Raw genomic sequence first — 138,451 nt, forward strand, 5'->3', positions numbered from 1 at the left:
TTATTTTGTATTTTTTTATTTTCTCTCTTTTTGTTAGAATAAAATCCCCAAGCACTCCTTCACAATGGTGGAAAGTACATTTACTGAAGCTCAGTACAACTTTCCTCCCTTGCTTCAGTTTCATTCCAATGAGAGGGAAATTTCAAATTCGAGTGCTTTTAATTCTGTTTGCAGCACAAAATAAATATTTCAAAATGGCCGTTTTTACAACTTGCTGCATTGTTGCAATTACAAGTAGTAGCCATATGATACACGAGTCAGCTAAATCTGACAAATGATAATCTGGTTCACCATTAAATTAAGTATTTGGATAAGCAACATAACAGGAGGAGTCATTCTGTTGAAATTTTCCTATAAATCGTGTGATTAAATGTGTTTTTCCCCCACTTCCACAGCTTCATATTTGTGCGTCATTAATTCTTCTTCTGTACAAATGATTAGAACTGAAAATAGTTTTAAGAGCGTACCACATTAGGAGAGCTGATCACTCCTGCTGCTTGTTAAACTCCTGCTCCACCTCTGCGCTTTGCCCAGCTGACACCTCAGCCCGTTTCACAGCCGCACCCCCTCCACCTCCACCTCTTTTCCAATTACTGAGACTGAGGCTGAGAGGGATGAGACGGCCGATGGAGGGGGGTGGCGGTGTGGCCGGGGCAGACGGCTATGTGCTTTAAACGCCTTTTCTTAGGTCGGGCAATATGGTGTGTGCCACTAAACTCTCCTGACGGAATTGAATGTAATTATCGGATTACAGCGCTGCGGCTCTGAAGCTGGAAATATTTACTACCACACCGAGGACGGAGGTGATTCCGTGCTCTCATGCACACAGTCTTGGGGCGATATAACCACGTTTTTAAACGCTAATTTTTTTAACAGCGCATATTAATCTGTAAATGTGAGGGTGTTTTACGGTCGTGGAGTGGAAATTACGCACAGGTGGCGATGTGAAGTCGAGGTGGAAGCTGTTTAATCTTGCGCCAGAACTGGGGTAAGTTCTAATTTACACCTCCATAAAAAATTAACTGAAGCAGAAAGTGGTTTTGCATAAATTTCTGCACGCTGAAAATATAATAACTTTATTTTGGACTATTCTGATCTTGATTTTGAACAGATTTATTACAACAATTTTGTATTTTTTCAGACGGTTCCCAGAAGTGTCTGGGGTGGAAGGCTACACATTTTGTCCAAAAACGAGCACCTTTTCTGTTATGTCTGTCTCCTCTCTGCCGGAATGGAAGCAACTCCTTCTGGAGAAAAAGAGGAGAGAGGAGGAGGAGCGGGAGAGGAGAGAAAAAGAGGAAGAGGAGAAGTTAGCCAGCATGCCCGCCTGGAAGCGAGGGATCATCCAGCGGAGAAAGGCGAAGCAGGAGGGCTTCGGTGACAGGGAGAAGGATAGAGACGTGTCTCTGCTGCAGGTGGATTCCAGATCTCCCTCTGATTGTCTAAGTGACACAGACAGCTCTGTAACTGTTAATCTGGGGAGCGAGCCATCGCTCAGCCCAGATCCAGGGCAATGGGTGGATGCTGAACCCAAATTAGTGAGTCAGGTGTCTGTAGAAACGATTGTCCCCGTACACGAAAACCCATTTATCCGTACGCAGAGTGCATGGAGGAAAGGGAGGGATGCAGAAATGGGGAACGAACCAGAGGTTAAGGAAAGGGAGAAGGACAAATCGAGCCCCTGGAGTCAAGATGGGGATTTGGGGAGAGGACGAGATATTGAGCTGAAAATAGAGAGGTTCAGGGATTTGAGTCAAGGAAGAGAAAGAGAGAATAGTAGGGAGAACATTGAAAAAGATAAAAGTCAATGGAAAGAGTGTAAGGACGCAGGCAGGGAGCAGGAATGTATTAAAGTGAGAAAAGACACGGAGGAAAAAGAAGCCCACCCGCCGCCTGCTTCTTTTTCCCCCGTCGTCCCTTGTCTCCGGACCATCCGAGCTGACAACATCATCATCATCGAACAGGACAGGAAAGGCAGCGACGAGAGGAAGGCAAGATGGAGGGAGGCGGAGAGGGAGAGGCCTGAAGAGGACAACCAGGTGAAGAGAGGGATGAAGATGGACCTGAGGGAGATCCTCGCCGGAGGTGGGAGCGTCACCGAGATCCGGGCCTCTGAAGTTCTGATCATAAAGCCCTCGACTGACCCCGAAGAGAGAAGTGCAGCGGGGAAAGAGAAGGAGGACGGAGAGAGGAGGAGCAGCTCGGACGTGAAGAGGGAGCTGAGAACAGACATGTCCTGGCTGAGGGAAAAAGAGGTCAGTAAGGAGAAAGAGAGACCGTGGGGTCAGGCCACAGTTATCAATAAAGACCAGAGGAAGGACAGCTTGGACGATAATGTGTTTGTCGACAGAGGAGGGAGGGTCAGCAAGCTGCTGAGTAAATTCGGAGAGCACTGCAAGGCTCCCTCGCGGTCTAAAAGCTCTGACAATGTCCTCCAGGCGGCGATGAGAAAATATTCAGGAGATGAAGATGAACAACAGTCTGAGGAGAGGAGGGCAGACGGAAAGTACTTGCTGCTGAAAGGTGCACCGAAGCGCTCGTTTAGCTTCTCTGATAGAGTCATCTGTGCTAAGGAGAATGGGTTGGAAGATAACGGGTATTATGAGAGGAAAACGCGAGAGAGGATACATTCAGACAAGAGTTTGGCACCGTGGGAGGACGTGGCAAGGCTAGGGAGGGACACCCCATCGAAGATCAAACTGGGGTGCGCACGACTTTTGGATAAAGATCGTTTTTCAAGGCATAAAAAAACTGAGGATGATAAGGAGGGGTTTGTGCAGCGGAGTGAACACAGGAGCGAAGTCAAGAAAGCGGAGCCTGTTGACAAGAGAGCTGCAGAGAAGGTGGGCGATGTAGATGGAGACAAGGGGTTCACAGTGGCCTCGGTCAAAAACACAGAGGGAATATCGTTTGCTAGAAGAGTCCCAATCAGACAAGATGGGAGAGCAAGAGCTGACAAGGAGGTGAAGACAGTGACAGGTGAGAGGAGTTTGCAGAGGGAGCTGAGCGTGGAGAAGGATTTGGAGGTAGGAGGGCAGACTGAAGAAGAATTCAAAAGCACAGTCCAACCAGAAGCTGGTTATGTTGTTGCTGCCTCTGCAGAGCTTTCCAGCTCCTGTCATGTTGATGAAACTTTCTACAGGCGTGATTCAGCTTTCACCGACTGCTCCAGTCTACTCTGTACAGTCACAGACAGGGCCGCCCATAGAGGATCCGAATGGAGTGGCGCAGTCCCACGAGGACCTTACCTGACACACTCAGGTCTGTCCCAAACCACGGAGGATCTCATAAGCAAAATAGAGAAAGTTGGAGACACAACAGTTTATAGCAACGAGAGAGGAGAGAGAGTTTACGAGGTTGCTCAGGAATTGACCAAAAGTATCAAACCGGAGGTGCAAACACAGAGTGATCATGATATAATTCCCAGGTCTCCAAGAAGGATACCGCCCATTGGGGTTCCTGCAGGCCCGCTCGAGATTCAAATCCCCAGATCCGTGTTTTATGTTGCTGAGGAAGTGGGGGAGAGAAAAGCGGCTGAAGGGCAAGATTGGGAAGGAGGGCAAGGGGTCGAGAGGAGGGATAGCTGGAGGGTCGGGAAACCCTTGAGCCGCGTCGAGTCCCTGAGAGAGAAAATCAGACAGAGAGAGCTGGAGAGGCTCAGACAGAGAGAGGCACAGGGTGACGATGGACGCGAGTCTCCAGAGGTCAGTGACACTCAGACGGCTGTGGACAGGTACGAGGACACGAGAACTGAAATAGAGGAGGAGTGGGAAACTGCAGCTCATATGCGGAAGAGGCTGGCCGAAGCAGAGAGACAGGAAGACGCAACAGCAGCAGCGGCAGAGCAGACATCCGTGGCTGCCTTTGACGTCACACAGGAAGTCGATGTGTTGAAAACCTGCCCTCAGCTTCCTGTTTCTGGTCCACAGTCACCAGTCGAGAGCAGGGGAGAGGAAGTGATAAGTGGGTATGCCGCCGCTGCCTCCGAAGTTATCTCCGATAGCTTCCAAATATCCGAGGATGAAGACGACCCCCTGAAACATGAAGAAGAGCTGAGGCGCCACAACAATCGACACGAGAGCTCAGAAGAAGAAGAACAGGAGGAGGAGGAGGAGGAGGAAGAAGAAGAGAAGGAGCTCTCTGTGGAGGAGGTAGAGGAATCCGCAGTGCCTCTCGAGTCTGGGCAATCTCTCTCCCCTTCGCCAACTCATCCCAACTCCCTCGCAGCCATGAGTCGGATCTACAACCTGGAAACGGTGGGTTCGAGAACAGGCATGTGTTTGAGGGACAGGACAGTCGACATCTCGTCATCCGTACACCTTGTGAGGGTAAAGCCACTCAAATCAAACTCACAGCAAGGGGACAGCAAACCATCGGCAGGTGACGACATCCGCGGGGTTCAGACGATACAGAGGCAGATAGAGCAGTTTCAGCTGAAAGAGCAGGAAGCGCTGAAGTCATGTACTTCATCAGAAGCTGCTCTGAAGGATGGCGACACAAAGGAGAAACAAAGTCCCAGACGAGTGTTCAAGCACCATCTAAAGCAGGACGTCAAGACCCAGGAGAAAGACCAAGGAACACCAGAGCAGAGTCCTAAAGCGTCTCCGGTTCGGGTTTGTTCTCCAGCATCTAAAAAACAAACTATCACCGTCGGCCCGTCACTTCTCAGGAACCAGTCCCCGGACATTTCTCTGAAACCTACAGACTGCGCCCCGACTCCGGCCTCTTCCCCCTGCTCACCATCTCCTGCTCCTTCTCCGAGCATCTCTCCATCTTCAACCCCATCTCCGACGCTCTTCTCCATCAGGAGCGCCTCTGGGGGCCAAGTGAAGAGAGGCGCCACCATCACCATCACCCCCAGAAAGCCAGTCGCGACAGGAGGAACTGTGGGGTCCACGGCTGGGCCTACAACCGGGTCCACAGCAGGGCCCACAACTGGGTCCACAGCTGGGTCCACAACTGGGTCCACAGCCGGGTCCACGGTGCGGACCACCGTAGCAGGCCCAACCCAGACAACCCTCACTGTATCTGAGTCAGTGAAGAAAAAGTACCCAACAGTGGAGGAAATTGAGGTGATTGGTGGATATCAGAATCTGGAAAAGTCCTGTCTGGTCAAGAATAGAGTGACACCGAAAAAGGTGAGTTGGTTTTTTTTTGTCTGTCACAAATTCTAATATAAGCACAGCAAATGCTTTTCCTAATTTTCCTAAAATCCAGCAGGGGTAGTCCAAAGTTGGTCACCTGGTGTCAACCGATGGGCACTTGTTGTCAAGCAGAATCTCCTTTTAGTGGGAGAACATCCCTTTTGATTGAGAAGTGCGATCACAGAGACTGACCTAAGCTGGTTAAAGCCTTATCAAGCACGACATCTTGATTCTTAGCCATAAAATCCCGCAGTGATCTCCTTTGCCATTTGCTTCTGAGGCCTCCTGCTGTGCAAACTTTTGACTTTTGCACCTTGATAATGACCTGTTGCACTTTTGGATCTTTTTAGCACCACCTGTATATGTTTATATTCTTATAAAGACCCTCAAAACCAGCAAGCTCGATTTGTAGTAACAGGAGTAAATAGGGTTGTTTGTGCTGCTGCGGAACGAGACAGTTAACTGTACACTATGCGCTTCGGCAGCGACAGAAAATTTGTGTAGGAAACCACAATGACAAGAAGTCTACTCCTTCCTCCCCGTTTTTTATTTTTTGTGTCGCCTGCCTACATGACATTACATGGTTGTCTTTGTGAACACATGCAAAACCACACTGGTATTTACTGTTATTCAACGAGTGAAACTGCTAATGAAGTGTACTTTAGTTTATGTTTCCTCTTTTTTTTTTTTGTTTTGTTTTTCTGAATCCAATTCTTACTTCAGAAAGAGTGAGAAGGTAGCTAAACTCTTATGCAATAGACAGAAGACAGATAAACACAGATAAACTTTGTCACTTTCCCACACCATGCCATGAAGATAAATCTGAGTCAGACTTTTACAGTGTATTATAGAACATTGTCGAGAGTTGTTGAGCTGCTGGTAGTTTCCCCTCTCGCTCCTGCTTCCTTGTTCCCTCGAACAAATTTGAGCATTTCTGTTGAGTCAGCCCTCACCGCCTCTCAGACAAATCTCTCTTTGTGTCCTCTTGGACGTTTGCTAGCAGGGGTTTGGGTTGTTAGACTGGACTCTTGGCAGAGAGATTTAGACCACGCTGACCTTCCACTGTACGCCTGAGTGATGCAGACAGCAGGCCGCACAGTCTCAGTTTGACGTGGGTGAGGTGGAAAAAAATGTAAAGTGCTAGAGGAAGAGCAAAAGCGAGGAAGGGCGAAGATAAAACGGCAGTTTGACAGTCATACTGAGAGAAATAAGGATTTTTATTCGGCCTGTTCACGCTGCATGTTTTTTTTTTCGCTCACTTCCTCTTTCAAACTGAGCCACTTCCTCCAAACAAGAGGCAGAGGTAGGCACAGGGGAGTGACGTGGTGTCCATTTTTAAATTGCCAAATGCAACCCAGACGCTTAAGGACCATCTGTTTCACATTGTGAAAGAGAAACCTCTAAATTAATTTCTCCAAATCTCAACAGTCCAGTCCAGTCATGTATCCTTAAATAAACAGTTTCTGTGAATTCCTCTCTCTAAGTAGCCCTTTTGTTTCATGGAACTTGCTTCTTTCTTCCATAACCACACTTTAGCTGCAGTGAGCTTCTCTGGCCACCTGTCGCTCTCATGTTGTTGCCGTTTAGGCTCCTTTGACGTCAGGCCTCCTTCCCTACCCCCTCTGAACCACACCATCGTTACACAAAGGGGGGTGCTGACCTGCTTGTTTCTCATCATCCTCCACGTTTATCTTCATTTTCGCTTTAGCCCTCGCTCGTTAAATGCTCTCGATTCGCACTTTTGAAGCTAAACATTGCTGCAGATTTTCTTAGAGATTAATCAGTTTGTCATAGTTTTTGTCTTCAAGCAGTCACACTTTTCTGTTGAAAGTTTATCTAAGATGTGACCTCTTAGGTTAAGGTAAGCAGGTAAGCATTGAAAATGTAAAGAATTATTATTACTTCATGAACTTCCCCCTTTTTCTCGTATTCTTCCTGTCCCTGTGTCTCACCGGGTGGCCCTGCAGCCCTGCTGGGTTAATCAGGTTCAGGGAGGGAGGATTAACCTCCTGTGCCTTAGCATGGTTAGGACCAGCCTCTCTAATGCAGCGCTATTATCTGCACTCCGCTGCAAACGTCCATAGTCAGGGAGAAGCAGATAGTGTCTGCACCCACGGGTCTGTTTGCTGCAGGCCTCAGAGCCGAGCTGCTGTTATTATAAGACAGAGTGTGGACGTGCTGCCGTTTCCTGTCGGATTTAGTCAGGCTGTATACACCATGCTGACTGCTTGAAAGAAAGAACTGAAACATCCGTCAGTCAAGGCGAAGCTTGAACACTCACTCTCCTTTTCAGTAATTTAAGTTGTAAAGCAGAACTCGCGTCCAGTTTATGCTGCCCGTCTCTAATCAATAAGTGCACCAAGTGTTTAGTGAGTAAGTACTCCTACGGGGAGTATTTGCGCTGTGTTAAGCCTCATGCTGTCAGTTAACATTACACTGACAGCGTACAAACACCTCACAGACACAAACACTCTCCAGTGCCTCTAGCCTGTGTTTACGATCACGTAAGCACACGTCAGAGTAAGTATGCACCTCTCCATCCTAATTTTAGCTTTCCTTTGCAGCATGGATGCAAGGCTTTGTTTCGTGTTCCAAAATACATTAAGTTCAGAATAAAAACAGGATAAGCATTTAGTTGCGTGCAAAATCTTTAAACAGTCTTTATCTGTATTTTGTGAGTGAAAAATCCAAATTACTTTATAAAATAGGCAGCATATCAGGCTACATCTGTTCCACATTAATACAATTTCTTTAAGAAAAAGTTGCAAATCGAATCAAATTTGACCGAGACTTTTTTTTTAAAATTTAAGTTTAAAAGTTTCTGTCTTCCCATTTGCAGACTAAGGTTTGTTTCGACGAGGAGCAGCTGGAGCAGGTGTGCGAGTACCCGTCAGAGAACTTCATGCTGGCGTTCAACCCCAACCCTCATGACGTGGGGAGGATGGAGAGGCCGCAGGGAGAGGAGGGGGCGGCGGAGGAGGGGGAGGTAGCGAAGACGAGTGTCCTGCACAAGGGCGTAATGGCCACGGAGACTGCAAAGGGGCCGCGTATAAAAGTGGGTCAGTGTCACCCCCTTCTCAAAAAACATAAAGTGTAGTAAGACTGTTTTCGCCACGTCTCGCAGACATCTGTGGATTTCACTCTGGATAAGAAGCTGAATTTCATTTCAGCACAGAAGATGGATAATTATGATGATATACTATATTTTTTATTTTTTACAATCAACAAATCCCACAAAAAAAGCTAAAGTGACATTGAAGTGATCATAAATAAATAATCGGACATTGGTGTAAACATAATATCAAAAGTTCACTGTGAAATCAACATCAAATGTGTTCCAATCTGCAGGTCATTATTACAAATCATTATTTAATCCCCTTTCAAAAATGTTTGCTAAAATATTCCAGTACCCGAATTCTTAGGAAAGTCTTTTCGTCTTTGTCAGTTTCATATCAATTATATAATTTTGTTCACCTAAGGTTATTAAAGCAAGTAAAAAGACATCTTTGTTAGTTAATTATTACTACAAGTTAGCTAGCTACAGGGTTGACAGATGGGAAATGACAAGTATTTTGAGGAAAATTATCGTACGTACCTGATTTGAAGTTGCTTAGAACCTTCTGCTGCGTAAAACATTACCACAGACAATATAGTATAGCTTATAATGCAGTTTTACCTTTAAATAAGCTAACAGCTCTGTTTGTGTTTGCTAATAGTCAAGTATTAAAGGGGTCAAATTATTGTACATTATGGGATTTTTGGAATTACTGATTGTACAGAGGGTGGTACAAATACGATAATTATCGCACATCTAGCAACACTAGCTAGCTGTCAGTTAACCAATAGTTGCGCTAACTGACAGCTAGCTTCCTATATCTGCTACTGGCAGCAAGTTTAGTCTCATAATTGTCAACACAATATTCCTCCATGACATAAAGTTATATAGTGTAAACTACTTTGACACAGAGTCTATGTTGAAGAAAAGAAGAAATTTAATGGAGGTTAATGGCACAACACGGCTAACGAGCTAGGATGCTAGCCTCATTTTAGGAGTGTAGGTCAGCTGCTAGACAAAACAGCAACAACAAACAGTTTGGTTAATTTCATGCAATTTGTTGACAATAAGAAAAATATAGAAAAACAACATTTAAACAGAAAAACTGACTTCTTTTCTTTTTTCCTTTTCTTTTCTTTTTTTTTTTTTGTAAATAGTAGCAGCGTGGACAAGCGCAGTAAAAAGACTAAAAATTAGGGTGACCTGACGTGCCCGATTTCCCTATTATGGATGACCTGCCCCCCGGCTAAAGCTGTACATGAAAATGTCCCAGATTTTAGCATAAAATTACGGTTATTATGGTCATGCTTAATTCTTTTATATACATATATATATATAAAGTCATATAAATGTCTGGTCACTTTATTAAAAATCACAGAACAAAATGGAAATTAGTGAAAGAAATTAGGAGAGCAAATGGAGAAGGTATAGTTGCATTTATGGGCCTTACACAGCCATAAATGTCACTGTTGGTGAATGGATTCCCCAGACGTACAAAATAAAATATAATATGTCCGTCTGTCTGTCTTCCAGATGAGTCTTGCCCTCGATAGAAGCCAGTCACCTTCGCCAAAATTGCCCATGTGATGAGATCACCAGCATATTACTGAACAAATTTGGGCTTTGTATTTTATTTGGACTGATGTGTGTTTGTAATACATGTTGTGTTTTTGTGTTATCTAGCAGAGGGATGAATGAAATGTACAGGTCAGTTTGGGTCATGCGGTTGATTAAAGGGACATAACTGTGTTTACTGGGAAACGATATCACCTAGTTTACTTTCAGGGACACTGAGGGACAGTTGTGAATGTATAAATATGGTACTATGTCAATAATCACCCCTCAGGTGTAAACTACAGTGTGACAAATGATCACTTGTCTATGCAATATAAGAATAAAAGGGATATTATTTTGTAGTTAATATGTTTAATAGTTTCTTCTATGTTGATACCTTTATAAACCTGAGTGAGCACAGAAAAAGTGATGTTTATATCATCTGGTTTCATGTGCCTGCTGGATTTGCCCATACAGATGATGTGAAGATCAGCTAGTGTAGCTACTTCAGACCAACCTCCTCTCAGCAGGTGTTGTGTTGCATGACCCGGGTTTTGGTGCAATGTGTAAGCTGATGCAGATTTCCTTTTTTTTAATTATTATTATTATTATTATTATTAATAATAAATCGGGTTTAACGAAGCCTTACTGTTCACAAAACAACACCAGTAACAGTTCAGCAAAATGTGCATGGGTTTACATGAAGGTTTTATTTTGTGATTTTTGTCATGTGGAAGTGAAGAGTGAGTGAAAGTCCATGAGAAGAAGATTTGATGACATAAATCATTCAATTAACAGATTAACTTCATCATAATACGACTCCAGCTGTGCTACATTTATAATATTACATATATGTATACAGAGTGTTTCTTGTTTATAAATTAAAGTTTTAATTGGTAAAATATGTGCAAACTCTGTATTTTTTCTATAACAATGAAAGAAGCTGGCTTCAAGAAAAAAAACTAATAAATATTTCTGAAAACTGTTTTGTCTCCACTTTTATTTGTTACAGACACAAACAATGTTTTTTTCTATGAATTTATAGCTATCACTCTACAGAAACCTAAAACCTCAAGTGTGATATTGTCTATATAACCTCATTGATATTTGTGTGCGCACGTAACTAGTTGTAACAGCGACACTCTGCGGACAGATGCGGTACTTCACCAAATCTCAGAAACAACATCAAAAGTTTTTACTTGTACGACGTAGATACTGAAGAGAGACACGAAGCCAAAATTTTAAACTGCAAAGAGATCTGTTGTTTTGGATTAAAACCACAGACTGTATATGAAAGATATTTATTTATAGTCTATGATTTTAACCCGCTTTGTTGCGGTTCTTTCAACTTGTTCTGGACACAATCAAATCTATCATGTTCCAGTATTGTTGTTGTTTGTAAATGAGTAGAGTAAAAACGTATAATCACAAATTAAAAAAGAAGTAATTTAATGAGTATGAAAACATTCACACAGATATAAGTATTGCACTTGGGAAAAGACCAGAATTACAGAATACAGAATACTGTATACTTGTATACTTATTACTTATTTATCCATTACAGAATTCGTACAGTGAAGTGAAATATAATAAGAATAGCTAAATAATTATGCTGAAAAAAAAAAATAAATAAAAAACAACAACAACAACGCTGAGGCGCTTTCACAGTTTTGGGCCTCCCGGCTCCCCTTACCACCTCGTGAGCGAGCTTCACCTCAGATACCTCGGAGCGCGCGCGTCCACGCGGCCGATTTTACGATCCCCGAAGAGGAAACCGAATCTGACACAACACCGGAAACATCCCTACGTCAGCACGTGCGCGGACTCCCAGCCTGAGTCCAGTACGTGAGTGTTTGCATGTGTGCAGCTTTTGGAGGAGAATGAGAAACGCGGAGCGGGGCTGCGGGTTTGTTTTTGTGATTGTTTGAGTCGTCGTCTGTCGAGCCATGAGGTCTCTCGTCTACAGGCAGCACGCAGAAGAAGAAGAAGAAGGAGGCGGTCTGGGCTTCGCTATGGAGATCTGACCCTGTGCAGGACTGTGTTGTGTTGTGTTGGGGTGGAAAAAAAAAAAGTTGTCGGGAAATAAAGGCTAAGCTGCTTCTTTTTTTGTGCCACACATGCAACTCGGAGCCGAGGAAACATGATTTTGTGGAGAATTCACCCAGGAAGCTGCAGAGCATGGCTGTGTCGGGTGAGTTTGTTGACATGCTGTTTCTGTATAACACTATTTAATGACAACTGCCATGTCTTCCACACTTCCTATTTTGATACGCCCTACAGTCGCGCCCTTCTTTTTCTTGGCACTTGGTCAGACTTTATTTGAAGTCTGCGCACTGTGTTGACATGCAGCTGAACTATAACCGTCCTTAGACAAACTTTTAATGTGATATCATTGCATAAGTTTTCTTTTTCCCTCCTCCTCCTCCTCCTCCTCCTCCTCCTCTTGCAGGTTTCATTGAGGCAGGATCAGTGCTTCTTCTCGGTGTCTTCTTCCTCGGTGCCTCAGCAGCCGGTGCCGCCTCTGGCCCAGACCCTGCAGGGTTACCTGCGGGCTCTGGAGCCCCTGCTGCCCCCCGACGAGCTCAGCCACACCCGCAGGATGGTGCAGGAGTTCGGGCGGCCCGGTGGTCTGGGTCCGCACCTGCAGGAGGGGCTGGAGAGGAGAGCCAGACTCACCAAGAACTGGGTGTGTGTCCGCACCGGTGTGGGAAATGAGACACATGTCGGAGCCACAAAACAAAAATAATCCTAAAAATACGCAAAATAACTTGGAAAGTGTTCCTAAAAAATGGCGGTTAAGTTTCATTTAATTAATGAATCGGAAAATGTTTGCTAAAATAAAGTCATTCTGTTATAATAAATGTGATAATTCAGACAAAACATGGCTTTTAAAGACCTTAGGTTCAAAAACTTTATAAGTTTGTGCTGCTAACATATTTAGAGAATGGACTGAGGTAAGTTAAGATGTAGTGATGCGTGATTTTTCCAAATAAGCATTTATGCCATCAGTAAATTTCTTAATATTATGTGTGCGTGACTCTTCATCTGTGTTGAAGAACTCTTTTAGATTAATAAAAATCTGACTGACGTGACTCAGTTTAAAGAAAATACATTTATAACTTGTGTTTCTTTTTAAATACACGCAGCACTAATCACATCTTTTAAGCTGATGTGTTTTAAATGACTTTGAGATAAACAAAAGTTTTGCATTTATAAATCCAGAGCCAGTCTTTCTAAAACTACATTTTTTTTTCTTTTATTATCTGACTGTGAAGTTTAAAGCTGATTTGAGGGTCTTTGCGTGTGCGTCCCTGCAGATCTCAGACTGGTGGGTGCAGTGGGCGTACTTGGAGAGCAGGCAGCCGCTTCCCGTGCACTCGAACCCGGCCATCTCTCTGCCCAGGAGAGACTATAACGACTGGAGGAGCCAGCTGGTGTGAGTCCACACGTGCCAATATGGTGACGCAGCACATGAGTCCCTGTTGACTTGTTAAATGTTAGTCCTGGGAGAAAAAAAGAAACTCAGGAGTGAATAGTCAACGTTTTCATTTGGAAAATTCTGCTTAATCAGATTTGGCAATGTTTTTTGATCATTTCAAATGGTGTAGACTAAATTTAAGATACCGATACTGTCTGTGTTCTTCAAACTGCTTTCACTTTAAGAGCTGAATGCTTCCAGGAATGTCCAAACAACACTGTGTATATTATAGTGTCGTGTCTTTGTGTCATCGTTCACTTATGATCTGCGTTTATTATGTGAATCCGTGCTGCCATTTAAACCCTGTAGCATAAACACTGTCATATAAACTGGAATAATATAATGTTTAGTCATTCCCTGTCATTAATAATCTCTACTATTCGGCGCCTATAGACTGTTCGGGTGAATATGAACTCTATTTATGGTAAAGTTGAGGTTTAAAAAGTGGGAATGTGCCGCATAATAATAGCAACAATAACGTGTTTGTTTCTATTCAGGTTTGCTTCCAAGCTGATAGCAGCTGTTCTGGACTTCAAGGCCAAGATCAAGACGTAAGTCTAAATTTATAACCAGACAACGTTCAGTTTTGAGTTTAAAAATTCAAATGCTATAAGAAAATGCAATAAGACTATTCTTTGCAAGTGTTGCTTTAATGTCCGTCTTTATATTTATTAAAATATATTTGAGCAGCATTATTGTTGTGTTGGCCATTCAGCTGAAATTAATAGAGTTACTTTATTTTATACTTTAATTAAACCTTTAATACCTTAATTTTGCAGCAAAATCACTTCATAAAAGTAAAATATGTCACATGAAAGAAGTTTCTCAACAACTATAAACTGTATAACAATGAAAATAACCAGTAAATACAGGAGAAAATGAAAATATTGAACCTAAATACTTAAAATACCTCAACATAGGTTCAATAAAACTCTATATTTAATGGTGCGTTGTGACAATTCTCTTATTGCTCTCTTGGTCCAGTACATCTCATTACAGCTTAATTAAACCAGTTCCTTATGAGTAATTGTGACAGTTATGAAAGCTGGGTTTTCTCCTCATTAATCCACTGCTGGCTTTCACCAGCTTCTATTTCTGTGCCGTAACCTTTAACCTGACTGGCTTCGACTTGTGTTTCTCGGCCGTATGAAGTTAATCTGTGTCTAAATTTAGTTTCCTGCTCTGACTGTAACAGAATCTCAGCTACTGAAACGTTCACCCCCCCGTCCCCATTTTAGTGTTAGATGTAAACTTAGTCTTTGGTTATGGGCCGTTTATCAAATTTAGATATTTCTGTCAAATGTCCAGCTTCTCAACTTCCACGACATACAACATTCACTTAGAATAAAACAAATGTCAGTTCATCAAATATAATGATCTATTGACGACCTTATTTTTTGATGTAACTACTTAATTAAATATTATGTGGTTTGTCTATGAGTTGCTAACTCCAAAGTTACAGTACATTTTCTCTCTGGAATAATTTAAATAAATGCTAAGACCCAAAGAAACGGAAAGCAAAGTTGTTTATTATAGAAAATATCTGTATGTTGTACATATCTTTTAAGGAAGTTTTATTTATATCAACTAGAAAGAACATCATGGCTTTAATGACCTGATAACAAACCAAAACGGGTTTTTATGTCTAAAACAAGAGTTGGTTTCTGCTGTTCCTTATCAGCTCTCAACTAACGGTAGCTTGGAAAACTTTATAGTACACGCACACACACAGATAAGCTGATGCCTTCTAGATAATGGAAGTGTAAAAAGTTGTCTGCTGTAGTGAATGTGGTTGACTGGTTTACGGGTCACGGCAGCAACATGAAAATATAAATAAACATTGCCAAACAGATGGTCTGTTTGTCTCAGAGTGCAGATAAAGCCTGGCGTACAGCATGAAATGACCTTTATAATGTAGTGTAAATAACAGTGAGCCTAATATAGATCCCTGAGGGACGCCTTTCTCAACCGAATGTAACTCTTTCAGCATCAGAACTTTTAAATCCATCAGGGAGATAAGACATGACCCGGCTGTGAGAGGAAACATCGAGCCAACACAGTGCTGCTTATTTAAAAGACGTTATGATCATCTTAGAAGACTCAGACAGATCTATAAATTTTGAATTTTAGCTTTAACAGAATTTTAGCATCAGGTGCAAATGAGGGTCAACAAATTGTGTTTTACTTTTAGACATTTATCAGGGGTTTACTGACCTAATACCTGGATCAGTACTGGCCATCACATGACTAAACAATATTATATAATGTTATATTCATTCATTCAGTGCATCTCACAGATATCAGATCTCAATGTGACATATACAGGTTTGGAAGTCTCGCAAAAACATTCACCGAGTGGGTGGATCAGTCATTATAACGCTAATAAAGTTTGTTTTCTCTGTGTGTCCGTCAGCGGGCAGCTGCCGGTCGAGTACATGCGAGGGAAGCCTCTGTGCATGGAGCTCTACCCGCGCCTCTTCTCCTCCTGCAGGATCCCCGGCCCCAAACACGACCACATCGCCCACTACGGCCGCTCACGGCGCTCGCCAACACACATCACAGTCGTCAGGAACTACCAGGTGGGTTCTGCAGACGGACAGACATCACATTTTTGCCCCAGTGACAGTCGTGTGTCGCAGCTGCAGCCTCACCTGCAGATTTGGTTCACTTTGCCAACTGTTAAGTTAAACTATTAAGTTTCTTAAGGACTAAACCGATTAGAGGTCGTCACTGGACGTTTTGGCTGAAGGTCATCCTGCGAGATTAGAGATTAACCTTTGCCTGAGACTGCTCTCTGGACATTTCAGCAGATGTTCTTACTATTAACTCTGATTTAAAGTATATTTTGCATTAAAATGTGCATCAGGAGCATTGGATCCATTACGTGTTAATGGAAGAAGTATTTACAAACCTGAAAACTTTTCTCGTGTTTACCATTTTGTTAACGAGTCACCTTTACATTAAGATATTATGTGTTCAGGCGTTGAATATAGAAGCTAACTCTAAGAGTGTCTGCAGCTAATAGTCTTTTAACTATGTTTAATGTGCAAAGTATGTTCTTAAATTTACATGTGATCAGTTGGTCTCTAAAATATTAGTGATTTGGAACAGTTTGCATAAACTCACAGGGTATCACATAGTTTCAGTGTTTTTTTATTATAAGAAATAAAAATGTAAATGTAAAAATACATAAATTACTGCTGTAGTGGTCAAAGAAAACCATTTGTTTAAGTGTATTAACTAATCAGCTTTTTTTAATATTCAGTTTGTGTCTGGATTTGACAATTTGGACACAAAAAGCTTCATCTCTCCAGCATCTTTGAGCCTCCTGACGTCTTTCCTCCTTTTTCTAGTTCTTCCAGCTGGAGGTTTACAACAGCGACGGCTCGCGGATGACGGAGAGTCAGATCCACTCACAGCTGCTGAGGATCCGGTCTCAGTCCTGGAAGACTGACAAGGAGCCGATGGGCATCCTGACCAGCGAGCACCGCCACACCTGGGGACAGGCCTACAACCGCCTGCTCAGAGGTACGTGACATGACCACTTACATACCCAAGAAAGGAGACTAGGCGGCATTTATACTGGCATATTTTAACCCATTTATTACAAGACAGTTCATTACCAGTCCATGATTCTTTGAGCTCCTTTATTTGCAGCCATTTAGCTCCGAGACAAAAACTCAGTGACATTGGTCACTGGATCCTAAATGTGGTTTTCTTCTTTCTGACTCAGATAAACTGAACCAGGAGTCGGTGCGGCTCATAGAAACAGGACTTTTCTCCCTGTGTCTGGATTCTCCAGTCATGAGGATATCAGATGAGAAGTATGCACAAACACACACGTTTGTATGGCTGTCTTTGTGAGGACAATTCATTGACGTAGTGCATTCATAGTGCATATTGCAACCTTTACTCTAATACCTTAACACTTAAACAGTCTTGTAAAGAAGCGAGGACTCGGCCTTTGCACAAATGTCCTCACTCTTATATTGGACCACTCAAGCTGGTCCTCAGAAAGATAGCTTTACAAGAGCAGATACACACACACACACTCTCAGGTATTTCTGTGTTTGCTAACATTGAGTAACCCCTCTGTCTGTGCAGATATCATTGTGTCACTTCCTTCATTTGAGCTGTTGCTACTGGTTGGCAGATTTATCTCTAAAGATTGTGACGGATTATTTACTGGCTTTAAGTGTCGTGTTTGTTCCGGCTGTGATTGACAGGTACGCCAGTCGTAAAGCAGCGCAGGTCCTACACGGTGGCGGGACGTTCTCCAACAGCGGGAATCGCTGGTTTGACAAAACGCTGCAGGTGGGAGTAAAATACATGTGATAAGAAAGGGTGTGAACAGGCCAGCTGATCGGAGTGGGCTGACTATTGTCTTTGTTTGTTTGATCAGTTTGTCGTAGGAGAGGACGGCTCATGGGGTCTTCTGTATGAACCGGCCACAGCCGAGGGTCCGCCCATAGCCACACTGCTGGATCACATCCTGGAGTACTGGTGAGATAAAGAGTCCCTAGGTTGATTAGTGGGGTTTGGATTTTAAAGGTTTGATTTATTTTTAGTTTATGTTTTTTTCCACTTTCCCCAGAAGCAGCATCAAAAAAAAAGAAGATTAAACTGAAGTAACCAACTAGAGGCAGATTCCCACTTAACTGTTTACATGGACACTAAATAAAATGATCTGATAAGATATATGTTGAAGAACATCAATCACAGGAAGAGAAGAGTTTTTGATGAGTCTACCAGAAATATAACAAAAGAAAAAGAAGCAGTTTGTTCCCTCATTTTATTAAGTGCTACGTCTGTCTTTCCTAGAAACTGGTCACTAGAGATCGACCGATACAAGCTTTGCAGACAGGCACATCCACAGGCAACCCTGTGCTGCTCCAGACACTACGGACCTGTGCAGCCCATACATGTCCCCTCCCCCACTAGCAGAGTCCTAAATTTTACTGTTGTTTTCGTTAAGTAGGAGTTTGCTAGCAGGCAAACTAATAGTGCAGGTTGTCAAACAACCACTGTCCACAGTTTAGATTGAAGCTGTTGTTAAGCTATGTTCTTTTATCAGAACAAAAAACACACGTCCTGTGGCAGTAAAATATTGACAATCAGAGGCTCAGAGTAACTGAAAAAAAACGAGTCCACTCACATCTGTTTGTCGTCTATCAGTTGTCACCAGTTCCCAGACTGAAACATCAAACGCACGTCAAACACGGAGCCTGATAAACTTTATCTAAACATCCATGAATACACAGGACTCCTGCTTCTGTTTTTGTTGCTGCAGTTTCAGTTGGAAACCGAGCTTCTTAAAATCCAAAGCTCTGACACATGTTTATCTCTTTCTAATACTTTGCCTTTCTCTCCCTTCTTGCTCACAGCGGTCACATACGATTTCCAACTAAAACAAAATCCTCTACAACATGTAGCTGCACAGTTTTGTGGGTTGCCTTTAATGAATATCTTGCAAATATCTTTCGACCTTAGTGTTATATAATGTGGTTAACATGTTAAAACTCTGATATTTGTATTTACAGCATGCCCAAGTTTCTTTTTGTCTTTTAGTGTCAAATAGTTAAAAACAGTTAAACATCTCATTAATTTCTCAGTCAGTGCTCCAGTAGTATAATTAGGAAAGTAAAATTCAGGTGGAAAATTGCCACATTCGTTTCAGAGGTTTTCATATATTTTATTTTCTTGTCTGCAGTGAGAAGCCAGACCCAAAGAGGGCGCCGCTGGTCCCTCTACCGATGCCCAAGAAGCTCTACTTTCACATAGACAGAGAAATCAAGAGGGACATAGAGCAGGCCAAGCAGAACCTCGACATGTAAGCCTTCCACAGTCTCAGTTGTTTAAGTTGGAGTTAAATTGTGCAGGACACAGCGTCCGCCGGGTGTTTGCTCCAAAATCCAACACAGCTGGAACAAACCCGCTCTGGAGGAAAGCCGCAGGAGAGTAAACACATTTATCTTCTCCGTGTTTATGTAACCTTGATGAAAATAATTCACCCTTTGACTTAGCTGCCTTTTTCAATCGCTCGAAAGTCACTCTTTTCTATCTGCTGCTTTTTTCTTTTTTTTTTTTTTTTACAACCACAACTAAACACAACTTCAGAGCATTTCTAAATCGTTCTAAATGAGATGTTTTCTGCTCAAAAACTGAATTGTGGATGTTGATACAAACATATAATTAGAAGAATTTTGATGCTACTGTTGAGAATTCATATAACTCCTGTCATACAGTGATTTATTGTTGCAGCTGTTGACAGATGTTACACTTAAAATGTCCTCATGTCACCTTACAACAATATTTTATTTGCCTTTAAGTGTTACTTAAATGCATAAATCCGTGCTAAAAATTGTGACCTAACGAGTTACCACAGTCTTCAAAATCTAATATATTGAAATATGAGAAGAGATGGGCATTTATTGATATTGATGCCATTATCGATTCTGCTTATCGATCCGGTTCTTTATGGATTCCCTTATCAACTCTTCCTGTGAGTTTTGTGGTGTAGAAGAAAGTAGGCGTTCGTGGTTTTGTGTAAACAACAGCAATTTTATTGAGTTTCTAAACAAGAGATAAGAGCTTGTGTAAGAAAACAAACGGAAAATTGGTCACTGGATCCTCCCTATCGCGTGATGTGAATAAAAAAGTAGAGATTCTTCTTCTATCGTTTTATGGCGGTTGACAAACAACTATTTAGGTGCATTACCGCCACTTTCTGGACTGGGACGTAAAGATTCAGCACAGAAAGTATCGTTAGTTGGAATCGATAAACACAAAGGCTAATGACATTGATGAATGGAACCGGTTCTTTTAAAGAACCGCTTATTAATGCCTATCTCTAAATGTGAAACCATCAAAGTTATGCAGCTTTCTGTCCTGTCATCACAGTCCAAATTCACGATTCCTCCCTGTTGCACAAACGCTCACTCGTGTTTGCAATCTCTCTGCAGACTGATCAACGACCTCGACGTCAACGTGTTCAACTTCAAGAGATTTGGCAAAGAGCTTCCCAAGCAGCACAAGCTGAGTCCAAACTCCTTCATCCAGGTCGCCCTGCAGCTCGCCTACTACCGGTCAGTAGCTGCGTTTCCATTCCATGTCCACATCACAAAATATTTCTGTGCTTTGTACGTGTTTCCATTGAAATAAGCTGTAACTCTCGTGAAGTTTCGTCTTGTCGCTTTGAGGAAGAGGGACTTCAAATTAACTGGTCACATGACCCCCTGCATCATCTCCAGTAACACCACTGACAAGAATTGCGAAAAAAAGAAATGTTTTGAGGATATTTGAGAGGTTTTTCGAAATGCAGGCATTTCTATTTTTTTTTATTGTGATATTTAGGTTTTGTGCATTTCTAGGGGTAATGGAAACGCAGCAAGTGACAGCGCCGTCCCCACTAACGTCAGTGAAGACTGATGCTACATTTCTGTTAGAGAATAATAACAACCATTAGAAAATGACACTGTTATTATCATGCAGCTTCAGTTGAACTCCCTCAAGTTTGTGGATTTTACAGAGTTTTAGACATAGATACGTAAACAAAGGTTAAATGTTGGATTAATGTTAAGAATGTTTTCATTTGCCACTTGTAAACTCCATGATCATCTTTCCCAAGCGCCGTTGTTGACGGAATATACTACAGATCACAGCGTTTTTGTGATCTCCTTGTTTCACTCAGCTGAAAGAGAGGGTTACCTAGGCAACCAGAGAATGGCACATCCACTGGCGACTACAGAAATCTGCAAATTGTTGTGTGTTTTGTCAGGTCTTAAGGTTGAGTACAGATGCTCTCTCTACTCAGAACTCCTCAGATGCTTGAACTGTACCTACAGCTTCAGATACATTTACTTTTCACAAAAAAAGTATTTTGCTCTCAAGCTCTGGAACAGGAAGCAGAATGTGCATTAAGGTGGACTCAAGATTCAAGTTGTTTATTGTCACATGTAAAGTAAAAACAACAATCTACACTAGGGGTGGGAAAAAAAATATCAATGTGGCAATATATCGTGATATTTTTTTTTCCCAATACAATGATTTTGAAAGTCTGAATATCGGTTTTGTGCTGAATGTGAACAACTTCCGCACTTTTTCTGTACAAGTGCAATAAATTGGAAGTGAATCATTTGGAGTAATATTGTTTTTTGACTTGAATTATCGCTGTCATCTGCTGTACATATATACAACGTGTATTTTAAGCTGCATTTAAAATATCTCAGTGAGTCATGTAGAACATTGCAATATATCATATGATATCATAATATCACAATAATGTATCGTATCGTGACTAACGTATCGTGATACGTATCGTATTGTGAAGTCCCTGCCAATACCCAACCCCAGTCTAGACCACATAATGACATTTTTACTTTGCAAGTCTGTCTCACTAACAACACTAAATTAATGGGAAATAGAGAAAGACCTACAATAGAATAGAAAAATTAAAAAACCTGCATCGTTGGTGTTTATCTGATGAACACAGCCCTTATAATAGTATTTTATTTCTTCCTCCAGAGTCCACAACGAGGTCTGTCCTGCCTGTGATATCGCCACTCAGAGGATGTTTCGAGGAGGAAGGACGGAGTACATCCGCTCGCCCACAAATCAGACGCTCAAATTCATTCTTGCCTTTGACGATCCATCCGTATCCGTGAGAATTTTTATTTATTATTTATTTTTTGTCTGCAGGTGATTAAATAGCTGAGAAATGTTTAGTGGCTTGTATGTGTTGTGTTGCAGAGGGAAGCAAAGCTGGAGCTGTTCAGAGAAGCTGTTGATGCCTATGCAGCTCTGACCACACAGGTTAATACCAAATATATTTTATCTTTATTTGTATTTTTTTAATTATTTTTACGTGATAAACACTCATCTATTTGCTGCTTTTCTCTTCTGCTCAGGCGCTGAAAGGACACGGTATTGATAACCACTTGCTGGGGCTCAAGCTGCAGGCCATCGAGGAGGGACTGAGCATTCCCAAAATCTTCATGGATACAGCCTACGGCCTGGCGACGCACTGGAAGCTGCGCACGGGACAGGTTTGTGTTTGTCGCTCAACAGGAAGCGGGACTTTTGTTGTTCATTTTATGAATATTTGAGAGGGAACTTTGTCCCAGACGATAACATCTGTAAAGTTGCTGCCATCACGTACACTATATTGAGGGAATTTCCAGTAATCAAGCTCTTCTCTTTTCTAAAGTGACGACCGGCAGATTTTAAAATAACTTGTTTTATACGATGCTTTTTATGACCTGTTGTAATTCCCCTGCTTTTTTACAAGTCACATTTTATGTCAAAACACTTTTATAATGTAGTGACCTACTGAATCTGGTGACTCAAACTCGATCAGAGCTTTTCTTTCACTTCACATTTTCACATTTTAGCCTTTCAAGTCAGTGTCGCTCTGAACATTTTACATACAAATGTTTTTATATCAAGAACAACCAGATAGGTCTGCTTTCTGCTCTACGTTAAATTATTCAATCGTTTTTTTTAATCTTTAAACACAATTTTCCCAGTAGAAAGTTGCTATAACTCCGTATAAAGATCAGTGGAGAGAGGAGTTTCAGAACAAAGTCATCCTCGTTTGCTTTTTACAACAATTTGCTGAAGTTGTTGTGAATTGTGAATTTGTCCGATGTATTCGACCTGTTAGGGACTATTTTAAATGTTGGGTTTTTAAAGAAAATTGTGTCACAAAGACTATTTTCACTTATTCAGTTTTTTATTTTGTGAAATTAAACAAACACATACATTGAAGTCTTATTATTTTATCCACTAACAATGTTCTTGTTTAATATGTTTTAATTGTTTAATTGTATGATATTGGATGATAATAAGGGTCAACTCTTAGCTTAATCAGGATTATTTGATCGTATTGTATTATTTTTTAATTTATTTTTATTTTAAATAAAACTGCTGTCTGATATTTTTTATAATTAATACTTAATTCACTTTAATTCCATCTGATTAACAGCGGTTGTTATAAAAATCCACACCATCACACCTCAATGTTTTTATGAACATTTAAAATAGTCTGAAAGCATCACAGTTCTCAGGGTAAAAAATGAACTTTTGATTTTATTTTCAGCCTCTTGTAGTAAAGTCTTCTTCGTGTTCTCCTGTCGTTTCCCTTCAGGTGCCTGCTAACACAGACAGTGTGATGTGTTTTGGGCCTCTCGTCCCCGATGGTTACGCCGTGTGCTACAACCCCCAGTCGGACCACGTCCACTTCTCCATCACCGCCTTCAACTGCTGCGAGGAGACTAATGCGGAAACACTAGCTCGCACAGTGAAGGACACCTTGTGTCATCTGCATGAGCTGCTGCAGCCTACCGTGTAGGACCCACAGGATGAACCCACTCGCACTATGTTTTCTGAAAACATTTTGTGTCAGTCTCGATGATGTGGCTTTTTGTCATTCATGGCACTCGTCACCAGAGCATTTAATTCTGGGAGAGTGAACTCGGCGTCTCTGATGTGATTTTGATGCTTTTAAAGCTTTGGGGAAGCAATGTATTATCCTGTTTCTTGCTCAGTCAAGCTGCTTTAGCTGCAGAGTTGCTACAGTGGATTCGTTTGGAGGAATCTGATGCTACCGAGTCTCTGAGTGAAGGAAAGTTGAAGCCAACCTGACACTCCAGCATTAATCCGAACAAGCCAAAGCGTGAACTGACTGCACTCCTTTTACAAGTCATGCGATGACCAGTATTTTTCTTGTATCTTAATATTTTTCCCATCAGAGTTGATTGACAAATGTGTTGGATCCCTTTGATTTTTGTAAAGCATAGAAATGGACCAAGCGACAGAAAGCAAAAGGAACCGCAGCTGTTTTTCAGGCCTGGTTTTCTGGATGCGTTTTGAATGTGAAGAGTTGTGGCCCTTCAGCAGGACGTGTAGTTCTGGTGTCAACTTGCAGGACTGGGGACTGGATAATAAAGTCCGTGATCACGTGACTCTTGTGCAAGTGGTTATGTGTTCGCGGGTGCTCTGACAGGGTGGAGGACGGTGTTTGTTTTTGTATTGATCATTGATATTGACTGCTTTCGTTACTGATATTCCTACAGAAATCACTGAGCTATTTCAGATATGCAATAAATCGCAAGACTTCAGAGTGTTTCTGACTACAAAGAAATACCAAGCCAAACCTTTAAGGACTCATGAGTAGATATGTTTTTATCCAGGTTACTGCTTTCAGGAGGACGATAGAGACCCATGGATACATTTTACATCAGGGCGGCCCCAGTGTTTTTCCTCTGGCCATAATGAGACTTTGTCAACATTTTATTTGTGCTACAAGTTTTTGTTTATTTGTGCTTCACCAGTAAGTAAAACCCCATGCAGCCACTGCAACTAAACACACTTTACAGATTAACATTTGCCGCAGATGTTTATAGAAGTGTTGATTCGAATTCTGATTTGATCGTAGCCAAGTTAGAACATATTTGTCTGTGTTTTTTTAAAAAATAAATAAATATAAAATCTCTTCATAAAAATAAACAATCATTGTAAAATGTCAGAAAAGAAACAACCTTTATTTCATTTTCACATTTTACTGGTAAAGATCCAAATATAACACAAATAAGGTTAAACCCTGAGTTAATGTTTCCATAAATTAAACAAAAATTAAAACTATTAATTATTTTAAAATCGTTTGCCAGCTCAGTAACACAGCAGAACAAATTTAATAAGAATAGATTTTTTTTTAATAAAATATAGAACTAACATTAAGTTAAAGTTACAAATATAAATAAAGTAAAAGGTAAATAATAAAAACGTGTTGCCAGGAAACGTCCTCCACGTGAATTTGTGGAACCCCACTTCGCTCTGATTGGTCCACTGGAAACGGGAAGTGACGTCACTGGCGTCCGCTTCACCTTTAATTTAAAACCGGAACAAACAAAAGCAGCAGAGCAGCTGCAGCTCTAGAGTGTTTTATCGGGAGTGTAACCAACACGTAAATGCTTAGGGAGCCCAGTGAAGGCGTCAGACGGATTATTCAAGGGGATTCAAGGGGGACGATCTGCTCATCTGTGCCGCAGCTGGAAAAAAAAAAAAAAAAAATGGAGTTGAGGATGATTTGAGCTAAACATTAATGTTTTTATTTTCTTTTACATCGTCTTTTTTCTTTCTAAAAACCTTTTGCGTTTTTTAAAAAATAATTTTAAGTCATTATGAAAGGCTACCATGTTGCAAGTCAGACGAGGAGGTGGAGGGGTAGCGGCAGCGGGGCGTCCGGGCTGCTGTGTCCGCTGCTCTGTGCGTGTCTCCTGGCTGCAGTGGTCGGGTACAAGCCGGTGATCATCGTGCACGGTTTGTTCGACAGCTCGGGGGATTTTATAAACTTACAGCGTTTCATCAACGAGGTGAGTGCCCTCGATTTACAGAAACTGGTCCGGTGTTACTGTTTTAGGGGATATTTTGGGGTGCAGAAAGATATTTGAAAGTACATTCTGCAGGCCTTTCAGCTTGTGTTATCAGCAAAAGGTGGATCTGTACCATGAAAAGTACTTGTACATTAGTCAGCTGTCATCTTCGCAGTAGAGTCAGCAAATAATCTTGTACTGTGACAAGATGTCGGTCTTGTTCCTGTAGAAAAACTACTATAATGTAAATTAATATACATGAAACGTGCAATTATATAATTATAAATGTGTTATTTTGGATTTAGATGCTTCATAATAAAAAAAAAGAACATGACAACAAAGTATTTATTAGGGAGACAGTTCGGTGTACTTAAGTGGAAAGAAACAGGTTTTATGAAGGAGGACTTATTCAATAAAGCTGTCAGTAGCATTTGAACACATGGTGATGAAATGTGCCCCTTCCTGCTCGTCTTCTTGATTTGCCCAAAGCACTCACACACCTGTAGCCCATCTGGTGCGGTTAGGAAAAGAAAAGGGAAGTTTTTCTGTGGGGACTCTGACAAGGTCATGGGGTTGAATTACCATCTAGTTCCTGTTTTATTCTATGTTATAAAGCAGTGGATTGCGACAAGACTAGATATTTTTGGAGGGGCAAGAATCGGAAGCGGAAATTCAGACCTCATTGCTTCTGATTCAGTTAGTCTGCACTCCCGCCTTCCTAATGAATCATCAATATTTGAAGCCATCCTCTCCAGCAAGCCAAACATCCACCTTTGATAACGCTGAAATCTGAGCTCAGTCTTGCTGAGGTTAGCGTGTTGATTCTTGTAGCTGTTGATCAGCTGTTAATCAGTGAAAAACCTAACTCCTTCTCTTTCCTGCAGTCTCATCCTGGAACAAACGTAACCATCATCGACTTGTTTGACAGAAGCGCCAGTCTGCAGCCCATGTGGAAACAGGTGGAGGGGTTCAAGGCAGCTATATACCCAATAATTCAAAACGCAGAAGAAGGGGTCCACTTCATCTGCTACTCTCAAGGTCAGAGTGCGAGTGAAATAATAACCGAGACTGATTTAAATGCAGTCAAAATAAGCCATTTTTCCTGAGACTTCCATCACAGTGGTGCTGTTTCAAGATTCAAGATCACTTTATTGATCCCTGCCGGGAAATTATTTTGTCCAAGAGTCACGAGATAAGAAAAAAAAAGACATACATGAACAAAACAGACATAAGAATAGAATAGAATAAAATAGGAATAAGTGTGAGAGTAAGAAGTAGAAGTAAGGTTTGCAGAAAATGTGCACAGTCCAATTTACATGAAATATACAGTAAATAAATCATTTAGCTCAAGTGTCTCTGATTGCTGTAAACTGTAAATGTTTTATTTCTCAAAGCTTCGGTTTCAGTGTCTGGAAATCCCCAGCTCTTCCTGCGTCTCGCTGTAAAAACTAGGAGAAGAAAAATAAACTATATGAACAGATTTTCTTCACTCAGCAGTTTCTGAAACTTGATTCTCTGAGGAGCTTTAGATCCCAGATTCTTATTGTTCGTTATTCGTTTTCACAGATTGAAGATCAAGCTTTGGTGAAATTAAATTAAAATGCAAATGAATGTGAAAAAAATAATGTGCAGAAGTGTAATTAGCAAGAGTATTTTCAGACATATTTAAGTTAAAATAGCCAAATAGTTTCATCTTCCACCTTCTGAACTGAGAGGATTTCCTGCTGTTTGTGTTTTAATTAATGGTTAATTAAATATCTACAGTTGACGTATTTCCCATCTGTCTTTGTTCTGCGACGCATCAGAGATATTAAAGGAGGACTCGGTGACCTATTTATCCCCACAAAGCTGCAAATATATGAGAAGGACATTTTGTTTTTTTTACTACAGGTGGCCTGGTTTGCAGAGGAATCCTCTCCACTCTGTCCAACCACAACGTGCACTCCTTCATCTCGCTGTCCTCGCCTCAGGCCGGGCAGTACGGAGGTTAGTCCAACTTGAAAACAGGCTGAACACATGACCGTGTTCATAATGTCTTGCAGCACTGAACCTACAGAGAATTGAAACCCAAGTCTGCATCTGCCCTCCCGCTTAATGGAGCGTGATGATGTGTTCAGCTCGGCATATAGCCGCCTTGCTTCAAGTTAACTCTTCTGTGACATATTCCTATTTTCATGTTCAGCCCCAGCAGGCGGTTATTTTAGGCACCAAACAGCAGACTGACACAATTAGCAGCTAGCTGGTGAACATGGCTGAGCATGATGCAGCTAAAAGCTCCAGACGTTTCCAAGAGGAGGCAAGAGCAGAGATAAAATAGAAAGCAATACATGACTTATATTTCTCAGGTGGATGCAAACGTGACATTTAAAAGCGTCAGCTGGACTAGAAGAGTTTTGAAAAGACATTTTGCCAAGTAGCTTATTCAGTTCTACAGGACTGGTGGGGAGTTTGAGAGTAAAAACTCATCAGATACTTGCTGGACTTGTTTCTCTAAGAGCCAGAAACCGGTGCAACTGACTAACATGTTTCTTCTCTCTGGCTTGTTCTTTCTTCTCTTGTTTCTTCTCAGACACAGACTACTTAAAGTACCTGTTCCCTCAGTTTGTGAAGTCAAACCTCTACCACATCTGTTACACTGCGATAGGTCAAAGGATATCCATCTGCAACTACTGGAACGGTGAGAGTCCAGGAAAAATGATTAGAAAATGAGAGATTCACTCTGAAAACTTGTGATGGTTATGTCTTTTTCCGACACGGTTATTGTAACAGAGAGTTGTGGTTCAGATCATAGAACTACTGCTGTATTTTGACATTCTCGTTCCTTGTCCTTGCCCTCCCTCCTCCTTCCTCCCTCCAGACCCCCACCACAGAGACCTGTACGTGAACAGCAGTGATTATTTGGCTTTACTCAACGGCGAGAGACCAAATCCAAATGCAACAGGTCAGCACATTGCTTAAGAGAATGCTTCGTCTATACGTTGAATGTGTGAACCAATCAGTGCGTGTTTGTCTTTGCGACAGCTGATCAGCTGATCTCATGACCAGGAATCAAGGAACTATAATTAACTCGTAATTCACTATCATCTCAAGCCAATCAAATCCTGCTTCAACTTTATTGGAGTAAAATAAAATAATAAAATGAATGTGACAACATACAGTTAAAATGTAGGACAGGAACCCTCTTCACTTTCATTATTGTAACGTCCAAAAAACATTCTCGATCTAGACAGCCACCGAATCTTTATGGATGTCTGTCTCATCTTCAAAGTTTTGTCCCCCCCCACCACTGAATGAATTCATCCAGAGAAAAAAAAACTTTGAAGAATGAAGAATGAGAGCTCTAACTAGAGGCAACTGTAACGTACCGAGGCGTAGAACTAAATTCTCCCAGATGGTCTCTTCTGTAAGAGGAACATATTCCTGGAACAAGTTACCACCGCACATCTGAAACTGTGACAACTACTTACTTTTTTAAGAAGCAAAAATCTCCAATGCTGGTTAAAAATTAATCAGGCATGTACTCACAGAGCCTAAATACTTTTCTTAATCTGTTACATACTCTTTGGTTCTTGGTCCATGTCTGTCATGTAATTGTCTATTGTATGATTGTTGTTTTTAAAGTCTTCTCTGTGTGTGTTGTGTAGCTGCCTTAGGACTACACCTGAAAATTAGCATGTGTGCTAAGGGCAGTGCATTTACACTGATGACTAACACTGTCCCAATTCAATAAACTAATAATAATAATGATGAATAGCACAGTGACGCAATGCATTGGACAAACCCATCAAAATATGCAACATTTACGCAAACGGCCAACAGGCTGGAGCAGTTTTGTGTCACATGTAACTGGATAAGAAAAGTTTCATCTTAAAGATTAACACTACAATAAAGATTTGTTTGAACAAGATTTGAAATCAGGGTCAGCCTTCAAACATGGTGCCTTAAACACTTCTGGTGTTTGTATAATCACACTGAGCGCGTTGTATTTTCCAACCGTAGAGTGGAAGACAAACTTCCTCAAAATCAAAAAGCTGGTGTTGGTCGGAGGACCAGACGACGGAGTCATCACTCCCTGGCAGTCGAGGTGAGTTTATCCTCTGGCTCGTTCAGTTTCTTTTTGATCTGACGTGATCTTAGATCCATTTTTCTGATGTTTCAGGTGAATGTGAGTTAATTATTATAAGAACACTTCAGTCAGCTGAGGGTTTTTTTCTTTCCACTGATTTAACATGACTTCCACAACATCTTTTTTTCCTCCCAGGGAAAATAAAAAAAAACTTTCTGTGCTCAGATCACACTTCACATCATATGCTCTTTTTTCAGACTCTCCGATGACTCTCATGTGATGCTCTCACACATTTTATCCCTCTGCCTCGTTCTTGTTTTACAGCCAGTTTGGATTCTTTGACGATAACGAGACCGTCGTTGAGATGCAGCACCAGGATGTGAGTGAAACTGTTTTTTGGTTTAGTTCAAGAAATCTTTAGTGATTAATAGTTCATTATTGACTGTCAAAACCCCTTTAAAATCCCCTAATACAATATTATAAATGCGTTTTTATCCCAATCTAACAAATAGTATCTGCCACCAGAAGTGTCCCACTCCTTAAATCACTGCTCATCAAGACCACAAGAACTTCACACAAAAAATCAAATCTTGATTTAAAGAGAAATAAATCAGTTTGTTTTCAGTCTCATCAAAACATTTTGGTAAACATTTTCAATTCCTTCAACATATTTGGGAAGTATCAGCTTCCAGCAAGTATCATCTTTGAACAGGAAGTAGTAGTTTTTGAAAAAAATACAAAGTCATATGTGGACACTGGTATTATTTCATTATTTATATTATAAAGAAGTCACCAGTGTGTGACAGAATATATAAATGTTTATTTTAATACCTGAACATTGATCACATGTGCAATGAGAGAATTGCAAACAATGAAGTCCCAACATCCTCAAACGAGTACGTGCTGTCCTATCAAACTAGAAATGTTAATAAGCATAAATAAATAAGTTTTAACATTTGCTACCTCTAGATGGCAGACTAAAGTGTCCACTAATAAGGACAATGGGTTTAAATGAAGCACAGTAAACACCTAGTTCTAAACACCAGTATTTCAATCCTAATTTATGGCAGTTGTTGTATCATCTCCCAGTGCAATACATTATGAGTCTGTTATTTCTTCTGTAACAAATATACACGATGTACATATTTGGTATCAATTTGATGTCTTCCTGTTAGATAAATGGACAAATAAATGTCCACGATATCTGCTTAAAAATCTTACAGAGAGACTTTTCTTCTAACTGCAGAACTTGCTTGAAAATAATCATGTTTTTAAGTTTGCTTCAGTATCCTAGTCACCTAGTTGCAGTTTTGTGTTCATGCATGGATGCACTGCAAACAGGACCTGGTGGTAGATCATCCTGCATAGTTTTGTAAAATATTAACAAACACGGGAAAAATATATTTGGGAGTTGCAACCCCAGAAATACTAGGAGAATTGCAATTTAATGAATGAAAGAAAAAAGAATAAGAACAATCATAAGACAACAACGCAAAGTAAAAAAACAACAAAACTTTTTATGTTCAAAAGGAGTAGGAAGAAGCCAATGCTTGTTAAATCCCACCCCTTCTCCCTATGTTAAATCAATATATACTATAATAAGTTATAAAATAGTAGCAATATTTATATATGACATATAATAATGTATACTATATAACTATAACATACGTGTATACACATACATATACATATATCTACCCATACATTCATGTACAAACATAACTACAAGAGCATTATTATGAGGATCAACTGTAGTGTTTTGAATGTGTTTGTGGAGTAGAGTGCGTGTCAGTCTCTTATAACCCCTGCAATTGATTAACTAAGAATTTGTGCGCCGTTTTCTTTTCCCAGTTCTATCTGAGGGATGTTTTTGGCCTGAAGACGCTGGCGGCTCGTGGAGATGTGATCATCTGCTCCATTCCCGGCGTCGAACACATCCGGTGGCACTCGAATGAAACCGTGTTCCACACATGTATGGAGAAGTGGCTGGACTAGAACGAAACTCCCTCGCAGCAAACTCAGACACACACAGAGACACACTTTACAGTTTTTATATGCTATTAACATCATATATGTTTGAAAAGCCCACCTCTGTAGTTGGACAACATGGTGAGGATTCTCTTAAGGGAAATAATCTCATTTCAATCAAACAGACTCACAAGGTTTTATTTTCCTGGTGTTTTCTGTTGATGAGGTTACTGATTTCTAGATGTTTTTTTTGTTACGCTCATCCAAATAACTCTTTATTTTTAAAGAAATAGTTTCGCGTTTTGTTAAGAGTTATTGAGAAGATTGATACCACTCTCGCGTATCATACAATAAATATGGAGCTACAGCCAACAGTAGGTTAGCTTAGATTAGCCTAGCCTAAAGACTCGAAACAAGATACAACGGTTAGCCTGTCCGTCCGTCCGTCCGTCCTAAACTGACAAAATCTGCCTATCACTGCTTCTGAACACATTGTGTTTCATACATTCAATGTGTACAAAAACTGAAGTGAAACATGACATGACTTGGTTGACATTTGACAAAAACAACGTTGTTTCCAGTTTATATGCTGAGCTAAGAACATAGAGCATGGACTGTATATAAAGATGAATGAACCTTCCTGAATAGCAGTTTTTGTGATGGCTCCAGCAGCCGCCATCTTGGCAATGACTCCACCTAACTCCTGGCTCAGTGTTGCCAGATGGAAATGAATATGTAAGATGGAAAAAATTAGGAAAAGTATATACAACCAATTTGAGTCAGACATTGCAGAAAAATAAATATCATCGTTTATTTGAGCAACAGCACTGTTTGTGTTTGCTAATAGCCAAGTATTGAAGGAGTCAAATTATCGTACATTACTGATCATACAGAGTTTGATATTATCGTACAAATACGTTAACAATCACACGAATGGCAACGCTGTCCTGGCTAATCAGAAAATGATCCAAGGGGTCAACCTTAAGTCAATCTGTGATGGCACCAACATGTAAAACAGAAAATCACCTCCTGCTCAGTTCTTCTGAATGGACAATTTAGCCATAGAGACTAAAATGATTTTCAGTACCAGTCTGTAAACACATTTACTCCAGCTGTTAAAGTTGGACGTTTTTAACATGGAGGTCTGCATGGATTGAGTTTCTTCTGGAGCCATCCTCTAGTGGCCATTTGAGGAACTGCAGCCTTTGGCATTGATTTAATTTTTCTTCCCCAGAGGAGGTTTCTGCTGCTGCTGCTAATAGAGACATGTGAGTGGTATCAGTCTTCTCAACTTCCTCTTGGAAAAAGTGTGTTTTGAAAAGAAAAAAAACAGTCTTTTAAGTCTAATACTTTTATTGTTTATTTTAAACCAGTGTTGTTGCCACCTGACAGTTGTCAGAACTATAAAAAAAAAAATGTAAAAGTTCAGACTCCTGTTCAGCCGGTGAAGGTTAAGCGATTAGCTGCTTTTATGGTATTAGGATCTGTAAACCAGACTTTAAAGGAGCATTTCTGCATTTTAGTATTTCCAGGACACATTAAACATTGTAAAAAAAAAAAACAATGATGTAGCACAAGTTGAGAGTTTAAGACGTTTTGATTTTTTTAATTTTTCCATTGACTTTTTGATGAAACCCTTCCTACTTTGGATTTTTTATCATTTTAACCCAGACATTGATGTATCAGACACTTAAACATCTCTTCATGCGTCCTGGAAAGCATAAATTGTGGGGGTGCCCTTTTAATTATGTATTAAAATGGTTTAATTAATTAGTACTGTACTCGCATGCATACAGTTCACCCACATGTGTGTCAGTTTGATCACACATACCTCAAAAACGCCACACAACACGACGGTGCCTGAGCGACGTTCTGTCGTCCTGTCTAACGTGCGAACGAACTGCCCTGCTCATCCGATGAAGCAGTAATTTATAACTTTTTATTCTTCCATTTTTACCCAGTTTTTTATTATAGTGTGCACGTCTGATCTGATAATCTGTGTAAACGTTTGTTAACGCGTTCATGGAGCTGTACTCCATCGCTTTAGTAGATCGAGCCTTAAACTTTCCCTCCCCCCCAGGCCTCTTTGTCTTTCATGTCCATTACCAAAGTGCTAAGACACACTGCCTTTAAGTAACGAGAGGGTGACACCCAGCACAGAGTGACTAGAGAGTGGCAGTGCAGTGTTTACTGGTACACCAAACTCTTTACCTCCCATCACATTTAGATATCTCAGGCGTTTTAGAAACCTTCATGTTTGTTTGTCTTTGTTAAAAAAAAAGAAAAGAAAAGTAAAGAAAAAGGGATTAATTTGTCTGAACATTTTTTTGGCTGTTTCTCGTGGCCTGTTGTACCTAAAAGAAACATAAAAACATTAATTGTATGTTAAAACAAGCGACTCTTGAAAGACTAACGTACAAATTGCACAGTCTGAAGGGATCTTATAAAAATGGGATAATTTTAACTGTATTAAAAGTGTTCAGTTCCAAGTGTTGTTTTACTATTGTTGCATCCCTTGCATGTCTTTATGCTTGCACAAATTACCTGCATAAACTATGGATTTAAGGGATGTCCTGGTCTGTTCACTTTTCTTGTTATACAAATGGTAAATGCTGATATGGACTTTTTTTTTTTTTTTTTTTTTTTTTTTAACACCTGAGGCTATATATAGTACTATTTTGACGGTGTCCTACTGTTTCTACAGCATTTGCCCTGCAAAAGAAATGGTGTCAAATGTTCTCGGTTCCTCAATAAAAAACAGCTTTGAACATTTTTCTGTGTATTTGATTAAAATTTCTGATACTTTTTCATGATATCACAAGAAAACTGACAAATTTGTCGTATTAACTTAGGTAATTCAGCATCCTAATCAGAAATGAGGCCTCATTAGTAGACGCTTGAGTCAGGCGATTACTATATTAGAAAAAACAAGAAACATGAGGTTACATTTTTATTAATATCTCTGTAGCTTGATCTCAGTATTTTATTCTATCTATCTATCTATCTATCTATCTATCTATCTATCTATCTATCTATCTATCTATCTATCTATCCATCCATCCATCCATCCATCCATCCATCCATCCATCCATCCATCCATCCAAGCTCCATTTCTTAGTAGTTATTAGAATGAGAACAGTAAATCTTGGAATTAGCATCCAAGTTAATAGGTTAGAGTTTGTACCGTTTTTACCTTTTTGTTACTTCTGTCTCCAGGTACAAAAATACATTTCACTGTGCGTTGTACTATGTATACCTGTGCGTGAGACAAATAAAAAAAATATCTTCTCTTAGAATACATTTCCCATGATGCTTTGCGGTCCGGAAGTAGCCAACCAGCGGACCGGATATCTGCACGCGGCGCCCCGTAAAGGCCCTTTTCCGTCTCAGAGAAGTGTGGTACACAACGGCAGACACAAGTGAGTGCAAAATTCACCTTTTATTTGCTTTAAACACCACGTAAAAGGCAAATGATGGATATATGGAAGCGATATGGACTTACGCGGCCTGATAAATCCAAACAAAATATCTAATTTTTTACCGAAAAGTGGTTTTATTCCCTGTCAATGTTACCGAACGAGCGCAGTGTTAGCATGTGGCTAGTTCGTTAGCACATGTGGATGCTGCATGTCGGTTAGCCGCTTCCATAGATGACACGTCCAGTACAGATTTTCACAAAATGTCGCGGCCGCACTGTTTCAAATGTCCCCTTTTAACCGCGGAAAATATCGAAGCTTAATAGAAATCACATCTACGGTACTTTGCGGACGTTTCTTAGCTCCTTGGCTAAGTTTGCTAATATTAACGTAAAGAAGGCTTCGGCTCCGGCCCTGCTGCTTAAGAGGACTTCACCAAGTACTGACTTTACACAGTCATTTCTGATTTATTTACAGCCACGAGTACATGTTTTATAAAGAAATATCATGTGTTTTCTGTTTTGTTGGAAGTTTTTTTTGCATTTTGTTGAAAGTTTAAACGTCGGCTCGTTTTTAAAAAAGGAAACTTGGATGCTCTCAGTGGAGCTTGACTTTGAAACTTGAGCCCTTAAAAACACGTTTAATTATCAAATGTATCGGTCTTATTTTATGATTTAAAAAGTTACCATCACTATATAGTCAACTTGACAAGCTGTTGGGACCTTATCTGAACAATGTTAAGTCTTTTGACAGTGGTAGTGAAATTAGCTTTAACGTATTTGGATATATTTTTTCCTCGTTTGTTAAAATCATGTTTTTGTTGTTTTTTTCCCTCAGTGACTGAGTGGGAGACTGCCCCAGCTGTGGCTGAGACCCCAGAGATCAAGCTCTTTGGCAAGTGGAGCACAGACGATGTCCAGATCAATGACATCTCCCTGCAGGTAGGGATGTGCTGTCATTTTGTTCATTTGTTGTTCATAAACCGAGGCTAGAGTCACGCCTGGACACTGTCCTGTTGACCTGGTGTGCTAGAGTGCTCGCAGAGGAAAAGATCTTTGCTTATTCATTGGCTGTAGTCTCATGTGGCCCAGTCAATCACCGGCTCAGATACACCACACATTATACCAAACCTACTAGCATGTTGTTGTCTTCAGATGTGGATAAAATGTGACGTTTACAGAAACTATCCTTAACTTCTGCAGGATTACATTGCTGTAAAAGAGAAGTACGCCAAGTACCTGCCACACTCTGGTGGACGTTATGCCGCCAAGCGTTTCCGCAAGGCCCAGTGTCCCATCGTGGAGCGTCTGACCAACTCCATGATGATGCACGGCCGCAACAACGGCAAGAAGCTGATGACCGTGCGCATTGTTAAGCACGCCTTTGAGATCATCCACCTGCTGACTGGAGAGGTACTGCCACTCTATGGTTACGTGTCTTATGCTTATGATTTCAAAACTGGTTCTGTGGGGTGGGTTTATCTTGAGACACTACATTGATTTTCCTTTAGTCCATTTGGATTAAATATATTGATTTGAATGAACAGGAGAGACTGGTTGTACCATTTACATGAGTTGTAAATTATATTTTCATCAGACAGCATAGAATAAACATCCTGCACTGTTAATTTTTTTTGTGTATTTAATAATCATTCTACAAATGTGACTATTGCTGCCAAGAGTAGGGTAATTCATTTATGAACCAAGCCAGGGCGCCTGCTCTCATCTCCCAACAACGATAAACACGAAGGTGTTCAGTAGATGTCCTGTATTGTTGATGACTTCCTTCATGTCCACTATAATATTTATAATTCTTCGATGTTGTTCCCAGAATCCCCTCCAGGTCTTGGTTAACGCCATCATCAACAGTGGACCCCGTGAGGACTCCACCCGTATCGGTCGCGCTGGTACCGTCAGGAGGCAGGCTGTGGACGTGTCACCCCTCCGTAGAGTCAACCAGGTGACACTTATTCTACAATTTTAATTTTGGGTTTTGTGATTCCTGATCCTAGGTGCATTTTTCAGTAAATTTAGAATTTATTCATCTGTTTTAGTATGTTAAGAATTAAGTGGTAAAATCAGTTCTTAGAGGCTGCACGTCTCCTCCCAAATACTGAATATTCCTGCTCTCATCTTCAAGTCTTGACCCAAGTAATCACGTATTTAATGTGCCAAACGAGGCTAGAGTCACGCCTGGATATTACCCATTATCTTGGTGTGCTAGAGTGCTCGTAGAGGAAATGTCTTTGCTTATTCATTGGCTGTAGTCTGATGTGGCCCAGTCAATCACCAACTCAGACACAAGACACCACAGACCACTCTAATAAAACCAGAGTCTCTCTCACATTGCTAATGTTCTGCCCTGTCTTTTATTGTAGGCTATCTGGCTGCTGTGCACAGGAGCAAGAGAAGCCGCTTTCAGGAACATCAAGACCATCGCTGAGTGCCTGGCTGATGAGCTGATCAATGCTGCTAAGGTAACACTTCATCCTGTTGCTATTTCCTCTCTCTGAACTTACTTTGTACGCCCTTGGAGACGACATCCAGATGTGTATTAAACTTAAATGTCCTGCTCTTTCAGGGTTCATCTAACTCTTACGCCATCAAGAAGAAGGACGAGTTGGAGAGAGTTGCCAAGTCCAACCGTTAAACATGTTCACTTTCTAACAAACGAATAAATCTGAAGAAATTTGTTGAAGCTGGAGTGTTTTAATGTGCACATGGTTGATGGTTTACACACATTTACTTGACAGTTATTAAGAACATTAAACTAAATTAATATAACAATCCTGCAATGGATATTAACCTCAAAGGGTTAAAATGTTCAGTTGAGGTGTCAGTTGTACCTTATGATGTATGATGCTAAAACTAGCAAATCATACAAATCTGAACATTATAAACCCTTAATGAAGGTAGGGCTGTATTAGTTTGAGCCCTCGTGTACCTAATCCAGTAAATGACACAGGAACAAGTACTGTAAAAAGTTGGATCTGATTAATCTCTACAATTGCTACAAATTCACACATTTCAAAGCTAAAGCAAATCTACATTTAGCAGCTAGATGTTCTATACATGTCACTAGAACAACAAAATAACAGAGACTGTTGCCTTATACACGAAGGCTAGCCATTAAAAATAAATGTATGTACCACTGGGTATCTGCAAGTCTGAATTCAGCATCATCAACGACCGTAACAAGACTAAAATCTAAATGGACTTAACGGGCACTAATTTCAATTATATCAAAAATTAAATAACTGCTGCCAAACAAATGATTATAATTCAAGGCTACAACTTTCCTACTGGTTTGGTTCACAGGAGAATTAAAACAGGATGAAGTCTGCAGAAAGTCCAAGCTCATGGGGAGAAAGAGTAAATTAAAACAGGCTACAGCTGAACTTAGTGGTTTTACGATTAGGCTGCGTTGTGCGTTCAGCAGGGGGCGCACATGTGTCGTAATCCTGCCTCCTACAAATGCTGCACGTCGGTGTTTCCTCCCAACAATAAATACGCTATCTTTAACTCAGGCCCCCGCCACCAAACGTGCAGATGAAAGCTGTGTAACCTGCGCTGGATTTCAGAAATACGTGTGCTTTCTGTTGATGAGGAGGCAGAGCGAGGACAGAGACGCTCCCAGTTTGGAGGCCTCGCTGCAGGCCGTCGGCAGGAGGGTGTAGTCCTGCAGCTTCTGGAAGGCCTGCAGAGAGGAGAGAGGAAACGGATCATGCACCCAGACACATACTCTGGACATACAAAGGAGGAACAACTGCCTCAGTGGCTAGAAATCATCTGAATGACTCACTGTTCAAATACAAGCTGCACAGGCCGGTGCTACACGATCACATCGTAAATCTATGTTTGGATTCATAACATTTCTCATGAACAAATGTAATTCAGAGAGCAAAATAAAAAACTAAGAGGGTGTACTTTATTGAATATATAAGCAATTTTACTTACAATTTACATGAATCTGTCTGAATCCTCATATAAAGTGCAGCAACTATTTTATAAACGTTTTTATAAATTCCCCTTTTCACTCACTGTAGTGAACTATTCCAGATATCTTGACATTTCTTCTGCCTCCAACTCACATTTTTAACAGGTCAAAGATGGAGGACAGAGCTGAGAGCAAAACTACAGCTTCACAAGACACCTCGAGGAGCCACAAACAGTTTAAAATTAGATATCTCTGTGCACAGATTTGCTTCACTTCTATGACCACAAACCGTTGTGTTGGTGCATTTCAGCCTAAAGACTTTAATTCTTGTAATGAATGTTTGGTTAAATGTGGGTGTGAAGTGTGAGTTTAAAAAAGTTTTTCCATCACTGCAGGAATCAGTATTTTTGGAGCTTAACCTATAACAGGAAGTAAAAGTCCACATTTGATTCCTCTAATTTTAGCCAAACTTCCAACCAAATCCGTCTCCAAATTCTGAAGCCATGAAATTTTTTTTCTTTTTGTCCTTCCACAAATTAAAACAATACCGCTCTAAAAACCCTTTAACCGAGTCTCTTTCTGAAACCAAATCCTCATCTGTACTCACAGAGACGCTGTCGGGACATTCCTCCGCAGGCCGGTGCAGCAGGAAGTCCCGTTTGGACGGACCTTTGATGTAAATGCAGTTTGCTGCCGACTCCTCTGGGACGGTGAGCACTTCGTAATGGTGGTCAGTCAGCTGTTCCATCATCTGGAAACAAACACACACACACATCCAGCATCACACATCAGTCTCAGAGGCAACGCTGCTGCAAACAATAACATGTCATCAGCTGTGAAAAGAGATTATATACTTTATTTAGAACTGGTAAGAGGTTCTGGAGAATTACATTAGCTCCAATAATAATGATAATAATGATGATAAGTATTTAGTCATTTTTACATTTATGTTTGGGTAAAACCAATAAAATATATGACGACACACAGAGACAGACAGTCTGTGTTGAAATCAGGGTGTGGCTGTTCATAACCATGACTCTTTAAGAGACAGTTCTGCATACTTGCTATTAATGTTGCTGTTGTGGCTCTACACATGATGCTAACTTTACACTCCTTCACTGTAGAGATCTGAATCAAACAAAACTGTATAATGCTCATCTTGCCTGCAGCTTCTTAAAGAAAACGTATTGTTACAGGAAACATTTTCAAGTTTCAAGTAAAACACAGATATTAGCCACATTGAATGATTATTTTTGCTGAGGATTTAATTTTAGCCAGCTCACCCTGTATCTTCATCTGTGCAAGATTTACTCAGACTTTATCCTAGATGTAAGAAATGTAACTACATGTTACGGCACTGCAGACCCCAAGAGCTGGTAGTGGAGTGTTTCTGCTTTAGTATTTCTGGCTGTTTCTCCATCTCCACAGTTTTCAAAATCGTTGTTTTAAATCAGTAAAGGTCGAACACTTGGTTAATTGAGGAGGTTCAGAAATATAAACATTTGTACAACTCGTCCTCAGTGAAAGTTTCAGTCGTCGTAGTTTTAAAAAGAAGCAGGAAGTGGAAACAAAAATGAACCAGGCTGGCAAAAAAAAGACACAATGAGAGCAGCGTTTGGTCGTTTTCAGAGCGAGTCAGGCTGACGAGTGCACAAATATAAATGATGAATAAACAAGTTTAAAAAAATGGAATTAACTTATAAACCAAAATATATCCTAAACTTTGGACTCATCAGAGAGACCATCTTTGGCCGATTTAACACGTAAACACACTTGTGACATTGTTTCTTTCTAAAATGGGAATGAAATATTTTTTGAGAGAGCTCTTCCCAGAAATGTGTGACACACATTTGCACACTTTGCCTTCACTCTTCTGTCCAGTTCATTACAAACCAGCTCTTTTTATCCTGAGGTAGCTCTGGTATAGCTTGGACTAAAGTTTTGGGTCATTATCATTTCTGTAGGATGAAGCTCTGACCTGTGTGTCCTGCAGTGCTTTTAAAAAGCCTCAAATATTAAGCTAACATGATGTCTAGAGCCAGAATATCAAGAAAAGTGCCAGGTTAAAACAAAGTTTAACAATATTTTACATTTACTTTGACAAACTCTGGAGTAGAAAACATCTGTGCGCACACACACTCTTACCCGGAGCGTCTTCTTGGCTCCGTCGCTGTTGCTGATGATGATTGTGTCTGGACCTCCCATGGAGCAGATGTTTTTGAGTCGGGCTCCGCCGCAGACGGGGACAGTGGACACAGCAAAATCCTGAACAGAGGGAGGTTGAAAGGTTTAATCCACACGTGGTCTCTTCGGGTTACTAATAAAAGGGTAAGGGGGTGGACATTTTGTCTTAGCAGGAAGAGCGAGCGTCCCACTAGAGATCACAGAGAGACAGCAGCAACAACAGCTGAGCTCCTTTTTGTAAAATGAGAGAGTAGCAGGAGTATTTGATCAATTTAGACAGTTCATTATGCTGTGAAACCTACAACAAATACTGTAAACAAATGCTAAAACCTTCATGAAGCATCCTACGCCCCCACACTAACTCAAACCCAACACCCAGAAAACACACAACGCTGAGTATGTGTTAAACCAAGAGTGTTTAAAAAGCACTTAAGAGAAACGGGGGGGAAATCAATACTAATGGGTGTGTCGCGTGGAGCCTGAGGAAGTCTCCATTATTTGGATGGAACAACCTCATTCATCAGTGTTTACAGATGAGAAATCCCCAAATGCAATACAGCAAAAGGCCACCTGCTCACTCTGGCAGCTGAGTTTGTTTTCCTGACGAGGGCCTTGGCACTCGTTTTATCTGCATACATTCAGGGGGAAAACTGACTTTTCTCAGCTACGCAAAAATATTTTAGATACTGTTTAGTGGTCTCTTATCAGTACACAGACAAATACAAACAGCTGCAGAAATTGGTCAATCCATCCTATAAACATCACATCTATTATACATATATATATATTTTAACGCCTTAATCCCATTCCTCTTACCCTGAACGTGTCTGCCAGCACCTCGGCCCCTCTGCGGTTGGTGTGGGAGGAGATCCCGACAAAGAACTCCCTCCCCGTGAAGAGGACGTCGCTGCCCTCCAGCGTGGCCCCTCCGGAGTCCCCGTCCTCGCCCCCCATCTCCACCACGGTCAGGTTGAGCTCTGACATCACCCTCCTCACTGCCTCCACCTGAACGACAAAAAAGGCAGGGACGGTCAGCTCGAAAACAGCTGTTTTCAAAGTGTGATAAATGAGCAAGTTATTCTTTTCAGATTTCTTGATGCATGATGTTAAATACGTTTAAAACTGAACTGTTTGACTGGTCGCCACGAGTTCATGAATTTCCCTAAAGTTCCATCCAGGGAACATCCACAGTTTAAGTCTAGTAACACCCATGAACAAGCTGCCAAAAACATGACATCGCTTTGAAAGAAATCTAAACAATATGGGAAAACATGGAGACCACACCAGTGTGTTTAGAAGCTGATCACTGCACCACAAAGTAACAACAAGGAAGTTTTGGACCATGTGACAACAGTCTAATAGCTGAGGGTGATTTTATTTTATATTACCTCGCTGCGTCTCTGTTGTTTGAAGGGCCTGGTGATGAGCGCTGTATCTCCCTGGATGACCGCCACGTCCTCTATCCTCCAGCTTTCTGGCAGCTCGGGGTCAGGGGGGATCTCGATGAGCTGCAGGCCCACCTTCTGCCTCAACGCTCCCGTCAGGCAACCGAACTGACGCTGAGCCTTGGCCAGCTCCACCGAGACCTCCCCGTTCTCCCGGTTGTCTCCCGCCGTCTTGCCGAAGGTCTCCGGGACGCCCCGCACCACGGCGTGGGTGAAGCGACCGTAAGGGCACATGTTCGCCATGGCTTCAATAATTTAGCAACTCCACCAAAAATGACAACAGGTTGTTTGAGGAGATGAGCGAGAGGCAATAACTCAAATAAAAAATAAATAAAAAAATAAAGAAAAGCCAATTGAAAAATGCTCTAAACGAGATCCAGAAGGTGAGCGAAGACCATCTTCATCCCCGTTTCTCTTCCTCTTCTTTTACTGGAGCGCTCCACCGTCTATTTTCCATCTGCCAGGAAGTAGAAGCAGATGATCCGGGCCTAAAATAGGAGAAGATGGAAAAATCAAGGCCAGAACAAACTCACAAAACTTTCATTTAGACGTTCATTTTATTATGAGAAATAGAACCATTTCGAGGCTGGACCGATAAATGCTTGCATTAGCATTCTGCATGACACAAAGTATTACACAGAGGAAGCGCATCTTGGTGTTTGTTCGTAAGAAAAACAAATTTAGACCACATTAAAACCTTCAAGGGCACCTGAAATAACAGAGGGAGATAGCACAGCTGAAAGCAGACAAAGGAGCGTTGTTCAAGGATGGATTGTGAGGAAACGTTATTCAGAAGTTGCACTGCAATATGCTGCAAATCCCTTTCCATATCTGGGCACTGGGTTAGGTTTAGGACAATTGCTCTTTCATCATGTCCCCTGACCCTCACAGCAGTCGCCCACTGGGAGGCTGCAGAAAGGGACTTAGTTTCCCTCCTCACAGGATGTCTCCCAAATCTGCTCCGCAACTTACGCAACAAGTTCCAGGTTTGGATATTCACTTAAATCACTTAAAGAAGCATACCAAGCATGCTCTGAATATTTATTTGCAACTTCAGGCACAGACAACACTGCTTAAACTGGACATTTTAACTCACCCCACCCCACAAATAACAGTTATGTGTCTAGACATATGTTAAAGCACATTACTTTGAGTGAGTCCAGCTGCACTAATGAGCACAAACCTGAGCCAGAACAAAACATATTGACTGCAGGAGTGCACCGCCCAGCACTTCAACGCTCTTCCCAAATACTTCTGATGATGTTACACATATTTCTAACGGGGAAATTATCACCGACGCGCCCACAAGTCTCAAAAATAACACGCAAAGGAGGGCGTTTAGGTAGTTTACCCGTTTAAAATGTCGCGTGTCCACCTTCGGCTGCGTTTTCCTCAGTGTAAATTAATTTCCAACGCAAAGCCCAGTTCCCGTTACTCTCTTGCTCCCTTTTTCCTTTGCCGGACTACAGTCAATATGGCGTGTGTGTGAACAAACGTGTTTCCGGTTATACATTTCAAAGTAAGACCTAACACCCTCATTGGCCACTTGATTTGTGGTCACAAACAACACACTTCCCGTTTTTAATTAATTAAAGGTAACAGTATAGCTGTTTAAATATGTTATGCAAAGGCATAAACAACAAACTAGCGATATACAGTCGTCTAAATGTTAAATTTGGACAAACGTTAAGCTCTTAGTTTTTAAAGCCGATACACTAAACTTCCGGTCTTCTTCGTGTGTTTATGTCCAGTTTGACTCGGCTCTCCCACCCTTTCATCCCAACACCCCCCATCCCCCACACGTCCTGCCCGCATTTAATCAAGTCTGATTGAAGTTATCACAGCCACCCTTGTTTTAGCCGTCAGTACTGTTGAATAATACAAGTAAAGGCGAATAAAAAATTCTCATTTTTGTTTCTCCGATTTCACTTAGAAAGAGAGGACTTAAATAATTAAAAGTCCCGCAGACAGAATGTCCAGATATTTTTAGTTAGAAGTGAAGTAAATTTGACTATTTATATTTTAACAAACAATCAAATGTTAATGTTAGCTTGGTAGGGAATTTATCAGTAATTAATAGCCAGTGAATTAACTAGCAGCTGTTAGGCTAATGCTTATGCTAACAGTTCAAAGCTAACTGTCGATAACAGTTAAGAAACAAACACGGCCTTGATTTGACATTAGGTACTACATTATGAGAAAATGTTTAAATATACTTTGCCTAGATTTGATTTGCTATTTCAGTGAACAAAACTAATACCGTTACCTTGATTTTGGATGGAACATCCAAAACCAAGCTAACAATATGTGACCGTTAGGGCTAATGCTAATGATAATAGTTAGCTGGAATTTTGCAGCCGCTAATTAGCTTGTCAGAACTAATTAGGGCTGATAGCATTAGCTAGCTACATTATTGGAAATGTATATGTATATTTTTATTCTCTGTATTTTGGCAATAGCTAATATATACCTTCACAAATAAAATTATTTGCTTACTCTTAAGATAATGCTAAAAGTTAGCTTGAACTTTATAACTAGTGTTGATTACTGATTAAAGTAATTAAGACTTTTTTTGGTTTAACACCAACAGGTTGTATTATTGGAAAACGTTAGCAGGAACAGACTCCCTATATTTTTTATCGAACTAGCAAACATCCCTTGTATTGACCCACTGAATATAGCAGATTATTATTTTTTCTCTAGGATTAAGGATTCGTCTTTCATATCCCCCCTTGTAATCCTGATGAAAAGTGTATGAAGGGTCAGACGCAGTCCTGCCTGTGCTTTACATACAATATAAATGTGTACTGTCTGCAGTGATATATTATGTTGTAGGTCATCATAGATTAAGGACTATACGATGAGTTACTGAGCGGTCCCCGCTGTTTTTGTTTGTGTGACATGGCAAAAAAAATTAATCTGGCTTTTCCTGGAAAGTGGGTCAAATTACAGCGGATAAACCAGTTCCCTCTGCAGACACCAGAGAAAACACGAATTGTGTTTATAAGTGCTATTAAAAAATGTAAACATGAACAAGCTTGTTTTGACTTGTGAGGCTGCACAATATTTCCTTCTAGTGATCAGATGGAGTTACTGCAGCAACAGGGAGCCACAGATGATTGTGACAATACAACAGAAAAATGTCCAATGATGTGAAGAATAGACGCAAATTGTGAGGAGGACGCAACAGTAGAAGGAAATGTGGAGGGATTCAGGATGGGAGGTATTTTAGAGGGCACAGACAGGATTAAAGCACACCATCTGTCCACTAAAATCCTTTAGCCGGCACACAAAAATGTCCCCGTCACATACAGCATCAGCACACGTCTGTAAAGGAATAAGTGATTTTCAGATCTTGTCTTAGCTCAGTTTTGTAGACTCAAAAAAGTGAATCTGAAGCCAGTAAATCTATTTTACAATGGTATAAAAAAAAATGCAACTTGTGCAAATTGAAAAAGTGCATATTTCTGAAACCAGAAATACGTGATACCCCTTAGCTGGTGCTGCTGAATATGCAGTAAAGTACAGTTTTAATGTTACTTGACGTGATATGTGCACATTCTAAAAACTATTTAAATCTCACACCAAACTCCATTCAAAAATCACCTGCTTTAACAAGAAACACATACAAGTACAAAGCGTATGACAAATCATACATTTTTTATGACATTTATGATTAACAGAGGTGTGTCGCACATTTCTGCATAAATCATTCAACCCTGAAAAATGAAAGAAAAGAAATATTCTCAGGGAGTTTTTTTTTCTTTAGAAGCGGTTCATGGATTTGTAATTAATCAACTGGTAAACAGCTTATTCAGTCTGAGCTCAGGTGGCTCACTCCATCACAAGACTGCTGTCAGCAGACCGTCCTGCATGCTGCCCTCACGTCTCCTATTACGCCCTGAAGGATAATTCAGTTAAACTGGCTCGATCTCCAGCTTACTGAATCTCTGTCTCTGACACGCTGACGTCCCCTCTCCGTTCGTCTGCTGACTCTTTCTGCACGGTGCTGACTATGTCGGTGTCTCCATCTTTTCTCAACATCACTGCAAATACATCGTTTTATTTTGACTGACCCGGCACTAACCAAACTCAGTATTTCTCTATTACACCACATCATTATGAGAATTGTCAGCGGGTGGGATATAGGAAGCAGCAAGAGAACATTTTGTCCTCATAGATGATGTTAGAGGCAGGAAAAATGGATGAGTGGAACCATTTTAGCCAATGACTTTGACATTGGCTAAACTGCGATGGCTAGACGTCTGGGTCAGAGCACCTCTGAAGACTGGCGCTCTTGCGGGGTGTGTCCAGACCTGCAGTGGTCAGTACCAATTAAAAGTGGTCCAATAAATGAAAAGCAGTGAAACAGTAATAGGGTCATGGGAGGCCAAAACTCTCTGATGCCTTGAAGAGAAACTGTTGTAGCTCAGGACGCTAAAAAAGTTCATGCTGTTCCTGTTCGAAAGGGATGTGCTGGATACACCTTGCAGAACGTAAAGTATCTTGCATTTTGGCTGATCAAAGCAACAAAGCCATTATTAAAGGTGTTTTAATTATTTTTTTGTACAGACGTGAGGCTATAGGAAGCTTTCCATTCTGCAAATCTTCTTCAGCTTTGCAGAAAAAGCTGATGCAGGTTCTAAAAGAAAGGTTTCAGACCATTCACGAAAGTACCTACCGTGGCCATGTGAGCTTTATAATTTAACCACAAACCACTGGAAGAATGTGATATGGTCTGATGAATCGCATTTTCTATTACATCACAAGGATGGCTGCATGTTGCTTACCTGGGAAACACATGACACCTGGATGCACAGACAGTAGCACATCGTAGCACACCATGTACACGTACCTTTCATGGAAATTTTCAGAGGTCTAGTCCAATCTGATGGTTAAGGGGAAGCATACACAGGTGGTCACGATGTTATGGCTGATCGGTTGTAGATTTCGACATTATGCTTAAACAGTGTTTTAATCCTGGTTCATTTTGCAGCTTTGTTCACAAGTTGTAAGACTGACCAAAAAAAAAGCAACGTTTTGTCCTAAAAACTGTGACTTCATCAATATACATCCACATGTTTAGATCAAAACAAACACACCACTCCGCCTCATGTGTAATCATGAAGCTGTCAATCTTTCATGTGATTGAAACGCTTAAATTTGAACTGTAGCTTCTTATCTGTTGCATTACTTTGTGAATGCGCGGGTAAAGTTTTTAGTCAACGTTCGCTTCACTTCAACATGAACATAAACCTTCCTTTAGTCGGAGCCCATAACCATGTCAGCCGTTCACAATTACCTTAAATTAAATTAGTATTTTTAGGGAGGAGACCGTCCGAAGAGGAGAAGAGTAAGAAAAACTCAGGTGACCCGCGAGTGCTGATCATATAAATCACACTGAAGGAGACACCTTTTATCAGATCAATGGAAATACAGAGAGAGGTCAGCAAGAGACAAAGAGACATTTAATTTGGTAATGAGTTGTGGGACGCTCCAGATTAAGCAGTTAGAAGAACCCGGGAAGGGATTTCTTTAGTACGACCCAGCTTGAAAAGTTGCTCGACGGACTTTTGAGGACTTTCAAGGACTTTCAAGGAAGCGCTATGTCTCGTCCTCAGATTTTAGTTCTACTCCTGTGTTGTCTCCCTTTGGCAGGTACGTAAGAAGCTTTTAGTTTAATCAGATTTTAGAAAATGTTAAAAATTTTGCAAAGCTCCTAATTTTTTTTTTTTCCAATGTATTTTAGCGCCTTTTATTTATTTGCTTTAATGTTCCTTTCTGTTCAGACTGGACATTAAACAATGAGTTTCAAATACATGTGTGGCGAGCTTCAATAGTCTACCACAGATAGTTTAAGACATAATGATTATTTATCCCACCTATGGGAATTTTCCTTGTCACAGTAGCACATAATTAGGTAAGAAATATTTAGAAAAGACAATGTCAAATTTGAAAGAATGTACAAAATATACAAGAATATAACAGCACTCTGACATTCAGTATATACAGTGTGGGCTGGGAATTAAAGAAATGCAAAGAAAATTGGAATATAATATAACTGCTAAGATACTAAATGTGAATGGGGTCCAGTTGATTTGATTAGCTCAACTATTTGTCTTTACACATAATCCCGTGGTTGAGGAAAGGATCTATGAACAGGAGAGATTATTAAATGGGCAAATGTTCACCCACTGTTTCTTTTATTTATTTATTTATTTATTTTAATTATGGCAGTTTTGGTCCTCCATATCGCTAACCTTGTAAGACCGATGTGAATAATTATACTTCACTTTATTTAAAAATAGTTTATAATGTAACTGAGCGAGTATGGTGTGAATCTATAACAGGAAACCTCAACAGTTGTTGCTATCTCAACACCATCAATAAACAAGCGCTATTACTTTTTCCTAGAAGAACCAGTATCAGTGTTTATGTTGGCTGAAAGTAGCTGCAGCTCAGAAAATAATCTGATGTCATTTAGAAAGAATCTATTGTCTCTAAGAGCTAAATCAGCTGTAGAAATTCTGCTGCTACATTAAGATATAACATCAGCTTTTTAAACTCTTGTTGTTAGCCCTTAGAATTTGATGGTTCTTTATTGTCACTACATAATTTAATATTATGCCATCGTGTCCCTCAGCCCCTTTGTGCTGTTACACCTGTTTTTTTCCGGCCATCTCTCCTATGGATTGCATCAAGTATCGTCAGGAGTGTCCAGCTGGCCAGCAGTGTCTCTCAAGTGTGGCGACAGGAAGACGAGGTAAGATCCAGATCTGTGCGTGCGACAGGGTTTATTAAATTATTGAACCTGGCAAACAAAGCCCCGTTGTCCGAGAACAGTTTGCATGTATTCGCGTTGACTTAAATCTGTTATTTATAGATTCAAACTTTAAATTTAGAATCATTAATTGATTTTAAGGCCTACGCCCTCAGACAGATACCTTAATAGATTGCTTCTTTCAGAGTTAACCGCTATAAATAATGGTGCTGTTTGCAGACTGCACTCTCTCATGTCTGCTATGGGCACTGAAATAAAAGGCCGGGATCCTTTCTCTGTGTGAAAGCAAACAAAAGAATGAATCAGTGGATCAGACCTCAGTACCATCTCTCATCAGTCTGGTTCTCGGGACACTGCTGCCTGTTATGCCATCAAATTATGATCTAAAAATAATTCTCTGGGCTCCGAGGGAGGGGCAAAAACATTTGCTGTGTCTCACCAGAGGACAAAATACTGTTTCCAGTGTGAGCAGCATGCAGGAAGAACATCATCCGTCATGGGCGTGATTGAACCCTGACGTCAGGTGATAACTAAAAATATCAAGCAAAGATTTGGTCTTCAGTGAAAAAATATTTTAACTTTTCTACATCTGAGTTTTCAGATTTAAGTCCGGATATCAGTAAAATTAAACATGATTGGAAGGAAGATTTGACAGAAGGGTGTTCACATGGTTGTAGTCTGCAACCCCACCACAAGATGGCACTAAACCTACAACCCGGTTCTTTAAATAAAACCAGATTTAAAGCATAAAATATAAAATTATTCACCTGATTTTATGCTGTAGCATCATTTAAAAATATAAAGGTTCAATTCACTTCTTAAATAAAATAAATAAAGGGATTTGATTTGACTTGTAGTGGTGGAAAGAAACACAGTGAGGCTGAGTAGAGAGCATCATATAGGGCTTATTTTTGCTTTCCAAACTAAATGTAAGACCTTGTGAAGGGACTGCAGTGTCAAATAAAGTGAAAACACCTCTTTTATGAAATGAAATATCTAAGTATATCTAAATATAGCCTAAATATTTCAGCCTAAAATTAAGCACAAAAGCATTTTATAACCAACTAAAATAAATATGTGCAACAAAATTTAATATATTCTTCTGAGTTCAATGTTAATTTCGACTATTTAATACCAGCAGATAATGCAATATTTTAATTTTTTAATATTACATGCACGCGTTATCCTCTCTCAAAGGTGCTCTACAAATAACGATATACGAGAAGAGCTGCGCCATCAACTCCCAGTGTGGTCTGAGCGGACAGAAGTACACAACGGGCATCTACTTCAACTACACTAACACCTGCTGCAATACGGACCTGTGCAATGGGGCCGTGACGGTTGCTGCACTCAGCTGGAGAGGAGTGGCGCTCTGCCTCCTGCCTGCAATCACCCTCCTGCTGGGCTGAGCAGCAGAGGCCAAATCAAGAGAGACTGGAAAAAAAACAAGGGTTGTAACACAAGATTTAGAGAATTTCTGTTTTTGTGGAGAATTAACCAGGAACATGCCCCAAGAGGCCACTCAGCACATAACTCTGCTTTATGCTTTAATGAAGATAATTAATTTTTCAGCTTGATTTGTCACATTTTTGTCTTCCACAATAATCCTTATAGATGGAAAACTGCAATATACAAGTAAAATAATGTCAGAAGAAATAATTACGGGTTGGGGGAAAAAAAAAAGAAAAGAAATGCAATTTTTTTATTTTTTAACAGTGGCCGTACTAATAGACCCCTTCATGGCCTACGTCACTGTGACGTCATGATGTTAACTGGAGGCAAAACAGAGGGAAACTTGAGGCAAATACTGTCAAGTTCAACCATGAAAATGTCATCTTGCTGTATTTTTGGTACTAAAATCAAAACACTAACTGCCACTCGAAGACAACTTTGATTTGGCGATTAAAAGAAAGGATTGGAGTGAGACAATCAACAGATTAATGCATCAGTTTTAGCCTGGAAAACGTTAAAGGTTAGAATAAATCGTGACTGAAATGACATTACGTTAATCCTTATTTAGGGGGGTTCTTGTTACATGCTAATGCTAATGCTAACCGCGAACTAACGCAACATTAGTTGTGTGTTTCAGGGGTATTGAAGCAGAAGTTGTATTTACTACATTACCCTCCACAGTGGTTCCACTTACTACTTGTAATATCTTTGTTGGAGAGGCTTCACTTGATAAAGACAAACCAGACTTTGTCCCCTCTGTGTCCTCCTTTGGTCAAATCGTCCATCCAGGTAGTGGGACATCGGTGAATATAGTCCCCTCAGTCAGAGTCAACTTTTTAAAATAACACTCACGGTCTCAGGGTGTGGGTGCATTAGTATATTCACTAAAATATGCGCTTTCCTCGTCCATTCTTGCCAAAACAGTCCATTGAAATGTGCTAACAGCTGTTTACCGGCTACAGTGTTTGAGATGTGTTGCATCCAGTTAAGCCCCGCCCCTCAAAATACATCACTTTGTTTACAAACCGTGAAGGGGTCTATAAAAGTATGGAAAGGCCTTTTCAGTATTATGCTCGCCAATGGTGCTGTAGTCTATTAGCATATATTGACATTAACGTTTCCTGCTTCTGTTAGAGCAGAAATAGTTGGCATTCGTTTTCTACGGCTTCTTTGTGGACATTTCAACATGAGCACACCCGATAAGAGGTTAAAAAAAAATAAAAACACACCTGCCACCGAATGATTTATTGTCAAGTTATTTTATTAGACCAGTAATAAATGTGTCTTTTAAGTAGAAAATACATTTCAGCCGTGTTATTAGTTTGATTGTCTTTGATTGTCGATTTACTGATTTAGCTTCCACATCACCGTTTAGATCCTGTGGGCTTTTAAGTGCAGCTGCTTTTTACTACATGAATAAAAAAAACAAAGCTAAAGGCTAAAATATTTTGTAGGGAAATGCAAAGAGAAAAGCTCGATATGAGTTTAACAACAGTGAAGTGAAAAAGAAAATATGCAAACAAACGTTACATTTAATGAGTTTAATGTGTTAAATGGTCCCTGAAACTGTATCAAGTCCTACAGTTAAAAGTGAACAAAGGTTCTACAACAACACATTATCGCTGAAAATATTCAGACTCCTTCCCTTTGAAACATTGGTCCACTTCCAAAATTAAAGATAAAATCCACAATAATTCGGTCAAGTAAAAACATCATCATCAAGATTAAATTTCTGTAGAAAAACTTTGCTTACACACATTTTTTTCCCAACTCAGGATACAAGATTGTCTTTTTAAATCCCTTTAAATTGCACTTAGGTTTATTTTTTTAAAACATCCTTCACACTTATCTGTGAGACACAACAACAAGTCCTCAATAAATGCTAATTTGCACAATTACTTGCAGTAAAAACGAGTTCTTATTAGTTCCAGTTCCTCCCAATGAGTTCATTTCAAGTCACACAAAGTTCAGACTAAGACTTCCAGGCGTGGACAGTGAAGGGTCAGTCTTACATCTCTAAAGGCCTTTAAAGGATGGTAACAACACATTTTTAATGTCAACAAGTCCCGTGAAAACATCAACAAGTGTAAGGAATGATTTCAGAGCCAAGTCGATGCAAAGATTTAGTAGCAGAAAAGTCAAAGCTACTGAAAATAGTGACAATAAAAAAAGTTTAGTAGCAGTTTTGTAGTCACAACACACAATTTACAAAATATAACATTTTAAACTGATTTAATTCAACACAAAGGTACTGAGACTTAATGAATTTCAGTGGTATTGGTAACAGACTTCCACCTAATGAGGCTGTACTTGAGCTAAATGCTAATATGAACATGCTAACATGTAGCCGGAGAACCATTAGCCAACATCACCAACTTTATTTGGTGTGTTAGCACGTACATTGTACATGTGTGTTAGCATGTACATTTACCATCTAACATTTACCAATTAACATTAAAGACATTTCTTTTCGAGCCCAGACTCTAAATGTGTATTAATCCGCAGTTAAAAATAGGCCCCAATAAATGCACTGTTTACTCCTGATTGAGTTTACTGACGTCCCAGCTGGTCTGGGAAAATATTAAGCCTTTACTTTTTAATTCCTTCATTTATACCAATAAAAAGGCTATATGGTGTTTTGACCCGCTGAGGGCACAGACAGGTTAATGAAGTCTGGAGGTATTAAAAAAAAACAAAAAACTGCCTGTTTTCATGGGATTTGTTGACATTGAGGAAAATATAAAAGGATCCCGGCCTTACTCTTTAACGAACTATGAACCAGTTATAAGAGAGCCTATCGAAGCTATTTTCAGTTTAAACATTGCTCATGTTTACACTAAACTTCCTGCCTTTTAACCCCCCCCCCCCTCATGAATGCGACATAGCATAAGCCTTGGACATGCTGCAGGAGGAGGCTGATGGGAGAGCTTCATCTCTTCATCCACAGTCGCTTCAATGCACTCACAGCCTCCTTCCACACACGATGAGCAGAACTAAATACATTGTTGGCGTTGGGCCCTCACGGCGGATCACGCACAAGCTTGGTAATCTTGAATAATCCTTCACGCCTGCTATGGGAGCACAGAAAGAGGAAGCCCGGGTCTATTGAAACAGTTTCCTGTCTCTAACTGTTCTCAGCTCTCCCTCCTCACAGTGAGACCCCCTCCCTCTTTGAGGTGCACTATGAAGAATAAAACACTTAGAAAACTGTATTATTAACTGTAAAAGGCCTTGTTCCCTCAGAAATGAAAGAAAGGTTAATGTGAAAGCTGTTGTCATAACAGATAAATCACAAAAGACTCTTTGGCAGGCGAGTCGGCGCTGGTATGCAAATATCACTTCCTTAATCAGAAGAAATGAATGAGTTGAATCAGCCCCTATGTGGCTCGCAAGGTAAAAGCAGGCAGCTTCGTGTCTGTCAAAAACTCCCCAAGACATGACGAGGAAGAGTTGAACAAAGAAAAGCATCCGTGTCTCTACCGATAGTGAAACTGTACACAAAGCAAGGTGGCCATTAAAAAGGTGAAAACGTTCCTGCAAGCGACGCGATCGACGAGCCAACAGACGTTTCCTCATCTCCCCGTCAGCAAAACAAATTTGAACAGGGTTTAATGTGTTTGTTTTTTTTTATTGTGCATGTGTTTGTTTTTGCGTCAGACATCTGAGCTCATGGTTTTAATACCTAGTTTAAGGTGAAGAAAACTACAAACTACATGTGTGTAGTCTGAAAACACTGAATCAGGTCTTCAACATTATAAAAACATCAGATGTACTTTAAGAGAAACGTCTCGATCGTGTTGCTTGCAGAGAAACCGTACAAAAGTAAATTTTTAATCTGTGTTTGTGCTTTTGTTTGTCATTCTGCTCATATATGCATGATATATACCCCCCCCCCCCCCCACCCACCACCACCCCCTATCCCACCCATTCTCCTCCTACTTGAGAGCCTTAGCTACAGAGGAGTAGGCGATGTGGATCTCATCGTCGATCGGGCAGGTGGAGGAGAACTCCTCCCTGGCGTACGCTGCGTTCAGGTACCTCCAGAGGTTCGTCAGAGACTGAGGGATGTTGAAGTTTCTGTATTTCAAACACACCACCTGTGGGGAACAAAAGAAATAGTTGGAGAGGTGCGATCACAACCAAAACACAGAGACTCAACCACATCATGGCGCTCACGCTACTTTAAAACACCAGATACCTTCACAATGTGGAGCTTAGGCAGGAGGTTGCAGTCAGCCAGAGTCAGGTTTTGGCCGTCCAGGAAGGGGCGGGAAGAGGAAGTGACCTCATCAGCGCTATTCTCGTCAATCTCATCAGGAAGTGGGGAGCCGAGGTAGTCGTCCAGCTTCTTCAGGGCCTTCAGCAGGCCTTTCTCCAGATCTGAGCGCACGTGCGAGAACAATGTGTGATTAAAGCTGAAGGGGCAAATGTACAATTGCCAATTAACAGCAGAGCAACGGGATCAGAGCGCAGAGCGGCAGGTGGCCTCTTAACACTCAGACCATAATGTTATTAACGGACGCTCCCGGCTGGAATACACGGTAGCAGTAGACAAGAGCAGTTCTGCTGCGTCTGATGCAGGAAAACCACAAAAAAAACAGTCTGGCCTGAACAACGAGTTTCATTTAATTGTTAATGACTTCTTACTTTCATTGGCCTGAGGGTTTGAGTTCTTGACGTAAGCGGAGAACTTGGAGAAGAGGTCCATGCCGGCCGTGTTGGACTCTGGGTTACAAGCAGCCAGACGAGGATATCTACACAACGCAGACATCAATGATCAAAAAAAATTAAAAACTGATATGCATTAACTTTACAAACAAAGTCTGGATTAAAAACTGCAATAAATCTAAACAGAAGGAGGGATGGACACGTAGAGCTGCACTGACTTTCATGATGAGTCTATTTGTTGTCCGTTCCTCAAAACTTGCAAGGGTGTAACTTAGATTCACATGACATCACCGGCGGAAGGATATTTTAAAACGCATGGTGACGTCTTCTAAATTTACATTAAGGGCAGTTTATTTTGGTCTGATGAGGACGATAATCCAATTTGAAGACAGCGTGCATCTGTAATCCAGAGGACCGTTATTATCCAATGAACCATCAAAACATACAATTTTGAATCATATATGGAAAATAAAGCAGCACATCCAAACGTTTAAGAAGCTCAAATTCAACTCTAACAGAGAAAGTTATTAAAATAATTAAGCGGTTACTTTGGAGGGCACAGATTTTCCTCCAGGAACTCCTCGATCTTGTTGGTGTCGGTTTTCACCTCGCTGCCATACAACAGGAAGGGAGGCTGGGCCCCCGGTGCCAGGTCCTTCAAGATCTCTGGCTTCCTGTAGGTGGAAGGGAAAAAGTCAGAAAAGACAGGCGGCATGGAACGAGTGAGTCAGAATGCAGGAAGCGGATGGAAGAAAACGGGACAAAAACTGTGCGGAAAACCTATCAAATCACAGGAAATGACTCCTGGCAAAACACCTAATATCTGAGTGAAAGGCCTCAGTGCATTAAAAGAGGCTGATATTATTTGGTGTATCAACAAGAAGTACAAAGCTAAGGGTTTTCACCTCTTCATGTCCACGGTGGTGACGTCGAAGGTGACTCCTTTCAGCCACAGCACCATGAAGAGACGCTGGGAGAAAGGACAGTTGCCGATGCTCTGACCATCGCTTCCTGCCTGGGAAACAGCCACAGAGTCAAACTACTAAAATATTTTGAACAATTTCAGAAGATTCTACTTTCGCACAAACACACGTCAACAAACATGTTGAAATCTGCCTAAACACTAATGATATGGAGTTTATTATAACACATGAGCAATAAAAGCATCTACTTAAGGGAGTTTGCTCAACTTTCACAAGGTAATGAGGGCGATATCTGAATATTTCTGCAGATTTTTAATTATTTTTCTCTTATTTGGAAATTAAATAAAATATAAACAAAAAAAAGAGCTTTTCACACTGGAAACAAACCGCAGAGTCAGCACTAAGGATGTGCGTCACCATTCAATGAATGGGCGTTAAACTCTATGAAACCTCCTGCAGAGCTCCCTTTCATTCTCGAAAAACTCCACTGAGTTGAAGAAATTAGTTGATTTTTTTTCCCGTTTGTTTTGCAGAAACAGCAAAAGGCTGCAATGAATGATTATTCTTATTATTGTTTCCCCTTGAGAATAATTTGGATTATTACTTCTGCACATTTTTTATTGGCCTAATGTTTGATTTAAACGATGCAGCCTCTCATTCCTTCTTCTCGGCAGAGCCTGTAGGCTGCTCAGGAAATGATCACAGAAGTCACATTTCATGTAAATCACCAGGATTTCCTTCAGGATCGGCCCATTTGAAGCTGCAGAGTGTTAGTTAAACGCATATATAATGAAATAGGCTGAGCAAAAACCAGGGTTTAGAGAAGTTACAACAGCATCTTTCAACCCCGAAGAGGGGAAGAAAAAAAAAAGTGGAGGGTGGCGCACATGTTCATACAGAGGAATCATTATGTGTGGAGGAACTCATACTGGTTATATTAGAGCATGTTTTTGGCTCAAAGAAAATGGGATTAGCCAGCCCGGTCAACATACTAAATACAGATTATCTTAATGTGCATTTAATTAGATTATACTGGAGGTTATAAACCGGGTGAGTCAGCAGAGGTGGTCCGGCTGACTTGAATATTATGACTTTAAAGGTGACTTTGAATCCAGTTAAAAAAAAAGCGAGAGACGTCGATAAGTTATCAGATGGTAAACACACCTAGAATAAGGGAGAGACGTGATTAGAACAAGTTAAATAAACTCATGTCATATAATGTCGCCGCGCCTGCGTCGCTCTCTGGGCGTAATGCTGTTCTTTCCTCTCTCTTCTTTTTTTTTATCCTCCTCATTCAGTCGCTTACCTTCACAAAAAGCTCAACTCGGGGCTGATTAGCGTCGCTCATCTTGTCTTGATGCTGCACAAAACCCTCTGCAAAAGAAATGAGAACACGATTGTTTTAAAATAGAAGTGGAGAAAGGGGAAGAAACGGAGCACGATTACGCACAAACTTTTCTGAACGAAAAAAAGGAGGCGAGTATGAGACGCGGGGCAGCCAAGCCCATCATCTTCCGCTACAAATCCCGCTGACTAAAAGTGATAGATGACACACAGTAGCCGCCACACGAGCACAGGAAACGCGTCTCAACGCACATCTTTACGCGCTGGAAGCTCCTAAAGTTGAATTAGTTGGTGATTTAAAGTGCGCAAAGCCTCAAACCTCAAAGTGCTGAAAGTTGTCGCTGCCTCTTGGTGCTTTCTCCTCCCTGTTCTGCTCACTGCCTGCCTGCTACACACTCATCATCATCATCATCGTCGTCGTCATCATCGCAGTCTCTGCTGCTCGTCCATTTCCTGGTGGTGTGTGACGGGCTGAGCGCTCAGCGAATCAAAGTGGCGTTAAGGCCCAGAAGCGCGTAGGAAAGAAGAGAAAGAGAAGAAGGAGAAGAAGAAGTGAGATCATGAGGAGAGACACTTCAGTCACGTTGAAGCTCCTTTAGTTCAAAAAGAAACAAACCCTCTCTTAGTTTTAAAGAAATGCTTCTTTGTAGTCAGCAAACAGTTAAAACCTGTGGCTTAAATGGGACCCATAGTGGTGATTTTCCGTTGTCTATCCATCCCCTTTATTTAAACATAGCTGCTGTCTCTAGTGTACTCTGTTATATGACTGCAATAAATACATATAAAGTGTAAAGTGCATTAAAGGACACGTTCTGAGCACTTGCTAACTCTTGCACATGAACATTGCAGCATTTCTCTACTTGCTTAGAGCCTTGAGGTTTGTGTTCTCACTCATCCTGCTGAAAATAAGTACGTGTACGTGAGATGGGCTCCGCGACCCCTAGGGGACATGCGGAGGTACTGCAGGGAGTGGACCCCCATGTTAAAAAGCCCAACTTTACAGCATTATTAAACATGTTGTCCTCCATTAATTAATACCTCCATATTAAATCAGACAAACTTATCTTTATTAGCAGGATAAGTGCCCCAGTCTTTTAAAACTGCTGTAATTAAACATTTACTTAAAAACCCCACTCTTGACCCAGATGTTTTAGCCAGTTATAGGCCAATTTCCAACCTTCCTTTTATCCAAGAGCTGGTTGATCATTTAAACAGAAATGGTTTGTTTGAGGAGTTTCAGTCAGGTTTGAGAGCTCATCATAGTACAGAAACGGCTCTGGTTAAAGTTACCAACAATCTCCTCATGGCTTCAGACAGTGGACTTGTCCTGCTAGATCTCAGTGCTGCAATTGACACTATTGATCACAGTATTCTACTACAGAGACTTGAACGTGTGATCAAGATTACAGGAACTGCATTAGACTGGTTTGAATCATATCTGTCAGACAGATTCCAGTTTGTCCATGCAAACAACAATTCTTCTATATATAAGTAAGCTATGGAGTTCCTCAGGGTTCTGTGCTAGGACCAATATTATTCACATTATACATGCTTCCCTTAGGCAATATTATTAGAAAGCATGACATAAACTTCCATGCTATACAGATGATACCCAGCTATATATATCCATGAAACCAGATGAAACTAATGAGCATGCCTTAAAGACATAAAGGCTTGGATTACCTGTAATTTTCAACTTTTAAACTCAAACAAAACAGAAGTTATTGTATTTGGCCCTAATCATGTCAGAGATTCATTATCTAATCACCTGGTTTCGTTGGATGGTATTACCTTGGCCTCCAGTACTACTGTAAAAAACCTCGGTGTTATATTTGACCAGGATATGTCCTTTAATTCTCACATAAAGCAGGTGACCAGGACTGCTTTCTGTTACCTTCGTGATATCATCAAAATTAGGAACATCCTTTTTCAGAGTGATGTGGAAAAAATAGTTTATGCATTTGTGTCTTCTAGGCTGGATTACTGGATAATTAACTCATTACTGTCTGGCTGTCCAAGTAGCTCTTTAAAAAGTCTCCATTAGATTCAAAACGCTGAAGCCAAAGCACTGACAGGAATTAGCAAGCGAGATCATATTACTCCAGTTTTAGCTTCTCTTCATTGGCTCCCTTTAAAATCTAGAATTAATTTAAAATCCTCCTTCTTACATACAAGGCCCTGAAAGGCCTAGCTCCATCATATATGAAAGACCTCACAGTACCATATTGTCCCTACAGATCACTTCGATCTCAAAGTGCAGGCCTACCTGTGGTTCCTAGAGTTTCTAAAAGTAGAATGGGAGGTAGAGCCTTCAGCTATCAGGCTCCTCTCCTATGGAACCAGCTCCCAGTTTGGGTTTGGGAGGCAGACACAGTCTCTACGTTTAAGTTCAGGCTTAAGACCTTCCTTTTTGACAAAGCTTATAGTTAGGGCTGGACTTAACCATCCCTTAGCTATGCTGCTATAGGCTTAGGCTGCAGGGGGACGATGCACTGAGAACATGTCCTCTCCTCTTTCTTCTCTGGCTCCTGTCCTCTAATATGTTATCATTTTATTTTCCATCTCTTATCATTTATTTTCTTTTACTAACCGCTGTGTCTCACTCATCTGACCTGTGGAGTTCTAAGCTACATCTGCTGTCGTGGCCTAATTAACCAGCCCAGTCTTCATGGTCTGGAGTGCTTTGTATCAGACCTGTGGAGCTCCATGAACTACATCTGCCCCAGTCATCATGGCCTCCTCCAGTTGTCCACTCCTACCTAGATGAACAATTCTCCAACCTGCCCATAATTCCTGTTATACTCACAAACTGTCACAGATCATCAGCTATGTGTTATATTACTAGACCCTTCATGTTTCCTTCCGCTTGATGTATGGTATCTATGACAGAAGTTTGTTTATCTTATTTCTCCTGTTCTTCTTTTCTCTCTATCTTCTCTGTTTCTACCTGACTGGCCTTCAGCAGACGGGTCCCTCCATATGAGCTGGGTCCTACTAAAGGTTTCTTCCTGTTAAAAGTGAGTTTGCTTTCCCACCGTCGCCCTCGAGCTTGCTCTGGAGGGTGTAGGCCGGTTTTTGTAAAGCGTCTTGAGACAATTTGTATTGTTATCGCTATATAAATAAAATAAAATTGAATTGAATTGAACTGAATGTTTTACACCCTGGTTCAAAAAACGGTTTTGGTCTCAATGGTTTATTTCACTATTCATGACAACTGTACGGGGGATGAGTTTTTTTTTTTCTAACTCTTTCATTTAGTTTTAAGGATTAAAATTCTGCGTAATTAAGGGTGTTCCCGCTCTGAGTGACCGGCAGTAGCCTGAGCAAACTGGTAGCGGAGGGTTGGGAGGGGTGGGTCTCAACGTCCAACACGACCCCCTATGTCCATATTTGGACATAGTGGGTCTGTAGGATGTTGTGTTTGCTCCAAACATTGCAAATGTGTCACCATCCCAGCTCTTCCTTCTGTAAGTTAAAATGCAAACAGATGCCACCACTTCACCTTTCTTCACCTCACACATACTTCTTGACGTTGAGATGTTTTCCACTTGACTTCTGGGAGGTAGTGATGAGGATCTGAACACTGATTTGTAACTGATATGGACACAACAACTGACACAAAAAACAACTTTTTTGCTTCTTTTCCATATATTGGACTTGTCGTTTTGTTTTTAAAGTGACAGAAAATTTATATTTTTGTGCAGACACATGTTAAGATGTTTTGTTTGGTCTTAAATATTCAGTTTATTGTCAGGTGCGACAGATAAAAGCACCAGGCAGACATGAATAACGTTTATAGGGTTGTTTCTCTGAAAACGTCATGATAATTGCTATTATATGCAGTTTTGCAAGTTTTTCTTAGTCCAGTTTGCATCGTCTCTGATCAATTAAAAATTTGGTGCATGCCCTAGCTCATTAAGTCATTAAAGCTAATTTGACTGTGGTTTTGCATCTTCTTTCAAACCACTCAATTTCTGAGATAATTCTTCCTCTCATGGTGTCAATTTGAGTTGGTTTGCATCTTGCCAGTTTTGTTTTTCATCTTTTCATCTCTAATAGTGGTTTGGTTTCTATTTGTTGTCAGATGCATTAGAGGATTTATGGTGGTCTTTTTTTTTATTTTTATTTTTTTGCAATTTTTCAGCAAACATACAAAATGCCATTGCGCTTTATATACTGTATGTGTTCAGTTGACAGTATAACGCACTGTTGTAGTAAAATAAATCACCAGTAGAGTGAGACATTGAGCTGTCATAGATTTAAAATTATAGTCATGTAGAACTGGTCCTGGTCCCAAAGAGTAGAAGCTTTAATTGAAGTGTTCTGAGGGAGGTCTGGCTGTTTTTTTTTTTGTTTTTTTTTTTGTTGTTGTTTGTTTGTTTTTTTATTGCCCAGTGATCACGTAACACTTAAAGTAAAATCTTTAATCCAGATACAGTGTGTTTCCTGTCATGGACGCCCAAACTGGAATCTGGTTACCTCCTGCAGAGCTTGGACAACTTCCAGGGGATGGTTTGAGCATAGTTTAATCTTTTAAACCCAGCAAGAAGTTAAGTGTCCCCCTGTGAACTGCCTTCACTCACACATAGAAATAACAAAAACATATAATAAATGTGATAGCAGCTGATATGTTAAAGAAGAGAGAGAGAGAAAAAAAAAAGATTAGACTAATCTGCTGTGCCCCTGCTGCTCATACACTAGAGGGCATCCTTGATATCTAAATGACTCCCAGACACAGTGGTTACATGTGATCCATTAGATCATAAACAGTAGTCTGTCTGTAATAAGCCAGTGTAGCCAGCTCATCGTGTGAAAGAACAGGTTGTCCTTCCAAAACAGACCTGCGTGTTACAACAAGCACACTTACCCGGAGTCTGTGGGATGACATCATTCACACATGACTGATTGAGGTATTTTTAGCCCACAGATTACAGTGCAAGGCTTCAGTTTTCTAAATGACACAAGGCTAAATTAACCTGTTGACACCAATTACATGGTGACTTTGTTATTTCCCAAGGCTTCGTGAAACCAACCAGCTCTCTGTGAACTGTAAATATCAAACGTTTCTGTCAATAAGCAGCTAAAAGAAGGGAATAATATCTTAGAGTAACCTTGAAATGTGAACTTTAAATCACGTAAAGTAATGGTTATTTTCACACTTGTAGTCCTCCTGTAATCAATTAATACATTAATGTTGGTGGTGTATTTCCCTTTTTGCTAATACCAGATATTTCTCTGTCAAAAAAAAAACATTTTAGTTTCACACAGATCTGTTTTGAATCTCCAGGTATTAAAAAAAATATGATAAAATGTTAAAATATTTGCTTACATATTTCATTTGTTGGCTTAAGATTAGTCCTGCATAAATGTACACATGGTCTGAAATGCTGGATTTTACTCAAGAAAACAAAACAATATATACCTGCTGCAAATCTGACTGAATTCAAATTAAAATAAATTCTGAAGGCAGTTTTTTTTTTAAGTCATTTATTTATTTTAAGATGACAAACGATGCTAAAATTGATACTGTTGATTGATTAATTAATTTCAATGTGAGTAAGAGACATCACAAAATGTTGATTAGTTTAAGAATCAGTGCAGAAAGTGGAGTTAAAATCCTCTTGGGGGGGAAATGAGGCCGCTCACATGGTGCTAAAACTCCGAGAAGCCCCAGACAGAGGACAAGAGGGCGGCGCAGAGGGCCACGGCCAGAGGGAGCTGAACGGAGGTGGCCCCGTTACACAAGTCGGTTTCGCAACACCTGAAGTCGCTGGTGTAGCTAGCGCCCAAGATGGAACTAGTCACCGTACGGTTGCACAGGTTTCTGTTCAGGCAGCCGCGGGTGTGCAGGGAAATGGTCCCCGTAACGTTGAACTCTGAAAACAGACAATGAAGAAAATGGTTTCAGTTTAATGAATGCATGGCAGAGATGACAGAGCCGCGCTATCCCACAGACGGCTCCGTTTCTCTTCTTCTTCTTCTTCTTCTACGCCCGGCTTTCTTGGAAGTGTTTGTTCCGGGTTCACACGCCAGCGGTGGTTGAGCATGCGCACAAGCATTATCCGATGAAAACTCCGATTCCAATCGCATTACCTGGGTCTCTCAGCCGGACAAGACGACACCAATTTTAATCGGAGTAACGTGTTTACATGCACTTTAGTTCTCCTGATATAGTCCGATTAAGGCAATAATTTTTTTTTTTTTTTTTCACGTGCATGTAAACGCACTGAATGTCTGATAATGGACTCCTCAATGGGAATTATTGTTCAGTTGTTATTCTGTTTATAACCGTTTATTGAACGGGAAGGTGTGTCCTGGTAGTGTACCTTGAGTTTTTTTAACCTAACTGGATCAACTTGCTAGTCAGCTCCTGGGTAAAAAAAAAGAGGGTGCTGGGTAGATGCTAATCTCTTATCACTGAAATCTAATCTCAACTCATCTTCTACTTCTACTTAGGGTCACTGGGGTTGCTGGAGGCTTTCCCATCAGGCGAGAGGTGGGGTGCACCCTGGACACTCACACAGTGAGTTTAGGGTCACCAATTAACCTAATGAGCAGAGAAAACTCTGAGAAAACCCACGCAGACACGCAGAACATGAAAAGGTCCAAGTCTGGAAAGCGTCAGTCCTAACCACAGATCCACTGTAACGCCCATGACTGAGATCAGTGCTCAGAAAGCTACCTGAGATGTGCTCTGTGTTCATTTGAGTAAGCACAACCAATACTGTAACAGCATTAAAACCGCCAAACCACAGCGTTTCCTCTTACAGTTTAAAAGAGGTTTGTGCAGCCTGACGACATGCTTCAATAAACCTCTGGCAGTTACACATTTTCTCTGAAGAGAAATGGTTGTGGCACGGCATTTCCTCACAAGGCCATCCGTGCTCAGCCGTGTTACTCAGAGTTCTGCGGGCTTGTTTTATATTTGTTTGTTTTGTATGTCAAGCACCGTGGGTTGCAGTTCATTTGTATGAAAGGTGCCATATAAATGAAGTTTGATTTGATTTGAGTAATATTTGCCTGTGTTAAGTGGCCGTAACGTCCACAGCTACATTTACCGTTCACTACAAACAATGGCGGTTCTAGCTTGAATGCAGCTGCCAATTATCCACACAAGCCGTGACATGACAGATAACCAATTAAAAAAAAAAAAAAAAAAAAAATGCTCAGCGGTACTTTCATCTGCACGCACTGATACCCATGTTTTTCTGTTATTATTATTATTATTATTGTTATTTCCTTCAGTCAATTCGTTGCCCAGTGACAGACAGCTCAAATCTCCATTCATCAGCCCAAATAACGCCGGTCGAGGGCCCTGGCTGGGATGAAATTTTATTTTATTTTATTTTTTTTGCTTCCTTATACCTAAAAAATGCCCTACAAAACTGCCACCCCGGGTGGCTGCCCACATTGCACCATACCGAGAACCATACACACGAAATATTCACTTTCACGGTCATTCTGAGACTGTTGCAAGCATCTATCCACCTCTACATTCACACATTCCCTCACTTTCGTACTTCACTTAACAATGTTAAATTGATTGCTTTCTTACGGGCATCTCCCCTGTAGCAGCTCTCTGTTTGATTGTTGCAGCTGACGTCACTTTGAAACAGGCATGACCCAAGTACACCGATGGTACACTCGCGGCAGGTCAGGCATTGAGCTGTTCAGTGAGAAGAAATAAAAGACAGATCAGGTGGCAGAACAAACAGATGGATGGACGGATGTTACTGTGTCTGTAAAATACATTTAAGGGACTAAAAAGTAGTGAAATGTTTCTGAAATGCAGTCAAAGTATTAAGTGGCATCAAATAACGGGCAAGCACAAACATTCAAAGAAGTCAAGTACAAATACCTAAAAAATAAATACCTGTGTATTATGCCTTAATATTTTCCTCTTTTACTATGTTCTTAAGCAGGATTACTGTCTTCACAGGTATTATACTGTAGACTTACAATTTGAATAAGTCTGGAAAATACAATTGAACAGGTATCTGAAGCTTCATTTCAATAAAAGACTTGGACCTGAACCAAAATTCAGATTACTCAATGGCTCATCTTGGGTTGTCCCAAGTAATGAGCAGCGACATTAGTCACAATAAACCGTTGCTCTGCACTGTAAGACAAATACAAGAAAACCACTATTTTAGGACCAAATGATCAACATATGGTTAAATATGAAAGATTTGAGCACGACAGCCTTTATTTTTTTTTTATTTTGCTGGATAATTCTTATTTTTATTTTATTTTAATCTAACCTTATTTTATCTTTCTTCTGTTTTTTGAGTGTTTCTTTTATGTGCAACAAAGTTGCTGTGACAAAGTAATTTCATTAAAGTCTGTCTAAGTCTAAGTCATTTACGTTTTTTCTTGGTTTTATTTTTTTAAATCAGCACTCCAATTGTTTTTATTCACTCACCTGCTGCAATAGCGGCGCTCAGGACGATCACTGCTTTCCAAAAGTTGTTCATTGTTCTCGCAGCTATTATTAAAGGTCTATTGAACCGTTTGAAAACAGATTACTGAAAAGGTCTTTATACCTCTCTCAATCAAGTGTGACTGCCAGGAGACACTGGCAGAGATTTTAAGTACTTGAAGAAGCAACATGCAAGAATGAGGTTCGTCCAGTTTGTTTGTGTTTCCGCGACATAACAAGGAAGTCTACTCATTTGCAACTTATGGGAAAGTTATAGGAAAGTAAAATTCTGATCAGTCTGAACAACTTTTACTATTTGCCCAACAGATTTCACACAGTTAAAGACACCTTTAATGATTAAACCATTATTGTATACATTGTGTCTACACTCTCTGAAAACCCCACATTTATGCACTACAAGACATTACAGTTGAATGTAATTCTTTAATTACAGAAGGTTGATTAAGATTTTTCCATGTTGTTTTTTTTTTTTTTTCAAAAAGCCCATGGGGTACAAGACGCTATTATGGCGGCTCCCAGTGCAGCTGTGAGAGGCAGCTGGACAGATGTGGCTCCGTTACAGCGGTCAGTGGAGCAGCAGGTCCTGGTGATGGTGTATCCGGCCGTCAGGAGGCTCCCAGTTTCCGTCTTGTTGCACTGAGACGAAGCCAGGCAGCCTCGAGAATTCATGGTCATCAAGCTACTGACGTTGAACGCTGAGAGGGAACAAGGAAAAAAAAAAAGAAAAATGCTTTAAAAGTGTCTAAAATAAAGCAGAATGATGTTAAAAATTACTAGATGAATCTAGGTTGTGTAATTATTTGAAGAGGGAACTAAGTTCTGCTACGAAACCTTGTATAATAATTAGTGAAATGATGTGAACTTATTGTGTATATGTAATAATAAACCACTCTGCTACTGAAATTTCAAACTTCAAACTAGAGTCACATGTGTTACTGTGAAATATAAATACAGTTGGGAAATTTAAGTAGCAGAGACAATGCACCAATTGTCTGAAATAATAAGGAAGTATAAAGTTCCATGTGTGGAAACCCCCCCCATCACCAGGATCTAATGGCCTGTGAGAGTTTACCAAAAGGATCTGACTCAAGTGTCAAGAAAAATGTTAAATACATTTTTAAATTTTATGATAGATTTTACGATTATAGACGCACCGATGGAAAATACCTCTACTTGAATAATCTTTCATCCTTGGATTACTGCTGATGCATTCGTCTGTGAGCTTTTTCAAATTCACTCTTTCTGTTGACTTAGACTGCTTTGTGCCGAGTTAAAGCAAACATTAAAGCAACAACAGCTAAAAGTGTTGAGGCGCAGCAGACTCTCCGGCTAACACAGTGACGTATAGAGAAACAGCGAACCTGTTTCTTGAGTGAGTTATTCGACTGGATTACTGTGTTTAACCCTGCTTCCTGTTTCCTTCCACTCTTATTTCGTGGAAAGCTAAACTTATAGTTAGCCCGATAGAAATGCACTTAGCCAATAGATACCGCAGTAGTATCGGTCCAGGTATCAGGAAGAGAAAAAAAAAGAGTGTACGTTCACGTGTCCCTCTCAGATGTGACCCTAAATTTCACTAAATAAATTATATTCTTTATTTCTGTTGAAACAAGAATTCAAACTCATTCATAAATTATATAATGTGACGTTTTTTTTTTGGTTGTTGTTTTTTTTTTTTAACTTAAAGTGTTGTTATATATTTATATTTATAATAAAGCACCTCGTCGGTCCATTCGATTGTTCATAGCCTGAGGGAGCTAAAATTCCAGTTATGGTTTTGAAACAGTGCTGCATTGACGGGAGTCATTAAATCAGCTGATCCCAGTGAGTCAGCTTTGTGGTTTGGGAGCCTCTGGCTAATTGTTGAATTTACTTGCAAGATGTTTTTTTTTTTTTTTTTTTTTTGTGAAAAGATCACCTGTAATTTTGTTCTAAAAGCTTTTATTTTGAAAAAATAAGCAGCGGTTGCTCGCAATGTAAAGTAGATGATGTGAATGGTAAAGACCTCGACACATGAACAATGCAACCCTGCTAGAAGATGACTAAAGAGTCTTTTTTTTTAATTTATTTTTGTTTGTCTGTAACTAGTTTATTCATTTAATTAATTTCTCTTTGTTGTTTATTTACTTCTTTAATTCTTATCAGCAAGTAACCGACATACTTGATTTTTGCTCTTTTCTTTTCTCTTCAGTATGTCTCTGACCCTACATCCAGTCTGTATGAACAGAAACCACTGATTCATGTTGTATTTCAGTTTTCACTGTTTGATACAGGCACAAAATCTATTTTTTTAAAAAAAGTCAATTCAAATACCACAGATGTCGCACACGGTATATGCAGTTGTATATAAATCACAGACGCTACACCAGTACATTCACAGCAGTATCTAATGTCCCAGTTATTTTAGGTATTTTCAGTTTGTTCCTCATACTCATACTCTAATATTCAAAGTACAGTAGGAGGGAGTATGTTTTTTTTTTTATATCAGTAGCACGTACATGTCATTCTCCTGCCTGGCTACTGGCCTAAACTTCATGACACAATGGAAATAAGTCATGTGACTTCAAAGCTTCACCCTGATGGATTTTAGTATTGTGTGCACATTGTGTATCGCGTTTTCTTAAATGTATCAAATAAAATCAATCAATCTAAATATAAATAGACAGATTTTGTTCTTTGTTTTTTAAATTTCGTTTTAGATTCAAAATCCACTTTTGTGTGATTTATTTATTACTGACTCCCTGTTCTGCTTTGTCACCTTTGTATTGACCCTCCTATGAGGGATCAGTAAAAGTACACTGTATCTTATGATCAGGGTATAGAGGAGAAACTCCTTGAGCCTCTAGGCGTGTTTGACGTCCGGTTGACGCCTCAGTCTGATCCTTCAGGGCAGGTTTTTCATGTTCAGCCGTCTGACGTACTCAGTGATATCAGAAGGAGTTCATAATCTCCGGAGAAACACATGTTTCCTCACACCTTTCTCCGTTTGTATTGACTCAAGAGGAGAGGCGATTAAGAGTTACTCACCCAGTTTCCCCCAGTAGCAGTTGGGCTGAGAGTCGCGGCAGACCTCAGTCGAGCCGAAGAAGCATTTACCTGCGATATTCATTTTGCAGGTGTCACAGGTCAAAGACTCACCTGTGGACCACGTTTAGAGAGAGAACAAGAAAATGAAGTTACAGCCAGAGTCTTAATTTTTCTCCTCACCGCAGTCGATTTTGGATAACGGCAAAATAAAAATAGCTTCTGTATAACAGATTTTCTGGTGCAATAACAGTGAACAGGAAGTGTTCGTCTTTGGATTGTACTAAAACAGCAACACTTAACCACAGAGAGAATGAGCTTATATTGTTGCTAAATCTCAATTTTTTCCAGAAATTATATAAACCCAGTCCATTGTAGGGCTGCTAACTGAAAAAAGACGTTTTTTTTGAGAAAGCTATTATATTTATTTTGTTGCTTGGAGCATCTTACCTGTAGCAAACACCATTGCCGTCAACGCTGCGCAGATCAATGGAATATTTTTCATCTTGGTTTTACACTGATGTGTGTTTTAATCTAGAAAAGTCAAATGAGAAGATCCCAAAGAGGCGTCCAGACGAGGGTCCGCAGAGGATTTCAAATGAGATGCATTAAGTCTGCGCAGCTGCTTTTATATCAGAGATGTACCATCAGGGTTTTCTGCTGGTCAGTAAATAAACAACCAACACAACAATTTGGACACGTTGAATGCAGATGTTACAAAAGTGAGGGTTGTTTGAAAAGAGTTAAGTCTGAAGAGAAAAACAGATGATTAATGATGTGTCTTTTGAACCTTTGTGAACTTGTGGTTTGTTAAAACCACCCCCATGACATACTTCAAAGCCATCTGATTGCATTAGAGGACAACATTAATAACAGTGTGACTATGATTTCATTATTAAAGGAAAGGAGGGTTACTCCCTACATTCTTACGGCATGGACAAATAAAATGAGTTCTTGCTTCACCCTGGAGACACAACATACAAGACAGTTTAAATAAAAACATAAAAATGAGAGTTAATCATGGAAGTAAAGCAGTGAGCTCAGTGAAAAAGATCTGTTTATTTGGCAATTATCTTAGCACACGGGCTGGGTTTAAGAGGAACAGCTACACAGGTTTTATCAATAATAATAATAAAAAAAAACAACTACTAGCATCTCTAAAATCTCTCTGTGCACACAAAAAAAACACCATAAAAGATAACAATTAACATTGTACCCCTTGTTTATCTTTATGCTAAGCTAAAAGACGCTAAATTAAGATGAGCTAGGTTAGCAAGCATGCTAACAGCGAAGTGACGTCTTTTCTACTAGCACGTGGCATTTATTGATAATTGTTTCCAGAAGTGTATTTGTATTCGAGTCCACGGTTGTACACAACATCAAGGGAGTAGTTTTAATAGTTTGGGGAAATATGTAGTTTCTTACTGACCTGTACATGAGGAGACTGTTCCCATACAACTAATCAACTGGCCATTTAGCTTAGCTTAGCTTAGCTCAGCTTAGCTTAAAGACTGGAAACTCGCTCGCTCAGTTCTGTCTAACGGTAACTAAACTCAATCAATCAGACAATTACGTAACACAAAATGCTTTACACGGACAAAGCAGTGCTCTCAGTTCCCACATTTATTCTTTTCTAGTCTGTATCCTAAGCCAGGTGTGATTCTAAGGCCAGAGCTTTAGCAGCGCTTTAATGTCAAACTACTGTGTCACAAAGAACAACAAAAAGAAAATATATATTTTTCTCTTCAAGTCTTAATTTTAGGGGTGCTGTAACAAAGTTTAGGGATGCTTCAGACCCTGGGCTAGACACACCTGTGTGCCTATGTGCTAAGCTAACTGTTAGCTGTCATATGTATCATCACTTATTCCAAATAAACACACCAAGACATGAACAACTGTCGTAATTAGCAGTTTAGTTTCATTTAAACCAACGTTAAAAAATTAAGCCAATACTCCATTTTCGCGTTTGAAAGGGTAATTTAGTCACATGATCTTACTATGACATCGTCTTTCTAGATATTGTAATAGTAGTAATATAATATATGTATACAAATGTGATTGTAACCTTACATGATGTTTCACACTGAGTCATATGAAACTAACGTTTGTGTCCCTCCTTACATGCACTCACACATTGTCCATCTTTGTATACTCATATACTCTCTCACTGGCTAACTTTTATTTAGGCTGACTTCTGCCTACATATTTGTATCTACACGTGTGTAGAAATCTCAGCCAGTATGCCATGTGCTCTCAGGACATTATACAGATGCAGGTCCCGAGAGTCAAAACCGATCTGGGCAAAAAGGCTTTTAAATGTTCTGCCCCGTCCACCTGGAATGATGTGAAGAAAGACTTGAAATAGACACATCTTGTATCTCTGGGGGAATTTAAGACGATTATATTATGTTAATATCACAGGGAGCCTGACTGCATATGATACTTACAATACAAAATATTTAAGAAACTAAATGATTCACATTCATTTTAGAGGTGTTACAGGTCAAAGACTCACCTGTGAACCACATTTAGAGACAACAAGAGAATTAAGTTACAAAATGGCAATTTTTCTCCTCGTCACAATCGATTTTGGATATTAGTTAAGTAAAAATAGCATCTGTCGTATAGATTTCCTGGAACAATACCAGTGAGGAGGAAGTGGTTTGGTACTCCAAGAACAACACTACAACAGTCTCTTTATTATATGAGATGTGAAAGCTATTATACTAATGTTGTTGCTTGAAGAATCTTTGCTACTGGTAAAGAACTGACAAATAAACACACAAAGACAATTTACGGTCGTAATAATTAATAGTTGTTTTAGTTTAATTTAAATCAGTGTTAAAAATTAAGCCGGGGAAAAACAAATTAATATTAAATTACAGTTTGTGAAAGAGTGTTGACATCATAAAAAAGTAATTTACTCACATGATCTTACATAGTCTTTACTACAGTGTATACAGCTACAAATCTCATGTTTCATGCTGAGTCATATCTGCCACTGTCCCTCCATTATATTAATATCACAGGGAACCTGACTGCAAATGGATCATTTTTAAAGGCTCCACTGGCTCCAGACTGCCACCAGCGCGGCACACAGAGCTGCAGTCAGGGGCATCTGGACGGGGGCCGCCCCGTTGCACAGGTCGCCGCTGCAGCAGGTCCTGGTGATGGTGTAGTTAACGGTCAGGATTTGCCCTGTCTGGTTAGTACAGTTAAATGCTTCAATGCAACCTCGAGCGTGGATATCCATCAGTGCGCCGGTGAACTCTGCAGGAAAGGAGGAAATGATCTTGATGTGACTTGTTTTTCTTATCACTACAGTCATGAGTCATGAGTCACATTTTAATATAACCCTCTTTTGTTCAGCTTTGTGGAATACAATTTACCACATTTAAAAAAAAATGTTGTTGTTTGTTTTTAAGGGAACCCGTGACCATATTTCTTTATCAGAATCAGCTGAAATGTCCAAGTATGTGTGAACAGACGAGGAATTTGACTCCGGCCTCTTTCCTCATTGGTACAAAACAAAGCACAATGTTCTTGAACAGGAGTATATGCAATTAATGAAGAGTTATTGGTCAGGAGAATGGTCACATTTGTTATTTGTGGGGCGTAAGTATGTTTACCATACTTACCTAATATACAATTTCTATGTGTGTATGTGCAATGTTTTGGACTTGATGAAGGCTATGTGCCGCAACGTGTAGGCGCATTTTAATTTTTTCAATGTATTAGCCACTTTAAATAAAGGCTTTTTAAACTTTGGACCTCAAGAGTTTTTTTTACTTATCCAAAAGAATAAGCACTTCTTTTTTCTATTTTTTAAGACAATAAAAGTATTTAGAATTTAGATTTGCGACTCCATCATTTCTAAAATCAACAAATTAAACATATATATAAATATAATTTGAATAAATGTACTAAATATTCACAAGTATCTCTATAACAGAGTAATAGTTTTTTTTGTGTGTGCAAATATTATTACTGTGTTCATCTTACTGGCAACCCCGGTGTAGCATCTGTTCTCATCTCCCGTGCAATTTACTGGAGACCTGCCCACACATTGGCCAAAGATCTTAAAATCACAAGTGTTGCATTGGAGACATTGAACTGCAGGAGGAAGCAAAAAGAAAAAAGGATATTGTAAGGAAAAATTAGTTCACGACAGATAATAATCAAATTAAGCAAACAGAATCTAGTTATCATGTGGTTCCACCTTTATTAAACATGACCTCACAAAGTACACAGATAGAGCTTGTTTGGTAACCTCTCAAGGTGAACAGGCTGCTGATGTATGACTTTGAGGCAACCTATACAAAATGACACACCTACATTTTTTTTTTTTACATATAGGAAGTTAACCATTTATTTGCTCAGTTTTGAGATATTTCTGTGTCCTGTAATTTTGGGAGTACAAACAAACTTATATAAGAAATAAAACAAACCAATAACCTATAGATACAGTGTATGGGTTTTAGAAAAAAGCTTTGATTTCGTATTCTGCGTTGAATTACCAACTTACATTGTACATTTTAAAGTAAACTGGTTTACGAAATTAGCCTAAAACAAGCTCTTGATTGCTTTCCACCAAATATGGCAAAAAAATTAAAAATAAAAAGTTCTCCTACCTGCAATGAACAGAGTCAGCAGTGCTGCACACCTCCACAGTAATTTGCTCATCGTGCTGGTCTTAAATATACCTACAAATGAAAACTCCACCAAGGTCCCCTAACCCTTCGAGATCCCACTGTCTGAGTGGCTTATTTGAGAATAACCTTTGAAGGGAAGTGACTGCAGTCCGTTTCTTATGAATGTAGGAGTTATCAGTGATACACGTCAACTGCAGTGATAAGAAAGTTTGGTAGGAGTGATGCATTCTCGTAACATGACTTAAACAATTACATACACAAAATACAGAAATTCTGAGAAAAAAGGAACAAAAAAAAAATGGTTTTGTCTGATTTGACACAGTCTCTTTTTCAAACATGTTCATTGATGGACACTTAAATAATACAGACAAGTGAGTATTGCTGCCCTTTTCCTTACACTTACATGTTCAGTGTTTAGTTTACTTGGGATAAGCTTGTATTAAATTTAGGCAGCTATTTCATCTGTGGTTTCAAGTTAAGATAAGATAAGATGTGCCTTTATTCATGACACAATGGGGAAATTCTCATTGTTAACAGGAACCATTCAGCAATTGAGTATAAAAATGGCGTATGGCGTATAAAAAATATGTTAGGAATGACATATTAATATTTGTCCATTACCTTTTGCCGACTTTAGGCAAGCTATTTTCAGTTAGTTCATTGCTTAGGCTAGCTGTTTGTCTACTATTAGCTTGTCATTTCAACTATTCGCCCATTACTTAAAGGTGACCATTTCCAGTACCCTTTGTTTCACATAGTTCAAGACACTGTAAGGATTTAGGCATTTTATGGGTTACGTTTAGCTTAAGAAGTGTTTATCTGTTACTTTATGCTATAGCTATTACAAGTGTTTACTTTTGGATACCATTGTTTAGTTTTAGCTAATATATAGTTACACGTAGTTTTACACTGTTTACCATTCGCTTACTATTTCAAATCTTAGCTTTTATTTCAACTGTGATATTTGAGCTGTTAACTTTAAGCTTACTACTTAAACTGTGGCGAGGGAAAACTTCCTTTTAACAGGAAGAAACCCTGAGCAGCTCACATAGAAGGACTAGGGACGGGCATCGATAAGATTTTATTATCGGAAATGTTGTTATCGATTCCCTTATCAGTTCCTCTTGTGACTTTTTGATCTGGAAAAAGTAGGCGTTCATGATTTTGTTTAAACAACAGCAATTTTACAGATATCTCCTACTGCCAAGGAAAAGAGAAGTAAATGGATGCTGCATTACGAGGAAACAACTGACACCGAAACCTGGTGTCGTGGTTCACAGTTAATATTAACAGGTAATATTAATTTATGCTGTATTTTTTTTTTTTTTTTTTTTTGATGAAGTCAACCCTTAAGTTACGTTCTCGAGGGCAGTTTGAAGTTTGTGTCGGTGTTTTCGCATGTTTATGGTGACAGTAACTATTTCAGTTCTAACAATAAATAATAATAAAATTTGCAATAAGTCGTCACCCTTTTAATGTCACCTCTCACTAAAGCGCTAAGCGTTAGCATCTTTTATTTAGCTACATTTCCAGTCGAAATTACCTAAAATGTACTTAAACTAACTGAAACGGAGGCTAATCCACTTTTCCAAATCCATACTAGTTCGTATGGATCACTGTCGAGTCCAATTGTTCTTAATTTAATAAGATAATCCACATTTTCCCTGGTCTCGCTGTATTTACTGCTACGTTTCACCATGTTTTTGCCACTGAGGGGGCGTGTCCCCGGGTGGCAGTGACGTCAATACATACCCTCTGCTTAATGCCGTCAACTTGTCGGTGGTGTTGCCTCACTTGCGTCAAAATTCAAACGTTGCGATGTTTACAGTAACTTTTGGTGAAGTGCAGCCAAATTTTCGAGCATTTCACTCTCTCTGCCATGGCCTTTTCCTTGTCGTCACGTGATGTGACGCATCTTCTTCTTTAATTTTATGGCGTTTGACAAACAACTTTTAGGTGCATTACCGCCACCTTCTGGACTGGGATGTAAAGATTCGGCACGAAAAATATCGATAAGAGGAATCGATAAGCATGAAGGCTAACGATATCATGAAACAAACATTCACCAACATGGTAAAAGTGTACATATTTAAAACATAATGCAGAAATAAAACATCGTAAAAAAAGAAACGCCGTTTTAAAGGAAATCTTAAAAGAAAAAGCTTTTAAAAGGCATTTCTGAACCGTTTTGGATCGTACTCGCCTCCATCTTTATTTTACGTCACTCTCTGCGTCACCACATTGGTTAGTTGCTTTGAAGAAGAAGAAGAATTGAAGAAGGTGCAGTTTAGAGAGAAAATCTGTCACAGGACGAGGCAGAAAGGGAGATTTTTCTCTCAACCAACCCAGTGGCCTACGCGTTTGAGCCACAGACAATAAAGAGGGTCGAAAGACCCATTTTTGTGGAGGATGAAGGAGACTCAGCGGCTCTGGACGGATACGGCAGCAGGGAGAGCATGGGCAATGCATGATGGTGGCTGGTCAGATGGTCAAAAGTTTAAGACCATAGTTAAAAAAACAAACAAACAAAAAAACAAAACAAATGAAAACCCCCTCAAGTGTTAAAAATGAACTAGTGACCTAGTAGAGACAGACTATAAAGAAAACAGATGAGCAGGAGAAGCAATATAAACAAACACCTGTCATAGATGCCAACCTCTGACTAAAGCAATTATGTGGGATCTGATGATGATACAAGATGTAGCTGATGATGTCACATGACTGAGGATATAAGAGGCAGGCAGGTTGGAAAACAGATGTAGTTTGAAGCTCCACAAGAGTCAGAAAAGGGAACATGCTATACAGCGGTACATGTTTACTTTTGGAGAACTATTTCAACAGTTTACATTTAACTACAAACTTTCGTTGTTTACATATTTCAACTATCAACTTACTGTTAACAATTTCAGTGTTCTCAGTATAATATTTCATATGCTAACTTTTACTTCAACTCTGAACTATTAGCTAGCTTTTTCAGCTGTCAACATGTAGCTTACAACTTCTGTCATTTACTTAACTATTTCAACTATCCCCCTTTAAAAATTTCCGCTGTTACTATTATTATATCAAATGATAGCTTTGATTTTAACCGCGAACCCTTAGCTCACCATTTCACTAGTTTGACTCCAGCTGGTTTTATTTTTGTATTTTCAGTCCTGTTAGATTAGACTGTTAGACTGTTACATTTGGCTAACTATTTAGCCACTATACAGCTATTTTGCGTATATGTTTCTGAATAATGTGATTTTAAACTACACATGCACGAGGAGCTAAGTTTGCATGCAGTGTTGGATATTTTAGATGCACTCACAGGGACAAAATGTGTTTTTCAGAGATTTCTTTATTTTCACATCAATATTTTGTACAGTAAGACATGTAGTAGCTAAAAGGATAAATAATTGCTGATTCAAACAACAATAGTACAAAATTACAACCTGGAAGACTTACGAGCTCAATGTTTCCCTGAAACATCCCATTGATCAACTTCCATAATGTGGACACCTGAGTTTTGAATTTTTATCAAACCAAACCCTGACGCAAAAATATTTGAGTCATGAAAAGTTAAGATTGCCACTGCATGAGCAAATAAATAAGGATACTTATAGGCTCATATGCTCCAAAAGAGTTTATTTCGGATAGTGCTTTTTAAAGGCTTGGTACAATTGATTGTGGAGCAAATGGATTTCATGTGGAGCAAGAAGCAGTGATTATGTCTGAGATTTCATTAGAGCATGCTTCCCCACACGGAGGCCAGGATGGCTGCACCAGCGGCGGCGGTGAAGGTCATCTTGGTGGAGGGGGCGCCGCTGAGTACGAGGGGGTTGCACCTATCTGTTGAGCAACATGAGATTTCGGTCGTGTAGGAGACACCCAGAAGAGTGGCGTTCCCGGATATGTTGCAGAGGGTGTCGTTAGCCCTGCAGCCCTGTGTGTTGAATCCGCTGAAGGATGAAACTGAAGGGAAGGCTGAGGAGAGATGGTTGTGTTAGACTGGTAACACTCACATTAAATGACATACAGTTATAGGTAGTCATACATGAGCATGTTGGCTCTTTTAAAAATGCACCGGTTTCATGATTCATTCAAAGAAACGTAATTAGCTATTGGTGTTAAAATAAAACATTAACACATGGGACTTGTTTACTAATTTGTTGCGTGACAGGGTGTCACACTGTTGGGAGCGATTCAAATGATTGATTCTTGTGCTGTTGTGCAATTGTCTGAATGGAAAGGGTGTGAGCCTATGGGCCATCACGAGGGGACTTACTTGCTCTCCCAGTAAAGCAGACGCTGCCATTAGCGCACGTCTCTTCTCCAGGACTCAAACAGATGCCAATCAGACCAAAACTGCATTTGTTGCAGGTCAGGGAATCCACTGAAACACATGAATGAAAACAAGAGTTAAAATCCAAAAGCACTTTGTGTTGAATAAGCCTCAGGAGAAACACCATTAGCTTTAGCAGGTTGATTGAGTCATGATATAAGCTCTTGAGAACACTTCAATTCACACTCAATTACTATCGCTATTGGTAATTATGTCGTCTTTAGCCAGATCATTAAAGCTCAGTGGACAGTGTATTGAAACATGTGTTGGTCCACCACGCCCTTCATTCTGGTGCATCCAGAAGTTATTGAACCCTCTGCAGACAATCCAGTTCTAAATAACACAAGGTCTGACAGGATGCTTATGAGTAGAGTGTTTTTACTGAATGGGATCTTGGTTTCTATGGTTTCATTAGAAAAGTCTTCTTGGAAAGTTGTGGTTTCAGATCCAATTCAGCGAAGGTAATGAGAAATCAATTAGTATTACCCACAGCCAGCTGACCAGCTGGCTACAATTTTTACTAACTTCTTCTGAAAATATAGTGCCAATGAAAAAAGTGAAGATTATTATTGATCATCTTGAGTTAGCTTTCAGTAAGACACGCTGAAGAAATGTAGTCCGATTCCCTTCCGTGTCATGTGCTGGCGATAAGACATTTGACTCCTACTCAGAGAACCCCAAATGTATTTATTTAAAATACATTTTAACTAAATGCAGCATCGACATTTGTTTTTAATTTTTTGTACATTTTGTGAGAGGTGCTCCACACAATGCAACATGTCTTATCAATTTATCTACAAATAATGTGCATCTTAGTCACAAATTTGTCTTTAATAGTCCTTAATTGGTACAGAAATCCGATGTTAGTTCGTCTTACCCAGCATCAAGGATGCAACAGCTGCAAGGATTCCAAACAGAACTTTGCCCATCGTTGTGTGTTGATTCGGTTTTCGGTTTAGGAGGGAAAAAAATCCTTCGGTTTCTTCTTATCGCTGGTTGCAGTCAATATTGAGAGGCTGTTAGGTTAGACCGGGATTTATATTGTGAAACAGGTGAAAGGGAGGGGACAGGATGGGTTTTTTCCTTTGTCTTTGTCAAAGGGGGTGGAAGAGTCACTGATCAGGAATGCCAAGAATGACTGATGCATGAACAGAGGTGAAATTTCTTGAGGCTAAGAATCTCTAAATTTAAATCGTAGAGTTAGTTTTTAATTGCAGATTTGAGAAGCTTAAAGCAGCGAAAAGTGTTTATTTTGGCATAAAATGTTAAGAAAATGCAGAAATTATTAGTGTCTGTTGATGAACCCATGTATTAATTAATTAATTCATCGTTGCTGTCAGGTGAGACATTTAACATTAAACAGTAAAACAGAATAAAATGCTGTTAAAAACCAACAATATTATTACATTTTATCTTTTTGTTGAAGAGATAATACAGCACGACATCTTCTAGACCAGTTAACTCAAGAAAATTTTCCTTTAACAAACCGTTTATTGATGATTTCTACAGATACCCTTTCTCCACATGGGCCTTTTTTTTAACATTAAAAAATAAAGAGTATATCCCGCACCAAAACCCCAGAATCAGGACCTTTGTGTGACTTCACACTAAAACCTTTTAAAAACAAAAAAACCTGCAGAACAAGTCAGTCTTGTAAAGTGAAACTACAAACCAAGACACAGCACACACAAGCAACCTTTCCTGATTTAATGACCTTTTATTTACTCATCTTTAAATCTAGATAACCAATTGGAAAAAAACTTGTTTTTGAAACTTGTTTTTGCCAGCCTTGTGTCAGTTTGAGAGATATCACATCGACAACTTTCAAATCACTTTATTCTCAGCCACAAACAGGAGTGGGTAGAGTTGTTTGGGGTCAGACTAAAATAAAAACAAAAAAAACAAAAAAACAAAAAGGACTAAAGAATTTACTTATGTTAGCTAAATAAAATGGACACAAATGGCTTTATGAAATGGATAAAAGTAGAAATGTGAACTTTATGAATAGGACAAAGGCAATAAATTAAAAGAACACGACGCCACAGCAAGAAGGTGGTTAGCTTAGCTTAGCTTAGCATAAAGGTGGTAAACTTAGCCTGGATGAGTATTAAAACTCACAATTTGTTGTTCCAACACACAGTATACAAAATATAATGCGTTATTTATCAGCTATAAGAGTGCTAACAAACAAACCCACGCTAGGCCAGCCGTCTAACCATCTGCTGTCTGGAGCTGAACTATTCCTCTAAGTAGCGATAAACTAGCCTGTACCTTTGAAATGGTTTAATTATACAGGTAAATATGTAACGTGTGATGCAGCCAATTGCATCCACAGAGCTGAACTGAGACCATGTTAATATCTGTGTCATACACCGATACTGAGGCTTGTATGTCATTGCATTTACTTACAGGGAAATGGGGGCAGAAGCATATATAAAAATACAAAAGCATGTTTTAACAGACATGAACAGTTGTGTGAAACAGAAAATACAATACACCTCAAAGGACAGTAATCACAAAGCCCGTGTGGAAAACAAACTCCCATGCATGAGGAGAATATATTCAGTATCAATATAACACGCTTGTGTGTGTGTGTGTGTGTGTGTGTGTGTGTACAATATGTAGAGTGTGAGTTTAGGCACTTTGGACACATGCATTGTCTTCTGTTACACCACGTAAGTGGCCACAAACAAAGCAGAGATGCTCGCCAGGGCCAGGCTCAGGCCGGAGGACCCGGGGAGACCCGGCGCGGCGTTGCACAGGTCGGTGTTGCAGCATTTGGTTGTCAAGGTGTAGATGGTGGCGTTGCTGCCGGCGACATTGAAGGTCGTATCTTCGGTCTTGTTGCACTTGGCCTCCGCTATACAGCCCTTCACCTTGATGTCCACGAAGCCAGCTGTAGAGCAACACAACACAACACAAATACTGTCAGTGTCCGTCTCTTAAAGTGTTGGACTGTAGAGTATTCCTCTAGTGATTTCCATGTTGTGACCAAACGTTTTAAGCCAACAATGGGAAAAATTGTACCGATGTTTTAACTTCTTAAACCAAAACAACCTAAAGTCCAAGTCAGACTTGTTCCTACTGAAAAAAAGAGTTTCTGCAACACGCTGATACTCTGGAAGTCCTCTTTTTGACACCAACATATTTTTTGATGGAATACTATCTTTAGAAATCATTCTGTTGTACAACCAAACACCAAAATTGCATCACCTTTAGAAGTCCCAAACTTGGGAATATCCTGCCTGTCTCCTCTCTTCTCCTCAAAGACTTAGTAATCTATTAAGTTGAGCTTAAAACCTTTCTCATTATATCCCGAGCTCTTACTTTTTTTTTTTTTTTACTTCTGTTGACTTTGTCCCTCCCCACCGAGCACTGTACTGTAAAGCGTTCATTGTTAGAGTTAAACTAAACTAAGCTAAATAAGCTGGGTTTTTTTGTAAAGTGACTGTCAAGACATTATAAATTAATCTGTAAGTACTTATGTTATGTACATAGTAGTGTTTAACTTTGCAGCATTAATCTTTCTGGTATGAAGTGAAAAATCCTCCTGTTCGTTTGAAATTCTTCAAACCACTCACAATTTTCTTGGATAGAGCTACGAATAGGATGCAGCAATGGTGCCAAGGTAAACTAGTATGAGGAGTTTGAATGCTGCCACGTGCTTAATTTTCAAATTATGAGTTTTTAATCAAACAAAAACATCATGTTTTAGGGGAAAACCTCGCTATTTTAATGTCTTTACTTAGGTAACTTACTTTTAGCTAACAGCTTAAGCTCAATACTCCTAGCTAACTACTTCTTTTTCATTACGTTTAGCTAGCCAAATTATTTATCCAATGATTAACCTGTAGGCATAGTTATTTTTAGCCAGCAGATTAATCTGCTTCACTACACTTATCTTACCATTCCTGTTTCATTACTTTTAGCTAATTGTTATTTAACTAATCATTGATCCGTAGTTGCGTTTAGCTAACAGTTTAAACTCATTACGTCTAGCTAACTACTTCTGTTTCATCACTTTTAGCTAACCATTTCAACCAGTTAGCCAGTTATGTTTAGACATTTTCATTTTAGGTTCATCACTTCTTGTTTGAAAGCTTTGTACTAAAACTTATGACAAAGTTGAGTCAACAAACAGAAGAGTCTGCGTCAAATAAAGACACTATTTCAACCATCTATTAATTTATTTACTTATTTCAACTCACTAACCAGTTTTTAAAGACCAGTCTTTTAGCTGACTCGTTCCCTATTCTTCTCTTCGTGTTGTTAACATCTGACAATCAAGTATTTGTTTGAAAACAATAAAAACGCTATCAACTCCATCTTTTGGTTAACATGCTTTCACATTTGTCCTATAGTCCTTATTGTTATTGCTGTCAGACATATACTTTTTAAACAATGTGACTGGTGAGGATTTACGCAAGAGGTGACGGGAAGCCTCTTTAGGAGAATGTCGTCCAGTGAGATGTTTAGCTACTGAGCCCCTTACCTGCTTTTCCGTAACCGATGAAGCAGTGCTCTCCGCTTTCACATGTGGTTTCAGAGGTTATGCACAGGGACCCGATGCCGAAGTCACACTTGTAACATTTGAGAGCTTGACCTGATATGAACAGAGAGTTTGAGAGGAATTGAAGAGGAAGACACAGGGGGAATGATGGAAAAGAGGAAACAGAGGAGAGAACAGTTGAATTATTGTAAAAAGGTTTGCAAATATTTGGTTTAAACTGTAAACATCCACTAATGGTTGTCTGAAAAAGGAGACTGAGATCAGTGATCGTTTCAGTGTTTGCCATGCACGCCAACAATGCAGACTGGCAAAACAAACAAACAAACAAACAAACAAAAAGAATCGGCTTGCATGACCGATCACGAGACAATGAGTCATTGATAATGGACACGACAATCGTGACTTGCAGCACAGTGAAGAGTCTGGGGCCTAGTGGCCTCGATTGCTTTAGATAACAGATACTATTACCACTCTTTGAAACTTCAAACCATTACCTTCACACAGTGGGCACTATAAAGCCACTACTTTAGTCGGGGCATGTTGACGATCGCAGATAAGAGGTTTAAAAAAGTCAGGATGGAAGCCAGCTCAGGAATTTCCCAATGCAAATGAGCTCACATTAAAAAGAAAAAAGCATGGTACAGGAGCTGGTTCGACAGCCAATAGGCACATCTGGAAATGTATTGAGGAAGCAGGAAATAGAAATACAAAATTAAATTAAACCAGACAAATTGGAGCTCAGTCTGTCCTGTAAAACCAGTAGAGGTATTGGAATAATTGAATTCGCCACTGGATTCCATATTAACCACTGTGTTCTCCAGTGTTTTTTTTTTTTTTTTTTTTAAATCTACCATATATGCCAATATAACCAAGTCACAGCTGCTGTGGCTTAAAAGCAAGGCAGGAGATAAAATGTCTGACACTGTGAATGCAAAGTTCATCTTCTTCATCTAAATCCTTCAGTGAACTCTCGACTCTCAGGTTCGTTCTTACGACACAAGACGTGACGTTAATCTTCATCCTCCCTTTTATTGTACCTCACAAAGTCAGTCTTCTTTTACTTAGAGAATTTTGTTTTCATTTAGGAAAAACAGCTTCATCATTATTTTTATTTATTTATTTATTTTCCTCCAGCACTTTATATATTTATGTTTTTTTGTTTGTTTTTCTTCTACATTGTTGTCTCTATATCACAGTGCAAATAAATTTAAAAATATAAATATAAAAGTTATAATTAAGAGTTATATGTAATCAGCGGAGGCCCAATCCAACTGGCCTAATTCATGATACAAGTCTATCAATAGAAGTTAAAGCAACAAGCCGAAGTGACCTCTTAATATAGTTTATTTTTCTAAAACACTATCACTGTACAATTACATTATACAATGGGCAGGATACAAAGAAAAATCAAACAGCAATCTCTGCAGCAACGTTGAATGCTTTCATTCAGAAAGGCTTTTACAGCCCTTCCCTTCACTCACTTACAGTATATTTTAAAAAACTCATTTTACTGCCGTCTGCCACCACGGCGACACCCAACCCAAGGGGTCATTGTGAGGCAGCGAAGCATTTGACTGGAGAGAAAACCTGTCCCTCCAGTTTCAACATCTCATGACAGGAGTTGTTCCGTAAAGTACAGAGCGAACCTGCAGCTGTCATCGTGTTAAGAAAGTCTCTGGAGCTTTCTGTTGCGGATGATTATACATTAAGTGTGAATGCTTTCAGCGATGCACTGATTTGACTGCGGTGGCAAAACAGGTCAGGTGTATAAATGTGCCCTTAAAGCTGCTAAGGTTCCCATATACAGTACCAAGTTTTCTCCTTAAGTTGAGTTACTGTACTACTGCGAAGTGGTGTATTCTCAGAGGGTTTCTCAACCTGGGTGTGAAGGCCCCAAAAAAGGTCACAAGCTGAATTTAAAGCTATTATTAATTCTTTTAATACTTTTACTAAGGATCCCAATCAGAGGTTATAAAACTAAGCAAACAGGACAACAGAGGGTTTCCTGTGAAGGAAAAGTTTAACTCTTTTAAAACTTTAAAAACTCGAATGAAAAAGTCTGAGCGGGAAAAAAAAAATCACATCGTACGACTTGTTTAATATTCACCTTTTAACCTTTTATTTGTTTAATCGCCTGTGATGATGATCATTTGTCAACACATCGATAAAGTTTTTAACCTTATTATATATTACCTATATTATTATTGTTATAAAATGCTTGAATATAGTGTAACAGCAATCAGAAATATAGAAAAACATATTAGTTTAGTAGTTAAGGAGTTTACTAGCTAATATTCGCCGCCATAAAGTAAAGTTACCATATAAATGTCAGTTTGTTCTGAAAAATCCAATCTTACACCCACTAAACTGTCATAAAAAACTTAAAATGCTGTAAGATAATTAATCAAGTAAATCTTAATTCAACATTTCAGGTTTGATAAACTACCTGAGCTCTGAGCAACATGCTTCTGGTTGCGATTACAAGAAAACCATCAAACTGGAAAAACCATCGTTCAATTTAATGCCACCCTTTCAATTCAGAGAAGGGACATATGGTTCCACGGATGCATTGTTGTTGACATATTTGCCGATGACTCATCTGCATTTTAATTCCAGGTGAATAGCTCATCGGATTCGAGTGCGCAATGCATCATGGGACGCATCTTTGGTCACGTTCCTACTGTCCTCGTCACTGCTGTTACCGTTTCCATGGAGTTGGTGACATCAGACATCAAATCTGAACCCGGAGGATTTCAATTAATTCAATTTATTTAGTTTTTTGGTGTGGCGGCCAGATTTCAATTACACCGTGCTGGAGCTAATCCCAGCGTTTCTCACAAAAGCTAAAAAACACGCCCCACACCTTTGTACACAGAACAGCAACCACACCCTGTCCCGCTGGTTTCGGTTACACCCGAGTTCAAGTTAGCAAACAATCTGGACACTTTCCGACAACTACTAAATATGCATGAGCAGCTCAAGATGAAATGTCTGTCTCGGAGATGCGACAAACCAAGCGGGTGAAACATTCACCTCAAAGGATCTGGCTCACATTCATTTTACAAGCCTGAAGAGTAAAATAGGCCGACAGTAAAATGAGTTTTATAAGGACACAACTTCTGGCTTCATACCAGAGGTTTTACTAGTGTCGCACATTAACGGGAGAACTATTTTTAGATCAGGTACGGTGACTTCATAAAGTCACTGTTGTGAAAAATGTTTGGACATAAAAAAATAAAAAAAAGTTTTTCAGATTTCTGTTTCCACACTCTCCTCCGGAGCGCCTCTCTCGTGCGCCACGCCTGACAAATACACCAGCGCTCTGCAATGCTGCCCGACGAGTTGTTTCCCCACGACTGTCTCAAATCCAGTCTGACCGGATCCTCCGTTCACCGAGCCCGCCGGCGAAACAGGGCAGGCGCATATAAGCAAAAACAAATCTGTGTTGCCCAAGAAAAGAGCAACCGCAGTGCAGCTATTAAATCGACGAGGAGTGGCGGGTCTAATGCCGGCTGCAGGTGAAGCTTAAAGGAGATCAGAAAATGCTTCAACATGTAACCGGTCGCCTCCCTTAATTGCAACAGATTCAAACACAGCCGCAATAGTCACCGACAAACAGCCCCTGGGCATAAAGTTGGAAACTGTACAAAAACATACGTAATAGAGACTGCGGAAAGAACACCCACATATTTGCGGTTAAAATTCTCCAGCTGGCTAAATCTGTTTCGGAAAGCACTTCGCTCTGAATTGAAGGGCTGCATCCAATGAGAGGCTGTCTTTTCCTTTGCTAGACGAACAGCCACCGTCACCGAGTCACGCAACCGTAATTACATGTGCATGAGAAAAGGACGTGCTGTAAAACATCTCGAGCTGCGCGGCTATGGAAGCAGTTGTTTTATTCCGAGATAAATTTCATCCTTCTGACATTTTTACGACGCAGTTATGCAAAGATAGCTCACTTAAGACGAGTGATTTGTGTTTATATATAAATGGCGGTGAGTCAGATCTAGAAGAATCACTTTGGAACCTGCAAAAAGATAGAAAACGGGTTGACACAAACTTAACTAATTAATTCCGTATATAAAACCTGCGTGACAGTCGATACGTGTTACATGTCAAAAAAACCCTGAGAAGCGAAAAGCTGTCAGAGGAATTTTGTGGAATGGAAAATATGACATTTTCAGAGGTTCTTAGGACATTATTCCTCTTTATTCTATGAGTCATTCGTGTGAAATGAGCACATGCATCAGCACATGATCACAGTGGCCTCTGTGACCAAAAAAAAAATAAAAAAATCTTATCAGTTCACCCTCGAGTCCACTTGGATGTTTGTGGAAAGTCTTAAAAGAAATTCCCTGAATGTGCTCCTTAGATATTACCTTCAGTCACAACTGCCACTTGTAGTTAGGAGGTGTTAAGGTGCCAGTGTGTCACTGTTCACTATGAATAATACATAAGTTAACAATAATGCACTGGTTTTATGTAGCGCCTTTTCACAGACACTCGAAGCGCTTTACAATTTACTGCATCATTCATTCGCTCGCACAGTCACACCCTATTATATATAATAATACGGCTCATTCAGAGGGATTTAAAAGTTAAATATGTTCAAGGAGTGCTGTGTGTTTTGTATATAAAATTAAATCAACATGTTAATGAATGGTTGCAAGAACTGAACCAACAGTTTTTAATTACACCGTAAAGTGACGCATATATATTTACACCAATTAGCCACAACATTAAAACCACTGACAGGAGAAGTAAATAACATTCACCATTTTGGCACAATTCAGTGTTCTGTTGGGAAACTTTTGAACCTGTGATTCGTGTGGATGTTGCTTAGACATGTGCCACCCACTTCGACCAAACCAGACAACCCCACCCTATAGCAATGACGCTCCTTGGTGGCTGCTGAGGGAACAGCAGTTTAGGAACAAAAAAAAACAAACAAACAAAAAAAAAAACATGAAAAACAGCACCTGGCCTCCAAAATTCACTGGATCTCAAACTGATTCAGTATCTGTGGAGCAAGCCTGACCCACTGAAACCCCTCCCATCAACCCATAGCACCCAAAGACCCCCTCTAACAACATCCTGTTACCAGACACCACAGGACACCCTCAGAAGTCCCACATCCACTCTCTGATGAGTCACAGCTGTTTTGAAGGTGCAAAAACAAGTAAGGTGGTCATAATGTTGTGCATGATCGGCGTATATATTATATTGTCTGCACTGCTCCTCAATTCTGAAACTTTCCTCAACAACTGATGTGTGCATTGTCGGCCTACACCGCCCCCTACTGCTCCCTGACTAGAACTGCAGCCTTAACGTTTCCACTTCAAATAACACCGACTGAAACACACACAAAAAAAACAACGACAGCTGCTCTAAATTAAATAATAATGTAATGATAACTATATAATAATGTTAAATAACAAGAGGACAATAGCTCTACTACAACACACAGCTGTTTAACTTGTTTACCGACTGTTTTCTGTTCCAGGGAAGGTGCTGGTAAGTTAGACCGTGAGGGCGTGTTGTTGTGAAAGATGTTAATTTTGAAATGGTTTGTTTACTGTGCTGAAGAAGCGCTGTTTAACTGTCAACACTTCCACATGCCCTTCAGAAGTGTGACTCACAAAAAAAAATAAAAAAAACACAAGCTCATTGTTGTATTTGGCTTTAGTTGTTAGGAAAGTCAGTATGAGACGAGCATGCAAACAAAACTATTTCAGATAATGTCAGTATGTTGAGCGTACTCCAAACACAAATTAATATCAATCTCACTTTGCAACCTGAAGATAAATGTGACTGGGCGTGTCTGCCATGTTATTCAAATACACTTAACATCAGATTTGTATGCAAGTGCTTCAGCGTGTTATTGTAAAACACTTGCATTACTTTTATAATATTTATCATTTTTTATAATACGACGTGATTATTGAAAAGACGATTCACCTCTTGTTGCGTTGTTTTTCATTTATCTTCATTGTTTTCTTTGTGATTCACGTGAAGTGGATGCTGCAACCTCTCTTTTTTTACATTTGGGATCAACAAAGTAACATATAAATGAACCAAAACACCCAGAAAACACCAAATAAACTTTCCGTGCAGCCTCTGAAGAAATGCAACGCCACAAGTCTACTGACATCTGGGTTTAAAGGGGTCTGGCAGCTACACAGAGCTAAGTATTTTTGTCTGGGCAGAGGGAAACCTCTCAGCAGCCTGTAACATGTTGAACCAGACCAAGAGTACAAACACACCCAAACACCTTCATACCTCCTGGTCACTTCTAAAGCCTTTGTGTTTAACCGTCTGCATTTGTGGCTCCTTAAACAACTAGTTAAAAAAAACCCATTAGCAGGGCGTAAAGAGCGGAGTTATTACCTTAACCTAGAGAAAGCAGGAGTCTGAGAGTAGAGTTCTTGCTACGTTGGGTGTGGTTTGTAACGGGAGACTGAACCAACAACAATGAGGATACTTGGGATGAAAGCGCACTACAATGGCTCCATAACACAAAAGAAGCAGAGACAAAAATCTGCCAAAAAATGAGCTTAGTCTGCATCGTCTCTGTTGGAGGGAAATTTAAGACTTGGGCAAAGCCTCAACTGTACAGAGGTGAGGAATTTCTCACGTAATGGATGACAGGTTGGGACATGATTCAGTCTTTAAATAGCTCCTGTGAAAAGAAAAAAAAGAAAAAGAAAAAGAAAAAAGAGCAACATCGTCCCACAAACAGGGTGCCTCACCCCAACCTGTAATAACAGCATTAGAGTAAAGCCTGGGATTTGCCTCCGATGAAAACGTTAAACTCTGGTCCTACTTTGTTTCCCCGAGCTGTGAGTCAGACTGTGGAATCTTACAGGGAACATATGCTGATGGGAGTGTCAAAAACGTTTTAGAGTGGCCAATTTTATTAATGACGAATCCTCCCTTCGTTGTGTAGATTGATCAGCCTATAAAATGTTGGGAAATTGTGAAAAAATGCCCATTAAACCAAGGTGGCGTCTTTGGGAATTTTACTCGAGTTCAGAACTTCCAAAATATTCAATTTATATAAAAATATAATGTGAAAATTAATCACTAGTCAAACTTTTGCTTGAAAAAACGATTTAAACTGTTACTTTAATATGACTTAAATCGATGAGTCACATTCATTACGTTGAGACAACTATTGCAACAGTTGATTTCAACAACGAATCCATCATTTCAGCTAAATTACTGTTTCATTATTCATTATCCAGTTAAATTCAATGCTTTAACAAATGTAGCAAACTAATTTCATGTAAGGCAAGCTAGCTATTAACTGTTTGATCGGGCTACTTTTAGCTAAAAGATCATTTTAAGGTAACAAATTGGGTGATTTTAGAAAAAATTACCTGATTTAACTATGTTTTTCAACGGTGTATCTATAGTTTTTGCTAAGTGTTTGCCAAGTCATTCTCCTTAGCTAGTCCTGGAACTTATCCATACATTTGGGAACCTTATGTTAAGTAAACTATTTATCCGTTACTTTGAATTACGCACCAAGCTACAAGTCATATTCAATATGAAAACCGTTGACGTCCAACATTTGTCTCTGCCTGAGTGAGTTGACTCCGACATTTTTCAAAGCTCTAACGGTGCAGTGACCTGTCAACCAATCGAGTGCATTAGTTGCACCAGTTAACTTTAAAATGAGGAACTTCAAGAACAATTGAGCCCAGTGTAGCTTTCCACGCTTGGCCTGTTTGGAACGACTTGCTACTTGTAGCATGACCAGAGCACTAGGCAACTCATTTGATTATTTCATTAGGTCATTTCGTCAGGTCACACCTGAATTAACTCACTCAACTGCCTATTTTACCAATGCAGTCATAGACTGAGCTGACTCATTATTTCTTCATCAACTTACATCCAAATATTGTGGCTTAGTAATGACTTGAGGTCTTTAAATTGATCTATTTTCAGGTGAAATACCTAATATAACTATGCTGTCAACTTCTCATCTAAACCATGTCAATTTCCTCTATCCCAAAACGTTTTGGTAATGTGTGTTTACTGGTGGATGGTAAATTATTAGCTTTGTCGCGGTACGGTCCACAGGTTTCCTTTAAGTCCTGTGGTCCCCGAAATGAGGCAAACCTGAGTCCTCATGATGTCTCTGTTCAAACACAAGGTTTGAGTCGAGTGAACACACCCAGTCAGACAACAACCCCAAGCTCTCAACACACCCAGCTGAGCCCATTTCAATAAAGTATGACACACACTTGTCAAACAGAAAAGTCAAAACATGTCGAAATTAATTTTTTTGTTTTGTTTTTTACAACAACAAAACGTGTTCAACTAAATATAATGTATGTTTCCAGGGAGGAAAAACATTTTCAAGGAAAATCTAAAAGCCAATTTAACATGGTTCAATCACCTAAAACTAGAAAACAGAAATATGAGAATATGCGCAAACTTTAAGACACAACAAACTCAATTTAAAAGCAAAACAGTAAAACAGCCTAATATAGAAACAGTTTAATTAGTAAACGCCCTGTCTGACTTGAATTGTCTGTTTTAATAACTTTTATTTTGCGAGATTTTTTTTTCTCTGAGAATCCGCCCTCTAGAGAAGACACACCAAAGTCCATGTAAAAAAACGTGGATTTTAGAAAACTAAGCTATAAATCTAACACGTTCACTCTGAAATAAGCTTTACATTTTAATAACTTCAGTTTGAGTTAGAAGAGTTACTTTTAAAAACAAAAAAAAAAAAACGTGCATTTCTAACTTAATAAATAATAACTTATTCTTACCGAGTGCAACGCAGAACCCGACTGCAAAGAGCTGGAGGATAATTCTGTTCATCTTGGCGCAAAGGACGAGAATCACGCGACAACAAAGTGCACTTTTCAGAAGGACAGCAAGGACCCAGACCGTTATAATCTCGATCAAACGATGAATTTATTTTCCGCCATGGCTGCATTTATCCAGCCCTCTCTCCTCCTCCCTCCGCATCCACAAGGTCTCCGCTATCCAATCAGAGGCGTCCATCCGGGACATCCAACCGCCTCTCACCTGAACAGGTGAAGAAGTATTGCGTTACAGCAGGGAGTTCATACGGTCTAAAGTTTTATGCCATTTTAACCCATTTAATTAAGGCAAATCTCTCCATTACTGCATCTTATGAAACGCACCAAAACAGCCATGCCAGGTATTTGGCAACTTGCAGTTCTTTTCCTGATAATCTTTATGTCAACTGTTCCCTCAACGGGCTCACAAAGGTTTTCTGTTTCCTATAGTTAAGCCACCAAAAGCCACAGCATTATCTAAAAAATGCAAACCTCAAAAGACGTGTTTTCTCATGATAAGCTGGAATTTAGTTTATTTTCCTCTTCTTTTTTTCTTTTTTTCACACTTACTCGTATTTCAACAGATGAAACAATTGTGGAGTTAAAAAATGTCACAACGAGAAGAAACATTCCTTCATCTCTCAACTCAGACTGCAAATATATTTGTTAATTGACAGCGACCACCTCATATAAGGATAAAAATGTCTGGAGCCTCCAGTCAGCTGTCTTAAATGAGAATCACTTGATAGAGGGACGAGTTTTAAAGACGTGTTCTGTGTTCTTTGCCCAATGATAAACTAAATAAGTGAACAACAGTGTATTTCTGTTCCTCCTCAGCAGACCGACAAGGGCAGGTCATTGTATTCCACTTCCATCGTAAGCCCCCCCGCCTCTCCCCACTTTGCTTTTTTATCAGGAAAACAAAGGAAACTATTCAGTCAGTCCCTCATTGGAAACCTACCTTAAACCTATTTTTGTAGCTTCTGCAACAATTAATCATGAGTTGCTTTAACATTTTAAATGTCCGAGTCTTTGTAAAGTAGTAAAACATTATGAGACTGGACTGTAACTGAACAATAGCACAGTATTTGACCATCAGGTGTTAAATACAAACCGCAGAAACACCCATTGACATTTGTAGTTTTCTATTTTCTGCATTTTTTTAAAAAAAGAAAAAGGTACACAGATAGAAAAGGAATGTCTGATTCAATAACCTGATGACTAATTTTACACTAAAGAGCCTTTTGACCTTTTCTTGTACGTATATGCAACACCTTTATCTCAATAAAGTGACTAATGCTGCTTTATGAAAAAACAAAAAAACAAAACAAGTACTTGAATTGAAGGACACGCCCAACGCCAATTCATTAGGTACGCTCTTGAAAACTTATATAACGTTCCTGTGATGAACCCCCCTGTCATGACTGTCACAGTGATCTATTTATGTCGAAACGGCGTCAGAAAAGTGGTGATAAAACATGTGTCATCATTAAGGAGGGTAAGTGGTTTCTGTATCATTACAGCCCAATAACCTGGTAAATGAGGAGGCTTTATTACAAAATATAAAACTGTCCCCGTCTGTGTTCGAAGTCTCCGTGTCAACGTGGATGTTGGAAAAACTGGAATCTGAAAAGTCACTCCCAGCTAAAGTTGTCAGACAAATGAAATAAAAAAAATAAACATATGAAGTGTAGTTACTATAAGAAATATTCACCATTTGGCTGCACCTCATTTAGATTAGATCAATCATGTCAAAAAGGGCAGAAAACTTCATAGTGTATATACTTAGTTACATTACATTTGTAATATATATAATAAAGTGATGGACAATGTATGAGAATCTCAGTTTTGCTGCCAATTTGCAAAAGAAACAACATGATATACACTATATATCGTACACATTTCATGTTTTACACGCATTCTTCACACATTTAACCCTTAATATTTGTATTTAACTCTTTATATCACACATATGTATCCACATATACATGATATCTGAATCAGAATCAGAAAAAAACTTCATTTATCCTTGAGGGGCAACTACAAGGGTGAAGAGCGGTACATAAAAGTGAAGAAATACACAAAGAAAGGTGGGCAAAAACTGCATGTTGTGTTCAATATTCGGTACAGCAATAAATAATGTGATTAAATTAAGAGTGATGCTGTAACATTGCACCTGAGCCAGCTAGCTTAAATGAGGCTCAGAGCCGTCAACATGTAAGAAGAAAAGCTGAGTGAAACATTCGCAGATGCAGGAAAAGTCGCTGAGATGGAGACCGTGTGGGAAACATAGAGAACAATGAACCGACGGGGGAAACATAACAACGCAGACAAAGGAGCAACCGCACACACACAAAAAAAAAAAGGTGTCCGAGGGATACAAAACCAGCACACAAAGGTTGCCTGGTGCACAATTAAATCATTGTGCTAATAAGTAAATAAATAAATAAAATAGCTAGAACAGCGCGGCACGGCACTCAATCTCCTGAGGGCGGGAAGGAAGCGGGTGAAGCTGAAACCGAAGAGGCCGCTGAGCAGACGTCAGCAGATGGACGGATGAGCTGGGGGCTGTAAAACAGAGCTCAGGTTCACTTTTAATGTGGAGACTCCTCTTATTTCTTTTCCATCCCTGTGTCGATTTAAAAAAAACTAGGCGGGGACGAACCTCAAATGTAAAATATGTGAAACGTGAGCCTCAAGCTAGTGAGCCTGACCCGTTTACCGCGCTTTTAAACCTCGGAAATGGCAAATGTTTTATCTTTGAACGCTCTTTGTCCACCCGGTGTTGGAGCAAACGGGCTGAATATAAATGTGTTTGACTGAGGCAGGGAGGTGTCCGCGCGGCCTGAGTCACAGCGAGGAGACACTTGTTCAGCATCAGCAGGTCGTGACTTGCACGGAGCCTGTGCTCAAATATTTTTGTCTGTGTGCGTTCGTCCCCGACTGTTTGCAAACAGCAAAGAATTTAATGAATGACTGACGAGGAGGGGGAGCCGCGGGCGAAGCGACGCTGCCCCTCGTGTTTGACCACATCAGTCACGGTGACAAGAGGGTTCACGCGCCGTCGTTTCTATGGGAGACGCTTAATGATTACCTCCGACTTCAGAGGAGAGCGCGATCTGTTTTGTTTAATGTTTTCTTTTTTCAGCTGAAGGGGGGGGAGAACGGTTATGAAATGTCATATCCAGCATTTTGAAATGCTTTGCTGAGAGGGAGGCTGCTCGGGCTCGGTGAAACGGCTCCATTGTTTTGCCCACAGATCCTTTCGGCGTTTCTCAACCCTTGTGTCTCGGAAAGAGGGCGTGAGGCAGAAACAGGTCAATCTGAGCCTTATTCCATCAGTCACAGCAGTGACAAGTCCTCGGGAAACAAAAGGAAGGGCAAGGGTTCTCCTCCTTCACTGGGGTGCATGCACACCGATCAGCCACAACATTAAAACCTACAGGCCACACGAAGAAGGCAGGTTGATAGCCTTCCGGCATCACCGATTAGACAATTCCAGGTGTTTCTGCTCTGGGGAAACTTTTGGACCTGGTTTTCATTTGTGTGGATGTTCCTAGACCAGACCAGACACACCCACCACACAGCATATGACACTCCCCACCAGGATGCAGCCTGACGCAGACACACACACACACACACACACACACACACACAAACAGTTTAGGAAGAACTCCCCACAAAAAAAAAAAAAACATGAAAAACAGCACAAGGTGTTTACCTGGGCTCCGAATTCACTAGATCCCAACTATCTGTGGGATGATCCACCAAGGCCCCTCCCCTCAACCCACAGGATCCCCCCTTAAATGCAAAGTTACATAACTACACCCATGAAAAATACGCTTTGTGTAGTCACAAACTGGTCGTTGCACCTGTATCCAGAAAAACAGTGGGATGAGTCAACGCTGAACGAAGCGCATAAAGAGACGCTCAAAGGTGAAGAGCAGAGGTGAGGCCGGGGAGTGTCGCCAGGCTACCGAGAGTGCAAACTTATTCTGAGAAAATAAAAGAGCAAAGGCTCTTTAAATCTTTTAAGAGCAGGGAGGAGACCGGGGTTCGGATGGAACAGTCATCGCCGCCAGCTGGACAGGTGCTTCGGTTTGTGTCGTTGCAAAAAGACAGTTGGAAAGACATAAAACAACCAGTCGAAGCCAACGTCTCTGCGGCTACGCCAGGACGAACGTGGACGCTGAAGTGGCGGGAGTTAAATATAAATGAGCCAACGGGCCAGAAAACCTCAACCCCCACCCCAAACTAACACAATACCTTTCACTTCCTCAGTTGCTCGTGTGCGTCTCTGCCTTTTAAACTCACTACCGCTCCCACATCCTCCGGCCCCCTAACACGAGATTAGCCACATGCTCTGTGTGCGGGCATCTTTTTTTATTTTACATGGCCCAACGCCCTGCTGCTGAACGTCTGCCTTTTTGTTACATGAAACGTTGTTACGGATCCACCTGTTCCTGATTTTATTTGCCCGTATTACATTTCTGCTATGACCATTTGTTTCAGCCGTGGCTCCATCGTCGACATTTCCCATTCAGGGTTTGTTTGAGCTTTGCATTAACGTCGGGTTACGTTTCATACATCGTTCAAGTGAAACATTGCATAGTACAGAGTTTTATTATCGTGCATTGATTTTTTTGTGTGTTTTTTTGTGCAGTGCCTCCTTTGTTGCTAACTTTACATACACACTGTGTGCTCAGGGACAAAAGGAGGAGGGACATCGCATGAGTGAGGGGAACAAATAGTCATGTCTGTTGCGTGAGAAACACGATTTAGGATTTAGGATTTAGGAAGCTATAAAATCAGAGGAATTTTATTTTTCTTATTCTCCAATTCGGCTGCGGAGTGAACTGGATGCCAGAGTGTAGCCGCGTGCACGGGACGTTCAGTGAGATTTTCTTAATATCTTTTCAGCTTTTTTTGCACATAAATCTCTTGGTGCTAACATAAAGAAGTCCGCCTCCTCCACCAATCCCGCTGCTCTGGCCACACTCCCCACGGAGCTATTGTTTAGCAACTTATTTAACATACAGAGCATTTAGCATGCTAGTTAGCACACGACACACAACAGAACAATGAGCATTGATATCATGCGAGTTAATTCTTCACGGGAGATTGTTTAACCAAATTTAGTTTGTTTGGTTAATTCTTTAAAATGCAGGAGCTGCTTCCGGGGAACAAAAGTATCAGCGTCACCTTCAACGCCTCTAAAAACTTTCACATCTGGGAAACGTGTCTCTGACCCGAGGCGGCTTCAACGATCTGAAGAGACTGACTTCTAGTATTCTGAGCAAACATTGGACGTGTTTGCATACATGACATAAGATGAGGGCAGCGTGGAGCGTGGTGGCGTCACCTTCATGCACCTTCATGGGTGTGATGCACTGCAGCCGTGAGATGCGGGAAACAGGAAAACCCTGCTGGAAAAAATCGAAAACAAAAATGACATCATCCACAAGAGTCCTCCCATGTGGGACGAGATGGTTCACAGTGAGGGTGAGGAAACTCATGAGCCCCAGCTGGGCTGTAAATAGAGAAAAACTGCTTGGTCCAGATAAGTAAAGATGATGAAAAAGATAACGGGCTCAGACTCATTAGGTGAGATGGGGGAGGACACACCCGCTATCACAGAAGGGTAAAGGACCTGGTGCACCTGGAGAAACCCACACAGACACACCGATCAGCCACAACATTAAAACCACTGACAGGAGGAAGTGAACGACATCTTCTCACAGTTCGATGTTCTGCTGGGAAACTTTCAGACCTGGCATTCGTATGGATATTACCCAGATATGTGTCCCCGCCCAACGGGATGCAGCCTGACACAGGCACACACGGAAAATGGTTTAGGAACGACTCAAAAAAAACATGAAGAACGGCACAAGGTGTTGACCTGGCCTCAGAAAACCCATGTCCACTCTCCGATGAATCACAACTCTCATGGACGCACAGGGGAGACCTACACAATATTAGGAAGGGGAAGGTGGTCGTAATGTCATGCCTGTACAAACATGCACAGAAAGTCCCCCAGGTAAAGAAAAAAAAAAAAAAAAAAGAGAAAACTCCTCTGATAAGAACACGGAGGAGGCAGAGCTCTCCTCCAAACCAGCTGCCATCGACCTCAACGTGTCTCGTCAAGACTTTTCTCACATTCTTGCGAGACTCCCTCTCGAAAAAAAAAAAAAAAAGACGAGGTCAGCGTCAACGGCACATAGTTTTCTGAGCGTTCCTCGTGCGGTCTCTTTCTCTGCGGTGGGCGTATTAGCCTTCCCTAGGAAAATGGTGCAACGCTGCCTCTGGGTGTGGCGAAAGCAATGGATGAATATTCCCCCAGCAGCTTATTGCTCTGGAAACACACAAACACACAAACAGCATCTTTATTGCCACTAAAAGATAATTGTTTATCATCCCACGTGCTCGTTACATGACTGCGCCGGCCATAAAATCGGGGGGTTCCTCTTCTCCGAGTTGCTGAGGAGGAGAGGAAGAGAAGGGCCCGTCCTCGAGCTGTGGTTTTGAAGTTACCTTTGAGTCATGGAGGAACCCTCTCGTGCTTTTCTGCCTCTGGAAAAACTGAGGCAGTCGTACACACACACACACACACATGAGGAACACTGAGTCCTGCCAACGACAGCAGTGGAGGAGCAGAGGAAGGGAAACAACACTTTTTCAGAGCCCAAACCGTGATGTCTGGAGATGTTTACGGCTCCGACTCAATGTGTCCAACTGCTTATTTTTAACTCTCTTTAGATCTGAAAGTTAATTTAGGAGAAATTGCCGAAGCATGACTGAGATCTTATGATTTTTTTTTGTGTGTGTGTGTGTGTGTGTCATTGGTGTGTATTACCGCTGCTCCAAGTCATGTGAGATTGTCATTGAAACCACACCCAGTCAGCAAAACATCGTCACCACAGGACACACACACGGAGGAAAAAAAAAAAAACAAAACAAGAACTTATTACGAATGAACCCGCGAACCCCTTCGCGCTCTTATGTAAAGTGCATCGAACCCTGAAATAAATGAAAAGGCAGAAGAATATGAAAAGAAAATAGAAGTTTATTGAGATTTCTGAATCCTGCTCACCCTTCCACAGTAGCAGACGACAAAAAAAACAAAACATAACACATTTGTTAAAATCTGGACACATCCATGAGATCCAAAAGGAAAAAAAAAAATCTATTGCAGTCACATGAAAAGTGGAAATGAGAGGGGATGATGAAGGGAAGGGGGCAGGGGAGGCCCGGTGATTTTCACGAAAACAAAAACAAAAGGCTGGCTGGTGGTCCGTCTGTGAACTTGGACATAAATAATGACTGTGCGCTGTGGAGAGACACCGACCGGGAGAGTGGAGCGGCGGAGTGAGCGGGAGGATTCAGATTGTCTAAATTCTCTGGGTCTCCTCGATCTTTACAAGAGGAGCTTGACATTTATTTATTTACTTGTTTTCCTTTGAGGGGCAGGGTATAAACTGTAGAGATGATGAATATGAAGTTACAGAGAGCAGGAGGTTAGCTTGGCCAAAAAAAAAAAAAAAAGTACAGGAAATACAAGGAAACCGCTCTAGCCTGGCTCCACCATATTCTGCGACCACTTGCTTATTAAACTAAACTCTTCAACCTGCGGTTAAATGTCGTTATTCAGGCTTTATTTACCAACATTTTCTGCAGACCACAATAAAAAAACAGCTGGAAACTCGACAATAATATTCAGCACTGTTACCTAAACACACTTAGGTACTTTATTTTATACATGTCCTCCTTTTAAAAGCCTGAATGACTGATTATTTGATGTAAGGTCTGTGCAGCAGCAGCGCCCCCCTGTGGTCACAGAAGATAGTGGCTGAGACTGATGAGTGGCTTCACTTGTTTGTGTGTGTGTGTGTGTGTGTGTGTGTGTGTGTTGGATTAAAAACAAACTATGTAACATGTTAATAAGTGAGCTGTTAAATTCAACCAGCACCCAAACAGCTCACACATTAACATGACGTTTGCTGAATACGTACAGAAATAAATGAATAGATGTTTTAACGGCTCACGGAAACACAACCTCCCAGTATAGTTACAATCCATTTCCCCCCCCCTTTTTTTTTTTTTTTAAACAGCTTCAACTAACGAACTCATTTAAAGCTTTAAACGATGCTAACTCCAAGCTAACTGCCTGCTAGCGGTAGCTTCATACTCTACGTCCAGGCAAAATGCTGTTTCCGTAGCGGAGGAAACGTTTCAGAAAACTGTAGCACAGGTTGTATTCTCACTTTGGGACCAATACACACACACACACACACATACAGACACACACACAGGAGTTTGACACAGGCGTAGACAGCTGGAGAGGCGAATTACAAGTGTATTCATTCATAAATTCATATCAGTTTTATCTGTTCCTACTCTAGCGCCAAACGAAAAGCATCCGGGTGTTTCTCTGAACCTTAAGGCAAATTTAACACAACGCTTTTGTGCATCAGACAAAACCTAATTTTACAAAAGAGAGAGATGCAGGGAAAACACCCAGCGTCCACGCCGTCTCTGAGAGTGTCGGTCTGAGTGTACGTATTTTGGGAATGGGAGTAAGGGGGAGGGAAGGGGGTCGACTACCAATGACAGAGGGTTGACCACCACTTTTTTTTTTTTTTTTTTTTTTAAACCAAACTGTGCCAAATACAGAACTAACACGGCGCCTCTTCCTTCAGATTTCTGTTAATCATAAAACCCCGTGGCCGCAGACAAATCATACTCTAGTGTCACCCTCCCACTCAACCACCCACCCACCCACCCACGAGATAATCCTCTCCTCTGGGTGCTTGATAAATGAATGAACAGCAGCAGCAGTAGTGGTGTTGGTGATGTTGAGGAGGAGGAGCAGCAGCCCCGGTTTTGTTCATCCTCCTCTTACCTTCTGTTTTTGGCACGGGTGAGTTTGGTAAGTTACGTGCATGGAAAACCACAAAAACAAAAATGTGTGGCTGCATTTCTGTACGTGTGTGCGTGCGTGTGTGTTTGTGTTTTTAAGATCATGGCTGTACGTTTGTTTTATGTCTCGCTCACACTCAAAAAATCTTTAGCATTTGCTCTAAATTAAACCAAAATAATACAGTCTTCAGGGTGGGGAGGGGGGCATCTGAAGAGCTCTGTAAAACACAGGTGACCCCTCTCTCTCCTTCTGATGATAATCCTCTCCCGTCTTCTCTCTTTCTCTTTAAGAATCTTCTTCTTCTCGCTCTTAGCGGATGGCCTTGACGGGGCTCTTGAAGCTCGAGGCGGCTTGCAGCTGCAGCTGATAGGCCATGGGGTGGATCTTGAAGCCGTACAGCCTGGAGGCGAAAAAAAAAAAAGAGGGAGACAATCGTTTAATTGTGAAACGGTTCAAAGGAAAAAAGAGGCAACGCAAACGGGCGCGTCGTCCAAAAAGCGTTTGATCGGCCCTGATGTTTTTTGTTTTTAGGGAGACAGAGCTGAGGTGTGAGTTGACTCTTTGTCACGAGACGTTTTGTGGAGATGTTTTGTTGCGTTGTTGCCGTAAACGGGCGTCACACGGCAGAACAAAGACATGATAAGAGAGTGGCCGAAATTAATATCTAAAGAGGATTTAACCTGAAGTTTAGGCGTTACTTTGACATGACGTGCATCTTTGCCATTTTTTTTTTATTTGATAATTTGTGTTAGACTAAATTTTCAGTCACGATTGTTGAAAGTGAAGCGGGAAATAGAAACAAAAATGGACCCGACTGGCAAAAAAGACACAGCGGCGACGAGTGTTTGGGTGGCGTCATTATAGAGCGAGACAGATATTTTTTTTATTTGATGACACGGCATCACGGGACACGGTTTCAGACCGGACTGGTTTCAATGAAACGCTTCTAAACATGCAAGATGTGACCGCATCACTGTGAAGTGTGGTGAAGATGGAAAGGTCCAAAAAACTAATTTTTTAAAAAATGAAGAAGCTGAACGAGATGACTCACGCCAAAAAAAAAATAAATAAATAAAAATAAAAAGGTGCTGTACTGGTTGTTTTTTTTACCAACCAGACGTCTCCGATTTCTGGGGACAGTCCCTGTTTTGAACGTCCTGTCCCCCGGCTACAGCCGTCCTAGAAAATGTCCCCAGTTTTTGATTTTTATGAATATGAGAACAAAAATGTTGACTACAATTATTACGGTAGCTGGTCACGAGATAGTTTAAATGTGTATAAATATGAATCAACATTTCATCTTAAATGAAACCACTGTCTCCGTTTCTTCATTTTTATCTTGATAACATTTTTTTCCACACATCAGCAGTCAGTGCTAACGTGTGGCCATGCAAACCTGTTTTACTACTAGTGTTTGATTATTCTACATTATTTACTCATTTATCATTACAGTAAAACAGTCCATCCTTAGTCACTCAAGGAAATGTTGTGAAATGTGATTATGCACGGGAAAAAAATACCGTGGAATAACTTTGGAGGAAAAAAAAAAACATGGAATACATTTTCAGTCATACCAGTCAGACCTGGCTCTGGAAGGTGACTACGTCTAGGATCCGAAGTAGCGTAGAAGTGACTTAACTCAACTGAAATCTACAGTTCTGGCAACAAACGGTGAATATATTTAATTTGATAACTTTCTATAGAGATGACGATCAGGTAGCAAACACAGCTTGAATGAACGTCTGAGCTCGTTTGGTGTTTAGACTGTAACATGATGAGACGAGTGTGAAGAGACGGGAGGAGAAGGAAGATGTTGATCTGGGTAAACAAGGGTCATGTGTGGGTTTAAAACTGTAACTCAACATCATAAAGATAAATCTAAACGAGTTCTCTTCACTTGGATTAACTTGTAATCACGTTCTGGAGGCCACTTTAAGTCACCTGAACTAAATATATTAGGTACAATCTACATTTCTAAAGTCCCACTTCTCTTACAGATGTTTCAGTTCTTAAACTATTTTTATCATCACTGGTTCCAGAGATTGGTGGCATCTCATCAGCATTCAGGCCTGACGGTGCTATGGAGTAAAAGCCAGATTTCTAACTTGAGGGAACAGAAATCAGGGGCCATATTCATCAAATTTCTTAAAATTACTCCTAAGAATCATGTTAAGAGTTGAATTATGATTAAATAAAAAAAAAAACTATTGGAATCAAAAATACCAAAATATCTTAGAGACTTCACAGCAAATCATAAGTATATTTTACAAAATATATACACTGACAATGAATCAAAAATAAATGTTTCCTAATTTAACTATTAATTGTACTATTTTATTTCCAACGTAACTTTTTCTGATTGTATTTTATGTCGACCAACATGTTGTGGTCTGCATTAAAAACCACTTGTGTGTTGATACTTTAGTCTCTTTTCCTGTTCACATAAATGTTCTCGTCCACACTCGGAGCAATACTTCTAACACGTGTGCTGTCGACTACTCCAGGAAAGCCAGATATTTGCATGAATGCAGTTTGTAATTTGTTGAGTTGTGATGGTCCTAAATCATCTGCTACATTTGTCCTGTAGCGAGATTTCAAAGCAGTGGGACGGCCTTTAATTCTGGCATGAAAGCTCAGATGCGTTGTTCCGTTAGTGGTGAGACGACGTCTCTTATTAAAACCGTAACATAGATAAAACTCGCTCTGTCCAAACCGCATCGTTTGATCAGCTGCCCTGGACCAGATTCCAACAATTCTCTGCACTTAAGACTAAAATGCCACTCTGATAAATACGGACCCAGATATTTTGAATCAAGACTGAATCTTTAAACTTTTTTTTTAAACATAGTTGAAGCTGAGCAACAGAAACTTCCTCTCAATTTCATCATGGTAACATCACTTACGAGCAGGTTCTGCTGCACGATTCATGATAAAGAGCTCATAAGCACTAATGATGAAAGGCTGCTGTAAATCTGTGGCCGTAAAGCACCTGTAAGCTGCTGCAGCTGCTGATTAAACCACAAAGAAGATCGTATATAAGCAAATACATATTCTGTAAATTTCCTTTAATTTGATCTCATTTGTTTTATGTTGTGTTTTTTTGCGTTGTTTACTTTTATGTGCAACAAAGTCACGGTGACAAAGTCAATTTCCCTCGTGGATCATTAAAAAAGTCTAATTTGAGATTTTAACATCTGTCAGCATTAGTACGCTAGCTAACGTTAGCCTCGCTCCAGTTGCTTTGTCTCCTCCTGCCCTCGGTTCATTTGTTTTGAAAACATCCAGATTTTAAATTAAATTATCAAACATGTTTTATGTTAATCTCCCTGAATTCATTTCTCGAGTGGTGGGGGAGGCTTAAAATCGGCTGAAACTCCGGTCGCCTTGAGTCGCACTAACCTCGGGACAAACTGGTTGGCGGGCCTCTTGGGTCTGTACTCCGGGTGGACCATGAAGAGCATGTGGGGGAAGCCGGTGCCGAAATAGGCTCCATCTGTGTGGTGGTGCCTGGACGACTTGGGTGTGTAGACATCCATACATTTAGGACAGTACAGCTTCACCATGGCCTCACCTGGGATGTCTGACAGGCCTGTGGAGGAAGGGATAAATAAAATCGACTACACTTCCAAAAACAGCACGGACGCGTTTCTGATATTTTCCCCCAATTATCTAAAAACCTGCAACAACATAACTTCCTTTCATTCCTTTCGTGCAACAAATTTGATGCAGAATTAAAGTGTAAAACACAATTTGTTGCGGTTCACTCACCAATAGGAAGCATAGGCTGATTCTCACAATAGACGCGGGGGCAGTAACCAAAGTCTCCCTGCTGATACTTCTCCAGCTGAAAAGGTAAAAAAACTGAGTTTAATGACAAGTCAGAAAATTAAACCATCATTTCAAAAGGAAGGATATAAAGCAGTATTTATCTGCCCTTAATAAATATGGTGAAAATATGGTTTAATACATGTTTTAAATTTTACACCAAGAACAAACCATCACAATAAAGTTAAATATTTAGCTGAACATTTGAAAACATCAGATATTGTTTCACAGGCTGTAAACAACTGAGGCAATAAAAGAAGTAGTTAGCCAAGTGTTATGAAATGATTTGTTGATTAACTGGTTAAAAAATTGGAAATCTACAAGTGTTTGTGCTTGAAAAACTATTTATATGTAAATTATTTCGATCTTCTTCCACTGTGTAAACGTAATCCCTTAAATCTGTTCTCTGAGGAAGTAAAATACTTCATACTCAAATTTCAAATTTGTGTTAAATTTTATCGACATAAATCTGGAGAATGAGCGATGATGATAATAGTCTCAAGCTGCAGCCCTGAATATAGCTACTGAGTTTTCTCCCCATCATTGGTGGCCATATATAAACACTCATCTCTGGTTTCTTACACACTGTTCATGTGCTATAGCATCGAGAAAGGAACCAAGTGAGGATGGCAAGAACCCAAACTATGTTTTCAGTTTTCCTGGATATTCTCTAAACTAAATCCAATTTTTTCCACACACATCCTGCAACAGATCAGCCAGACACCAGCATTAGTTTTAGAAAGGTCTACCTAGTAAATTAGCAGCTGAGTGTCTGTTACAAAGTAGATACACATAATTATTTGTGGAATTATAATTAAACCTCTACATAATCTGATAATGTAGGTTAATTTTTCTCTCCCGTTTTGCGTAGTGAGCGATTTTGGCGCGTACCATTTGTGCGATGCCTCGGTTAGTGAGGATGTAGCGTGCGTGGATGAGGCCGTACAGCATCTCAGCCGCCTGCTCGATCAGGTCGCTCTGGTTGGGATTGTCCTCGAGCTCCTCGTCTGGAAATGGAAACAGAAACGACACTTTGTTTTTGACAGTCCAAACAGAGGGACTACGAGACGGGAAGGAAATACCGGGGGCACGACAGAGAGCACTCTTGCGTGCTTTTCCCAAAAGAAGAATGCAACACAAAAAGGTTTTTCTAAACGTGCTACATCAATGAATCTGAAACGGCACGGGACAAAGACGACAGAAAATCTGAGCGAGTCTGAAGAACGAACGAACTCACTTGGTTTCAAAGATCCTGTGAAAATGTAAAATGACATGAAAAAAAAAAAAGAAGCACTGCAGGGAGTTAGAGGGAAAATCATCTTTAGAGGAAACAACCTGCACACCAGCTGAGACTGCCTCAAAACAAAAGACAGCTGGGATCAAATGTTTTTTAGTTATTAATGGCACGATGAAAAGCTTAGCTGAAGTCAGGAAACACCTACAATTCCTCTACAGTATCAAATATGTACGAGTACTGATATAATACTAAGGACATTAACGAATGCTCGGCTAAAACTGAGAAGTGTGAAGGCGTGAACGTAACATACAGACCTGGCTCAAGGTCCAAGATCATGTCTAGGGCCTGGCGGTAGTGGGGAACCTGCTCATTGAGCCCTGTCAGGTTAAACTTATCCTGGATGTAGTCTTCATCCACCTGTTGTTAAAGAAAACCAGGTAAGAAATCAGATTATTTATTAATTAATGTGGAATCAAACCCCACTAACAAAGTGGAATAAAGGACAGATCAGTTCACAGACATTATTTAAGACACTAGTTGAACTTTTAACAAATCCGAGTATCACTTTAATGTACTTGGAGCATAATTCAGGACCACCTAAAGGGAAGTTTGCTGCATATATCAACTCACTGGATGGTAAATATATATCTATATATATATATTTCTTCACATCCTTACTGGTTCAGAAAAGTGGAGAACAGCTCTCAACTACAACTTTTGCTTCACATAGTTTGTAATAACTTAAAGAGATTTCCTTCAGCCCAGATAAAATGTTTTGTTTTCCTCAACAGACACATGGTGCTTGTAGATTTACGAGGGATTTTCTTTCCCAAGTAACATTTTATCAGCAGATCTCTAAATCCTGGATATGCCATGGATCACTTATATATCTGACAGTGTCTGTGGTGATTATTTAGTCCAGGTTTAAATACTGACACATGCAGATGAGACTCAGACAACGTACCTCGCAGAAAAACTCATTGCCCCTCAGTCCACAGAACCAGGAGATCCATGACACTTCCTCTGAACTGCTCATCTCTGAAAACCTAAATGAAGTGGACATCATTACAAATGTGCTGCGTTCACGTTCATTTCTTTAAACAGAAAATTATGTGAGGAAAACTATTTCATATCAGCCTCTTCATATCAAGCCAGACAATTTTACTAAAGCTTTATCTGCATGTACTTTACATAGGTAGGTAGAACGAAACTAGGCTAATTCAGGCCGGTAAACCGGTTTAATTATTTCCTTGTTCTTCACGTGAAATTTGCCTGAATGCAACACTAAATTGTCCAGTCTGCAAACATTTTTTTTAATTTAAACATTCAAATAACAACACGATTTTTTACAATTACCCCAAAATGACAACATGAAAGTATAATTTCATGATAAATCGAGACAAATAAGTAAAGAAATAGTTCCTGCTCCTAAACCCTGATGAATGCTAAGCTAACTACATGGCTAGTCAATATTAACATCTCAAAAATGTTTCGTTAGTTTTAAAAGCTTGCTTTTGATGTGTATTATTTTATCTATAAGTATGTCACAAATACATATTATTGGTTATTAATCATTTGTGATAAATCCAACCTTAAACGTGTTGCGTACTCAAACGCGCCGCTAGCTAATGCAGCTAATGCTAAGTTGCTACGCTACAGTGAAATTCAATATGGCGGACGGCCAGAAACCCAACAGGCCTCGCGACAAATATTAACTCTTCCTGGAATGTAAATATATTCTTCGAGCTGTTAACGGTGTAGCTGCAACAAACGTACCCGACTTTCAACTTTTATACTCAACAAAAAAATCCCGGCAGATCAACAATGTAGAAAGACCACGGTTGTAAATAAGATGGACACCACCTCCCTTCTTCTTCTCCTTCTTCTTCGTCTTCTTTGTTTTTAATGGCCGATGGCAAGTTAAAGGTGCAATACCGCCACCTACCGGGCTGGAGCGTGGCTCAGGAGATCATTAAAACAAAACCAAAGGAAAAACATAAAACAAAAACCTACAGTGTACTGTTGTTTGTTCCCTTCTTCCTCGTAGGCCTTACAATCAACCAGTACACGTTGGACAGATTTCATATTATAACTGTGTGTGTTCTCGCTACGCCAACATGTTTTGTGAATATTATAATTATCCAATTTCCGATATCAGATCTTTATGCTCTGCAATCGATTCTCAAATAAAAATATCAATACTTTTGATGCTTCAGTAATTTGAGGTAATGTCATTAACAGAAACATAGTGTAAAGTAACAAAACTATTGAGTTGTGACAACACAATAAATCTTCTGAAACACCTCAGGTCAAACCACAATACAGAATACGAGGCATTTGTGATGATACGCTATCTCATTATACTTCTTAAGATAAAATAAATAAATTACTGTGATGTATTTTATTCTTTAGGTGTATTTATGCAAAGTATCGGTGTCAGATTGGTATCGCAAATACCCAGTATCGGGTCGGAAAAGACAATCAGTGGTATCGAACATCACTATCTTCTTCTTTTCCTGAGTCGCGCTCTGTCACAGTAGTGTGTTTTAGACAAGAATATATACAAAAAAGATAACAAATTTGAAAGAATATACAAAATATAATAACACTGAAAAATATGTAGAGGAAAATAGAAATATAGAGACATCCTGTATATGTTAAAACTGGTAAACAAAACAAAAACAAGCCAGTGTTGGCCGGTGTTGTTGGGATGAATGACCTTTGGTAGCCTTCCTTCTGGCTGTGTGGATGCATCAGTCTGCTGCTTTAATTAATCCTTTAATTCATAATTAACAATATATGAATAAATCTGCAATTATTTTTAATATTATAGACTTTCCACATGTTTATACAGATTTTACTCCTGTAAAATAATTTAATCTTTGCAACCTTTTCCTAAGATGTTTTGGTTCATATATTCAGATTTAGGACTAAATGTGTCTACATTAATGCACTAAATTAATGTTTTTAGACAGACATCTGATATATTCTGGATCATTAAATTGTCTGCCTATATTTTTGTCAAAATCGTGTTCATAAAAGAAAATGTTCCACCTCATTGACTCCTGGACGACTGACCACCAGTCTGATTATGTGTTGGGAAATTAGTTAAACTAACCTGGTCTGTGCAAATGATGTTGGATTAAATAAAAGAATAATTACACAGATTTTATTTCTTTGTACCAAGACACCTGCCTGAGACTGAAAACTACCAAAAAGAAAAATGTTTTCTTAGGAACAACCATTATTCTACTCACTTTAAGACCATCAGCTAAATGCTGAACACTAATTGCAAATATTTAGTTTAGTATTTTGTTTGTTCCTTACACCACAGAAACAAAAAACATCCAGATAAAGTCATTTTCTTTCCCAATATGTTTAAATATTCCTCTTCTCCACCAACCAAGAATGAGACGCTCGATTCAGATTTCCATTAAATCAAAAGTAGTTTATTTAACTTTGCCTTCTCTGTATAACTTTATTATAATAAGACACTTCTCTGCTTGTACATTGCTCCCTTGAACTAAAAATGGCAACATTTGTTTGTGGGAATGTAAGTTGGGGTAGACAAAACTTAGATACATACCAATATACATACATGTGTGTATATTACGGTTCCATTAATTAATAAAACCATAAATGCTAAAAACTGCTTCAACCACTCCAGGTACCTCAGTAATGCTGAAAACATAATACAATCTTTGAGTAATTTTTTTTGTTTTTTTTTAACGCGTGTGTGTGTGTGTGTGTGGAATACACTACTTTTGTTTTCTTTTAACATGGGTACATACAATAATGCACACATCAACATTAAGAGTTAAGGAGGGATGAAGGACTCTTTGAGCCAGTGTTACAGCCATCAATGTATGAACCAGTTACAACAGGCAAGGCAAGCTGCACCCATGGGCGTGTTCATGCTTAGAAGAAGTGAAAAATAAAAATATGTCCAACTTCACTTGCCTGCTGGAGAATGTTTATGCTTAAATTACACAGAAAACTGGCAAAGTTCTCCCGCTGCAGGTTCCTCATTTGGACGAGGAACGTATACACACACAGCTGAATGTATATATGTGGATGTATTTAAGAGACAGAAGACATGTCTTAATAATATTGGTTAAATCACATGTGGGCATACAAGGCAGAAAGTGCTTGCCATTCATCGTGTTAACCCTCTGCTCCCCTCCCCACCCCGTCCCCCCGTCCCCATAGTTATTAACACAGACACTGGAAAAACACACATACACACAGGCACGCACACACGTCCACAAAAATCATCAAATGCCCTACTCACAACATCCCCGAGACGACCTTCAAACTGTTGTCAGTAAACAAACAAAACCCCAACTTACAGCAGTGACAGAATTGATGCAGATGAGCCAAAAAAACAAAAAAAAAAAAAAAAAAAAATCAATTTCGTTGTTGTTGTGTTCCGTCATTTTATGTCTCACACAAACTACAAAGTGTAGTCCTACATCAATGTTTCCTCACTCCGGGTCGGCGTTATGCGTTGGAAACCGTGCGTTGAACTGAGGGGGGGGGGGGGGGGGTCACCTGTTCAGCGTCAGTCCTGAATTCTTTTTTTATTTTTTTCGTTTGGGCTCCCTGTTGCCACCGCGTACGGAAACAGATACCGCGGGCGTGCGCAGGAGTGGGCGCGCTTTGAAAATAAAAAATACTTCCTCAGAACAGAAGTCCTTCCAGGAGGAGAGCCCCCCCCCCCCCACACACACAAACACACACACGACAACAACAGAGAGGGTGTGATAGTACAACACTGTGTGCCTGGCTCGGTACTCTGGGCCCAGACAGAGCACCTGTCCCGCTGTGTCACATGTAACCTGCCCAAAAATAATTAACAGGGAAAAAAAAATAAAGAAGAGGAAAAGAAAACAGCAAACGTGGATGTTTGTTAAACTACAAGGAGTGCTTATTAGAACATGCTCAATCACCTACTGAAGCGTTTCTATGAAAGTCATTTATGACCTCAGTTTTCCCTTGATACGATCTGACTTTTATTTCATCGTGAGAGGGGGGGGGTTCCATAAAAGTGGAAGTCTTTTCTGAGGAAATAAAGCCATCAAGCTATTGATAAAGTCTTCATAGGGTAAACAGAAACAGGGGGCTTTCATTCAGAAGTAAATAGGATGCTACAGTGAGGCCCCAGAAAACATAAGCCTTTATTCCTACAAAATAAAAAATAGGAGCAACCAAATTCTACTGAAAAATGTCTGAGCAGGTCAAAAAACGTGGGGGGGGAGAGAAATTCACACCGTCTTTCTGATCAAGCAGCAGAAACACTGATATTAAAGACAAACCGATGCAAGTGTGGGTGAGCGCTGAGCAGTAAAACTTGGATGGGTCTTATCACAGTAAAATAGACATGAAGGAAGGTTTGGGAAATTTAGTAAAAGGTATTTTAATGACCTGCTTTTGTATAAGAAAAAACACACATCCCTAACATTTCTCTGAGGCTGAAACTCAACTGACACAACGCAAAAAAAAAAAAAAAAAAAAATTGACACAATAGAAACAAAACATCTTATGTTACATTGTTCTCGTTAAAAGATGAAGCTGCACTCTTTCCCTTTGAGAGGGAGGTAATGCAGAACTGCACTACTGGATACCACCCAAGGCCGAAGTGTGGTAGAAATATACACAGGTACATAAATATAAAAGATAGCCCGATCCCAACATTTTTGCCAATTTAATCCCACATTTCTGTTTTGCAGCGACACATTTTTTTGTTGTTGTTGTTGTTTTTTTTGTTTTTAACAGATGTCATATTTGTGCTTGTATGTGCGAGTATGTGTGGAGCTCTGTGTGAATGTCTTCTGTCAAACGACGTGCACCTCTTTTTGTACAACCACATGCTTGTCAAACCCAACTGGGGTGAGTTTCTTGAGGGGAGGTTTTTTTTTTAAAAAAAGAAAAGAAAAGAAAGAGGAGGGAGAGGCTGAGTGGACACTAATGAACGGAGAGCAAGACAGGAGAAACGGTAGAAATTTACAATAACGGACGGTAGATAGTAGAATGATGCGAAAGGAGAAAGAGGCGACTGGGGGTAGGGGGCAGCTAAAGTGAAAGTGAATACCATCTCCATATACTGTACAATGTACTAATGTGTTTAAGGATGCCAACAGATTAGCCATGAAATTATGATCAAAAAGGATTAAGATGTAATAGGGTGGTTTTCAATGTGGGTGGGGCTCATCCGAAATGATTTATATTTCATCACTTCCTATTTTTCGGAGACGGCCAGTTGCCGCGTTTGTCTCCGTGGCGGTTGCCGCCTCCGTTGCCGGGCCCACCGGCGCCGCCACCGCCGGGCGGGCCGCGGGGGCCCCTGCCTCCGCCTCCGCCTCCTCCAGCGTTGACCCTCCGGTTCTGCCGCTCCATCCCGGGACGCTGGCTCGAGAAGCTTCTTTTATTTGCTGCGGGTTCTTTGCCCGTCATCTCGCGGTCAACCACGCCTCCGCCTCCGCCGCCCCCTCCTCCCCTTCCCAGGTGGTGGTGATGGTGAGAAGCGTACGACTTCCCCCCTCCTCCTCCTCCGCCTCCGCCTCCTCCGCCCTCCCTGTCTCTGAACTCTGTGAAGTCGCTGCTCTCCGAAGCGGTTTCCCATTCCTCGTTGGCTTGGTCTGAGTTCTGGTTGGTGAAGTCAGGAGACTTGGCTCCGTGGCTGTGGGGGTGCTGGGGGTGGGTGGGACCAGCATTGCCCTGGTTGTAGTGGTGGTGGTGGTGGCTGTTTGCATTGCTAAGATGGCCTCCACCACTGTTGTTGTTTGTTAGTGTGGCGTTGTGGTTAGCATTTTGGGCATTTCCTGTAATTGGAGCAGAGTTTGGGGCTCCGTTACTGTCCTGTACTGAATTCAGGGAGGGGGACGAGGGTCTTCCTCCTCCGATGACCCCCACTCCTCCATTGATGCGTGCGGCGTTCTCTCGCTCCTTCAGCCTCCGGAAGCGGGGCGGTTTGTCCTGCTGGTGCTGGGAACGCCCGTGACGACGGCGTCTCGGGGGGCGTTCGAACCCACCGGGAGGGAACCCGCGGTTAGTGGGAAGGGGGAGCGCGTTTGGACCTCCAGAGTTTGACGCTGGGTTGGTGGAAGCTTGCTGAGTGGCTACGCCTCCGTTTTCACTGGAACCCAGAGCAGCGGGGGTCGCAGCAGGTAGAGACGGCTGAGGGGGGTTGCTCCCCTGATTTTGTGTTTGACTTCCTTCAGCTACCTTGTCTTTCTTTTCCCCAGCGTTTCCTCCCCGACCCAGGTCTTTGGGTCCGGCGCTTTGTGGCGGACCTTGCTGTTTCCGGGCTGAAGCTGAAGATTTGGAAGACCCACCGTGCGAGACAGAGCTAGGTCCAACCCGGTGTCCCCCAGCCGCTCCTCCAATATTGCCACTACTCCTGTAGATATTTCCTCCTCCACCTCCACCGCCCCTGCCTCTCCTGGATGGCACACCCCTGGGGGTGAAGACACGAGCCTGGGAACCTCTGGGTGGTGCAGATGAAACGTTTCCGCTGCCAGCTGTGTTGCTATTATTGGAGCCATTCTTGGTGTTGGGTTTTTCTTCTTTGTCTGAGGGACCAAGGTCACTCGCACCACTCTCACTGCCAGTCTCTGAGCCCCTCTCCCTCCTTCTCTTGGGGATTTCTTCATACTCCGAACCCTCACTGCGGGTTTCACTACGGTTTCTGGCTCTGGCTGGGTTATGCTGAGATCGATCCTGACCGTGCCTGCCACCGACTCCCTCGCCCTTGGATTCCTGGTGGTGGGCACCACCGACCGATGACCTGTAGTCTCTGCCACTCCTGCCTCCCATCCTACCACGGCTGCTCCCCGTGGGTCCAGCGCTGGCCGTGTAGGTGCCCCGGAAACCACGGCCACGCCCGAAGAATTCTCCCCCGCGCCCTCGACTGCCTCTGTTACCTTTGGCGGGAACTCCGTGGTGGGAGTTGCTGCCTCCTCTTTCAAAAGAGCGGTCCCTGTCCCTCCTGGACCCAGAAAATCCCGATGAAGTTGCGTCTCCATCTTTTGGGCCTCTGCCTGGCCCGCCTCCACCTGATCGATCAGACCGTTCCCTTCCTCCGTTTCTCGGTTTGGCTGTCTGGGTTGGCTCATCTTTAGTTGGAGCAGATGTGTTATGGGAGACGGAGGAGGCTTCCTGCTTCATGGAGGTGGGCTGTCCACCATCTTGCTCTTTATCTTTTCCAAAGCTGAGGCTGGGTTTTTCTCCACCATCAACTTCCCCTCCCTCTCGCTTCATTTCCTTCAGCACTGGCTTCTTGATCGGCCCAGCCCTCTTGTTGGCATTGCCCCCTCCTGTCTGGTTGGAGGGTTTGTGATCTGATGGAGCGCTGGAGGAGTCTTCTCCGCCACGGGAGTTGTTCCCACCCCCTGCGTTGTTGGACCTCCTGCCGTGAGAGGAGCCGCCCATATTGCTGCTTCCAGGCCGAGGGCCCCACTGGGTCTCTGTCTTGTGCTCCCTCCCTCCTCTTTGGTTCGATTTAGGATGGGGATGCTGCTGCTGTTGAGGCTGATTATGACTGCCATGCTGATGTTGAGGGGGAGGGGGGCTAGCGGTGACGGAGGAATGGGCGGTATATGCCAGACCTGTCTTCTCTGGTTTCCCATGACCGCTGCCGCTGGCGTTACCACTGTTGCCTCTTTCACCAACATTGTGCCCAACACCAGTTTCGCTCTCTCTCTGCGACTGGTGATGATGAACGGCCCCTTTGACGTTCCCGTCCTCTCTGGCAGAAGAAGACGAGGACGAGGAAGAGCAGGAAGATGAGAGGGAAGGTTGGTGGAGAGGTGGAGAAGAGTCACTCTTCTTAGAGGCTGCCTCTCCAGCCCTGTCACGGTTGTTCTCTGGCTTGTGGGGGTGGAGCGGGAAGTGAGACTGCTGAGGATGGTGGCCGTGATGGTGATGCAGGTGGGAGTTGCTCTCAACAGGGGGCAGGTCTGCACGACCGTTACGATCGTAGTGGGGATGGGGGGTACCCCATATCTGGCCTTGCTGAGATCCTCTGGGGTGCCCTTCATCCTGGTGTGAGAAGCCATGTTGCTGGTTTCCCCTCTCACCCCCCCTCTGCTGCTGCTGCTGCTGCTGGTGGGGAGGTATTCTTGCACCCTGGTCAGTGAAGTTGCTGTAGTTTCCCCGCCCGCTGATGTAGGCATGAGGGTGGTGGCTGCCTCCCTGGGCACCAAGCTGAGTGCCAACAGGAGGAGGGGTTTGATTGGATGTTCCAGTGGTGCTCGGCTGCTGGATCGGTCCCAGTCCACCTTCTCGTACGCGGTGCGGAGGAGTATCACTCCTTAAGTAAAGAAGACACAAAGTACTTAATGCATTAATACATGATAAAAAAGTTAGGTTATTTTCAGGACAGATAGAACAAAATCTAAATATGTAAACAATTAAAACAATGCAAGAAACATCCTTTTCCCATCATGCTCATAGATATAGTTTGAACTAGTAAAGCATGAATGAAAATAATATGACTTGTGCCTCTTGTGTATCCATACCTGGGCCCTTTGGCCGCATCCTCCTCCTCCAATGGCTGCTTCTGCCTCAGGGGGGACGTTAGTCCACGGTTCTCCCCTCCACCAGGAAATACCTCTGCGCTCCAGGCCAACTTAGGATCTATAGGTGGGGTCCCACGATGAGGGTGCCCTGGATGCTGCTGCTGCCTGTCAAAGGGGTCTGAACCAGATCCCCCTGAATCAGAGCGCTCACGTCCAATAAGACCTGTGATAGTAAAAAGAATTTTAAATGTAAGTCGACTGTAAGTTATTGCTCACCTGTATTTTTATTTTTTTTATTGCTTTTTTTTGTTATACATTATGTATAGTGTCGAGTGTGTGTACATTGGTGCTGTAACTGTGAAATTTCCCAGGTTAGGATGAATACAACATCCATCCATCCATCCATGTCTGTAGAACATTTTTAAGCCGTCATTTAATTTGTAATAACGTCTCAGAAACTCACCAGATGGATGCATCCCAGTTGGGTAGTAGTCCAATGGTGGAGGGCGACCCTGCATCATACGAGGGTCCATGTAGGGCATCATCATCCAGCGAGGGTCAAAGTTCATCGGTAGGGGTGGAGGTCGAACCATATTGCTGGGCTGATACAGGGGTCCACCCTGTTTGGGTCCAGGTCCCGGCTGGGGAGTTGAACCTGGTGAAGGACCCTGTGGAGCCTGTGGCTGGGGAGACAGTTGACTTTGTGATGCCTGGCTGTGCTGCTGCTGCTGCTGCTGCTGCTGTTGCCACTGCTGCTGCTGCTTCAGAAGCTGCTCCTAAACACAAATATATGTAAAACAGGTGTTAAAACACTCAGTCAAGACAATAAGAATGCAACATGCGCCATGTGCAGATAACAGAAAGAATAAATCCAAACCTGCTGCTGCCTCTGAAATCGAGGTGGAAGAGATTTCTGGTACTTTGAGTAACCCTGGCCAGAAGGACCACCAGCTTGGCGACCTGCTCCCCCTCCAATATTCTCAATCTTCACTGGGTCGACTCCTCTTTCACATACAATTCCTGCACGAATGTGAGGGCCACCCACTGCCTCTTCCTTAATCTCTCCAGCTAAAGGTACTTCCAGTGTGGGCTGCTGTGGCTGAGGCATAGCCGCCTGGGGACACTGCTGAGAATCTGAACCAAGAAAAAAGTTTACAGGGTTTAATCAGACGCTTTAACCAAGCAGAAGGAAGCTTTGTTTGAATTAGTTGTTGCTGTTGGTTTGTGCTATAATTCAGATGTTATCATGTGTAACCTAAACATACCTGCACTGGAGTCATAGCTGCTGTTGCTGCTGGCTCTCTGACGATCACTTGGTCCAGGACTGGGCCCCAGCTGGACAGACAGCACTGGAGGCTCCTCGGGGTCCACACAGGGGGAAGATGGCTGGCTGATGTTCGGGGAGGAAGCTGTCACGGATGGGCTCGGGCTGCCTGCAGTAGCAGCGGTAGAATTTCCATCAAGGCTGGGGGTTTTACTGCCGCTACCACTTCCTCCAGTGGTGCTACCCTGCTGCTGTTGCTGCTTCTCATCCAGCCTCTTCAGCTTCTCGGCGCAGGCTGCACGTCTCTCCTCCTCCATCCTGCGTTCTTCCTCTTCGCGACGGCGACGAGCTCGCTCTACAGCGGCGGAAATTTCAGAGGATGACTGCTTCCTGCGCTGACGCCAAGTTTCATCTTCGTCGTCCCCTTGCAGGCCTGGCTGGGCGGGAGGAGTAGGGGCTCCTGCTGTTGGCTGATGCTGTGCGGGGGCAGGTTTCCCCGGGGCTTGGGAGGCACCCTGGTTGTGGGGTCGGTCCTTAAGAGGTAACAGAAAATACTTGATGCACTATGATCTATCTTAAACACTTTAAATGACATCACCCTAATCTGGTGGAAAAACGTTTCATGAATGATAACACTGACTGTCATAAAACTCAAGAGGAAAAAGGCGAAAATAAAACGGCAGATGGTTCATCGATAAGAGACCTGCGGGCGGTGGATGGCGTAATGATAGAAATGGTTCGTCTATGAGGCCCTGTCTGGGTGTCTACCTGTCGGTAAAAGGAGTAGGGCCCTTGTCCGAGGAGCGGCCCAGGTGGGGGGGAGGACTGCTCCCTGGGACCACCCAATCCAGGCCTGCGCCCCTGTATACAGGCAGACACAGTTAGCCATGGTCTGCCACAGTAATCTACACTGTAACAAACCCACAAACACTGATACGTGTCTGCCCACAAATAAGTGTTTACTTAAGAGTATGCAAAGAGTCCTGTGTTTTAAATTTTTTCTTTCCCACAGTTTGAGGACGACCTCACTGGGCAACACCTTTAACTGCCCTTCAGCACACTACCTGGTAGTTGGATGGTGCTCCTTGGGCCACCCAGCCACTGCCTCCCTCCTCGGCCCATCCTGGCTTGCTGGAAGGGGGTTGGGGGCCATTGTCAGCATTACAGGGAGGGGTGCGGCGGGATTCTCCACCACTGTCCGAGGCTCTAGAGTGAGACGCTGCAGTGGGCGGGTCCTGGGACCTCTGCTGCTCACTAAGGACAGCAGAAAACAAACAAAAAAAAAACAATGTAGTTTCACATTTCTGCCACAATAAAATAAAAAATAATAAAAACTAAAATTAAAATTGTGATCTGAACCCACCGTGACTCATTCTTGCTCTCGGTTCTCTCCTCATCTCCCTCTTCATCTCCTTCATCATCACTGAACTTCAACTTGGCGGAGTAGTCAATCTCCTCATGAGCACCTGTTTAAATCGAGCAAAGAACAAAGCAAAAGACATCAGAACTCGTTTGTACCATTCATCCACTGACTGTATTGTAGCATTACTCATCATCTATCCCTATGATGAACGTGACCACCTTCTCACCCCTCCTTCCACCGAGGGGAAGTAGCTGAAGCAAGTCAAGCCACTTTGCTTGGATCAGCAGGAAATGTGATATGCGGCAACGACTGCAATGTTAGAGCGCATCAATCTAAACCACAACCATTATGTCATCACCTCCTTAATCTTTTAACAGCATAAAACAACATGGAATGTATTAGGATACTTGAGTGTTGAAATTTAATAGGGCTGGACTCCCATGAACAACAGAAATTTAAGTCTCTGCTGAGCTGGCATACTACAGCTGCTGCAAATGACCTGCAAATACTGCCATCACAAGCACAAATTCTATTTTATTTACATCTAAATGCCACACACACAGGAAAAAGAAAAAGAAAAACAAACAAAAAAACGTCTGAAGATTGCATTGATTCCTCTAAATAATGGTCCTCCTCATGACATTACATCACACTCTGTGACTGTGATTGGCTTTAACAAGAAAACACAGAGGAAGAAACATTCTAAGGCCTGGCTGCATTTTACTAAACAAAATGAAAATCATGCCATTCAGTGCAGGGCTGTGAATACACGCAAGCCCAGTTTCTCATTAATTGCTCAGACTATGGCTCCACACCAAAGTCTCATATCTAACTGGTGATAGATTTACATGTCACAACCTAAATAATGTTGATGTTCAGCGCAAAGTGAAAGTGACACTTAATTATTGTCAAGTGACTCAGTCGGACATCAACGCTGCTTCCGGATCCTGTAAGTTTGAATATTTTGCCACATTTTCTCCATATGCATCCAAATTGTGTTCTGACAGAAAATAAAAAGCAATGGTTTGGTGCTGAAATGTTACTTTCTTTCCACACAGAAAACTGACCAATAACTGATGATCCCATCTCAATGCACCGCAATTAATCTAATGGTATAAAGCAAATACTTTTACAAAACACTGAAAAATTATATTAAACGTTTCTTGATGATTTTAAGGAAAATACGTGTCATTTTCCTTCTTAGAAGCAGAGCAGAAGTGTTTTTGTACGTGTAAATGAGACTTCCAGAGCTGACCCTATTTATGTGCGAGTTTTCTGTCAGTGATAATTTTCATACCAGCCCAGCCGTCGTCTCCATCGTGGTCCAGCTCATCTAGCTCCTTCAGGTCATCTTGCTTTAAGATGGAGGGGCGCTTTACCACTTCCCCACCTGCATCACGTGGGCCACCCTGTAGCCTGCTGTCAGGACCACCCTGCCCACGAGAGAACCTGAAAGAATAGAGTGGGATCTTTGTAAGGCACATGATGTAGATCCTGAAAATACATGTTAAAAAAAAAAAAAAACTGTACAACTGTGACCTCATATAGTCCAAATTTAGCACAACGGGAAACATACCTTGGAGCGGGCCCTTCCCCAGGTGGCGGGTACCTGTAGGGCCCCTGAGGGCCATATGGGGCTGGGAAGGGCAGATAAGGAGGATACATCTAGGGAGAAAGAAAAACAGATGCTCAGATAGAGTTTTGTAACGTGTTAGAGAAATAACGCGAGGAAAAAAAAAAACTTACAAAGGGGGGAATGATCCCTCGATATGCGGGGAACCCAGGCCCCACAGGGGGCTGGGGCAGGGGCAAGGCGGGGCTGCCTGCAGGAGGGTTCCTAGGTGGCCCATGGGTCTGGGAATTTGGAGGGGGGACCCCAGCTGCCCCATCCATCACCAGAGCTCCACCAGTGCCACCCTCCGCTGCCCCCTCCCCAGACAGGGTGGGCGCCATGGCTCGGCTCCCACCTTCCCGCCAACTCGTAACGTCTGAAGACGGTGAGTAAGGGAGAGAAGTGGTCAGTATGGTTTATGGGCTTCCATGCAATACTGGTATTTCTTTTGATGCCACAGTGTCTGGAGTATGTAAGTCTGAATGATGACTTTGTGATGTGAATAAATAAGGTACAAAAAGAGAGGCTAGGTCAGGATAGCTTACTCTGGGGGCGGAGGCTTGGTCCGGGCCCATACCACTGATCTGCAGTGCCCTGTTCTTTGCCAGCTTTGTCCTGGTCGCCAGCCGCCTGCAGGGTGGGAAATTCCTCGCGAGAGAATGGCGACGGTAGGTTTGATCCCTTTCCACCTGCAAAAAGATGGAAGGAAAGGAGACGAGGCTTGATTGTAAGAAAAATTTTGATTCAGATAAATGTATAAGAAATACACAAACAAGAAGACTCACCATCCCCTTGTATTCCATGTGTAACACTGGCTTGTGCCCAAGACCTTGCCCCTGCGGCCTGGGTTGAAGCTGGGGCCACAGCCTGAGGGGGGGTACACATAAAATGTCACACATGTCAAGTATGGCTGCTGTACTTCTACTACTTCTACTATAATTTTGCTTTCGTGTTCGGAGGACTGTACCTCTGAAGCTGGCGGGGTTCTCGGGCGGGTCGGTGCAGGTGTCTGTGAAGCCACAGGCTGCTGCGATTCCGGCTGCGGTGCTGATAATGCATCGGTACTAAGACAAACAAAAAGGTCACCAAAGACATTAGACCAGGGCAAAACAAACAACTGAACAACACATTAATCAAAAACAATAAGATGATTTATCTACTCATAAAATGACAAGTTAAGCCTAAAGCTTCTTACCTCTTTGGGTCTGCTTGTTCCTGTTTGCTTGCCCATCCTGTGCCGTCTTTGGGAACGAGCGAGACGTTGGGATCGTTGCCTTTGTTCTCTGCCTTCAGACTGGGCAGGTTGGCAGGGGGTGGCATACGCCGTGCGGAGGCAACTTTACCAAGAGACTGCAGGCCATGGCGGGGAGGAACTGATATGGGAAAGAGAAAGGAGGTCATTAGCACAGATGGACCACTGAAACCTGAAACCAGCGAAATCTACTGGGTGTAAGGAGGAGCCCGACGACACGGATGGCATTCACTGCTTTGCTGAATATGCAATAAGGATGCCGAACAACTAACACAAGTTTCAGTCCGATGATTATGCTGACCGTAGATTCGAGAACGAAAAAAGCTTCAAGACTTTATTAAGGACTTTCAGCAAACCAGTTACAATTTATTGAAGATAACTGATGCTCACAGAGCCACCGAAAAGTCTCTGAGAAGTGAAGCTGTTCTGAAAATCAATCCCTCATTTGTTTCCTTGAGGCTCAGAGAAACCGCAGCAGTGCATGGATTCACTATGGAGGAGGGGGAGGTCTGTAGGAACGGGAACAACTGCTTAGATCTAGTGGGGAGCTTCTGAATAAAACATAAACTGGGGACTTAGCACAGAAGTCAAACAGCATCCACAAGTAAGCCTCTGTCTCAGGTCAGGCTCAGTGGCTCCGAGGCTCAGCTGACATGTCGTGGCTCAACAGCCATTCACCCTGCAGGTCCTGCTTTTTCCTTTTCATTTGCCAAATGTTCTAGGAGGCATTTATTTCCGCTCGAATAAAAATAATGACAGTGAACATCCTTGATTAATGTAAACAGTATCAGCAAGAAAAAGAATGTCTGGAAGGTATCAGAGATACATGCACCTCCTGGATTTGAAGAACACAACAGCGCTGTTAGACGGTAAAGCTCATGCATCAAAGTTGCCACACTTGAAGGCAGGAGATAAAAGCATCACAGGAAGTTTTAATAACAATGCCTACGGTTAAATCCAACTGTCACCAAGCAGTGCTTTTTCCTTTAGGCAACATTTGATCAATTACAAAATAAGTTGTAAGTCCTTAGCTGCAAAAAAAATAAACAGCACCAAACCGTCACATAGGATAAAAGCTTATTTACGCGTTACATCTTTGTCATGACAGAACTAAGATACTCACCAACAGGCTTTTGTGTTTCAAGGCTCTTTCCTTTGTATGTATCAAACAGGTTGAGAGACGCATACTTGGTTTTGCCTTCCTTCCCCTTTGCAGTTTGCCCAGAGCGCTCTGACATTGCGCTGTCCGCTCATTGAGTATGGTGAGCCCTGAGACTGGGGAGAAAAGAAACAAAGACAGAGAGAGATTTGACACCAGGTAAACACAGAAAGTGAGAGTTTAAACGATCCGAGTACGCATTTGAAACAACTACAACAGGGGAAAAAAATGTCACACGTGAAAAAAGAAAAAAGGATTTGACTACAGTAGTACTCGAGTGGACTGATTCGTTGTGATTAAGCGCTTGTAGAAAAGATAGAAAATATGTCACATGTAGTAACAAACTAATCACAAAACATTCGCAAATATGTAGTAACATAAGACTACTCTGTATTTCAACAAAAGACACATTTGCTGCCTGATGCTAACTTTTTACTGTCAACTTTTTACACATTTAATTATTTATTCCCTACTCACTGCAGCTCTGTCGTAATTACACAATTCTTATGTATGCAACGAAAAGGTACGATGGATTATCATGGCAGTGCATTTGTTCAGCTTTGCGCTAAATAAATTCTGGTCATGCTCCAGCTTTTGAGCATGTGTACAGGTTCTTAACTTTCCTTTTACATTATCTCCACACATCTTTTTAGTTAGGTCAGATTAAGCTTTGTCCCAGCATAAACAGAGTTTGGCGTGCGCAGACATTAAACAGCACTCATCACAGGAAATATTGTACAAAAGAACCTTGGTTTCTATGGGAACACATTATAAATGTTATTCTCCCATGCTTTGCCTTGAGACAGGGTTTGGCTCCATGGCAACTGCTGGCCCTTTAGCTTGAACTCATTTTACTGCACATCAATAAAACACACAGCACTGACATCTGTCCAATTCAGCATGATTTGGCTGCATCCATCAGGTGAAACTGCTTCCCCCTCTCCACCAGACTCCCATTAGGCATAATTACTGAAAACAGACAATTCCTCTAAGACTAATCTATTAACCTACAAGTAACACCAGATATGTCATTCACTTGTTTTAGATGAAGTAGCAAAATAATGTGAGCCAATCCAAACAGTCCAGGACAACTACAGGGCTGAACAAAACCTTTGTTTCTTTGTTACAATGCTTATTGTTTAGTGCGCTGACTCCTGGGGTGTATATTTAGAAAATGAAATTAATGAGATACCAAATCATGACAGCTCCATTAGTCTTCAGCATACCCAGCAGTCTACTATCTGCTTGAATAGATGACTGCATACGAGAGATTGCATAAACAACAGTTGTGTTTACCATGTTTAGCCAAACCAACAGATCCAAGCATGGATCATTTTGAGACCTCAATCAAAACAGTGGGAAAAGACTCAATTGTGAAGCCAACAGCCTTCTACTGTGCACTGATAATCATTATAAAAAAAGAAAAATCACACGGTGATTGCAGGTACACACTTTACTGCAGGAGTTAACACTAAATAAAGTGTTTCACGCACAGACTACCGAGCAGTAGCTCCGCATTGTGCCACAATAGCCCGATGAGATTAGAAAATTAGGTCGTGGGATGGCTGGTCAGCTACATGTTGTGTGGGATTAACGGGGACCAAGCAGCTACACTACGAAGCCATAACTGTAGCACCATACACCACAATGAGGCCGTATGTAGCTAAAGCTAACCAGAAGCACTGATCTCGACATTATTTGGTCCGTATCAGTCGGTAGCTACGACACAACTGCAACCAGGCCGTCAAACGTATAAAACACAAATAGGTAAATGCATTGTGGTGCTAAGTGGTGTTAGCGAGCTAACACAGGGCCTCGGTGTTCTCGTAGGGAGGGGGACTGCGTTGATGTTTCATAATGCATTTTCAACACCTTGCGGTATCGTTAGCTTTCTGCAGTCCAACCATGCGAGCTTCTACGGTTTCAATCACACGCCGACGTCGCAAATGAGAGTCTCCATCAAACTGTGTTGCGCACAGTGGATATGAGACACAGGGCAACGCAGAAAATAGGATTTTATTAGGAGAACAAAACAAAATGGCGGTGGAGGCAGGCCCAGAGACCGGCTGTGTACCCTAGCCCCGACGAGCTTACCATCATACGGCTGAATAACATTAAAATCCAGTTAAAATGCTGCCAGGCGCGTTTAATTGTGTTGGGAAAAGAGTGAAATACACACGGTTATAAAGCTACACGACTAACCTCACAGCGTTATTCCAGACTAACAACCTGTGCTAACGTTTAACCGCTACCATTAGCTACGTAGTTTTATTTAGCATATTGTTGTTCTGAATAACACAATTGTTCCATTAGTAATCTGGCTATGTAACCACTTTAACCGAACAGTAAATACACCTTATTCAAAACAATAGTCCACTGAATATTTTCATATGACAGATGACATATAGCGGCTAACCACTTAGCCAAATTGTGCTAACAAAGCTAGGTATCCACCTAACGTTAGAAGAAGAAAAAATACAGGACTTAAATCACCTTTCGAGGTAAGATAAATCTACACCCGGGTGTTACGGTGTTAATTTATACTCGGTTTAATCTAACTGCTCAGCCTTTGCGTAAAGCATGCACAGTTTTCCGGCCACTGACCTGGTCTTGTCCCGACTTGTCTCGAGGTTGTATCGCAGAATGAGGTTAGCTTTATGCCTAGCCTAGCAACGCTATGGTCAAACACATCCGATATTTCTCTGTTAGCCGCACTAACCCTGATATGAGTGACTGTGAATAGGTAAAGAATGTGTTCAGCTTACTTGCGCTCGCTTTTCTTTTTTTCCCCAGAAAAATAAATGAAAAAGGGGGGGAAAAATAAAGTTGTTAACACTGGACTCGATCCGTCACCGAAAGAGCCGTCAACGGCTACTGGGTGATTTGGTGAGATGGGAGCCGTTTGGGACCTCCACGGAAAAAAAAAAAAAAAAAAAAAAATGCGACTTTTATTTTTTATTTGAAACTACTTTTCAAATGAAAATTAACGTTAGCACATACATACCATTTGTGGATTTATTTTTTTTATTAATGAATATACGAGTTCACACTTAAAAACTGTGATTTTATTTTATTTATTTATTTTTTTTTTAACTCAAAGCCATACATTTCCACTTGAAAAAGAAAAGCCTCATAATTTTTACAGAACTAATAATTCTTCTCTCAGCAAAGACTCTAATTTTTGCAGGTGAATGGGTGGAATAACATTGGCTGGTTGTGGTAAATATGTGAGAGAGGAAAACGTATAATATTACATAGATACTATCACGCACCATCTACATTGTATGGGATGAAATTTGATCTGTGTTGAAAATACAAAAGAGAAAAGAAAACAAATAAACTGGAACTTTCCTTCACTGTATGTGGGAATGTGTTTTAATCAGATCCTGAATATTTTAAGCAACTGGCTCGGATCAGAAATCTCTGCTTGCTGGGAGATAAATCTCAGTTATCCAATATAACCAAATAACTTTTCTATAATTTCGGTGGGTCTGTGCAATAACTCAAACAGCATCGTATTAAGTGATAAGGGAGGGACCCCTTGGGACAGGTTTTGGGATTACATAAAGTTGGAAAATGACCCCCGCTAGGATTCTGATTTTTGTTTGTTTGTTGTTTTTGAAATCTTGTAATACTGTATAGCCCAGCAACATGCATACATACATGGTGTAGGTGGAAACATGTCGGGTATATATATATGTGTGTGCAGGTATGGTGGATGTATGGGTGCATGTACAGGTGAGCTTGTACATGTACATTTTGTATGAGCTGCCTCATCTTTTTCATGTTCAGATTCAAAATATTTTTATGTTCATAAGACAAACAAGTCTGTCGCCAGAGTGTGTACTATCTCTTCCTGTATGGAGAAACGTGCTAATAGTTTGCAGTGCACCAAGCCTTTGAAAAGTGCAATAAAAACTTGAATTAAAACAAACAAATGTGATTTGTCCTCACATTTCTTGCAAGACAGCTGATTCTGGTGAAGTGAACATGGGTAAATTCTTAATTAAGTAATAAAATGCAGATTTTTTATTTTTGTATTTTTTTATTAGTTGATTTGTATAAAATTCAATGTAAAAAAAAAAAAGACGAAGTGCAATATTCCCTTTTTATTGTCATCCCAATTTAATGGTGACAGTTTATTTTGGAACAACCAGCATGTTGATGTTGATTTTATTCAATTTGTTTCTGTCAAAAAATAAAAAATAAAAATATTACGGTAAAATGAGATGTAGTATGACAGAGACATTTGGACACAGGAGTGATGTTAAAATTACTCTTCATATTTGAGATATTTACATTTAAACCAAGTCCTTCTTTTACAGAACAGAAAAGAAATCTCTCCATCGCATATTTTATGAAAAATAAAGAACAATTTGTAACTGTGTACGACATCTGTTAGGAATAATTTATTTATTCTACAGACTTTGAAGATCCCAAACTCAGCTTACAGCTTCACTTCCAAATCTACACTCACATGCCAAAACATTAGGTACATCCAACTTCACGGATGTTATAATTCAATTCAATTCAGTTCACTTTATTTGTCCCCACGGGGCAATTTGGACGGACATGACAGCGGCTTGAAGGCCACACAAAACAGAACAGGCCATGCAACTGCACATTCATATTAAACAGAAAACATGTGACACGTCATTTAAAACTTGTTGACGAGTTTAGGTTGAAACAATGTGAGAGAGGTGGCAATTCTGTTAAACCGGACTCCGTTGAACAATTAAGTGTTATTTACCCTAACCCGCTGACCTCTGAAGGTGGCTGTCAAATTAACAGTAACACGTGTTGGCACAACACAATACAATTCGACAGTGGCACAAACCTCAGCTTCCGACATGAAAACACACTTGAATCAACATCTCTCCGTTACTTCGAACCTATGCTGCTTCGTGGAGATAAGATTTAGTCTTCACTTTCACTGGAGTACCTAGTGAACTGGCAAGCGAGTGTGTGTGAAGTATGGAGTGATTACAAAAAGAAAAAGAAATATGCAAACCCCACAATGTATTGTGTACAAAAGAAGCTATTGCTGACCATGTTTTCCATTATACACTCACCCATTCACATCCAATCACACACACACACAAACTAAAGAACGTTCAAGTGCCGAATTACAACAAAAGGCCTTTTACATTATTTTACACGATTAGTGGCGGCTCCTAAGGCAGAGCTAATTTCAATCAGAATGAATTCATGGCACATAATAGCGAAGAAAATTGTAATTACAAGCACTGACCCATATATAAATGAAGCGGGCCACTTCTCCAAGTATGCACTCAAGTTTCACATATATTTTCCTCCAGTGTTTCCAGTTTGGTTAGATCACCGTTTTTTTTTTAGATGTAGGAATTTCAGAGAACAGAAAGACAGAATAAGAGGAAAATGTCTTGGATAGATATGTCGCACTGTGAAGATAAACTGCTGGGGCATTCGTGGATGATGCAGATGTGTTTTTTTCCCTGTTTTTAATTTCATTGAGTGCATTTTTTTCTTCCTGAGAAAGTCACAAACAACCTCTTCCTCCATTTCCCTTAAAAGCTTCAATCTGGGAGACAAACACAAGATGGAATCAAAACAAGAGTCATGCTGTGATACAATAAATCTGTCCAGGTTGTTACTCATACATGAGCTCCCTCTCCTCACCTCCTGCTCATGCCCTCTACTTGCCACCATACAGGTGGATCTTGACGAAGGAGACGGTCTCGTAGTAATCCTTCTCGCCCTTCTCATAAATGATAAATATGTGCTTCCGGTCCTCTGCGGTCCCACTGTCCAGTGACGTCATGCTGGAGTAGCCGCTGGGTCCCGGCCATATCTGGAGCGGATTGTCCACCCAAGATGTACCATTCGTCAGCGACCATCGTAGGGTTAGGTTTACTCCTGAGAGATAAAGCAAGTTTATTTTATTATTTCACTCATCTCTTTAACAAAGGTAATTGTGGTTTATTTCAACCTGGAAAATTTCCAATTATTGTGGCTATTGTAGATCAGTGGCTATCAACCTGAGGTCCACAAAAGGGTGCGCCAAAACTTGTCTGATTTGAACTCACCATCAGTTTTCACCTGTTTCACCAGTCACATTTTTTTAACCAGTATTGTGTGTGCCTCCCTACATGTATAATAGACAGGGCTTAAAGTATCCAGACACTGTGACGGACATCACTTGCCGGTCAGAAGCAGGGTGGGGGTGAGTCTTGGCAAACTTGGTTGAGATCCAGCTGCAGCTGCTGCTGCATTCAAGGCAACTTGGGGAAAATGAGCTCTGCTCCCAGAGCAAAAATAAATAGCTGCTGCACATATTTTAAATTTCAGCAAAGCGTGACAGTACACCAAACTTACTGAATAAAGAAATTTCCGTGTTGGAATATAGAATTTCTGAGGTTTCATGAATGCATCATCTAAGCCATTGAAGTCACTGTCGTCTGAAAGATGGAGAGTAAATTTCTGAAGCTAGGAGAGACGAAGCTCACACCCCCTCACACAGACGAAGCTATGCTTTATGGGGTGGGGGGTGCTTTTTTTAGATACAAGTAGCATTTAGATCATGCTAATTACTCAGGTCAGTGTATCTACAGGCACAAGAACGCTCCTTGGTTTACAGTGCTACACATGTAATTACAGATTTGCCTCATAAGATATTGTTTTCTCAGAGAAAGTCAGCCTCATGCATGCAGAAACCAGCAGATGAATATGTAGCAGACATTCTTGGATGGAGCTCTCTAATTCAGATAGACACAAATGGCTGTTCCAGGCAACTAGTGTCTTTTTTTATTTACTAATAAATAACTAACAAAGAAGAAGAAAAATGCAAAATAGAAGCTGCTATATATCATAGTCCCTTGTAGGATTCTGGCTCTCAACCAAGTAGCTTTTTGGAGTTATAACAGAGTTTGGTTTAAGAGTGGATTGTGACTCTTGGCGTTTCTTACTTTTTTGGTCGCTGGAGGGGTTGGTGAAGTAGAGCACTCCGTCTTTTTGCAAAGCTCCAGCTGCTACCACAGGATCCACCAGCGAGGAATCGAAGGTCAAATTATCCACGGGTAGGGTGAGCCCTCCATCCTTGCTGCTCACCACTATGCGACACCGACAGTGGTAGTTGTTCTGGTTCCGCACGTTGATGACGATGGTGCCGTCCAACATCTCAATTGGCTGTAGATGTAGATGAAGGGTAGCGCATTGAATTGTGATTTCAGACAAGTCCAAAGTTTAAACAACCATCGACTCATATGTGATTCACTATGAGACCCTGGTTTCACAGAAAGTTTTGTAAATAATGATAGAGGCATTTTTGTCCACTAGAGGGCAGTAGACCTATTAACAATTAACTAGTTAACAACTTCCTTCAGTGCTTAGTAGGCAGTTTACGAAAAGCTGTTCCGTTCTCTCTTTCTTTAAATAAAAATGCATTGTCATAGATGTGGATTTCTGCTTAAGGCTGCTTCTAGAAGCTGTCTTAATGAGACTTCTGAGTAGAGATTGACTAATATATCAGTCAGCTGATATATCGGACGGATATTTGCATATTATACTGATATCCGTATATGACAATTGTTGCTATGTAGATATATACGACAACTATATGTTTTTTCCAGCAAGATTTACAGACTTTATTTCTGTGGTTAGGCTAATTGTATCTCGTTTCGTTGTATCTCGTTTCTGACACAGACAGAAGGAAGAGATGTCTGGTTCGAATATAGTCGCATTCCCATCATCTCTATTACCTACTGCTGCTGGCTAGGTTAGTTAGTAGCTGACCACTGGTCTGCTGGTTGGTTGTCCAGTTGGAACCGGGCTTCTAAAGGAGTTTTGCCTTAGATCATGGCACAAGGGATTGTAACATCTCATCCTGTGTATTAATGAATATCCACAGGCAGCCCTGTGCTGCTGGAGACACTACAGACTGTGCAGCCCATACATTGCTCCTTCCCCACTAAGAAAGTGCGAGCAGCTGGAAAATGCTTGTGCTCTACTTCTTTTACCTGTTTATTTTGTATGCATCAGAGCGTTAAATATCTTTGAGTTCAATAAATGTTCATGGTTAAATTGAGACTCATTGTGTCATGGAGGGAGAAAAAGCAGTATCGGCTCCAAATATCGGAAGCGCGTATCGGCTGTATTGGTATCGGCCCTAAAATTCCACATCAATCGATCTTTAGTACTAGGAACGATAATAACGCTGCACCATGCAAAACTTAAACAACCATCCAAAAGTTTTGTAAATGCCATATTTTGTAAAAATAAGAGAAATATATCCAAGTGCAGCGTTATTGAAGTGGCATGTTTATCTTCTCTTTGAGTATCATTTCCTGTCCATCACAGCAAGGGAGGTGTCACTCATCGTTTTATACAGTCATTGTGGTTTGGCTTTGTTCTGCATTCACCGTGGACAGTGTTTATACGTAACCTAGGGTTTCTCACATCTTTGTGAATTACTGGAATAAAAAAATACTACGCCTAGAAACTTAGGCGTCACACTAATAGCTTTACAATGTGACAGATGTGGCCGTGAGCAGATAGTATACCTGGCACTCGTCGGGGTTGAAGTCCTGTGCTTTCTTCTGCTGGTTGTACGGGATGCTCTTCAGGGCTGCACCGTTGTACCACGTTTTCCCATGGTTGTCACTCAGGATGCAGAAAACACCGTCGCCCTCTATAGTCCCATGTCCACAAACCACCAACCGCCCCTTTGCTGGTGGGTAACGCTTCTGTAGTTCAAAAGACGGGTTGCACACGTGTCAGTGTGTTAAAATTAAAACGTGCAGCTCAGAAGGGAGAACAAATGTGTCCCTGTGTCTTATGTCCTGACAAGGATGACTGTCATCATGTTTAATGAAAACCAAAAATAACAGTATAATCACAGAACAACATTTTTCATCCAAATGGGCCCCAATTCCTAATTCATCTGCTGAAGGTTGAGCATCAAAAAACAGCAGCTCATGATAGCCGATAATGGCCCATGTAGAGGAATAAGCAGCTGATTTAGACAATTAAAGCTCCCATTTGATTACATATAATGATACAGAGGCAGCAAACCTTACTGTCTGTTTTAAATGCATTCGGCGTGTTTGTTCCACAAGTCCAAAAATAAAGCTATTTTTCCAAATATTTTGAAACATGGAAACTGCTTCGGGTGGTGCTTTTTTTTTTTTTTTTTACAATCATCATTTAAACCACTACTAATGTCTGTTTGTCATGTTAACACACGCTTCGAATGCAAATGTCGCTTTAGCGCTTTATCTGGAGGTTTAACACTCTTGGCTCTAAAGTTAGATAACAGAAGATATAATCACCCCATGTTATGAACCGCAGCAGGGAAATGTGCAGAGTTCAGTTAAGCATCTTGAGATAAACTGGATCGCTACTGATCGCTACTGAACACTCAACTGAACTTAAAAGTTGAATAAAAACAAGCAGACCCTGTCCTTTCTGTATTTATTAATTATTAATGAACTCTGCTGGCTCTGAAGAGAGTGAGTTTCCACTTGGAAATGATAAGAGGTGATGATATTCCAAATAAGGCACACTGACCACCATCTACTCATAGCGCGCTCAAAATAGAAGGATGGAATCTTCACACCTGACAAATTACGACAATCTAACATCGCCGTCAACGGTACAATAAAACCAAGGATGTTAGATCCCTAGAGTGCACACTTACATTTTCTACTTTAATTTGTATTTTAACCGCTGGTCCTCTTTCTGGAGATTAAACTACATCTGTTTGCACTTTTTATTTCACCCAAATGTGATGATGTGGTGTGAATTCTGAAGGGGAGATTCCTTTGAAGGAAAACACTTTATTCTACCTTTATGTTATTTTACCTTGAGTACTACTGAAAAGAAATACTAAAAAGCATCATGACTGTGGTCGATGAGTTGTTTTGACTGCACTGCATTATAAACGGTTACACCGACCACATTCAGAGCTTGAAACTAGAAGTAAACTCGTTCTCACTTCTACATTTGGACACAACACAAGTTTAAATGTTTTTTAAAAAAGGAACTAGTTAAAAAAATATGTATAAGGCTCCAAAAATGTATGAAAATACGATTTTAACATCTCTATTTGGAGAAAATTATGACTCAGTATGTTTACATGCACGTGAAAAAAATGAATTATTGCCTTAATCCGACCTTCACTGGACAACTTGAGTGCATGTAAACACGTTACCCCGACTAAAATTGGAACAAAAACATCGAAGAAAGCTGGGAGCAGAAGAAGAAGGTAAACAGAGCCGGTGGAAGAACCACCCGAGGGACAGCGCCATCTTATCTGCACCAGAAGTAGCGCGCACATTACATACGAGATTAAAAAACTGCACTATTATCCATCTTGTTGTTGTCTGAAATTCCCAATTCTCTCACCTGGATGCCGAAGCCCGGCCCACCCACGAAGGCCTTGACTCCGAGCTGGACCGAGAGGTTTCTGGGCGGGCTCCAGCTGAGGCCGTCGTCCCTGCTCTCCACCATCATGGTGCTGGACGGGCTGCAGTGGTAGAGGTGGAAGCAGATGCTGTAGATCAGAATCACCGAGCCCACCTCCTCGTCCACCACCACGGAGCCCAGGTTCAGGCCGTCCGGCTTCAGTCCATCGTCCACAACAAAGGAGGTCGGGGACCAGGTGGACCCTGAAGGGACGGTAGATCAGGACAACGTTTTGTCAGTTTTCTCAGAGTTTCTGCTTTTGCGTCCACACGTTTTAACAGTGACTGAAGCTTTTTGTTTTGGTTGAATCGTCAGACACTTCCCTTCATGTTTTGTAAAATCATTTGAGTGCTCCAAACTGTTATTATTATTTGAGCTCGCCCCCCCCCACACACACTCTAATATAACAAAAACAGTATTTTAAACACTGACTTAAAATTTTTATTAAGATGGCATCATCTTTTACGCAAATAATGAATTTGGCTCGTGACTTTCAGAAACAATAAAAGGAATCTAATGAGATTTTCCCCCATTTATCAGCATTTATAAGCGTGAAGCGTAAACTCGTGCACGTGTACAAGCTGCGTGTTTGTGGCTGTGCTCCTGCCTTTGTCCGTGGACCGCCGCATTGCAATAAACTTTGCCCCAACATCGCCCGAAGACAGCTTCCTCCCTTCGGCGAATGCCAGCAAGCTTCCTTTGGGGGTGAAGGTGATCAGGGGGATCCTGTAGGTGTTCACCTCCGCCTGGGCTCCGCTCACCCACAGCAGCTGCTCCTCGTACACCAGAGGTTTAATCTGAAAGACGAAAAACGGAGAATGAAAACGGAGGTGGAACAGGCTGACTACGGGGAACGCTGTGCCTGGATAATCCAGTTCGGGCAGGGAGTATAGTCTACTGTATCTCACGAGGCATCAGGTGTCAAATTACACACTTCTCAGTTGATGGCATAGCTTTCCGCTCAGGTAATAGGTTATTAGATATTAACCACGAGGCCACAATAAGCTAAAACTGAACAAAAAAAACAGGCAAAGGCCGGGCATAGATAAGAGAAAAACAAAAAAGAAAGTTTATAAGCGTGGAAATCATGTCAGATCCCTTCTTTAGGAGGTTGAGGTTCACTAGTTCTGTGCACCCTGCAGGGTTTTTTCTCTCTCCCATGTTAAAGCACAGGTGTCAAACATACGGGGAGTGGGCCAAAAGCAGCCCACCAGAGGGTCTAATTTGGCCCGCAGCATGATTTTTGCTTTTAAGTGTGAAAATTACATAAAACTAAGAGAAGCGGATAGAACATAACACTGAGACCCAGGAGTAAACAGCAGACGGCAGTGTGTCCAAATTGCACTTCTTAAGTTAATTTCAAACATGTTTGGAGCCGGGAGTTGTTTCTTTTAAGTTATTACGCTGTTATGCTGCTCGTCTGACTCGCTTGAGATCAAAGTGGGCTGCACGTGGCCCCCCGGACTAAAAAATGCGTTTGACGCCCCTGTGTTAAAGCGTTAAAGCGTTAAATTTAGCGGCTAATCGCTAAATGAATTCCTTGTACCTGCGCGGAGACAGTGACACAAGCACTGAGAGACAAGGCGGCCAAGACCAGGAAGGACGAGGCATCGAGCCGGCATCCCGTTTCCATGATTAAACTTCCTCCTCAAACTTTCTTCTTGACTCCGACACACTGCTAGCGTGCACACGAGGAGACGGCTGTCGAAACAGATCCACAAAAACAGAAACAGTCACAGTAACACAGACGGAAACGTCCTCCTCAATTCATTACACGGCGAGTCCTAGAGACATGAGTCATATGATCAAGGTGGGCGGTCACATGACCCGCGTCACTCCACCAAAATAAAAGGGAAAGTATAGAAAATAATATAAATACTGTTTTTTTTTAAAGCGAGTATAGCTACGTTTTTTTTTTTTTTTACATTTTAATTATATAATACATTTATTTTCTCACTTAATTTACTTGTCTTTTACATTTATCAATTCCACGAAGAAAACAACTATTGTGCAATATATGGCCACAGCATAATATCATTTATACACGCATACCCTTCGCACTGTTGCGTGACATTCATTTTACTTTATTGCCTTTATTAATATTTCTGTGGCGTTTTAAAGCTGAGAACACGCAAAATGCTGACTGACTGCTTTTACTACTTTTATCCACACCGCGGCACTCTTTTACAGAGCAAAGTACTGTAACGTAGATTATACAGACTTTTGTTGCAGAGTGAGATAAATATATTGATTTTATCGTTAAAGGAATTTCAGTAGCTGAAGCCGCAAAACCACAGCATTGTTTTTGCATACTTTCATAACAAAAACGTGTATTGGCAAGTATTTTAAAGCCTTATCCCGCTCAGTATGTTTGGATATAGACTTATGTAGTGACACTTTTAACCCCACAGAGTAACACACACACACACACACACACTGATATTTTACAGTGAAACAGGCATTTTGTGTGTGTGTGTGTGTGTGTGTGTGTGTGTGTGTGTGTGTGGGTGTGGGTGTGTGTGTGTGGTATTGCATTTTAAGGAAATTGGAAATTAGTGTTAAATTTAAGGTTAAAATATTCACTGATGGACATTTGGCTGCTGTGACGATGCAGTTTCCTTCTCTATTTATGTATGGATCATGCATGGTCTGGACATTTAATATTTGTGTACTCCATGAAACCAACATGCATGTAAAATGGGATCCAATGCATTACCAAAACTAATACTATTTAATAAATGAATGTGGAACCGCTCCAGTGAAGCCACATCTTGATGGTAATTATAACAAACTGGCCCCTAAACTGACTCCATTTGATAAAAGATTCACGAGACAGACTTTATTCAATGTCACAGAGACATCAAAATACAGTATGGATAACAATTATCGAATAGATGCTGTATTTAAAAGAAAGTGGGTGTGCTTTCTAGTGCCGACTGTGTCGCGACGCAAAACTAAAACCACATTCCTGTAGTCATGAGGCTGGGCTGATCTGAGTCACACGCTAAGAGAGAGAGAGACGGAGAGAGGGAAACTAAGAAAGAGAGTGCGCTGCAGTTTGTGTTCGCTGCGAGACATTACTGATGTGAGGGGACCTGCTGTGTGCTGTACGTGCTGCTGTTACAATACGAATGACGGGGGAATTAAATCCTGACAGCTTTGTTGGTGTGATGGACTTTCATCTGAAGAGCAGGTAGGAGTTAAAATACTTTTTTAGGTTATCCAGACCAGAAGCTGAAGCAAAGGCAGCTGGGTTTTCTAGGGTTTCTTGAACATGTTTTGCCTCTCGTCATCAAAGTAACTTCTTCATCTCAGTAATTTAGTCCTATCAAACATATTTAAGAAAACCTAAAATTGTGAACCATCACATACTGTCTTTTAGGTCGTTGGTTTTGAGGTTTCTGTGTAAAATGTCGTACGCTAAGTACGCTAAGACTTCTGAGTGGTTGTGCATGCCTCTAAGAACATAACACTTATAAAGATATCGAGATAAGATAATCATGTAGAGTAAAGTCCTCGGTGTCAAACACCGAAACGCTGAAGATGCTGCTCGTGTGAAGACAAGGCCTTCTGCTTCCTCATCCATGACCTAAAACCTTGTTTTTATTCTTCTCTTCACCAGCTGTAGCGTAAGCAGGCAGCAGATACATGCTTCAATGTCAGTGTAATTTTATCAGCAAGCAAGGAAGTGAAAATGAAAATAGATTTGAGATAGGGCCTGGGTGTAAAGAGAGAGAGAGCTCAGACAAACTGACATCACAGCTGCACGGCTGAATTTTCACACTTCAGTGTTAAAATGTGTCTCTGTAATAACTGACACCCAGGAAAAAAATGTGAGAGTAGAGAGAGGCTGGTTTTGTCCATAAGAAGCATTATCTTTCTTATCTTCTTTCAGGGAAATGAACTACTTCTTATGCTCTTTGAACGGACACCACCTCGCCACAATAAAACCTTTCAATTGCTATATTTTGTGGCAAAGGCAATGCAGCTACGACTCCAGAGACTCATAAAAATGCTAATTCACAAACGCCTATTCCTCTAAACTTAATCTTTCTTTTAAAAGAGCCCATTTGTTCTGCCCCTGTGAGAAGATACCATAACACCCCTAAAGCGAAGGCTCTCAGAGCCTCGAAAGCAGAAGTAATCTGGTTTCCTGCAGGTTTTCAGACTGAACATGTTTATTGGAGATAAAGTTGTGGTCTAGCTGAAGGGATTTTCTTTTAAACAAAAAAGACGTTAAACTCCCCTGGTACTTCTGTTCTGTTTTTTTCTGTTTGTTTTTGAAGCATGAGACGTGTATTTGTACAGCAGATGTTTTATGTCTGATAAAGACCATAAAGATCTTTTCAGATTAATTATCAAAATATCAGATTAATTATGTATGAATATTATTAATTATACAAAATAAGTTGTAACAACATTTTTCTTACAATTTAAAAGGATTTTGGGCTGTTCGGGTCATGTTTGGATTAAGCTCGGATTAAGTCGACACTGAACATTTGAGCCATTTATCCTCTATAACACATAATGTATCAACAGTTTTCATTATTTTTAGCTATGTCCCTATGCAATGATTTAACTAACTAATCTGTGTATCCATTCAATGCTATCTGACCACTCAACTCATGACTTGTAGCTACTTATTTTATCAATTAATTTTAGCTAACTATTTCAAATGTCCATTCACAACTTACTCTAGCTTCGGTGCTAGCTAACAGATTACTTTTAGATGTTCCCAACAGTATTGTTAGATAAATTACCTTTAGCTAACTAAATAGTTCATCTATTACCTTCTAACCACCCCAGTTGTTTCATTACTTCTAACCACTTTAACAGGAACTTTTAGCTAATTGCTCTTTTGTGAATTTTAGCTAATTAGCCTACAGTTACAACTTTTAGCTTTATCTAAAATGTTAATTTATGAATAAGGGCAGCTATTTCAAGCCTCTTGACTTTTAAGTACTTTAATGGGATATCCCCCACATTAGGTTAAGTAATTCAACTTACTTTTATCCAGATACTTTAACAGAGTAGGCTACGGACAAGCTAGCTAGCAACTTGTATAACTTTATCCAACCGTTTTAGCTTTTTATTTGTGGATGCTAGCTAACTACTCTTAAGCTAGCAGCTCTTTTATGACTTTTCGCTAACTACTTCAACTGTTTATTTATGAGTAAGGGCATTTCCAATGTTCATTCCTGACTTTTGTCTATTTCAACTTTTACTCTAACTCCAGTGCTAGCTTTCAGCTAACTACTTCATCAGTTTATTAATTTAAGCAGCTTGTCCAGTGAAACAAGTATTCATCCATTGCTTCAACCTATTAAAACTCATCTGGTCTCTTGCTTTCCAGTTGTTGTTTTTGAGTTTTTAGCATCCAATTGAGCTCCACATAGATATAAAACAATAAATAGATGCATGCCAGTACATTTACAGTATGGCATGCTCTGTTCTTTAATTATCAGACGTGTCAGTTTCCTGTGTCATTAGATTGTCTTGTAGAACTTGGGTCAGAGTGTCTTCATCAGTGTTTTTTTGTGACTATATTCTTGCAAAAATATACTTGACTCAGCTGTCACATGAACCAGAGGAACCTTTCAAAATGTCAGTTTCACCATAAACTCTTTACCAGAAATGGGATCAAGAGTAGTGAAGTTGTGATGCTGTGATTTCTCCTTCAGGATGTGGTGACATCTGAGATGATGGAGAACCAGAACGGAGTCTGTCACATTATGGAGGAGGGTGAGGTGGACGATCAGATCGGACAACCCGAAGCTCTGCCGCAGGCCCCCAACAACAGACCCAGCTGGTCAAATGGTAACCGACTTGTGGGGTTTGTTTAGCATTAGCTTAATACAGAATGATTATTCATCAGTTATGTTTGTCTGAGAAAAGGGGAAGCAGGATAAAAGTAAGGGAAAGAAAAGAAATGGCCTTATGTGGCTAGTTTTGTGTCCTAAACTGAGAAAACCTCATCTTTGATTGTGTAAAAACTGGTATATTAAAACAGTGTTTTAGCAGCTTAGGAAGACACACAAATAATGTTTAATTTGGAGAACTTGCTCATTCTTCTATATTCACAGATATCTTTTGCTTTTGCTAATCTTGCTGATAAAAAAATGAGTTTTTCCTTCAAACTTACTAAAATGTTAATGCAACTGTGTTTAAAATCAAACTAAAACCTGCTTGTGTTAATTGATTTGAAGCATCTCACACTATAACAGTGCTCCCTTTTTTTAGATTCACTCGTGACCAAACTTTGTACCAAACCAGTTCTTCGGCAGTGAGGCATGTGCTTACATGCTTTAGA

At 40.8% G+C, this 138,451-nt stretch overlaps 15 protein-coding genes and 2 non-coding genes across 21 annotated transcripts in view; 8 read left to right on the plus strand and 9 right to left on the minus strand.

Annotated features, from left to right (window-relative positions):
• Window positions 1–643: 643 nt before the first annotated feature.
• Window positions 644–10,738, plus strand: ppp1r18 (protein phosphatase 1, regulatory subunit 18). 2 transcript variants are annotated; one of them, XM_047605809.1, is made up of 4 exons: window positions 644–988; window positions 1,142–5,138; window positions 7,984–8,199; window positions 9,733–10,738. In XM_047605809.1, exons 2-4 carry the CDS (start codon window positions 1,209–1,211, stop codon window positions 9,784–9,786), a joined length of 4,200 nt encoding a protein of 1,399 aa, XP_047461765.1. In that variant the 5' UTR covers window positions 644–988; window positions 1,142–1,208; the 3' UTR covers window positions 9,787–10,738. The 2 variants fall into 2 exon arrangements, with proteins under 2 accessions (XP_047461765.1, XP_047461766.1); XM_047605810.1 differs by having other exon boundaries at window positions 646–988; window positions 7,984–8,203.
• Window positions 10,739–11,527: 789 nt separating this feature from the next.
• Window positions 11,528–24,348, plus strand: cratb (carnitine O-acetyltransferase b). The gene is made up of 15 exons (XM_047605803.1): window positions 11,528–11,944; window positions 12,203–12,439; window positions 13,071–13,189; window positions 13,729–13,782; window positions 15,645–15,810; window positions 16,585–16,759; window positions 16,965–17,055; window positions 17,458–17,545; window positions 17,634–17,734; window positions 18,942–19,061; window positions 20,194–20,316; window positions 21,755–21,890; window positions 21,980–22,042; window positions 22,138–22,275; window positions 23,376–24,348. The coding sequence occupies exons 1-15, from the start codon at window positions 11,894–11,896 to the stop codon at window positions 23,577–23,579; spliced, it is 1,866 nt and encodes a 621-aa protein (XP_047461759.1). The 5' UTR covers window positions 11,528–11,893; the 3' UTR covers window positions 23,580–24,348.
• A 777-nt stretch (window positions 24,349–25,125) lies between these two features.
• ppt2b (palmitoyl-protein thioesterase 2b) lies at window positions 25,126–32,361 on the plus strand. The gene is made up of 8 exons (XM_047604243.1): window positions 25,126–25,602; window positions 26,487–26,640; window positions 27,493–27,588; window positions 28,172–28,279; window positions 28,460–28,543; window positions 29,602–29,686; window positions 29,993–30,047; window positions 31,520–32,361. The coding sequence occupies exons 1-8, from the start codon at window positions 25,411–25,413 to the stop codon at window positions 31,661–31,663; spliced, it is 918 nt and encodes a 305-aa protein (XP_047460199.1). The 5' UTR covers window positions 25,126–25,410; the 3' UTR covers window positions 31,664–32,361.
• Window positions 32,362–34,951: 2,590 nt separating this feature from the next.
• On the plus strand, window positions 34,952–37,749 carry rps5 (ribosomal protein S5). The gene is made up of 6 exons (XM_047605764.1): window positions 34,952–35,055; window positions 35,890–35,993; window positions 36,255–36,464; window positions 36,883–37,011; window positions 37,430–37,528; window positions 37,633–37,749. Coding segments are annotated over exons 1-6 (612 nt in total). The 5' UTR covers window positions 34,952–35,054; the 3' UTR covers window positions 37,702–37,749.
• Window positions 36,034–36,167, plus strand: LOC125020647. The gene has a single exon (XR_007114246.1). It is a non-coding gene; the product is annotated as a small nucleolar RNA SNORA3/SNORA45 family (small nucleolar RNA).
• On the plus strand, window positions 37,226–37,357 carry LOC125020645. Its single transcript, XR_007114245.1, has one exon. It is a non-coding gene; the product is annotated as a small nucleolar RNA SNORA3/SNORA45 family (small nucleolar RNA).
• Window positions 37,741–44,110, minus strand: ddah2 (dimethylarginine dimethylaminohydrolase 2). Its single transcript, XM_047605763.1, has 6 exons — window positions 43,969–44,110; window positions 42,561–43,105; window positions 41,989–42,177; window positions 41,134–41,253; window positions 39,596–39,739; window positions 37,741–38,748 (listed from the first exon to the last, which is right to left on the minus strand). Exons 2-6 carry the CDS (start codon window positions 42,858–42,860, stop codon window positions 38,629–38,631), a joined length of 873 nt encoding a protein of 290 aa, XP_047461719.1. The 5' UTR covers window positions 42,861–43,105; window positions 43,969–44,110; the 3' UTR covers window positions 37,741–38,628.
• A 3,890-nt stretch (window positions 44,111–48,000) lies between these two features.
• On the plus strand, window positions 48,001–51,413 carry LOC125020135 (prostate stem cell antigen-like). Its single transcript, XM_047605416.1, has 3 exons — window positions 48,001–48,275; window positions 49,261–49,380; window positions 50,596–51,413. The coding sequence occupies exons 1-3, from the start codon at window positions 48,224–48,226 to the stop codon at window positions 50,805–50,807; spliced, it is 384 nt and encodes a 127-aa protein (XP_047461372.1). The 5' UTR covers window positions 48,001–48,223; the 3' UTR covers window positions 50,808–51,413.
• A 670-nt stretch (window positions 51,414–52,083) lies between these two features.
• On the minus strand, window positions 52,084–58,247 carry clic1 (chloride intracellular channel 1). Its single transcript, XM_047605204.1, has 7 exons — window positions 58,105–58,247; window positions 57,748–57,815; window positions 56,424–56,533; window positions 56,067–56,192; window positions 55,498–55,604; window positions 55,049–55,230; window positions 52,084–54,947 (listed from the first exon to the last, which is right to left on the minus strand). Exons 2-7 carry the CDS (start codon window positions 57,787–57,789, stop codon window positions 54,786–54,788), a joined length of 729 nt encoding a protein of 242 aa, XP_047461160.1. The 5' UTR covers window positions 57,790–57,815; window positions 58,105–58,247; the 3' UTR covers window positions 52,084–54,785.
• A 5,008-nt stretch (window positions 58,248–63,255) lies between these two features.
• LOC125019473 (lymphocyte antigen 6 complex locus protein G6d-like) lies at window positions 63,256–66,374 on the minus strand. Its single transcript, XM_047604244.1, has 3 exons — window positions 66,208–66,374; window positions 65,341–65,451; window positions 63,256–63,661 (listed from the first exon to the last, which is right to left on the minus strand). The coding sequence occupies exons 1-3, from the start codon at window positions 66,257–66,259 to the stop codon at window positions 63,438–63,440; spliced, it is 387 nt and encodes a 128-aa protein (XP_047460200.1). The 5' UTR covers window positions 66,260–66,374; the 3' UTR covers window positions 63,256–63,437.
• A 162-nt stretch (window positions 66,375–66,536) lies between these two features.
• On the minus strand, window positions 66,537–70,857 carry LOC125019474 (probable weak neurotoxin NNAM2I). The gene is made up of 4 exons (XM_047604247.1): window positions 70,679–70,857; window positions 69,700–69,906; window positions 69,253–69,363; window positions 66,537–66,920 (listed from the first exon to the last, which is right to left on the minus strand). The coding sequence occupies exons 2-4, from the start codon at window positions 69,752–69,754 to the stop codon at window positions 66,700–66,702; spliced, it is 387 nt and encodes a 128-aa protein (XP_047460203.1). The 5' UTR covers window positions 69,755–69,906; window positions 70,679–70,857; the 3' UTR covers window positions 66,537–66,699.
• Window positions 70,858–72,041: 1,184 nt separating this feature from the next.
• On the minus strand, window positions 72,042–74,021 carry LOC125020147 (sperm acrosome membrane-associated protein 4-like). The gene is made up of 3 exons (XM_047605435.1): window positions 73,881–74,021; window positions 73,252–73,362; window positions 72,042–72,519 (listed from the first exon to the last, which is right to left on the minus strand). The coding sequence occupies exons 1-3, from the start codon at window positions 73,930–73,932 to the stop codon at window positions 72,305–72,307; spliced, it is 378 nt and encodes a 125-aa protein (XP_047461391.1). The 5' UTR covers window positions 73,933–74,021; the 3' UTR covers window positions 72,042–72,304.
• A 5,897-nt stretch (window positions 74,022–79,918) lies between these two features.
• Window positions 79,919–91,678, minus strand: spaca4l (sperm acrosome associated 4 like). The gene is made up of 3 exons (XM_047605104.1): window positions 91,519–91,678; window positions 82,718–82,828; window positions 79,919–81,121 (listed from the first exon to the last, which is right to left on the minus strand). The coding sequence occupies exons 1-3, from the start codon at window positions 91,568–91,570 to the stop codon at window positions 80,892–80,894; spliced, it is 393 nt and encodes a 130-aa protein (XP_047461060.1). The 5' UTR covers window positions 91,571–91,678; the 3' UTR covers window positions 79,919–80,891.
• A 6,919-nt stretch (window positions 91,679–98,597) lies between these two features.
• csnk2b (casein kinase 2, beta polypeptide) lies at window positions 98,598–107,457 on the minus strand. The gene is made up of 7 exons (XM_047605584.1): window positions 107,310–107,457; window positions 106,498–106,579; window positions 105,848–105,950; window positions 105,188–105,303; window positions 104,240–104,315; window positions 103,871–104,060; window positions 98,598–100,871 (listed from the first exon to the last, which is right to left on the minus strand). The coding sequence occupies exons 2-7, from the start codon at window positions 106,567–106,569 to the stop codon at window positions 100,781–100,783; spliced, it is 648 nt and encodes a 215-aa protein (XP_047461540.1). The 5' UTR covers window positions 106,570–106,579; window positions 107,310–107,457; the 3' UTR covers window positions 98,598–100,780.
• Window positions 107,458–108,960: 1,503 nt separating this feature from the next.
• On the minus strand, window positions 108,961–124,575 carry prrc2a (proline-rich coiled-coil 2A). Of its 3 annotated transcripts, none has more exons than XM_047604517.1 (17): window positions 124,467–124,575; window positions 121,666–121,817; window positions 120,486–120,663; window positions 120,258–120,354; window positions 120,076–120,157; window positions 119,836–119,979; window positions 119,425–119,666; window positions 119,255–119,343; window positions 118,976–119,127; window positions 117,679–117,781; window positions 117,380–117,569; window positions 117,084–117,176; window positions 116,317–116,848; window positions 115,929–116,185; window positions 115,515–115,827; window positions 115,052–115,274; window positions 108,961–114,843 (listed from the first exon to the last, which is right to left on the minus strand). In XM_047604517.1, the coding sequence occupies exons 2-17, from the start codon at window positions 121,778–121,780 to the stop codon at window positions 111,765–111,767; spliced, it is 5,889 nt and encodes a 1,962-aa protein (XP_047460473.1). In that variant the 5' UTR covers window positions 121,781–121,817; window positions 124,467–124,575; the 3' UTR covers window positions 108,961–111,764. The 3 variants fall into 3 exon arrangements, with proteins under 3 accessions (XP_047460473.1, XP_047460474.1, XP_047460475.1); XM_047604518.1 differs by having other exon boundaries at window positions 124,306–124,575; XM_047604519.1 differs by lacking the exon at window positions 117,084–117,176.
• A 1,220-nt stretch (window positions 124,576–125,795) lies between these two features.
• On the minus strand, window positions 125,796–133,951 carry neu1 (neuraminidase 1). 2 transcript variants are annotated; one of them, XM_047606001.1, is made up of 7 exons: window positions 133,688–133,951; window positions 132,749–132,938; window positions 132,082–132,344; window positions 130,239–130,421; window positions 128,646–128,865; window positions 127,360–127,596; window positions 125,796–127,261 (listed from the first exon to the last, which is right to left on the minus strand). In XM_047606001.1, the coding sequence occupies exons 1-6, from the start codon at window positions 133,772–133,774 to the stop codon at window positions 127,376–127,378; spliced, it is 1,164 nt and encodes a 387-aa protein (XP_047461957.1). In that variant the 5' UTR covers window positions 133,775–133,951; the 3' UTR covers window positions 125,796–127,261; window positions 127,360–127,375. The 2 variants fall into 2 exon arrangements, with proteins under 2 accessions (XP_047461957.1, XP_047461956.1); XM_047606000.1 differs by having other exon boundaries at window positions 125,796–127,596.
• A 1,173-nt stretch (window positions 133,952–135,124) lies between these two features.
• LOC125019567 (transmembrane protein 268) overlaps window positions 135,125–138,451 on the plus strand; it is an 8,141-nt gene continuing 4,814 nt past the window's right edge. Inside the window, exons 1-2 of the mRNA XM_047604409.1 lie at window positions 135,125–135,334; window positions 137,823–137,958. Coding sequence (XP_047460365.1) covers window positions 137,841–137,958 — 118 coding nt within the window. The 5' untranslated portion in view covers window positions 135,125–135,334; window positions 137,823–137,840. The remainder of the gene's footprint in view (window positions 135,335–137,822; window positions 137,959–138,451) is intronic.

The sequence above is a fragment of the Mugil cephalus genome, chromosome 14, assembly GCF_022458985.1.
Source record: "Mugil cephalus isolate CIBA_MC_2020 chromosome 14, CIBA_Mcephalus_1.1, whole genome shotgun sequence".
NCBI classification, from domain to species: Eukaryota; Metazoa; Chordata; class Actinopteri; order Mugiliformes; family Mugilidae; genus Mugil; species Mugil cephalus.

Excerpts from the sequence above, each read along its gene's own strand:
- ppp1r18 (XM_047605809.1), top strand. The coding sequence starts at position 1,209 with ATGTCTGTCTCCTCTCTGCCGGAATGGAAGCAACTCCTTCTGGAGAAA. Across the intron at positions 5,139-7,983 it reads ATAGAGTGACACCGAAAAAG|ACTAAGGTTTGTTTCGACGA; the intron begins GTGAGTTGGTTT and ends TCCCATTTGCAG. Across the intron at positions 8,200-9,732 it reads CAAAGGGGCCGCGTATAAAA|ATGAGTCTTGCCCTCGATAG; the intron begins GTGGGTCAGTGT and ends TCTGTCTTCCAG.
- cratb (XM_047605803.1), top strand. The coding sequence starts at position 11,894 with ATGATTTTGTGGAGAATTCACCCAGGAAGCTGCAGAGCATGGCTGTGT. Across the intron at positions 13,190-13,728 it reads GACTGGAGGAGCCAGCTGGT|GTTTGCTTCCAAGCTGATAG; the intron begins GTGAGTCCACAC and ends GTTTCTATTCAG. Across the intron at positions 13,783-15,644 it reads TTCAAGGCCAAGATCAAGAC|CGGGCAGCTGCCGGTCGAGT; the intron begins GTAAGTCTAAAT and ends TGTGTCCGTCAG.
- ppt2b (XM_047604243.1), top strand. The coding sequence starts at position 25,411 with ATGAAAGGCTACCATGTTGCAAGTCAGACGAGGAGGTGGAGGGGTAGC. Across the intron at positions 25,603-26,486 it reads TACAGCGTTTCATCAACGAG|TCTCATCCTGGAACAAACGT; the intron begins GTGAGTGCCCTC and ends TCTTTCCTGCAG. Across the intron at positions 30,048-31,519 it reads TTGAGATGCAGCACCAGGAT|TTCTATCTGAGGGATGTTTT; the intron begins GTGAGTGAAACT and ends TTCTTTTCCCAG.
- rps5 (XM_047605764.1), top strand. Across the intron at positions 35,994-36,254 it reads TCAATGACATCTCCCTGCAG|GATTACATTGCTGTAAAAGA; the intron begins GTAGGGATGTGC and ends TAACTTCTGCAG. Across the intron at positions 37,012-37,429 it reads CCCTCCGTAGAGTCAACCAG|GCTATCTGGCTGCTGTGCAC; the intron begins GTGACACTTATT and ends CTTTTATTGTAG.
- ddah2 (XM_047605763.1), bottom strand. The coding sequence starts at position 42,860 with ATGGCGAACATGTGCCCTTACGGTCGCTTCACCCACGCCGTGGTGCGG. Across the intron at positions 42,178-42,560 it reads AACAACAGAGACGCAGCGAG|GTGGAGGCAGTGAGGAGGGT; the intron begins GTAATATAAAAT and ends TTTGTCGTTCAG. Across the intron at positions 41,254-41,988 it reads TGCTGGCAGACACGTTCAGG|GATTTTGCTGTGTCCACTGT; the intron begins GTAAGAGGAATG and ends CCCTCTGTTCAG.
- LOC125020135 (XM_047605416.1), top strand. The coding sequence starts at position 48,224 with ATGTCTCGTCCTCAGATTTTAGTTCTACTCCTGTGTTGTCTCCCTTTG. Across the intron at positions 48,276-49,260 it reads GTGTTGTCTCCCTTTGGCAG|CCCCTTTGTGCTGTTACACC; the intron begins GTACGTAAGAAG and ends CGTGTCCCTCAG. Across the intron at positions 49,381-50,595 it reads TGTGGCGACAGGAAGACGAG|GTGCTCTACAAATAACGATA; the intron begins GTAAGATCCAGA and ends CCTCTCTCAAAG.
- clic1 (XM_047605204.1), bottom strand. The coding sequence starts at position 57,789 with ATGAGCGACGCTAATCAGCCCCGAGTTGAGCTTTTTGTGAAG. Across the intron at positions 56,193-56,423 it reads ACCACCGTGGACATGAAGAG|GAAGCCAGAGATCTTGAAGG; the intron begins GTGAAAACCCTT and ends TTCCACCTACAG. Across the intron at positions 55,605-56,066 it reads GAAAATCTGTGCCCTCCAAA|ATATCCTCGTCTGGCTGCTT; the intron begins GTAACCGCTTAA and ends TGCGTTGTGTAG.
- LOC125019473 (XM_047604244.1), bottom strand. The coding sequence starts at position 66,259 with ATGAACAACTTTTGGAAAGCAGTGATCGTCCTGAGCGCCGCTATTGCA. Across the intron at positions 65,452-66,207 it reads GAGCGCCGCTATTGCAGCAG|CTCAATGCCTGACCTGCCGC; the intron begins GTGAGTGAATAA and ends CTCACTGAACAG. Across the intron at positions 63,662-65,340 it reads CTGCTACAGGGGAGATGCCC|AGTTCAACGTTACGGGGACC; the intron begins GTAAGAAAGCAA and ends GTCTGTTTTCAG.
- LOC125019474 (XM_047604247.1), bottom strand. The coding sequence starts at position 69,754 with ATGAAAAATATTCCATTGATCTGCGCAGCGTTGACGGCAATGGTGTTT. Across the intron at positions 69,364-69,699 it reads GGCAATGGTGTTTGCTACAG|GTGAGTCTTTGACCTGTGAC; the intron begins GTAAGATGCTCC and ends CGTGGTCCACAG. Across the intron at positions 66,921-69,252 it reads CTGCTACTGGGGGAAACTGG|CGTTCAACGTCAGTAGCTTG; the intron begins GTGAGTAACTCT and ends GTTCCCTCTCAG.
- LOC125020147 (XM_047605435.1), bottom strand. The coding sequence starts at position 73,932 with ATGAGCAAATTACTGTGGAGGTGTGCAGCACTGCTGACTCTGTTCATT. Across the intron at positions 73,363-73,880 it reads GCTGACTCTGTTCATTGCAG|TTCAATGTCTCCAATGCAAC; the intron begins GTAGGAGAACTT and ends TTCCTCCTGCAG. Across the intron at positions 72,520-73,251 it reads ATGCTACACCGGGGTTGCCA|AGTTCACCGGCGCACTGATG; the intron begins GTAAGATGAACA and ends CCTTTCCTGCAG.
- spaca4l (XM_047605104.1), bottom strand. The coding sequence starts at position 91,570 with ATGAACAGAATTATCCTCCAGCTCTTTGCAGTCGGGTTCTGCGTTGCA. Across the intron at positions 82,829-91,518 it reads CGGGTTCTGCGTTGCACTCG|GTCAAGCTCTCAAATGTTAC; the intron begins GTAAGAATAAGT and ends TGTTCATATCAG. Across the intron at positions 81,122-82,717 it reads CATCGGTTACGGAAAAGCAG|CTGGCTTCGTGGACATCAAG; the intron begins GTAAGGGGCTCA and ends GTTGCTCTACAG.
- csnk2b (XM_047605584.1), bottom strand. The coding sequence starts at position 106,569 with ATGAGCAGTTCAGAGGAAGTGTCATGGATCTCCTGGTTCTGTGGACTG. Across the intron at positions 105,951-106,497 it reads GCAATGAGTTTTTCTGCGAG|GTGGATGAAGACTACATCCA; the intron begins GTACGTTGTCTG and ends CTTTAACAACAG. Across the intron at positions 104,061-104,239 it reads TCAGCCTATGCTTCCTATTG|GCCTGTCAGACATCCCAGGT; the intron begins GTGAGTGAACCG and ends CTTCCTCCACAG.
- prrc2a (XM_047604517.1), bottom strand. The coding sequence starts at position 121,780 with ATGTCAGAGCGCTCTGGGCAAACTGCAAAGGGGAAGGAAGGCAAAACC. Across the intron at positions 120,158-120,257 it reads GAACCCCGCCAGCTTCAGAG|GCTGTGGCCCCAGCTTCAAC; the intron begins GTACAGTCCTCC and ends ACCCCCCCTCAG. Across the intron at positions 117,782-118,975 it reads TGGAGACGACGGCTGGGCTG|GTGCTCATGAGGAGATTGAC; the intron begins GTATGAAAATTA and ends CGATTTAAACAG.
- neu1 (XM_047606001.1), bottom strand. The coding sequence starts at position 133,774 with ATGGAAACGGGATGCCGGCTCGATGCCTCGTCCTTCCTGGTCTTGGCC. Across the intron at positions 132,345-132,748 it reads GCGGCGGTCCACGGACAAAG|GGTCCACCTGGTCCCCGACC; the intron begins GCAGGAGCACAG and ends CCGTCCCTTCAG. Across the intron at positions 128,866-130,238 it reads TCAACCCCGACGAGTGCCAG|CCAATTGAGATGTTGGACGG; the intron begins GTATACTATCTG and ends CTACATCTACAG.